Here is a 132,378-nt window from a genome sequence, read left to right as displayed (position 1 = left end):
GCCGCCCAGGCCCGGGGAGGGCGGGTGCCTGGGCGGGGAGGTCACTTAGGACCTCGAAGAGTCCCGCCCCAGAATCCCCACTCCTCAGCCTTCTGCACGGTATTTTCTCGTCACCCTCCCTAGTGCACTATCAGGCTTGGCGGCTGGGAGGATGGCAAATTGGGGTGTCTTCCTTCAGGGCCCGAATTATTCCCTGGGTGTAGGGCAAATAATAAGAAACTTCCACTGAGGAGTTTCAAGGTACCAGACACTGCTCAGCACTTTATGCACGATTCCTGTTCAAGCTTACAACAATCCATTTTGCAGATGCGGAAAGCAAAACATAGTGAGTGACAACAGAAGATAAAAAGTCAGAAAGAAAAAAAGAAAAGAAAAGCTAGGAAGATTCCAAGACCCACTTCGATTCACCACACAGTCCTACCATTTCTTGGCTTTCCCAGCCCACCTCACCTTCCTTCCAAATACCCACTTCTTTCCCCACTCCCCCTGCGTGATTAGGTCAGGAAGGGTCCTCACCAGCATCGCAAATGCCGCACCTTAAATACGCTCTGAAGCAATGCAGTGTGTCCTTGGTGGAAGCTGTTGAGACTAGACCCCAGGAGACTGGTGGCAGCAGGGAAGAGGTCTTGGATGGGCAGTGTGGGATTCAGAGCCCCCAGAAGCAGCGAGCCAAGTTACCTGTGTGACCCTGGAAGGTGGGTCTGAGGAGCCTGGTTTAGCCAAACATAGGGATGATTCAACAAGATTATAGGGGTTTAAGCTAAGATGACTCCAGGGAAAACAGAAGTTTGTTTCTTCTGAACAGTAGGAAAGCCTCCTCTGAGAATTAAAAGTGGGAAGAAGCAACATAGGGTAGCTTTTCAAGAAATAAACAGGTGAAGTGCTTCTGTTCAGGCCTGAGAGGGGCTGGCTTCAGATCTGGGGAATTTGATGAGAAACTGAAGCAAACCTCTGTCTCATCCCACACCATTCCCTGTATCTACCTGCTGCCAAGGTGTTGTGAGCTTCTGCTGTCCTCAGATCAGAAGACAGTTTGGGTACTTCTGTGACGGAGTCACAAGTGACAGGAAAAGTCTTCGTCCACCTCTGACTTCCATCTGTCCTGCTTTCGTATAAAACAGTCAGACCCTGTCCCTGAACCCGGATCCTTACCTCATGTCCCCACTGCAGAGAATGAAGCTACCTTACCCTGCAGACAATTTGTGCTGACCTCCTCCTTGCCATCCCCTAATTGGTCCACCTCTGTCCACAGGTCCCTGAAGCTGTGGGCTTCTTGGCTGTGGATACTGTCTCCTCACCTAGCCTGCAAGTGAATTACGTGCCAGGTGAGGTAGGATGAATGGAGAGGATCTGCTATGGTTTGAATGTGTCCCCCAAAGTCCACATGTTGGAAACTCAATCCTCAATGCAACAGTGTCAGGACATGTTTAGGTTCCCAGGGTTCCACCCTCATGAATGGATTAATGCCACTATAAAAAGGGCTTGAGACAGCGAATTTGACCTCTTACTCCTTCTAACCCCTCATTACCCTTCTGCCATGGGATGACACATTGGGAAGGCCCTTGCCAGATGCCAGCCTCTCAATCTTGGAATTTGCAGGCTCTAGAACCATGATACAATAAACTTCTCTTCCATGTAAATTACCCGCCTTAGGTATTCTGTACCAGCAGCACAAAATCGACTAACACGAGATCCTTGTGGAATCTTCTAGGAATCTCTTTTGCTTAGTTCCAACAGTGCAAGTCAGCCAGGGGTCTGGGGATCTAAGACTTTGAATAAAAGGCAGACTGATAATCCCTTTTCTATGTCCAACTGGCAATGAGGCCAGGAGAGGAACCACACAGTTCCACGGTATCTGGAGAAAATTCGTTAGCAAACAGCATTTTCCCCAAACAAAGGTAATCAGTTACCTTGTGCTCCATGAGGTATATTTTTTAAAAGGGTGGCAGGGTGATTGAATTAGACCCCAGGACTTGGTCATAGGAAAAACAGCAGCCACCTGTTGTCCCCACATACAGGCAATCATCCAGATCCATTCAGGGCCCTCAGTCTCTTAGGTGGGATAATTCCCGAGGTCTGCCTTCTCCATCTGCGTTGTGTGGCCAGATGAAAAGAGGACTTTTCAAACTTGAACGTGCACACAAGTCACCCAGGTTTTGGGTGGGGTCTGAGAAGACACATTTCTAACAAGCTCCAGGTGATGTCAGGGCTGCTAGTCCATGGACCACACACTTGATGACATTCTCTATTCCAGGCCTCTGCCTCCCCATCATTTTGAGAACCAGCTCCATGCTCTAGAGCCCCTTGCCTATTTCAAGGTGCTCTTTGTAAGAAAGTGTCCATTCATTTTACTAGCATTTGTTAAACACCTGCTACGCTGAGCCCTGGGGAAGAGATGAAAAGGATGGAGTCTGTCCCTGCCTTCATGGGGCTCATGTGCTGTCAGGGAAGACATACAGGAAGAGTGATCACAAGCATAATTCTGAATATTGCCCTGGAATATAAAGCAGGGCTCGATAACCCAGCCCAGGCAATCATGGAGGACCTCCAGGAGGAAATGACATTTGTACTGGGGCTTGGAGGATGAATAGGAGTTAATTAACTACTGAGGAAGATAAGCACCCCAGGCAGACTGATCAGCAAGTGCTAAATTGAGAGGCAAGCCTGAGGCTGGAATAGTGGAAGAAACATACACAAGCTAAGGTAGAAAGAACATCTTTGGCTACCTTTATGACATCACAAATACCACAAAATTAATAGTGAAGAATATGATGATAACCTTAGATGATTAACAATAAATACAATGATAGGAATCATCACTTATTTTTGTGTATGTTTGTGTCTTCCCCTCCCAACTAGATAATCAATTCCTGCAGGAAGGGATAATGCATGATCTTTTATTCATCCATTCAAGAATACTTTATTGAGCAACAACTCTGTGTCAGGCATTGTGCTCATCATTAGGTATATACCATTATAAATAAGATGCAATGTGAATTCTGGGAAAACTAAATATGGAAACAGACCATTACAATAAACCCAATTCATGTTCCAATGGAGCAGTACTCAACAGCTCTAACCAAAAAGCGCAGAGGAGTGCAGTTTGCCCCTAGCAGTATTTGTTTGCCTTCAACTTGATGAAATCTATGTCTCTTTCATCAATTAAAATGAACTTACTTTCCTTTCATTTTTTTTATTAGAAGACTCTCAAAGAGATAAAATGTTCTTATTACTTCTTTCTTACTGTCCAGCTTTTCATTAACGGATATTTCAGCGAATGTCTCATGATGCTACAGGCGGTTTCAATAAAGAAGTAGGCTGTGCAGAACAGAGTTAACCAGATATTATCTGAGTCGTACATTTCGCCTTTTTTTTAAATGCTGGAAGCTTGACAGGGGATAGAAAATTTGTTTTAAAATTAGATTCTTCAGAGCTTTCCATTTTTTCCCCAATGACTCCGTTAATCTTTTTAAAAACACATGTAGAGGAATAAAGTGATGAAAGGGTCAGCCGTTACAGCCAGGATGGCTTTTTAATAATGTTAAATTGGAAGTGTTATAGGGCTTCTGGTTCTGCCCAGTGCGGTGTTCATCATCAGCTTGGATCCTAATCTGAGTGCATCCAAATCTTTCCCTTGAGGGCAATGAGAAGGTGGTAGGGGGCCCTTCAGTGGAGCAAGACCTTGCTTTTGGACCCAAGGACTTGTTGAGGGGGGATCACACATCCTCAGGCAGCACAAAAGTTGGAGGAGCCCAGCTTCAATCGCTTCAATTCAAGTCAAGGCCTTTCACAGGAAAATGGGCTACACAATCTAGGCCCAACTCAAAAGTCCACAGGCTGGTTTAAGATGCCAAAGGAAAGACCTACCCCAGAGCCAGGGACTGGTCAGGTATTTGATCAAAGTAAAGTTGGCAGGGAACAAGTCAAATGACAGGTGGGCATTCACAACTCACCTCAATTGACCGACAACCATATGGAGGTGCTGAGCTGGCTTATAGAGACAAGGCTGAGCCACACAGAAAAATGACTCTTACTTCCCAAAGAACCAGAATAAGGCCCTTTTCCTTATGGCACCATTGTCATAGTATGGGCAGGACAGGGAACATAGGGGTACATTACAGAGGGGTTGTCCCCAGAACATACAAAGTCAGGCAGAGACACCAATCCACAAGTCTTCAAAAAGATAGAGGTCATCCCCAAACATGCTGTAGAGCATGTTGAAGAAAAACAAGACCTAATTTGCATAATAAGTGCTAAGCAATCTGCATCCAAAGTGAATTTTTTTACAATAACTGATATCAAGACTAAGAATATTTCTACAACTTGGCAGGGTATGGTGGCTCATGCCTGTAATCCTAGCACTTTGGGAGGCTGATGTGGGCAGATTGCTTGAGCTCAGGAGTTTGAGACAAGCCTGGGCAATATAGTGAGACCTCATCTCTAAAAAAAATAAATTAAAAAAATAAAAAAGAATACTTCTACAACTCATACATGGGGCCCTAAACAAGGAATGATGTATCAGAACAGATGACATGAAAAGAACTGTATGGCACACAGAGGAAGGTCAAATAGCAAAAATTCTGAACAAGAAGGAGAGAAAATCAGAACAAACATTTCTCAAGAACATTGGGTCAAGGATTTTCTCCAATTCTTTTAGTAAAAAGGAAATTAGAAATAAATATTAGGGTCTGAACACTAATTATTGATTGTTGAACAGAGTTATTTTGAATGAATTTTTCTGCTTTATATAATTCTAACTTCATAGTGTAAGCTCACTAATACAGAATCAATTATTTGGTTACATTTATGTAGCCTTGAGTTAAATAATATCTCCATGTTTTATTATAAAATAGATATTTATGTCATGTAGACTCCTGATGATGATTGCAATCAAGATACTGGTAACTATGGGTAATCAGATAAGAAAAGTAGCTCTTCTTATAGATGGCTACTGTAGTAAGACATATTCCTGGCTGGGAGAGTTATACATTACAAAATGATGCTGATAGCTTGGACTTGCGTTAACTTGAACTCTTCTAAGTAATAGAAAATCAATTTTTATGAACGGTTGAAACAAAGTATTCATTTGTATGGGAGAGGGCAAATTAGAGACACTACAGGAAGTTAAAGCCTATGGCTGAGGGTAATGTGTCTACTCCCACAGAACTGAGGATTCTATGCTCACAAATCAACCAAAATCCAAGAGACTGTCACAGCCTGGATTACCTGGGAAATGAGCAGGAGGTATTCTTATATCTGAAAGTTTGTATCCTTTGACCAACATCTCATTTTCCCATCCCCAAGCGTCTGGCAGTGTCGACTCTCTGTTTCTACGAGTTTGACTTTTTTTAGATTCCACATATAAATGAGATTATGCAGTATTTGTATTTCTCTGTATGTCTTACTTCATTTAACATAATGTACTATAGTTTCTCATCCATGTTGTCACAAATGGCAGGATTTTATTCCTTGTTATGGCTGAATAGTTTTCCATTGTGTATATATACTACATTTTCTTTATCCATTCATCTGTTGATGGACACTTAGGTTGACTCCATGTGTTGGCTATTGTAAATAATGCTGCAATGAACATGAGACTACATATCTCTCTTCGACATACTGATTTCATTTCCTTTGTATATATACCTGGAATATATACAAAGAGTTTGTATGGTTATATGGGTTATATATCAGTTCTATTTTTAGTTGTTTTTTTTTTTTTTTTGAGAAACCACCATATAAGCTGTGCTGGAAATTTCCACCAACCCACCAACAGTGTACAAGGGTTCAATTTTCTCCACATCCTCACCAACACTTATCTCTCTTTCTCTCTCTTTTTATAATAGTGCATAAGGTGATATTTCATTGTAGTTTTGACTCACATTTCACTCATGATTAGTGATGTTGAGCACCCTTTCAGGTGTCTATTGGCTTTTTATATGTTTTATGTGGAGAAATGTCTATTCAGGTCCTTTGCTCATTTTTTAATTGAGTTATTTGATTTTTTTTTTTTTTTTTGGCTATTGAGTTGTATGAGTTCCTTTTATATTTTGGATACTAGCCTTTTATCAGATATATGATTTGCTAATATTTTATCTCATTTCATAGTTGCCTTTTCATTGTGTTGATTGTTTCCTTTGCTGTGCAGAAACTTCTTAGTTTGATGTAGTCCTCTTATTTTTTATTTTGTTGCCTGTGATTTTGGTGTCATATCCAAAAAACAACAACAACAATGAAACACTGCCAAGATCAATGTCAAGGAGTTTTTTTTTTTCTTCCTGTTTTCTTCTAGGTGTTTTATGGTTTCAGGTCTTATATTTAATTAAGTCTATATTCCTTTTTCAGTTAATTTTTGTATACAGTGCATGATAAGGGTACAATTTCATTATTTTGCATGTGAATACCCAATTTTCTCAACACCATTTATTGAAGAGACTGTTCTTTCCTGATTGTGTTTTCTTAGCACTTTTGTCAAAGATTAATTGACCATATATATGCATGGGTTTATTTTTGGGCTCTCTTCTGTGTTTCATTGGTCTGTGTGTCTGTTTTTATGCTAGTAACATACTGTTTTGATTACTATAGCTTTGTAACATAGTTTGAAACCAGGAAGCGTGATTCCTCCAGCTTTGTTCTTCTTTCTCAAGGTTGTTTTGGCAATTCGGGTCTTTTGTGGTTCCATATAAATTTTAGGATCATTTATTCTATTTCTTTGAAAATATCATTGGGATTCCTCGAATCTATACATCACTTTGGGTAGTATGAACATTTTAACAATATTAATTATCCAATCCATAAACAAGGGATGCCTGTAAAACATATTTTAAAGCTTCTATGACTAAAGCAGAGTGGCATCAGTTCATGAATAGACAAAATACTCAACAGATTGGAAATTAAAGAAATTGATTCAATTACATATAGAAATTTATCATGTAATTAAAAGGAGCAGCTCAAATTCTTGAGGAAAAGATGGAGATTGTCATTTCTCCAAAAGCTTTATTTTAAGCAGTCTCAAACTTACAGAAAAGTCACAAGTACAGTACAGAGAACCTTTTATTCCCCTGAAGCATTTGAGAATAAGTTGTTGACATTATATTCTATCACTACCCCCAATACTTTAATGTGTATTTTCTATGAACAAAGTCATTCTCCTACATAACTACAATACGGTCCTCAAACTCAGAAAATTAGCAATGAATTATAACTACCAACGAATCCTCCTATCCTGTTTAATTTTTGCCAATTGTGTCAATAATACCCTTTCTAGCAAAAGAACCCAGTCCTGGATCACATGTTGCCTTTAGTTGTGCAGTCTCTGTAGACTCCTTTAATTTAGAATAGTTCTCAGTCTTGCCTTGACTTTTCATGACCTTGACACTTTAGACGAATTTTGTATAATTACAAGACATTTTGTAGAATGTCCTTCAATTTGGGTTTGTCTGGTGTTTCCTTGTTATTAGATTCTTATTGTGTATATTTGGTAGAAGTATTATAGAGGCACATTTGTGTTCTCCTAATTGCCTCCTATTCTGCGGTGCACAATTTGAATTTGTCCCATTACTGGTGATGTTAATTTTGATTTCTTGGTTATAGTGGTGTCTGCCAGGCTTCTACTATAAAGTTATGCTTTTTACTTTTGTAGTAACTCTTTTGTGGAAAAGTACTTTGAGACTATGTAAATACCTTGGTCTTCATCAAACCTTCAATGTATTCACTTATTTATATCAGTATGAACTCTCAGATTCTTATTTTATTTAATGGGTTATAATCCATTGCTAACTTTATTTATTTTCATACTCAAATTATCTGCGAGTTAGCCAGTGGGTATCCCTTCAAGATGACTTCTCTGTGTCTAAAATTTTCCTCTAAATGTAGTGTTTAATAAATCCTATGGTATCAAAATAACTGTATAGCCATAAATAAAAAGATAAAATGGGATCCATTCTTCACATTGTGTACCAGGATACATTCCAAATAGATCTGGAATTTAAATGTAAAACAATGAAACGTGATGGGTGAAATACTACATAAATTGAGAGTGGGAAAAACTTCCCTAACATTGACTCAAATGCAGAAGTACCAAAAGAAAAGATGAACAAACGTGGTCAACCTTGCCCTTGTGGTGTTCACAAGATGTCCAGGACCCTTTACCTGGCTTCAAGGCAATCCTGTGAGCTGACTTTAGTCTTGCCTGCTTTCAGCAGCACTCCCAATAATTCCACAACATAGACCCTCTTGGGCAAGCCTCCTCAAGTTCACGCAGGCCCGTTCCAGCCTCTGCATCTTTTCCAGGAACAGGGAGAGAGCCCTTCCCAGAACCCGAGCAGCTGGCACCCTCATCTCTGACTTCCCAGCCTCCAGAACCGTGAGAAACAGACTTCCATTGTTTAAGCCACTCAGACCGTGGCATTTTGTTATGGCAGCCTGAGCAGACCAAACACAGAATGGCAGGATCTTTTTCTCTTCTGCTCTTAGCCCTCCTCAGGCTACTTTTTTAAAAAAAATTATTATTATTATTTTTTACTTTTTCTGCTCATGTACCCTTTCTGAGCCACTTTGCTAAAGACTCCTGTGCCTTCTCTGTTACTTCTGCATGATTTCTTCCTTCTTGGTTCCCTGGTCACATGGTTTCCCAATTTCCCAGGCCTAGCTACTAAGCTACTTTGGCGAAGCCTTTCATGTTACTGGGAATGTTGCCTTTTCTGTCTCAGTAAATCAAATGACCCATTAGCCAGTCCTTGAAATACCTTATGCCCATAAAAAATCTATGGTGGAAATGTCTTCAAATTTTACTGTGATTTCTCTAATAGATAGTCTTGAGTTTAGGTACTTGTAGGGGAGGGGGGCAGTGGATATTTTAAAATTGGAAAATTTTAGCTAAAGGATTTTTAAAAGGAAGCCAGCAGAGTTCAACTAAGTCCTTTACACACTTTTTGAAAGAAGCAATGTGACAAAGCCTATGGTCTCACTTTGGTTTCTTGTGCATCACTTGGAAAATTGCTAAAACAATAGATGTTTAACATTCTTACCATACACAAAAAGAATGATAAGTTGGGGAGGTGGTGGATATGTTAATAGGCTTAATAGGATCTTTCTACAATGTATACATAGATCAAAACACCACAGTGTACTCCATAAATATATACAATTATTATTTTTCAATTAAAAATAAGTGAATAAATATTATTGGTTTTAAAAGAATGTTCTGTATGCTATAACAACTTTTTCACAGCTATCTGGCCACGTAGAGTAAAACTATGATTATACTAAGGATTCCAAGATTCTCGAACTCCTAGGGTGCTTTCTAAATTGTCTAACAGAAAAAAGATAAAATTATGCTCACTATAGAGACCCAATCAAATGCAGTGTGTAGACTTATTTGGATCTTGATTAGAGGAAACCAACTGTATTTTGGAAACAGCTGAGGAAACTTGAATATGGGCTAGATGACATTAAGAAATTATTGTTCATATTATGTGTCATAACGGCATGATGGTTATATTAGAAATGTCCTCGTCAAATAGAGATGCATACTTAAGTATTAGAGGATGAAATGACACAGTGTTTGAGATTTGGTGTAAAGCACTCTAGAAAAAAAAATAGTAGTGGCTTGTAGATAAAACAAAACTGGCAAAACAGTGACAGATGTTGAAGCTGAGTGAGAGGTGCATGGGGGATTATTATATTATTCTTTCTACTTGTATGAATTTATGAAAATTTTCAGAATAAAATGTTTTAATAGTACATTGACTATAATTTTATTAAGCATATTTTACCATGCTCAAATGATTTGAAAGTTGGCAACCAGTTGGTAACTTTGTGCAACTAGGTTGAGTAATAGAGGATTTGCTATAGTCTAAAGAAAATAAAGCTTTTCCATCTTTCTTACTCTGGTGAATCATTCAGTTTATTTTTTCTCCACCTGGAAATTCCCTGGAAAAAAATACAAATAAACCTTTTTGCCTCCTCAAGACACATGAAAATTTAATACCTTTCAATCTTTAGAGGACTAGTGATGTGAGTCACAGAGCTGGTAAAGATCTTTGGAGCCATTTGTGTAACCCCTCTGTTACCTCCCTCCAGCAGTCTACCTCAAGCCTTGGAGGCAAAGAACAAGGTCAGCAGCAGGCAGGCTCAAACGATGAGGGAATAGAACACCCAGAATCTCGAAATAGGAACAGGAAGTAATGTCATCTCTAAAATTTCCTTCTGTTAACAGCAGCACCCATTTGCACAGCCAAGAAGAGAACTCAGAACTCCTGGCTATGAAAAGCAAGTATAAAAACGCTCAAATATTGTGAAGTCACATTTTATGTGACGTAGCTCCTGTTTGTATAGTACTCTGCTATATGTGGGACATTTACTGGTAAATTCCAGGAAGCAAAACATTTTCAAGTTCCAAAAAGCATTACTCAGAGCTGGTGTTGCAAATAGAAATTGACCTGCTGAAATCAGGTTGGGTGCTATTTTGCAAAAACTGTGCTTTCTTGGCATTCAAGTGAAGTCATTTCATCAAGTGCTGAGATTTTAGAGAAATCTCAGTAATTTTCAGTCATAATATTCACTGTAGAACTAGAAAAATGTTCATTTATTGCAAAGTGCTACAATGAAAAAAATATTATTTGAGGTATAATTTCCGTGGTTAATTATCCAAATAATTGAGGTTAGAACAAGTTGTTTCTCTACATTAACAACATACCAATGCCTTACGTAAAACTCCAGTTTGGAATGTAAAGAACTAAAAGGCAACTCATCTGCCCTATCTTTCCACAAAACAAACAAAAACAAAAACAGTGTAGGACCAGTCTCCTCTCCTAATGTGATATTTAGGAGTCATATCCTAAACTCCACAATTTCCTGGAAGTCTATTCTTTACTTTAGATCACAGTTGATTTAACTATGATGTGAATATGAACTAGTATTAGGATGGTGCAAACATGATTGTGTTTTTTGCCATTAAAAGTAATGGTAAAAACCATTGGCCAGGTGTCATTACTCACGCCTGTAGTCCCAGAACTTTGGGAAGCCGAGGCAGGCGGATCACCTGAGGTCAGGAGTTCAGGAACAGCCTGGCCAACACGGCAAAATCCTGTCTCTACTAAAAGTACAAAAATTAGCCAGGTGTGGTAGCAGGCTCCTGTAATCCCAGCTACTCAGGAGGCTGAGGCAGGAGAATCGCTTGAACCCAGGAGGCGGATGTTGCAGTGAGCCAAGATCAAGCCATTGCACTCCAGCCTGGGTGACAAGAGCAAAACTTTGTCTCAGAAAAGAAAAGAAGAGAAAGGAAAGGAAAAGAAAGGAAAGGAAGGGAAAGGAAAGGAAAGGAAAGGAAAGGAAAGGAAAGGAAAAAGAAACCACAATTATGTACCTTTGCACCAGCTAATATAAATAGTCACTGTCCCTACCTTTGGAGGAAGAATAACTTTCTACCTACATTAAAGGAATAAGACAGCTGATTGCTTATTTGGGTACTGACTGTACATCCAGTTCTGTGTCACATGCCCTTGGAGATGTAGGGAAAATACTAGAGAGCCTTTGCCCTAAAGAGGGTTGCCATATTGAGCAAATAAAAATATAGATGCACAGTTAAATTTGAATTTCAGATAAGCAAGGAATAAAATTTTAAGATAAATTGTCCCATGCAACATTTGTCGCATACTCATACTAAAAAAATTATTTAATGTCTCTCTCAAATTCAAATATAGGTAGATGTCCTGTATTTTATCTGGCAACCCAGTCTCCCAAAAATATTTCCTTCTGGTTCAGGAGGAGAAATCAACACATTGAAATCAAAAGTAATAAGTAGCAGAATATAATCAAATGTTATATTATGGGGCGCAAAAAAGGCGAAGTGTTAACAAAAGTGGAATTCCTCCAATAGGCAATATGCTACTCAAAGAACTATGTCTTTTGGGATTTTTCCTATGTCCCCAGACCATAGCACAGTGGCAGTGGTGTTTAATGGATCCTTAATGTGTTTAATAAATGAGCAAATAAATGAATACCTCAGTCAGTGTGAGAGGATTTGAGGTGGGTCTTGAAGGAGGATAAAAATATGTATAGATAAAGAATAGCAGGGAAAAGGAAAGGACATAGCTGTGTTGGCAGGAGACTGGGCAGAAGCAGCTGTCAAAAAGGAAAGCTTCTATAGCAGTGGTTCTCAAAATTTTTTCTAACTGAGAACAACTTAAGCAGGGCAAAAGATTCCACAGCTGCTGACTCTACTTGTTGCACTTTCCAGTAGGAAAAAATAACTAATGAAACAAAATTAACTAAAAGTCTACAGAATTGCATGCAATGCTCCTAGAAAGACTGATGTGAAGATTACCTTTTTAGGTCAGTTTATACCTCTTTAGGGGAGTTCTTGTTACCCACTAGTGGCCTAGGAAGTATATTTTTAGAAATATTAGACTAGAATGTAGGTGTTAAGTTTCTTGAGATAGAAAATGAAAAGTAAGAAGGCAAATACTAGGTCCTCAACATTTTTTTTTTTTTTCTTGAGACAGAGTCTAGCTATGTTACCCAGACTGGAGTGCAGTGGCATGATCTCAGCTCACTGAAGCCTCTGGTTCAAGCGGTTCTCCTGCCTCAGCCTCCCGAGTAGTCGGGACTACAGGCGTGCAGCACCACACCCAGCTAAGTTTTGTATTTTTAGTAGAGACGGGGTTTCACCATGTTGGCCAGGCTGGTCTCAAACTTCTGGCCTTCAAGTGATCCCCTCACCTCATCCTCCCAAAGTGCTGGGATTACAGGTATGAGCCACCACACCTGTTCGACATTTTGATATGAAAGTATTAATATGAAGTGCATACACTCTGGCCTGGCGGAGTTTAAAGGATTTTTTTTTAAAGTCACTTAAAGCCACCTGGGACCAAGAAGGAACAAGATCTAAATTCTAGAATTGCTTCAGGGTAGATCAGGTTGAGATCTCAGTACAACTGACATTTGGACAGGATAAATCTTCGTTGTGGGGGGCCACCCTGTGCATTATAGGATGATTAGCAGCATCACAGCCTTTTATCCAGTTTCTATGGTTTGAACGTTTGGATCCTTCCAAAACTTATGTTGCAACTTAATCTCCAGTTGAATAATATTAAGAGATAGGAACTTTAGGAAGTGACTAAGTCATGAGGACTCCTCTCTTGTGAATGGGATTGATGCCTTTATGAAAGAGGCTTCATACAGCATTCATCCCCCTCTTTGTCCTTCCGCCTTCCACCAAGCCAAGTGAGCACATAATGTCTGCCTCTTCTACCATATGAGAACATAGTAAGAAGGCCTTCACCAGACACTGAACCTGCTGGTGCTTTGACTTGCCAGCCTCCAGAACTGTGAGAAATAAATTTCTGTTCTTGATTAATTACCTAGTCTCTGGTTTTTTGTTATAGCAGCACAAATTGACTAAGACACCACTAGGCGCCAGTAGTACTCCCTCCCCCATTAGTTTGTGACAAACAAAAATGTCTGGAGACGTTGCCAAATGTCCCCTGGGGGGCAAAATCACCCCCTATTGAGAACCACTGCTCTAGATGAAAGCACCCTGTACCAGTTGAATTACATGACTAAGAAGTCTCCACTGTAATTATTTTTCTATCCAATTGAGGCAAATAAGGGACAATTTTGGCAAATAGAGTCTGTGAATTTGAAAAATTTGTCTCAAAGATGAATAAAAGTCGTGCCAAACATGAATACTGAATGATGAAAAGGCGAATTATGACCTATATCCATTCAGATCGCACACATTTACTTCAAAGGTCCAGACTTCAGTGGTCCTGGGTCAAGCTCAGTTAGATTTCCTCACTGAAATAAGTGCACTTGACAATGAAAGACAAATAATTATCAGCTAATTACAGGGATGACTACCTTTAATGTACGCTTCTGCGTCTACAATGTCGAATAGAAGAAAAATTACCCATAATAAAGAAAAAGGAGAAAAACCCTTGGGAATCTGGGATCTTTCCTGAGAGGCAACTCCCCTCAAAAAACAAATGTTATGCTCTATCAGTTCAAAACCCCTCTGGAAATGTGCATATCCGGTATCATTCTACCAAAACATGTAGATTTCATATTGCTTGCCTTTTGTTATATTATGCTAGAGACATCATTTCATCATTTGGAGAAGAAATCACTGCTTCCAACTAATATTATGGAGCTCATAAATCTCTCCCTATGGGAGAGATAAGATATATTTTTCCACATGATCATCATTCTATTTTTCCTATTATGAACTTAGTGACTTTAAATAAATTCTTATTTTTCCTGATAATTTTTAAAGTGAAATTTAGTATGGAATTTAAAAATGTGGGTAAGGCTGAGTGCAGTGACTCATGCCTGTAATCCCAGCACTTTGGGAGGCTGAGGCAGGTGGATCACCTGAGGTCAGGAGCTCAAGACTAGGCTGGCCAACATGGTGAGACCCCATCTCTACTAAAAATACAAAAAATTAGCTGGGCGTGGAGGTACATACCTGTAATCCCACATACTCAGGACATTGAGGCAGGAGAATAGCTTGAACCTGGGAGGCGGAGCTTGCAGTGAGCCGAGATATTGCCACTGCACTCCAGCCTGGGCAACAGAGCGAGACTCCATCTCAAAATAATCAAATGAATAAATATAATAAATTTTTTAAAAATGGATAAAACGAATCCGTATTTTGAAGGCCCGCTGTTATAGGGGAATTACTGACCAAATATTAATGAAAACTCTCTTATTCTTATGTTAAAAAATAATAAAGCACTGAATAAAAGTTTCAGAACTCCTAGTGATAAGTATCAGTCAAAAGGAATTTTTAATAAAGTCCCTTAATTTCCTACTTATGGTATAATTAAGTAATAATCAGATTTAGCACTTCTATTTCTAGCACCATGATACACTAAATATCCTGGAAGTTCTTCCAGTACAAAATAGCTTAAAATTCTAGATAAAATATAACAAACACCACATTATGCTAAGGGAAAGAAACCAGATACAAAAGATCACATATTGTATGATCCCTTTTATATAAAATATTCAAAATAGGTAAATCCATAAAGACAGAAAGCTGAGTGGTAGTTGTCGGGTGCTAAGGGAGGGGTAAATGGAAGATTAACTGCTCAATGGGCATGGAGTTTCCTTCCCTTTGGGGTGATGAAACGTTTTGGAAGCAGATTGATGTGGTGGTTGCACAACATTGTGATACATTAAATGCCACCAAATGTATACTTCAAAATGGTTAATTTTTATGTTATGTGAATGTCACCTCCATATAGAAAATTAAAATTAACAATACTTTCTAAAAGGTGTTTGTTTTATATATATACAGATTTCCATAAATTATATAAACAAAAATTTATATATAAACGTCTTTTTAATTGTATAACCAAGTTAACGACAAAGTGATAGAAATCACAAGGGGCTCAATATAAGAAGCAGATGGAAATGCAAGTGGTTATTTGAAACTACAGTTATCTTGGAGCCTTTGATGATTTCCCTAACCAAGGGAATTAGACTTTAAGGGCAGAACCAGGACCGGGGGAATCATTTGGGCCCACATAGCATGAAATGTTCTGAGACTGAAAATGAAGTTCAAACACTAAAAGGAATAAGTCGATGAAAGTGTTCATTGGACACAAGCCATCTCTCCAGATGGGAGGAAAAATAAGAACATATTTTGGCCTGGAATCTGGATTTTAAAAAAAAAAAAGTTTCTTCTCTGTAACAGCAAATTACAGTAAATGATAGAAATGGGTGGGGAAAAGTAACAGTTAAAGACTTAAAAGACTTCTAATGAAAAAGGATAAATACTTATATTAAACTATTAAATAAAATTAAACAAAATTATCAAAACTTAAGGAATTGAACTCACAAAGCTCAGTACGTGGGAAGTAAAAAGGAAAAGAACTAAAATATATAAAAGTGATTTGAAAAGCAAAAGGTCATATAAAGTGAATAGATAAAAGGAAGGGTTTTTAGAAAGCATAGCCCTTAATCAAAAAATAGAAAAAGAAAATAGGGTACTAATTCATAGAAAAATAACTTATAACAAGTTAAACTACTACTGTACATAACCAACACAGAAATGCCAAGTTACTAATAACTTTCAAATAAAATAAATTTATACACAACCATAGTAAGGAAAAATAGCAGCTACACAACTAATAGCAGAGTTGGTGACAGTTCCTAGAAAATGGTAGGCTTTGGCCATGTTCCATGTAAGGGCCTGGGCAGAGGCCCTCAACAGAGGCCAGGGCGGTAGGATCCCAATTCCAGAGGTCAAAGCCCTGCCCTTTGGCTATTTATAAGATTACTTGAAACCCAAGACACTCCCTCAGTACAAACACATATGTAGAGACACTGTGATACTAGGGATAGAGGTTTCTCTGAGATCAGACAACCGAAAAATGACAGAGCTGTCGCTTCACCTCTGGTCTTCTGAGTCAAGAACATAGATTTCTATCACTTCCCTGAATTCTCAACTTTAAAACAACGAACAGTGAAGCAATTGAACACACAATACCACGTGTTGGCTTTTATGATTTGGTTTTCCATTTGTTTTCTTGGCTTTGGAATCTCAACAATGTTATGTCTAGTTAGAAGAATGAACTGGGTAAGGCAAATGAAAACCCTTCTGCTCATACTAAAGAGAACACAGCTGGGTGGCATTACTCAGAGGGAAGGGGAGAGGGACCCGGGGCCCAGGGTCCAAAGAGTATAAGTGGAAAAAAATAGAGTCCACCCGGGACCCCAGCAGGAGCAGATAATGCCTGTGCTCCACCAAGGACGATTAACCCTCCTCAAAATAGGAAACCTAAGAATTTCACACTGCAGTGAAATTTTCAGAAAGCTAAGATTATGCTAGTTGGGGAGCATGACCTAGTCTGAGATTATAACCTCATGCTTTTTTGGCGTTAACATGTTTTTTCTATTATAAAATGATAACAAAATTGTCTCTCACATTTTATTTGGGAAAATTAAAATTTGGCAACCTTAGTCAATCAATTGATTATTACTATTATTTTTAGAAAATTGTATCAGTCTGTGAAATGGGGAAGTCTGAGTATTCTGCATTTGCAGACAAAAATCGCAAACCTTAATAAGAGGGTGCGAGCAACCACGATGTATGTGTGTGAGTCTGCATGAGAGAAAAAGCTAGACACACACACACACACACACACACGAGAGAGAGAGAGAGAGAGAGAAACACGGAAGGCTACTGCAGAAGGTGGGAGTTTTGGAGAGGCATTCCGGGAACGAGGAGGGAAGAGACTGAGATGGATGAGAGTGCGGAATGTCAATGCCTTGTCTCAGTTCTATATAAATATGGTGCTTTCCTTAGCCTGGGTTGTCCTGAAAATCAGAGCCTGGGACAAGGGTATTCTTGCAGGTAGTTGATTTGGGGAAGTGATTCCAGGGAACAGTAATGGGGGCTGGGAAAAGGGAAACAGGGAGGAGCAACACACATGGGGGCACCTGGTGTTTAAACTCACTGAGACCTTTTGGGAAGTGATAGAGAACGCACCTCACAATTGTCTGCCAGTGGCACCGAAGCGGGGAGCATTGATCACATTCCCCGTATCTCAAGGGTTGCCCCATGGGCTGATAACTCCCCCATACTTCCAACTTGCGCCTATAGGAATACCAAGAGAGCTTCTGCGTGTCTCCCAGGTAATGATGTCAGAGGAACTCGGGGGCAGAAAGTGAGAAGTACAAGATGCAGTTGAGATGAGGTGCTGCGAGGTTATACAATATCTGTGCAGAACTGGTTGCCACTTCTATGGCTGGGGTAGTAGATAGGCTGAGGGATGTCACATGCACCTGAGTGTCTTACCCAGTTTTTTTTGTTTTGTTTTGTTTTTGTTTTTTTTTGTCAAGTAGTAAGATCCAGAAACAGTTGTTTCATCATAAGAAACAAAAGCTTTCAGGTGAAATATCAGTCAGATGTGTTGTTTTTCTCATTAGCCTGTAGCGATTGTGGCCTCATCTCAGTGACAGCTTTGGCAGACAGACATTCTTCTTACATGCCGTGCACCTAAGCATAGCTAAGACTATAGCTGATGTCTCAGAATTTCTCACTTCCCAAAGTCCCTAATGTTCTCTCACATTTACACAGCAGCTATAGTGACCTGTTCTTTGGATAATTACTTAATAATTCTGTCTCAAGTGTTACTGCAATGGGACTCCTTAAATTCTCCATAATCCAGACTGGCTCAGTCCCAGCCTAGGACAGGCTCGAGCTGTCACATTTGAACAGCCCTACTAAAGTTACAGAACATTTTCACATGATATTTATCCTTTGGCCTACACATCAGTGCTGTAGGGATAGGCTCAAATGGTAAAAGTGACGTCTACATTCCAGAGTTAGCATAGCAAGCCAGCCATAGACTAGCCATAGAATGTTAGGATCTCTGGCAATGTTCTTTCCTCATTAACATTCTGTTTCTTGTCTGTAATAACTTGAAAACAGTTTTTAGGAGGAACTGGCCGGCCTTTTACAAGGTAAAGCTAGGACACTGCAGTGTGACCTGCTTTTGTCAGAGTTGTTAGTGTATCAAGTGGGCCACTTGATATTCTTGGTAGTAAACAACCGAAATCATTTCTGCCTATTGCTTTCTGCCTATTTTACAAAAAAGGAAGATCTTGTTGAAAAGTTATGGGTTGTTTTCTCACAGAATCAGCAGGAAGGCTAAAGAACTAGACTCATGAATAAACAGGAACCATAGTTACAGGATTGGCTAGGTTCTCTATCTCTCTCTCTTTTTTTTTTTTTTTTTCTCCCAACCAGAACATCACATAAGTTTATTTCAAATGTAACAGCAATGTTAAAATTGACAAGTTTAATTCTTAACTGCAACAGGTAAACTTAGCCATTTAAGTATGTTTTAAAGTTATTCCCTCCAAATAATTGAGGGAGCTTTTCTTTTCCACCACCATCACATACGCTAAGATTTCCCAATAGTTCTCTTTTTGGAGGACTTTTCAATTGATGAGTAAACTGCTTTAGAGATATTTCAGAACTTCATTCCACATATGAAAACTAATCTGGACAAACCACACTTTGCATAGGTTTCTCTGCAGATTTTTTGCTTTAAAACCTAAATGCAACTACCATACAGTGCAATTTTAACCTATTTGCCGCACAGTAAAAACTATCTGTCCTGAAAAATATGATGGATATATCCTGTGATTTTCCAATGAACAGAATTGTTCTACCTCAAAGATAATTATTATCATATATCAAAATAACCAGCTCAGCATGGGACATTACTTCAGTCTTTACTGACTCACAGGCGTACGAGCTTGTGTCTAGCTTCTATGCACTCTCTCCCTCATAAATGGACCTATTTAATACAAGTTTGATGTAGGACAATTAATCTCTTATAAACATTTACAATTTAGGTTAAGTCATTGACTAGCGTGGAAAAAGAAACTCTCTATATAATGATAGGGAACCTACACACTCAATTCAAAATTTAATATTTTCCCCCCTTAAATTACATGTACTTGTCATGAGGCAGCTATTCTGTTTTCAATAACCACATTTAGGGATACATTCATAGGACAGATGAGATAGTCCAGGTGAAATGGTTATAGAAACTGAGGCATATCATCTCAGAAAATACATTTATATATCTAAATTTATTTTGATATCTGGAAAGTTTACAAAAAGGCTGCTGTATTCTTCAAACTAATTATGCCTTCCGTAACTCAAGCACTCTTCTCTTGGCAAGAGAAGGCTGAAGCTTATCCATGAAGATAAAGGTGCTTAATGCTAAACTTTTCTTCTAAGCTTAGATTTGGATTGTTTAAGAAATGAATACCCCCCCCCCAAAAACCAGCAAGATCTTTCTACATTTTTACCATTTTAAGATTAGAACCCTATAAACTCATTCATCATCTGTCTTCTCTTTCTGTATATTCTTGGCACTCAAAACTATCGAAATCTACTGCACTTTGTACTTTCACATTCTCAAATAAAAACTTAAGGTTATAAAGTGCGCATAAACATTTTATAAAATAATTTTGTCATTTAGCATATTTGGAGATGAGACTTTTATACCAGAATTTTACATAAGACGATAAATATTATGAATGAAACTTTCTTTTAAAGTCAAATGACAGAAAGCTCAAGCCCTGTGCATTATTTTAAAATCTGATAACATTTCTAAATATTGGAGATGGGACTACAAGAGGAAAACATGAACATTTTAGATGTCTCCCATCTTACAAAGTTATCAACCTGTCAAAGCTTCTCTCTATATGCTGGAAAATGATCTGGCATAAACCAGTCCTCTCAGTGGAGGAGGTCACAGCGACATTTGTATTATTACACTTGACACTTCTACTTTTTCAAGAATAGAAGCAATATGTTTAACAATTACCCCTGCCCCAAATCCTTAAACTCAATATCATAGGCACAGAATGTAAGCAAATCTGGGATCTTCTCCAACAGATATTCAACAGCACAGCTATGTTAGTCTCAAAAATATTGTCTAGATATTTTTTCCTATATAATCAAATGCTCAGTGGCCACACTTTTAACAGCTGGCGTTAGATGACATTAATTGTATTTATTGTGTCACAGTCTGTCTAAGCTTCCTGTTAGGTATTTTTTAATATGTCCAAGAGAAAACACCTGCTTCAGGTTTATTTAGGGGTAGTGACCCATAAGGGCATCAACTCCATTTTTAAGGTTAGACTATTGTCAGGTTTACTGAAGGAAAAGGAACAGAGGAAAATTAAAGCACAATAAATCTCTTTAGGTCAGTTAAGGCCCATATCTCTAGTGGGGATATAAAAAAATTAATCTCACCAGCCCGTATTCTGAAAGTTAATGCCGCTAGTAACAATCAACAGTAGGAAAAACAAACCTGCTAACAACCAGCCCACTCATTAGCAAAAAAGCAATTTAGCCCAAATACTTAGACCAAAGTATAACACTACCTAAACCAAACTGCCCCACCTACCAGCAAGAAGAGAAGAAATAATTGCTTAAATATCAAAGCAAGTTTAGTATTTCTTACAAGGATAACGATGTTCCAACTCCCGAGAGAGTGCTCAGAAGGACTAAAGGTGGGGTGAAGGCAATGTCTAAGGATTAGTATCCCACAAAGTCTTTAAAAACCCGAAGTACCACAAACACACTCAACTTGTCTATGAATTAGAGAACAAGATATTAGTGCTACTTCTTTTAGTTTTTTGAAATATACAATATTTTGTAGGCCCTTCAATGTGAAAGCAGGACATTCAACTTGAAATTATTTGACAGCTAAATTTTTATGACCATCTAACTCTAACTGCAAAATTAAACAGATTTACCTTCTCCTTCCTTCAAACTATCTCACACAAATAAGACAAAACAATCCACACATGATTTTGTAAAAGTCCTTGAAAATATTAAAACTCTTAAAGGGAAGGAAAGGAAGAAGGAAAAGCAAGAACAAGGAGGGAGAAAAGTTTTAAAAGAAAAGGTTGGGGGAAATCAATGGGCCTCTCTTTTATTTGGTCGTAAGGCTTCATTCATCCACAAGGCAGCCAGGTAGTGAAATTGTACCACACACCCAGAAGAAAGAAAACACTGGAAACAGTCAATAAGCAGCACTCAAGAGTGCCACAGCTGTGCAAAAAAGGAAAATTCCCTGGTTAGGGCTCCACCACTGGGCACTGATGATCATCACTAGTGTCACCAGAATGAAGCCTAAACTGCCCTCATCACTGATTCTGAATTCAAAGATAATTTGACTGGGCTTGGGTCAAATGACCCACGGCCTAACTGCCAGTAGCTGTCTCCTACCATGTCATTGTATGAATTCCATGGCAGAATTCCAAATTTAAAAAGAGGCTTAGATCCTATCCTGGACAGTCAATCGGAAGGATAATGTCCACTACATAATACATGTCTAATACATTCAAGAGAATACAGAAAAGAATATACTTAAATGGTCCTGTTCCAAGTGTCATTTCTACCTGTCCTCTGATTAGAGTGGAAATTAGTGCTACATGTGCTATTCATTCATATCTCCATTCACATATTCATTTAGGCATCAATCAAATGTTCATTGAGATCTCATCTGCTTCCAGGCACTCTGAAGATACCAAGATGAACAGGACATGGTCCTCCATAGTGTTGTATTCCAATAGAGAAAGCAGACATTAAATAAATAATTTTAACGCAGTGTAGTAAGTCTTTATATACAGATTAATGCTAAGGGCCAGCCACAGTGACACATGCCTGTAATCCCAGCACTTTGGTGGGGTGGGTTGCTTGAGTTTAGGAGTTCAAGACTAGCCTGGGCAACATGGCGAAACTTCATCTTTACAAAAAAATACAAAAATTAGTCAGGTGTGGTGGCACACACTTGTCATCCCTGCTACCCAGGAGGCTGAGGCAGAAGGATCACTTGAGTCTAGGGGGTGGAAGTTACAGTGAGCCATGATAATGCCCCTACACTCCAGCCTGGGCAACAGAGGGAGACCCTGTCTCTCTCTCTCTCTCTCTCTCTCTCTCTCTCACACACACACACACACACACACACACACACGCACGAGATTAGTGCTAAGGGGTGGTGTTGGCATGAAGTAGAAAGTAATCAACTTAAACAGAGGTGGGGTGCATTAGCCAGGGATGGCCATTCTGGGAATAAGCTATAGTAGTGGCAGATGGGGGTAAGCTGAAAGGTACCTGCATTAGGTAGAGATGAGTAACATAGTGTATCAGGGGCACAGAAAAGCAGATAGAGCTGAGGGTGAAGATGAAAGCCAGATCGAAGAAAGCCTTCCTGGTCATGCTGGGCACGAGCTTTGTCCTGCAGACAGTAGTAGTGCTGACATTGGGAGTGGGATGGTTAGTCCAAACTAAAGGAGGGGTGGGCTGGTACATAGAGGCTGGTATATTCCTTAAGATAGGGCAGGGATTTCCAAAGGACAACCACATAGGAAGGACAGAAAACCCAGATGACATGTCCAGAGCCACTGAGGCCCAGGAAGGTGGGGAAGAGTCATTTCAGCTAGACTAGGAAGTCCTGCTACACGTGCTAGTTCCAGGGATGGGGTCTCCGCCACTGGGCTGGAGTAAGAGCAGTGCCCACAGCTGGAAGGTGTGAAGTCACCAAGTTCCACCAGTTGGTAGCAGGTGGAAGGGAAACATAGGACTGGAGCCTAGAGCCTGCAGCCTGGGGCTTACAGCAGTGACTTGAGGGAGCCAGTACTTGATACCTGGAAGTTCAATTTAGGAAACCTCTGGAGCAGACAAAGCAGGAGACCAGAAAGCTAGTGAGCTAAGTCTGCACAGATTACAGGGGGCCTCCTAAATGGGAAAACTTCCTGGTCTACAGTTTGTCTCTTAAAGCGATAGGTACAACAGAGTCTATAAAACATGGGTGAACAGGGCCGGGTGCGGCGGCTCACGCCTGTAATCCCAGCACTTTGGGAGGCCAAGGCGGGTGGATCACGATGTCAGGAGATGGAGACAATCCTGGCCAATATGGTGAAACCGCACCTCTACTAAAAATACAAAAATTAGCTGGGTGTGGTGGTATATGCCTGTAATCCCAGCTACTCGGGAGGCTGAGGCAGGAGAATTGCTTGAATCAGGGAGTCCGAAGTTGCAGTGAGCCAAGATGGTGCCATTGCACTCCAGCCTGGTGACAGAGCGAGACTCTGTCTCAAAAACAAACAAACAAACAAACAAAACATGGGTGAGCAGGCTAGATGGCCCAGGCCCAGTGTTGGAGGAAGGAACAGAGGTATTGGGCACGTGTACCAATCTGAGCTAGGATAACTAGCTTACAAGGTAAAACTTGATTACAGAAAGATGGCCCCCGAAAAAAAAAAAAAAAAAAAGAAGCAAAAGCAGAAACAACAAAGAGAGCCAGACCCAAGGCACATCCTGCAGAAGGTTAATTGAATTGTCAGCAACATCTGTTATTGAAACATAGCTCCATAAATTCTCCACAGCCCGGGCTGGGCTGGGCCTGACCATGGCAGTGCTATGGCCTTGCTGCAGGAAGAAGAAAGGAGGAGTGTGGGGACAAGGAGCTATGCATGATTTGGCAGACGTGATTAGAAACGATGGAGATGGGAGAGCTCAGAAAATATATAGCCTTGCTGCAGCCATCCATGCATTCTGAGTCTGAAGAGTAAATCATCTCCTCTAGCCTTCTGTGCTTTCTAGGTTTGCTCAAAATGGAAATAAAAATTAAGTATAAGCTTCTTAGTATGGCACACCTATCCCGTAACCTGGTTTCTACCCCTCTCTAGCCTCAGTTGCCACCCTTCTGTCTCGTATTTGGCCCTCTTATAATGCCATGCTAGTCTCGCCTCTGTGCCTTTGTTAAAGTAATTCCCTTTCTTCAAAAGTAGGGCTGCCAGATTTATCAAATAAAATACAGGATATCCAGTTATTACATTTGAATTTCAGACAAACAATGAATTTATTTATTGTGTGTAAGTATGCTCCATGCAACATCTGGGACATATTTATATTAAAATTTATTCAATTATGTGAAATTTAAACTTATCTGGGTGTCCCATATTGTATCTGACCACCCTAACTGGAATGCTTTCTTACTCATTCTTTGGGGTGCATTTCAAATGTCCTGTTCTCCGGGAAACCTTCCCTGAAGTCCTGGGTTGGTCCAAATGCCCTCTTCTGGGCTCCTGTGGGCTCACATGTGTGCCTCCAGCCTTGCACATTGTTGTGAAGTTATCTTTGGAGGCATTGTTGTCCTCCATCAGCCTCTCAGTTTTACCAGAGCCTGATGAAGCAGGAACTTTGTATTCCCAGCATGAAGGTTGCTCAATAAATATTGGATGACCTGAATGAATATCTGTAGGAGTATACTTGTAGCCTTGCAAATAAATGCCACAAATATACCAGCCCAAAGAGGTTAAAAAAAAGTTTGTCATTATTCTCTCTGTTGCTCAGGCAATAAAAGAAAAGAAAAGCAAGACTTTTTCTGACGGCTGAGCTGACACCTTGCCCCTGGTGCTGGGTGAATGTAAAGGGCAGTTATAAAGAGCACTAAGAAAGCATCTAGTACTCTCGCAAAGCATCAAAGTTCAAACACTGTAGAAGTTTGACCTTTCAGAGTAACTATATGTTTCTATGACTCTTTAGGAAAAAATACGGCTGGGCGCAGCAGCTCATACCTGTAATTCCAACACTTTTGGAGGCTGAGGTGGGCAGATCACTTGAGCCCAGGAATTCAAGATCAACCTGGGCAACATAATGAGACCTTGTCTTTACTAAAAATTTAAAAATTAGCAGGGCATGGTGGTACATGCCTGTGGTCCCAGTTACTCAGGAGGCTGAGGTGGGAGAACTGATTGAGCCTGAGAGGCTGAGGCTGCAGTGAGCCGTGATTGGTCACTACACTCCAGCCTAGGTAACAGGGTGAAACCTCATCTCAAAAAAAAAAAAAATGATAATGATAAAATAAAAAATAATAATAATAAAAAAAGATGTTATTGGTTGGGTATGGTGGCTCATGCCTGTAATCCCAGCATTTTGGGAGGCCGAGGTAGCTGAATCACTTGAGGTCAAGAGTTCGAGGCCAGCCTGGTCAACATGGTGAAACCCTGTCTCTACAAAAGTACTAAAATCAATCAGGCATGGCAGTGCGCACCTGTAGCCCCAGTTGCTCAGGAGGTTGAGGCAGGTGGATAGCTTGAACCCAGGAGGCAGAGGTTGCAGTGAGCTGAGATCATGCCACCGCACTCAAGCCTGGGCGACTCATGCCTATAATTTCAATACTTTGGGAGGCCAAAGTGAGACTCCATCTCAAAAAAAAAGTGAGAGTGAGACTCCATCTCAAGAAAAAGTATATGTATTAAAAAGGAAAAACAGAAAAAGATATTTTGAATTTTTCTATCTCAGAGTGCTACTGAGACAATAAGGAAATGTGAAATATTTAATGATTTCAGAAGAAAAGCATTATTGCAGGCTATTGAATAGCCTAGCAAGGAAATTTAGCCCATTTCCTTAACTTGAGTTAGGAATCATTTCAGCAAGATGACAATCTAGCCAAGAATCAAGGATGTTCCTTATTAGTCCAAAGATGCCACTTTACAGATGAAAAAATTAGTGACTTATCCAAGGTCATGGAACTGATTAATGACTAAGGGTTAAGGATCTTCTGACCCCCAGCCCAACAGCCTTGTAATTGTCTTAAAAAACCTTTGAGGGGGGTTTCCAACATCATGGGGTAATCCATTCAAGTGTTTATTAGAGGATCATTATTATCAAAACAAATTCTTCTTTCCTTCCATTTTATCAAAATTTTCCATTCTATTTAAGTGTTCTTTCAATTGAAAGGAAAAAAAAAGTCTCACCCTCATCAACCTGTGCTTTGTATATTTAAAGACCACTGTACTTTGTATATTTAAAGACCACTACTAAATTGACCTCTACATCTTCTCATTCTAAACAAAAATAAAAACTGTACTTGGTGGGGTTCATTCTCCTGGGAAAGTGTCTCTCCTTTGAACTATTACTTGGGTTCTTCAGATCCTTCTTTCATTGGAGCATATAGAACGGATATGGCAATTTAATATGGATCTGCCCAGATTGGGAATAAAGGAAGAACTACTTTTGCTTGTGCATTTTCATATATCCCTACACATCTTATGATTATATTTTCTTTCAAGAAATAAAAGGGGGAAAATATCTTTTAATTGTTATTTCATGATCATGCCATTCACTTCAAATCACAATTTAGTTTTACTGCTGTCAACAGTAAAGGCTCAGTGAGATCCCAAGACCTCTGTCCTGTAACTAAGCATTAGTAACTCACATGCCCTGTATCTTAAAGAGCTTCGTTTGCTAAAGACTGGGCTTAAACTCATTCTCTTTGCTATCCTTATGTCATGCCCTAGATGAGTTTTACTGAGAACTCAAAATCACAAGCATGCAGGCCATAAATCTAACTTAGGGCAAAGTGTATTAAATATCAAGGAATTTAAGTCTAGAGTTCCTTCTTGGCCAGTTCTCACTCAATTTCCAATATCTATTTTACTGAATCTCCCACCCTCTCAGCTGTGTTATCTTTATTGTTAATCTGCAAAGTCTCTAATTGCCCTGTAGTAATATAAGCTTATCTTCTTGGAGACATTTCCTTGCAAGTTTACTTAGTAATCTTTAAAGGTACATGATGCCTATACTTTAAAGAGGGTAAGCGTAAATATTTACTTATAAACTGTAATCATGGGGAACAGAATAAACATTAAAATCATATGGTTTATGATGTGGCATGAAAACTTTTTCTTCTGACACCTTTGCCTAAAAAAAATGCCTGCCTCCTCTCCAGCTACCCAAATCCTCCCTATTCTTAAAGATTCAGCTTAAAATCTCTCTCCCTATGATAACTTCCTGATCCTCCTGGCCCAAGGAATTCCTCCTTAACTTTAAACTCCTATATTGCTCACTTGACCTTTAATGTTTTTATAGAATCTTAAATTTTACAAAGCGTTTTCCCCACACTTGTATATCTTAAAACATTTTATTTGTTAAAGGTAGTATAATTTTATTTTTTATGATTTCAACTTTTATTTTAGATTCGGGGGTGCATGTGCAGGTTTGTTACATGGGTATATTGCAATGACACTGAAGTTTTGGGTACAAGTGATCCCATCACCCAGGTAGTTAGCATAGTACCAAATAGGTAGTTCTTAAAGCATTTTCTAAGTACTTTTGTGTCTCACAGGGCTGGTAGGTACTTTCGTTTTATTGTACTAAAGCAGTTTTCAATTGATACTTATTTGTTTGTTACTTTGTTATTAGATGTCTCTCTTCCTCCCTGTTTGTCTGTCTCCACTGGCAACCACCCTCTCAGCAGTGTAGCCCCAGTACCTTGAATAATACTTGGTATTTGTTGAATAAATGAATGAATGAAAGCTACCAATCACCATAACATTCCTGTCTGTAAGCATTATTATCCTCAATTCCCCCATGAGGAAACTTAGTTGCAGAGTGGTTGAGTAATTTACCCAAGGTTACATAGTGTCTGATAGAGCTGGATTCCTCCAGGAAGGTTTTCTGATTTGCTAGTTGTGAGACAGCACAAGTTTCTTCCCCTTGCTGTGTCTCCATATTCTGATTGTAACAGTGGAGCTAATACCATGCTATCTGTCTTACAGGATTATTGTGGGGATTAAATGAGCAAACGTAGGCAAAGTACAGGGCCCTTGCGGTCGCTGCTGGACATGCCTAGTTGATACTAATTCATCATTCATTGAGTAATACCATTCAAATAGCTACTAATCTAACAATTTTGTTCACAAAGATATAATGAAATACTTTGTTAAATACCTTGCTGAATTTAAAATTCTCTCAACCTATGAAATCCCTTACCTGCTGGTTTCATTAACACGATCTACAAAGGAAGTGAGGTTTGGCTTACTTCTTGGTGAACTCATTCCATCACTCAATGGCCATGGTTTCCTTGTGTGTGTCCCAGGCTTTCCTTCTGTTATCTGCTTTAGAATTTTGCAGAGGAATTCCATCAAGCACATTCTTCCTTGGTTTCCAGAACCCACTTTCCTTCCCTTTTGGAAAATGGGAACATTATTCCAACTTCAAAATGGATTCACTTAGTTTTTATATTTTGTTCCCACAGTGTCTGGTAAAATGCATTGCTCAGCCGGGTGCGGTGGCTCACGCCTGTAATCGCAGCACTGTGGGAGGCAGAGGTGGGTGGATCAGTAGAGGTCAGGAGTTCAAGGCCAGCCTGGCCAACATGAAGAAACCCCATCTCTACTAAAAAATACAAAAATTAGCTGGGCATGGTGGCACACGACTGCAGTCCCAGCTACTCGGGAGGCTGAGGCATGAGAATCGCTTGAACCCAGGAGGTAGAGCTTGCAGTGAGCTGAGATTGCACCACTGCACTCCATCTTGGGTTATAGAGCGAGATTTTGTCTCAAAAAAAAAAAAAAAAAAAGACAAAAACACATTGCTCAATTGACTTCGTGGATTGATTGATTTGGGACTGAATTCTGATATAGATTGGATCTCTGTGTCCCTACCCAAATCTCATGTTGAATTGTAATCCCTAGTATTGGAGGTGGGGCCTGGGGGAATGTGATTGGATCATGGGGACAGATTTCTTATGGATGGTTTAGCACCATCCCCTTGCTGCTGTTCTTGTGATATTGAGTGAGTTCTCCTGAGATCTGTTCCTTTAAAAGTGTGTGACAGCTCCCCTCTTTCTCCCTTGCTCCTGATTTGCCTTGTGATGTGTCTGCTCCTTATTCACCTCGCATCATGATTGGAAGCTTCCTGAGGACTCCTCAGAAGCAGATACCACTATGCTTCCTGTATAGCCTGCAGAGCCATGAGCCAATTAAACCTCTTTTCTTTATAAATTACCCAGTCTTGGGTATTTCTTTGCAGCAATGCAAGAATGGCCTAATACAAATTCTTATAATGTCTTTGAAATTGATTAGAATGTACCCAGAACTTTAGTATTAAAACGATCCATTTACCTAGTAATATAATAACTAATAGTTTTATGTGCCAAGGAATGTGCTAAGCCCTTTACAAGCATCATTTCCTATAAGTTTTACGAGATTACTTTGAGTGAATTAGTATTCATTACCCATTTCACAGCTGAAAAGCTAGGACTTATAGATTGTATTTCATGCTCCATGGTGACCAAAAAAACAAGCAAACAAACAAAAAACACCAGAAAGAGTACTTGACAAAGAGGGAAATAGGATAGATACAAAATGAGAAGTGCGGAGCTGCCAGGATTCTTAGAGGATTTGGTGGTTTTCTAATTCCTGATTTTAGTCCTTTCTGGACCCTTATTAAAAAACCTTTTTTTCTCCCTTAACCTGATTCTACATCATATCTGTTACTTGAAAATTAAGTCTTAAGAAGGCTTTCTGGAAGATGTAACAATGTATTTCCTCATTGTTTTGAGGAAGTAGGAGTTTACAAGATGAATAAAGGGCATTTGCAGAACAAGCATCAGGTGAGAAGCGTATAGTGGCTACAGGCAGCACGACAGCCAGTATGTTTCAATATTCCCAATAGGAAGGGAATCTGAGAGGTGTGATGGAAAGTGAGGTGAAGAGATAGAAGCGTAATCACGTCATGCCTTAAATATCAAAATTAAAGAATTTTAAATGTATCCTGAAAACTAAGAGAATGGTTTTAATGTTTAGTAACAATAAATATAAAATTAAGAGAATGATTTAAATATTTAATAATAATTAAGATGAATAATTTTAAGCTGGAGATAAAATTTGCATTTTGGACTGATCATGCTGAGTGTAGCCACCTGGTGAGATGTGTGGGGAATTTTCAACTGCCAAACGACCATGGATTTCAGTGATCCGGGAAAGGAGTGGAGGGGACCTGAACCAAGGCCGACACAGTCTCACCATTACCTAAAAGGTGGAGGGTTTTTCTTAAAAAAATAAAAATAAATAAAAATAAAGTAAAAAGACTTATTTATTCTTTTTTTTCTGTTTCTTTTTAAAAAAACTTTTATTTTAGGTTGGAAGGTGCAAATGCAGGTTTGTTATGTAGGTAGACTCATGTTATAGGGGTTTGTTGTTCAGATTACTTTGTCACACAGACACTAGACCCAGTACGCAATAGATATTTTTTTCTGATCCTCTCCCTCCTCCCACCAACCACCCTCAAGTAGGAAACAGTGTCTGTTGTTCCCCTCTTAGTGTCCATGTGTTCTTCTCATTTAGCTCTCACTTGCAAGTGAGGATATACTGTATTTGGTTTTCTGTTCCTGCATTAGTTTGTTAAGGATAATGGCCTCCACCTTCATCCATGTTCCCGCAAAGGACGTGATCTTGTTCTTTTTTATGGCTGTACATTTCGGGTGAAAGGTATCCTTTCAGCTCAATTGCACGCATTTTCTTTCTGACCCTCGGTGAACTTGGAGGGTACAAAGACAAAGCAAATGTCCCAGAAGGAAGTAGATGTATGCAGTTTCATAGTTCATCTATGCACACAATCCAGATACCCTGAGGTTTTATCTTAGGGACAAATAAGATCATAAAGTTAATATTCTGGATTCTAAAGACCTGTATATTTTGATTCTGCAGGCAAGTTGGCTGCTGCAGTACACTTAGAATTCAGGACAGAGAGACATAAAGAACAAGGCTTGAGATTAACTTTCTCTGAAACTCTTGTTGTTGAGATTCAAATATTTCATGTTAGTTTCAAATAACAGGTTTCTAAGGTTGTTAGATGAAAAATTGTGCCTGAATTACATTTGCATCTTTTTGGCTACATTTTCTTCTCATTTCCACATGAAAATAATGGCAAATAGTCTCTCCATTTCTTTAACAATCCCACAGAATCTCAATTTTTCTAAAGAAGGCTTCTGGTTTTGTTTGTTTGTTTGTTCACTTGGTTTTTAGGAGTAAGGAGCAGCAGCTATGTCCATTATCCTTGTGTGTTTCAGACTTAAATGCCCCCTGTATTTTTCCTACACTATTGGACCAGCCTGTTGATTCAAGACTCTGCCTTTCATTTAGTGAGGGCTGTGCCTTTTAAGTCATTGTGAATTACGTCAGTACCCAAAGCACTTCATATCTAGGACCTCTTTATACTGAATAGCATATAACAGAGCTTGATGCAACTGTCCTGACAAAGGTGGGTGTTATTGAAATTCTAGGGGGAAAACCGAGCTTGTTCATTTGTTTGTTTAAGGTAATTGCTCAGACCCAAACAATCCGAAGCAATGAACAATTTTATCTAAGACAAATTTCATTATATTATATTCTAATTGCTTCAGTAACAACTGTAGAATATCTAATTCTAATCATAACAACAACAAACATTTTTTAAATAAGCTGATCAGATGTCTATGTCTGAAACAAGGCAATGGGGAGGGGGTATGTGTATGTGAACATAGAACAAAGGACAGAGTTCAGAGATTGAAGTTCTCATATTTTCTTGGCAATAAGATCGAAGTTATGAACTACATGATCCTGAAATCCTTCCTAGAGGAAGACAGTGCTTCCTTTATTTAGCCTGAGTCTCTCAAAACAAAAGGACATCTGTGTCAACTTCAAATTCCAAAGGTGTTTTAAGTATGAACATGAAGCACACAAAACTTTGTTATTTATAAAGTTATTTTAATGTATATATTTTAAGTTTTTTTTGTGATTCATGTGTTTTCAAATACATCTGTTTTTACTAATGCAAATGTTTTGTTGTATTTTCCATTTTTTTGTTTGACACTTCCCTTCACCTCATTGCTTTATGCTCACCCACATTTACCCCTCCAACACACGAGCACACACACATGTGCACACAGAAACGTCATGTTGACTACCCGGTGTATATCCTTACCGAGCTTACATAACTGTATACACACATACAAACATATGAGTGTTTATCATTGTTTATTTCATAAAAGTGCATCATATTATATTACACACTCATTTTTGCATCATTTTTTTCCTTAACATTTCTATAAAAAGTCCTCCAAGTCAAGTGGTACCTTTTTGTTTTTGAGACTGAGTCTCACTCTGTTGCCTGCCCAGGCTGGAATGTGTGCAGTGGTGCCATCTTGGCTCACTGCAGTCTCTGCCTATCTGGTTCAAGCAATTCTTGTGCCTCAGTCACCCAAGTAGCTGGGATTACATGTTTGCACCACCATGTCTGGCTAATTTTTGTATTTTTAGTAGAGATGGGGTTTCACCATGTTGGCTAGACTGGTCTCAAACTCCTGGCCTCAAGTTATCCACCCACCTTGGCTTCCCAAAGTGCCAGGATTACAGGCATGAGCCATCACATCCAGCCGGTACTTTTTTTTTAATGGCTGCATAATAGTCTACAGTTTATGAACATATGTATTCAACCATACCTCAGCTTTCATCCAAACCTGATTTAGATTATTTTCAACTTCAGACTTCCAGAACTGTAAAATAATAAATTTATGTTGTTTTAAGCCACACATGAAGTGGCAATTTGTCACAGTATCAACAGGAAACTAATACAATTATAAAGAGTTGGCAAATACAAAGTATGAAAAAAAAAACAAGACGAAGAAAGAAATCAGAAAAAAATAGCCAAAATTTTAAGGAAGAGTATGTATGCAAGATAGGAGGTTTCCTCTATGATGTTCACCCAAGAGTAGAGAAAGAGTATATCCCTAAATTTTATAGCTTGGTAAAAGAGGGCAGAGAATATCTGTTTTAAGTCCTAGTCAGTATAGCTTCCATAACAGGAAGCTGATAAAATAAAAAGATAGAATAACATTTTATTGGAAAATGTAAAAAGTATCACTATTGGGAGACTACATAATATTTTCCTAAAAATTCCGAGGAAATAAACTCGAAAATCTTGTAATTAATGAGTGAATTTATTTCACGGGCCCAATAAACAACGTACAAAAGCATTATCTTTCTTATATACTTGTCATAGTGAACATTATAATTCATTTTACTTTCTGCATATTTGAATTTTCAGACTTTTATACAATTATGTTTTATGACTTGAGTAATAAAAAAGAACAGTGGATAATGAGAACATGAAAAAAGTCACAGGTTTCAAGTAATTTCATTATGTTGTAAATCTGTATTGTTTTCTTCATGTTTCTTATGTTTGAAGTTTATTGAGTTTCTTGGATTTATAAGTTTATAATTTTCATCAAAATTGTACATTTAAAACAACTTTTTATAATTCTTTTTATTGTCTTCTTCTCTTTCTTCTTCTTTGGAGATTCAGACTACACATATGTTATGTCACGTGATGTTGTCCCACAGCTCACTGATGCTCTGTTCATATAGTCATGCCCGGCTCAATGACAAGGATACGTTCTATGAAATGCATTGTTAGGTGATTTCATCATTGTGCAAACATCAGCATGTACTTATACAACACCTAGGTTATATGGTATGGCCTATTGCTCCTAGGCTACAAACCTGTGCACCAAACTGGTCCAACCCACACCCCACGGGCCGCATGCAACCCAGGACAGCTTTGAATGCGGCCCAACACAAATTTGTAAACTTTCTTGAAACATTATGAGATTTTCTTTTTTTTGCAATTTCTCAAAGCTCATCAGCAATAATTAGTATTAGTGTATTTTATGTGTGACGCAGGACAATTTTTCTTCCATTGTGGCCCAGAGAAGCCAAAATATGTCACTGTATGGAATACTGTTGGCAATTTTAACACAATGGTAAGTATTTGTGTGTCTAAACATATCTAAATGTAGAAAAGGTACAGTAAAAATACAATATTACAATCTTATGGAACCACTGGGATATAGGTGGTCCATCATTGCCTGAAATGTCATTATGTGGTGCATGACAGTATTTTTTTGTCTGTTTTCTCACTCATTTTGAATAGTTACTACTGCTATGTCTTCAAGTTCACCAATCTTTTTTTCAATGTGCTGTTAATTCCATCCAGAGTTTTTGTTTTTTTCATCTCAAATATTGCAGTTTTTATTTCTGGCATTCTATGAGCCTTTTCTGTCTTGTCCATATCTCTACTTAATATGCTTAATCATCTTCTACTTTGTATGATATATGGAATATAACCATAATAGTTTTAATATCCTTATCTACTAATTCTATCTTCTCTGTCATTTGTGGATATGTTTTGATGGGTTTATTTTTCTCCTCATTTTGGGTCACAATTCCCTGCATTTTTGCATGCCTGATCATTTTGTATTCGTTGCTAGACATCGTGAATTTTACTTTGTAGATGGTTGGATGTTTTTGTGTTCCTAAAAAGAATTCTTGTGCTTCGTTATAGGATGTGAAGTTACTTAGAAACAGATTATTTTGGAGGCTTTGTTTTAAGCTCCGTTAGATGAGATCTGAGTAGCCTTCTGGTAGATTTGATTTTGACTCATGACTCTCTCAATACCCATGTGATTACTCTACCTAATGCTCTGTGAATTATGAGATTTCCTCTCTGGCTAGTAGTAGTACAAACTATTCCTGACCTTGTGTGAGTCCTGGAGATTTTTCCCTCTACTATTTTTCGGTTGTTCTTTTACCCAGCCTCTGGTAACTCCCTTACACACCTGCGTCAATCAGCTCTCAGCTGGAAATTCAAGGGGCCTTTATTATGGGCTCTTTTTTGGTTCCATATGAAATTTAAAGTAGTTTTTTTCTAATTCTGTGAAGAAAGTCAGTAGTAGCGTGATGGGGATAGCATTGAATCTATCAATTACTTTGGGCAGTATGGTCATTTTCACGATATTGATTCTTCCTATCCATGAGCATGGAATGTTTTTCCATTTGTTTGTGTCCTCTCTTATTTCCTTGAGCAGTGGTTTGTAGTTCTCCTTGAAGAGGTCCTTCACATCCCTTGTGAGTTGTATTCCTAGGTATTTTATTCTTTTTGTAGCAATTGTGAATGGGAGTTCACTCATGATTTGGCTCTCTGTCTATTATTGGTGCATAGGAATGCTTGTGATTTTTGCATATTGATTTTGTATCCTGAGACTTTGCTGAAGTTGCTTATCAGCTTAAGGAGATTTTGGGCTGACACAATGGGGTTTTCTAAATATACAATCATGTCATCTGCAAATAGGGACAATTTGACTTCCTCTCTTCCTATTTGAATATGCTCTATCTCTTTCTCTTGCCTGATTGCCCTGGCCAGAACTTCCAATACTAGGTTGAATAGGACTGGTGAGAGAGGACCTCCTTGTCTTGTGCCAGTTTTCAAAGGGAACTTTCAGTTTTTGCCCATTCAGCATGATATTGGCTGTGGGTTTGTCATAAATAGCTCTTATTATTTTGCGATACATTCCATCAATACCTACTTTATTGAGACTGTTTAGCATGAAGAGTTGTTAAATTTTATCAAAGGCCTTTTCTGCATCTATTGAGATAATCATGTGGTTTTTTGTCATTGGTTCTGTTTATGTGATGGATTACATTTATTGATTTGTGTATGTTGAACCAGCTTTGCATCCCAGGGATGAAACCGACTTGATCGTGGTGGATAAGCTTTTGGAGGTGCTGCTGCATTTGTTTTTGCCAGTATTTTATTGAGGATTTTCACATTAATGTTCATCAGGGATACTGGCGTGAATTTTTCCTTTTTTGTTATGTCTCTGCCAGGTTTTGGTATCAGGATGATGCTGGCCTCATAAAATGAGTTAGGGAGGATTCCCTCTTTTTTTATTGTTTGAAATATTTTGGAAAGAATGATACCAGCTCCTCTTTGTACCTCTGGTAAAATTTGGCTGTGAATCCGTCTGGTCCTGTACTTTTTTTGTTTGATAGGCTATTAATTACTGCCTCAATTTCAGAACTTGTTATTGGTCTATTCAGAGATTCGACTTCTTCCTGATTTAGTCTTAGGAGGGTGTATGTGTCCAGGAATTATCCATTTCTTCCAGATTATCTAGTTTATTTGCGTAGAGGTGTTTATATTATTTTCTAATGGTAGTTTGTATTTCTGTGGGATCAGTGGTGATATCCCCTTTATCATTTTTTATTGTGTCTATTTGATTCTTCTGTCTTTTCTTCTTTAATAGTCTGGCTAGCAGTCTATTTATTTTGTTAATCTTTTTTTTAAAAACACCTCCTGGATTCATTGATTGTTTTGAATGGTTTTTCTTGTCTTTATCTCTTCAGTTCAGCTCTGATCTTAGTTGTATCTTGTCTTCTGCTAGCTTCTGAATTTGTTTGTTCTTGCTTCTCTAGTTCTTTTAATTGTGATGTTAGCGTGTCGATTTCAGATCTTTCCTGCTTTCTCCTGTGGGCATTTAGTGCTATAAATTTCCTTCTAAACACTGCTTTAGCTGTGTCCCAGAGATTCTGGTACATTGTGTCTTTGTTCTCATTGGTTTCAAAGAACTTATTCATTTCTGCCTTAATTCAGGAGTAGGTTGTTCAATTTCCATGTAGTTGCTCAGTTTTGAGTGAGTTTCTTAATCCTGATTTCTAATTTGATTGCACTGTGGTCTGAGAGACTGTTTGTTACGCTTTCCATTCTTTTGCATTTGCTGAGGAGTGTTTTACTTGCAATTATGTGGTCAATTTTAGAATAAGTGTGATGTGGTGCTGAGAAGAATGCATTTTCTGTTGATTTGGGGTGGAGAGTTTTGTAGATGTCTATTAGGTGTGCTTGGTCCAGAGCTGAGTTCAAGTCCTGAATATCCTTGTTAATTTTCTGTTTTGTTGATCTGTCTAATATTGACAGTGGGGTATGAAAGTCTCTTGCTATTATTGTGTGGGAGTCTAAGTCTCTTTGTAGGTCTCTAAGAACTTGCTTTATGAATCTAAGTGCTCCTATATTGGGTGCGTATATATTAAGGATAGTTAGCTCTTCTTGTTGCATTGATCCCTTTACCATCATGTAATGCCCTTCTTTGTGTTTTTTTTCTTTATTGATTTAAAGCCTGTTTTATCAGAGATTAGGTTTGCAACCCCTGCTTTTGTTTTGCTTTCCATTTTCTTGGTAAATATTACTCCATCCCTTTATTTTCAGCCTATGTGTGTCTTTGCAAGTGAGATGGACCTCCTGAATAAAGCATACCAATGGGTCTTGACTCTTAATGCAATTTACCAGTCTGTGTCTTTTAATTCGGGCATTTAGCCCATTTACATTTAAGGTTAATATTGTTATGTGTGAATACGAGCCTGTCATTGTAATACTAGCTGGTTATTTTGCCTGTTAGTTGATGCAGTTTCTTCATAGTGTCGATGGTCTTTACAATTTGGTATGTTTTTGCAGTGGCTGGTACCGGTTGTTCCTTTCCATATTTAGTGCTTCCTTCAGGAAGTCTTGTAAGGCAGGCCTGGTGGTGACAAAATTTTGGGTTAAACATTCATTTCTTTAAGAATGTTGAATACTGGCCCCCACTCTCTCCTGGTTTGTAGGGTTTCTGCAGAGAGATCTACTGTTAGTCTGATGGGCTTCGCTTTGTGGGTAACCAGACCTTTCTCTCTGGTTGCCCTTAACATTTTTTTCCTTCATTTCAACCCTGGTGAATCTGATGATTATGTGTCTTGGGGTTGCTCTTCTCTAGAAGTATCTTCATGGTGTTCTCTGTATTTCCTGAATTTGAACGTTGGCCTGTCTTGCTAGGTTGGGGAAGTTCTCCTGGATAATATCCTGAGAGTGTTTTCCAACTTGATTCCATTCTCTCTGTCACTTTCAGATACACCAATCAGACATACGTTTGGTCTTTTCACATAGTCCTGTATTTCTTGGAGGCTTTGTTCATTTCTTTTTATTGTTTTTTTTCCTCTAATCTTGTCTTCATGCTTTATTTCATTAAGTTGATCTTCAATCTCTGATATCCTTTCTTCTGCTTGATTGATTCAGCTATTGATACTTGTGTATGCTTCACGAAGTTTTCCTTCTGTGTTTTTCAGCTCTATCAGGTCATTTATGTTCTTCTCTAAACTGATCATTCTAGTTAGCCATTCCTCTTACCTTTTTTCAAGGTTCTTAGCTTCCTTGCATTGGGTTAGACATGCTCCTTTAGCTCGGAGGAGTTTGTTATTACTCACCTTCTGAAGCCTACTTCTGTCAGTTCGTCAAACTCAATCTCCATCCAGTTTTGTTCCCTTGCTGACAAGGAGTTGTGATCCTTTGGAGAATAGGGGTGCTGGTTTTTAGAATTTTCAGCCTTTTTGCACTTTTTTTTTTTCTCATCTTTGTGGATTAATCTACCTTTGATCTTTGATGTTGGTGACCTTCGGATGACCCCATCTGAAGTGCGTGGATGTCCTTTTTGTTGATGTTGATGCTATTCCTTTCTGTTTGTTAGTTTTCCTTCTAACGGTCAGGTCCCTCTGCTGCAGGTGTGCTGGAGTTTGCTGGAGGTCCACTCCAGAACTTTTTTGCCTGGGTATCACCAGTGGAGACTGCAGAACAGCAAAGACTGCTACCTGTTCCTTCCTCTGGAAGCTTCATCCCAGAGGGGCACCAACCAGATGCCAGCTGGAGCTCTCCTGTGTCAGGTGTCTGTTGGCCCCTGCTGGGAGGGGCCTAGTCAGGAGGCACAGGGGTCAGGAACCCACTTGAGGAGGCAGTCTGTCCCCTAGCAGAGCTTAAGCACTTTGCTGGGAGATCCACTGCTCTCTTCAGAGCCGGCAGGCAGGAACATTTAAGTCTGCTGAAGCTGCTCCCACAGCCACCCCTTCCCCCAGGTGCTCTGTCCCAGGGAGACAGGAGTTTTATCTATAAGCCCGTGACTGGGGCTGCTGACTTTCTTTCAGAGATGCCCTGCCCAGAGAGGAAGAATCTAGGGAGTGAGTTTTTTTTTTTTAATCTACTTGTGTTCAAACATGTCCTAGTCTGTGTAAAAATGTCTGTCCCTACTATTCCCTACTTACCTATATTCTGGCAAGAAACATCAGGGACTTGCAGAAGCATAGTAGATTTGTGGGATGTTGTTGACAATTTTTAATTTTTATTTTAAAAATTTTTTGTAGAGATGGCATCTCACTATGTTACCCAGGCTGGTCTCAAACTCCTAGCCTCTAGTTATCCTTTTTCCTCAGCCTCCCAAAGTGTTGGGATTACACCATGAGCCACTGCACCCAGCAACCATTTTATTTTAAAATTAGAAATCTTACTCTGTCACCAAATAATATCTTTCTAACTTAGGCACAATGTATATATCTCATGGTAACTCTCCAGTGACTGATCATGTAAGCGCTGATAGCAAATTTATACTCATAAAGGTTTTTTTGTTATTCTTTTCAAACAGAAGAAAGTTTCTGAAGTAAATCTCTTAAGGCTAAGATATTATATTTCTGTTTTTTTCTTGGAGATCATTTAAATTAAAATTGTGGCTGAAAAAAACCAGTATGTAAAATATCACCTAGTGGTTTCAAATACCGTGAGCTCATTAGAACGGCAAAAACACTTGCTGATAATTTATCCGAAACTGAACAAGGAGGCACCTAGCAAATGAAGAAAAGTAAATTTAATCTGCAGTTTAATTAAAGAGCAAAGGGATAGGTTGATTATATTAATCATATATTTTCATGCGAAAAGTACCCATAGAAATCTAGGACATAATAATTGACAGTATCTTTGCAGTTTTAACATTTGGAATTTTCATGCAAGCGTAAAGACACGGTTTGAGCAAGGTCTGGGTGCCAGAAAATTGCATGCTTAGGTTTAATGGTAATCCTTGGGATGACTTTATGTAGCTCTTGGTTTTAGTTCCTTCACACAATGGAAGTCATCACAATTCTTTATTTTCTCACACAAATCTTGATAAACATTAGTTTAAGAAATATACCAACCAAAAATATTTTATTGTGTTAAGCCTTCTGAACACCTGTGGTCCATACCATTACATAAACATTTTCAAAACAGACACGAAGAAAGATTAAGAATAAGCAACTTGCATTCAGACATGATGAAGTGCTCTTCTTTCCAAAATGCATGCTATTTTCTAGAATTTGGGGGTATCTTAGTCCATTTTGTGCTGTGCTGCTAATACCTGAGACCGAGTAATTGATAAACAATAGAAGTTTATTTGGCTCCCAGTTCTTGAGGCTGGTAAGTTCAAGAGCATGGTACTGGCATCCATTGAAGACCCCTGTGCTGCCTCATCCCATGGTGGAAGGAGAAAGGGCAAGAATAGCAAGAGAGGGCTGAATTCACTTTTTAAACAACCCACTTTCGCAATCACAAAACCACTCCAGCGATAATGTCATTAATCCATTCATAAGGGCAAAGCCCTCCTGGCCTAATCACCTTTCAACAATCCCACCTCTTAATATAGTCACAATGGCAATTAAATTTCAACATGAGTTTTAGAAGGAACATTCAAACCGTAGCAGGGCACCTGGTATTACGGGACAAGAGATGGAGAATTCTAATTGCTCAAACAGAAATAATGTGTCTGCTTTTGGGGCATTTAAAAATCCTCTTTTTTTTTTTTTTTAACCGTGAAGAGGATGTTTTCTTATTTATTTATTTATTTATTGAGACGGAGTCTCGCTTTTTCGCCCAGGCTTGAGTGCAGTGGCATGATCTCGGATCACTGCAAGCTCCGCCTCCTGGGTTCACGCCATTCTCCTGACTCAGCCTCCCGAGTAGCTGGGACTATAACCATAGTCCGCCCGCAACCATGCCCAGCTAATTTTTTTGTATTTTTTTTAGTAGAGACGGGGTTTCACCGTGTTAGCCAGGATAGTCTCGATCTCCTGACTTCGTGATCCGCCCGCCTCGGCCTCCCAACGTGCTGGGATTACAGGCGTGAGCCACTGCGCCCGGCCCTGAAGAGGGTGTTTTCTTACAGACTAAAAAACACCAAATAGCCTTTATTTAATTATGGGCTAAGTGCATTCTGGTGGGAGAATAATGCAACTAATGATACTATGTCGATATTCTCAGTTATCAAAAAAAGCAGAGTCTCACTGATTTCAACATACATTTTGTCAAGATTTAATATCTTAGGGTCTTTATTTGCAAATTCTCTGCTATCTCTATGAATGTGCCATCCAATTATTTAACCTGTCTGCAATCTCTATCAGTATACAAGATATGGATGGATTGATAGATATTGACAGATGAATAGCTGTGGAGCTGTGTGTATAATTCTTGTGACAAATTACTCTTTAATTCATAAATGTATGCAGAAATATTATGAAAATAAGTGAATTCAGTCCCTTCTTGCTACTCTTGCCCTTTCTCCTTCCACCATGGGATGACTATTCAAAAATTAAGTTTCTGAAAATAATCATTTTTTTAGCTTACAATTTTACAAATTGGCAACTTGAGCTGGGGCCGGCTAGGAAGGTCCTTGTGGTGGTTTTGGCTGGAATTATTCATTTGTCTGGAGCAGGAGTCAGCAAACTTTTTCTGTAAAGGGCCAGATAGCAAATATTTTAGGTTTTATGGGCCACACAGTCTCGATCACAGCTACTTAACTCTACCAATATAGCACTAAGGGAGCCATAGATGGTAGCAAATGAATGAGCATGGCTGTTTTTCAATGAAACATTATTTACAAAAATAGGCAGCTATTCAGAGAACTCTAATTGCCATACTCTGGTTTAGGGTCAGAAGCCTGTTGGCTATGGGCTGGCTGGTCTAGAATGAACTCAACTGAAAGGTTCTGCACTTTTCAAGTTTCTGTTTGCATCCTGTTTGCTAACTCCCCATCAGCCAAAGCAAATTGCCAGCCAACCCAAATCCAAGGGCTGCAGAAACAGACTACACATCTTGATGGGAGGGGAATAAATTGTGGCCATTTGTAATTATTTAGTTCCCAGTCATGATCTATGTATCTAAATAATCTTCAGTAAGATAGGCTAAGAGACAATACACAGCTAAAGCTCATAGTAGCCACACATATTCAGAGAGGCTTCCTGTGTAGATCCTGGATGTCCCCATTGCTGACCAGGGCTGGAATTCACGAAATCTCTTAGAATGCTGCTTCTCCTTCCTGAAGAAGTGAGATGGCCCTGGGAAGATTGACACCCTATGCATCTTATATGTAGTGAGCAACTAAGTAAGGTAACCTGAGAATATAGAAGGACCCAACTGGTCCAAAAGCATCACTCACTACCAATAACATCTTCTACCATTTGAACTACTTCTTTAAGGTTAAAAGCTGTGAGGCACTTATCCTCCAGAGCATCTGGTTAAAGTGCCTTCAGGCCAGCAGAAAGCCCAACTTCTAGCTCAGATTTACTGCCTGCCACCTTGTGGCTTGTCTCAAATCTCTCAGAATGCTTTCATGTTGTTCTATAATGGTCTCTTTTTTGTTCTGTTTTCTCCTTACCATTGATAATAAGAGTATGTCTTACCCAATATCTGTTGAAGGGCCTCTCAAATGTAAATTTGGGGTGGGAATATGGATACTGTGGGGTGAGAGAAAATGCAGGCACAGAAGGCAATTTACAGGCAGGCAGATCCTGGGCAGGTTTTGCTCTGGCATCCTAATAGCAGCATGAGAAATCCCAAATCAAATACAGCATGTTTCGCCGTTTACCTGGAGGAAGGAGAATATCCTTAACCGAGTGTCTGTCATTTTGCAGGGGCCCACCTTTAATAATTTGGCTTACATCCCCTTGTTCAGTCTTCTTAAAAACCCTTTGGCATATACAGTATTATCCCCATTTCACTGATGAGAGAACTGAGGCTCAGAGATGTTCGGTGTATTGGCTGAGGCCACTCACCTAGTAAATGGCATAATCAGGGTTGAAACCCAAGACATTCTCTGGCAACTCCAAATGATGCCGCCAAGACTGACAAAGTCATTTGGATGTTTCTTCCATCAAATTGTCTAAACCCTTCAAAGCAAGCAGCATTAACTTACCAAATGTTTGACATGTAAGTTTTCCTTTGCACTTTAGCTGACAAGTTTTCCAAGTTATCCAGTGACAGTCAGCAACAATAGCATTTGAATTTGGACTGTGACACATAACGCACTCTCTACCTTGTGCTCAGAATCTTGTCATCTCTTATTAGAGTTAGGAGTGTTCCTAGGGAATCATCCATCATGCCTGGCCCTCACATCAAGGCTGTGGAATTGTCTCAGCCTTTCTCAAACTGCTATTCTGTTCCTTTCCCAAGGTTCTCCAGCAGAGAATTCCTATCTTTTCCACTGGAGACCTCTTCTAGTGTTTTCTTCTCTTGAAAGAAAGGAGTTTCTTCTTAATGAAGATCTAAAGTTACTATAGTTCTAAATGAAATCATTCCTGTATTTTTGTCTTCTAAGAAAATAAAGAAAGATGATCCAATTCATCCCCATGAAAACTCCATTATACAGTCATGTGCCACATAATGATGCTTCAGTCGACACCAGACTACATATACAATGGGTGGTTGAGATTATAATGGAGGTGTCCTATTCAGGTATGCCATTTTTTATCTTTTATACAACATTTTTACTGTACCATTTCTATCCTTAGATATGTTTAGATACACAAAAAGATACCATCACATTACAGTTGCCTACGGTATTCCCTACATCCACATGCTATATAGGTTTGTAGCCTAGGAGCCATAGGCAATACCATATGGCCTAGGTGTGTAGTAGGCTATACCGTCTAGGTTTATGTAAGTACAGTATATGATGTTCACATAATGACAAAATCGTTTTGTGATGCGTTTCTTAGAATGTATCCCCATTGTTAAGTGACACTTGAATATATAGTTAAAGATAGCAATTACGCCTTCAGCTTCTCTTGAGCACCTCTATCTTCCTCAATTAGTTTTTGGCATTCTTTAGGAGCACAATCCTGATCATAATTATTTCTTCATCTTTAGAAACTCCTTATTTACAAGAATCAGACTGACAGTCATAATTTCACTTCTTAAGAGATGAGTCGCTGAACTTTGCCATGTCAAGTAATAAAAGATCATGGAATTTGGAGTCAGATGTTCAAGATTTGAACCTTGGATCTGTCAGCTATTAGCTTATTTACCTCTGAACCTTAGTTTTCCCTTAAATCTTCTATTGTACTTTTTATTTTTATTTTGGGGGGAGAGAATATATTTCATCACTTAGGAAATGTTGTGTTTTTGTTAAAACCTAGTATATAGTTACTGTGGTAGGCAGAATAATGCCCCCACCAAAGATATTCTCCTTCTAAACCTTGAAACTTGTGAATGTGTTATGTGACATGGCAAAGGGGGATGAAGGTTGCAGATGGAATGAAGGTTGTTAATAAGCTGACCTTAAGATAACAAGAACATCCTGGATTATCTGGGTGGGCTCAACGTAATCACAAGGGTCCTTAAAAGTGGACAAGGGTAGCAGGAGAGTTAGAGTTAGAGAAGGACATATAATGGTGGAAGCAAGGTTAGAGCGGTGCAATGTGAGAGGGCTGTGGGTGGTCTCTAGAAGCTTTCAGAGGTGCTAGAAGATAATCCATTTTCTTGTTTTCCCAGCTTCTAGAGACCACACACACTCCTTCGCTCATGGCTCCTTCCCCCATCTTCAAAGCTAGCAAATATGAGTTGAGTCCTTCTCCCATCACTCCACTCTTTCCTTGCATCCATCATCATATGTCCTTTTCTGACTCTGACTCTTTGCCTCCTTCATCCACTTTGAAGGACCCTTGTGATTACATTGGGCCCACTGCAATAATCCAGGATAATCTCTTTATTTTATGGTCAGGTTATTAGCAACCGCAATTTCATCTATAACCTTGATCCCCCTTTACCATGTAACCAGAGGCTCCCCTGTGCCATCTAAACCCCCAGTTCTCATACAATCCATATGTGAGTGATGCACTGCTAACCACCCTCTGAAATCCTCTCCAACCTCCACTTCATTGGCTTCTGTCTTTACTGGTCCTGCTTCAGCCACTCTGGCTGAAACCCCGCGGTATCTGCATCAGCTCCCTCTCTGCTACCTGCCTCTGAAATGTGAGTGTTCCCAGGGTCTCCTTTTAAGTTTGTTTGCTCTCATGGCTTCCATTACCACTATAGGCTGCAGACTGCCACACCTGTTTCTGTATTCTAGCCTCCATCTTGTCCAACCCAGCACAGTGCTTCTAAGGGCCTGTCACCCTGCTCTCTGCAGAATGTGCCAGATAATTCACTAATGGGACATTTTAGTACTACCTTCGACATCTAAACCCCTCACTTCATCTGCAAATCATATGTCTCTTCCCTCTCTACTAGTCCTTCTTCTATTATGCCCTCATGTAACGCTTGGAGGATGACAGATATTGCCAGCAGAGCTACAGCTTCCATCTTCAGATATGATCATGCCACTCCATTAGTAAATGCCAAGTCTTTACTCCAATACTCCCCTCTCCATGAGGCCTTCCCTGTCCACCCTACTTAACATTGCTAGCATCCCCTGACAACATTCCTAATTCCCCATACCTTGAGTTATTTTTTTCTTTCCTCCATAACACATACAACCTTCTAACATACTATACAATTAACTTACTATGAGCATTGTTTGTTGTTTGTCTCCCTATTAGAATAAAAACAGGAATTTGTGTGTGTTTTGTTCTCTGGTACATTCCTAGCACCTAGAAGAGTGCCTGGCACAGAACAGAGTGAGCCCTCAATAGTTATTTGCTACATGAGTAAGTGAATAAAGCAATAACAGAACAGTGATTCATGAGGCATATGAGAACTAGAAAGAGAAAAAAGATGAGGATGCAGTGAAGGCCAGAGTACAGGGTTCAAAATTCCATCCATATATAATGTCACAGGCCTTAATGTAGGGCACTACCAGTGGTTATGCAAAATGGAATTACAATCAGAGGACCTGGAAAGGGCCCAGCTTATATAATAGATGGATAAGTTAATATTAGAATTACTATAATAATATTTTAATATTATTAAAACCTGAAAGTTGTGTGCTTGGTTAGGTCCCAGATGATAGGTGACAGGTAGACAAAAGCTACATAAAATAAGCTCTTCCAAACGGTTGCTTATTTCTTCTTGGATGGGGTTCCCAGAGTGTATTAATCATTTTTTTAAATGTTCTAATGCTTTGATATCTTGACCTTTTGCAGATCCAGGGAAGGACTACACCTCCGAAGGGTGGTTAATTCCTAGCGGTAGCAAACAACATACCACAAACCAAAGAAGCCCAAGCTCACATTCCCCTTCGCCTTCTTTTATTAAGCTCCTGTTATCTGGGACACCATCTCCCTCCCCTAAAACACCCCAGGGCCAAGTACCAAGCAACCCTAGACTTTGCCAACATTATTCAAACTATTCAATCCTAAAACTATTTAGCTTGCTTACCCTGACTTGCCCATTTTTTTCCCCATGGAAACCAAAATAAAGGCTCTGGCCCATGTGTTCCCCTCACTCCTTCTGCCTCCTGACTGACCCTGGTGATTTCTCATGTGGCCCTGCAGGCTTCTCTTTCTTTTTTTAAGATTCTAGAAATGCTTAAGAGCATTTGATCTACTAAATAAACTTACCAGATTCACAGAAGTGGTAAGAAGGATTTTACTTGTTAGATTTGTGAGTTTGCCTTTGTAAAAGTGACAGAATCAAATATATTCAACCTGTAAATGCAGTTTGAAATAGCTAAGGTAATTTGATTACTTAAAGATGAAATTGGTGCTAAATACTTAGAAGGATTTAATCTGTAAAGTTAATGAACTTTGTGAATGAATTGAACATTAATCAAATAACCAATTAAAATGACTGTTCTTTTTCTTATACAAAAATACTAAGTTTATAAATATAACCTAAAAGATGGGCTTAAAAGCTTAAGAAAGTATAGGTTTTTATAGTTCTTATTTAAAAAATTAAATAGTAGGAGCCAACCTATGGAATGAGAGAAAATATTTGCAAATCATATATCTGATAAGGGGTTAACATCCAAAATATATAAGGAACTCACACAACACAACAGCGGAAAAACAATCTGATTTTTAAACGAACAAAGGATCTGACTAGACATTTTTTCCAAAGAAGACATACAAATGACCACCAGACACATGGAAAGGCACTCAACATCACTAATCATCTGGGAAATGCAAGTCAAAACCACAAACACCTGTTAGAATGGCTATTATCAAAAAGACAAGAGATAAGTGTTGCTGAGGATGTGGAGAAAAGGGAACCCTCATATACCGTTGGTGGGAATGTAAATTGGTGCATCTATTATGAAAAATAGTATGGAATTTCCTCAAACAATTAAAAACAGAATTATCACAAGCTCCAACAATCTCACTTGTGGGTATACATCCAATGGAAATGAGATCAGTAGCTCAAAGACATGTCTGCACTCCCATGTTCGTTGAAACATTGTTCACAATAACCAAGATATGGAAACAATCTAAGTGTCCTTTGACAATGAATGGATTTTTTAAAATGTAGTATACAAAAAGGATAAAATACCTAGAATACAGCCAACCAGGAAAGTGAAAGATCTCTACAATGAGAACTACAAAACACTGCTGAGAGAAGTCAGAGATGACACAAACAAATGAAAAAACATTCCATGCTCATGGATAGGAAGAAACAATATTGTTAAAATAGCCATAGTGCCCAAAGCAATTTATGGATTAAATGCTACTCCTATCAAACTACTGTGACAGTTTTCACAGAATTAGAAAAAAAAAAACTATTCTAAAATTAGTTTGGAACCAAAATAGAGCCCAAATAGCCAAAGCATCCCAAGCAAAAAGAACAAAGCTGGAGGCATCACACTGCCTGACTTTAAACTAAACTACAAGGCTACAGTAACTAAAACAGTATTACTCTGGTACAAAAACAGACACATAGATCAATGGGACAGGTTAGAGAACCCAGAAATAAAACCACACACCTACAACCATCTGATCTTCGACAAAACTGACAATAACAAGCAATGAAAAAATGACTCCCTATTTAATAAATGGTGCTGGGATAACTGGCTAGACATATGCAGAAGACTGAAACTAAACGTCTTCCTTACATCATATACAAAAATCACTTTGGGAGGCCGAGGCAGGTGGATCACCTGAGGTCAGGAGTTAGAGACCAGCCTGGCCAACTTGGTGAAACTCCGTCTCTACTAAAAATACAAAAATTGCCAGTTGTGGTGGCACATGCTTGTGGTCCCAGCTACTCAGGAGGCTGAGGCAGTAGAATCGCTCGAACTTGGGAGGAGAAGCTTGCAATGAGCTGAAATACCACCACTGTGCTTCAGCCTGGGCGACAGAGAGAGACTCCATCCCCCCCCCAAAAAAAAAATCAACTCAAGACGGATTATAGACTAAAATGTAAAATTCAAAACTACAAAAACCCTGGAAGACAACCTAGACAATATCATTCTGGACGTAGAAATGGGCAAAGATTTCATGATGGAGACCCCAAAAGTGATTGCAACAAAAACAAAAATTGAGAAATGGGACCTATTTAAACTAAAGATCCTCTGCACAGCAAAAGAAACTATCAATACAGTGAATGGGCAACCTACAGAATAGGAGAAAATATTTCTAAACTCTGCATCCTATAAAGGTTGAACATCCAGAATCTCTAAGGAACTTAAATCAATCAACAAGCAAAAAACAAACAATCCCATTAAAAAGCAGGCAAATGACATGAACAGACACTTCTCAGAAGGCATACACATGGCCAACAAACATATGAAAAAAAGCTCAACATCACTAATCATTAGAGAAATGCAAATCAAGAACACAATGAAATATCATCTCACACCAGTCAGAATGACTATTAAAAAGTCAAAAAATAACAGATGCTGGTGAGGTTGCAGAGAAAAGGAAATGCTTATACACCACTGGTGGAATGCAAATTAGTTCAGCCACTGTGGAAAACAGTCTGAAGATTTCTCAAAGAACTTAAAATAGAACTACCATTCAAGACGACAATCCCATTCCTGAGTATATACACAATGGAATATAAATTGTTCTATCATAAAGACACATGCATGTGCATGTTCATCACAGCACTATTAACAATAGCAAAGACATGGAATCAACCTAGATGTCCATCAACCAAGGACTAGATTTTTAAAATGTGGTACATATACACCATAGAATAAATACTATACAGCCATAAAAAAGAATGAGATCACGTCCTTTGCAGCAACTTGGATAGAGCTGGAAACCAATTAATGCAGGAACAGAAAACCGAATACTGCATGTTCACACTTACAAGTGGGAGCTAAGCATTGAGTACACATGGACATAAAGAATGAAACAATAGACTTCAGGGCCTACTTGGGGGTGGAGAGTGGGAAGAGGTTGAGGATTGAAAAACTACCTATTGGGTACTATGCGAATTACTTGGATGACAAAATTATCTCTACAATAAACCCCTGCAACACGCAATTTACCCATGTAACAAACCTGCACATGTACCCCCTGAACCTAAAATAAAAGTTGAAAAGAAAAGAAATGTGGTGTATATACACAGTGGAATATCGTTCAGCCTTAGAAAGGAAATGTTGACATTTGTGACAACATGGATGGTAAGTGAAATAAGTCAGGCACCTAAATACAAGCGCTATATGATCTCCCTTATATGTGAAATCTTAAAAAGTCAAGCACCTAGAAGCAGAGAGTAGAATACTGGTTGCCAGAGCCTGTGGGGTGGGGAAGCAGGGAGACGTTGGTCGAAGGATATAAACTTTCAGTTATAAGATGAATAAGTTCTGTGACTCTTACATACAGCATGGTGACTACAGTTAATAATACTTCATTGTACATGTGAAATTTCCTGAGAGAATAGATCTTGAATGCTCTCACCACACACATACAAAAAAAAAAAAAAAAATCACGTGAGGTAATAGATGTGTTAACTAACTTGATTGTGGTAATTATTTCACAATATATACATATATCAAATCATCATGTTGGACACCCTACATTTATAAAATTTTATTTGTCAATTGTACCTCAGTAAAAGTGGAAAAAAAAATGGTAAGATACAAGTACTTAGAAGAGCATTTTTCTATGCACAAAAGCATTTTGAACAGAAAAGTCACTGACCCTTAAAATCTTTCAAAGTCTTCACAATGCACCTCTATTCACAATAGCAAAGACTTGGAATCAACCCAAATGTCCATCAGTGACAGACTGGATTAAGAAAATGTGGCACATATACACCATGGAATACTATGCAGCCATAAAAAAGGATGAGTTCGTGTCCTTTGTAGGGACATGGATGCAGCTGGAAACCGTCATTCTCAGCAAACTATCACAAGAACAGAAAACCAAACACTGCATGTTCTCACTCATAGGTGGGAATTGAACAATGAGATCACTTGGACACAGGAAGGGGAACATCACACACCGGGGCCTATTGTGGGGAGGCGGGAGGGGGGAGGGATAGCATTAGGAGATATACCTAATGTAAATGACGAGTTGATGTGTGCAGCACACCAACATGGCACATGTATACATATGTAACAAACCTGTACGTTGTGCACACGTACCCTAGAACTTAAAGTATAATAAAAAAACAAAAAGGAAATCCCTAGCACACCCCAAATTTCCCTGGCAAGGGAAGTCAGCCCCTGCCTGCTTTGCCATGTCATGCTTATGCTCCTCCATCCCCTGCCCAACTTCTCACTTCCCAGTCTGTGTGGCTGCCAGCTGGATGTCAGCTCCTCCACCTCCCACATGTGTTTGGCACCATCCAAACCTTCTTCTTCACCTGGCTCTCTCTTGCTCATCCTTCAAGTCTCAGCCTGAATGTCTCTTCTTTGGAAACCCCACATTCCAACTAAATTGGTCCCCTTTCCCTGAAAAAAACTCTCACAGCATCCTGTAGTTTTCAGGTTGAATCCACACTGAAATTCTGATCCATGTACTTATTGCCTTAGGGCATTGCTAGACTTGGTTGCAGCTTTTAGGGCAGGAACAACCTCCCCTGAGTGGTAATTTACCGTTTAACCAGGTCATTGATGGGAGTTTTCTGAAACAGCAAGCAAGTCTCTTGTGATTTTCTGAAATTCAAGAGGAAGACCACAAGTCACATCTCAGATCCCCAGGACTAATTTCCAATGACTGACATTCAAACCAAAAGAATACAATCCGTCTCCCCGTCATATGACCACACCCTCTCAACGCAGCGCCCTCTCCACCCAGCTGTATCAGGGTGCAACTCTTTGGTCAAATTTCTTCATGTAGGCAAGATTTCCGAAGATTAGCAGGACTGTAATGTTTTAAACAAATGGAACCAGAGCAATTGGATAGAATTAACAAAAAGAACTTCTACCTCTATGCCATTGACAAAAAATTTATTCAGAATGGATCATAAACCTGAATGTAAAGTCTGGAGCTATAAACTTCCAGAAGAAGACATAGGAGGACATCTTCATAACTTTGGAACAGACAAAATTTCCTACACAGCACACAAAAAGTCCTAACCATAAAGTTTTTGGTTATTTATTTAAATAGGTCGTTTACTCTGCCGCACACATCAAGCTGGTGTCTCTTATATGATATATTTGCTGTGCTGATTCTTGAAATTTGATTTGTGATATAGCCTCTTTCAGTTTTGAAAATCCTAAATCTTAAACAGTTCATATTTATTAACATCACCAGTAATGTATCCTAGTGGATCCTGGATCAGAAGGAAAAATATGGTTACAAGTGCATCAATGAGACAATTGCTGAAATTTTAGTATCATTTATCCTGGTTATGTAAGAGAATGTCCTTGTTCTTAGGAAATGCATGATGAAATATCTAGGAATAAAGGAATATTACAATGTTGTTTACTGTCAAATAGTAACATATATATGTATTTTATGTATATAGCGGGAATGTGTGCTTGCATTATATATATTTTTATATATAAATAACACTGTTTACTGTCAAATAGTAACATATATATATAAAACAAAGGGATATTATAATGCTGTTTACTGTCAAATAGTAATTTAATATATATGTGTATATATATAGAGAGAGAGAGACAGAGAAAGAGAGAGAGGAAGAAAACATGGCAAAATATTAACAATTGAGGAATCTAGGTGAACAGCATATGGGTGTCCTTTGTACTTTTTTGCAACTCTTCTGTAAGTCAGATTTTTTTTAATTTTTAAAAACTGAAAAATACCATTGGAATTGAATTGAAATCTATCTCCTGAAGATTTCTATCCCTTTGAATCTAATTCTACCCCAACATGATCTTTCTGGAAATAATATTTTTTCTACTATAATGGAAATCCAGACATTGTAACAATGGTACCATGATCCTCCCACACCTTTTTCTTGTTCAGTGTCCTGGATGGGAACTTCACCTCCATCCTGACTTTTGCCCCCTTCTTGCTCCTGAGCCATTCTTCTAATTGGAGTGGAGATATGTATACATGCAAGCACACATTCCCATAAGCACCATGTATCTATGTTAGGCGTGACATCTCACTTTGGAAACCTATGTCAGCTCCCATATGTACAGAGCCATCCATGTGAGTGGACAAGAAGTTATTTTCCTTCCTGCAGAGAAAACCTCATCAATGTCCAGGGCTTCTCAATGCAACTGTGACACAGCCTGTCACCTGCTGCATTGGCAAAGAAAAATTGGATACCAAAGCATTGTCTGTTTTGGCAGGACTCTGAGACTGATGGAGTCTCAGGAACTCACAATGTGTGGAAAAGAAAAGAAAGAAGATATAAAAGCCTGTAGTAGAAATGTTGCTGTAGTGTGATGTGCTCTTCCCCACCCTTCTTTTCAGAGCAATAAAAAAATAAATGATACTAGAGTTTTATCAGTTCTTTCTTAATTGAATGAATGAGGCTTTCCTGAAGAAAACTGTCCCACAAAATGAATGGTTCCAACACACAATCCAGCAACACAATCAGACATTATGAACTAAGATTTCCACAAGCTCCAGTCAATACACAAAGACACAAGATAAATCTGAATCCGGAGGATGTATATTCGTGTTTGAAGTATTGACTGATGGCATGGATTGCATGAGACCTGCCCCGGATAACTTGGTACATTTAGCATCACCAAAACTTTGCTGTGGCAACCAACGCCCCAGAAATTTATTTTTGTCAAGATGCCTCCAAATCTGTCAATGGGTTTCCCTGACTGGGCACAGGATGTTTGAAATATAGCTAGCCTCTTGAGGTCTCATCCAGCTCTTTGATTTCAAGTATAAAGGAGTACTTGCAGATTTTGTGTTATAGTAGACCATTAGCACCATCTAAAGGCTTCATACCAAATGTCTTGACAGTCAATGTGCATGTTGCTCAAAATGCTTTTTGCTCTGATGATATAATTATTTGGGAGACTGATACTCTGAAAACTTTTGCCTACCTGGAATGACACAGTAGGCCCCTATTGTATACTATGTGTCTGTGACTTACGTTGTATTCCTGGGGAAGTGCGTGTTGTCTGTAGCCCTTGCCTGTTTGAAAGAGGTAAAAGCGTAGTCCCTGTATATCAGAAGCTGTGTTGGCCTGCTTTCTTGGGTAGGTGCCCTGTCATTCTTCAGCTCAAGAAATTCACTCTGCAATTGAGCCTCTTCTAAACTTGGCTATGAGTGCAGGAGTCAGGGGGTCGGGGATGGGAAGAAGAATGGGGCAGACATCCAATAATAACCATTAGCTTGGGCTTGAGCAATTGAGGCTCCAGTCCTGCGTTGCTGTGTGCTAGGTTTGTGACTTTAACCTCTTTGAGCCTTTCATTTCTAAAGCAAGGCCATTATCTTTAGGGGCCCCTCCTATTCTGCCATCAGTGTGGCCTTGGGTTTTGGGAAGATTATATGGATGGCCGGGTCCATTACTTCTGTTAAATATCATGGCAGGGAGCAAACTAAAACGACCCAGGCAAGTCTTTGTTACACAATTCTTAAGCCCAGCCAACTTTCACTCAAATTATTTGGATTCAAGGTCAAGGGAATTCTGACTTAAAATTTCCTCGGGAAGTTTTAAGTTTATTGGGGCCCCGGTGTTTTGCTGGAGTCCCCAGAGTACCTGGAAGCTCATGTGCTCCCAAAGACATTTTAGAAATATACACTGATTTTATAAAAGACTTGGGTGGCATGTGGTTTTTAGAACAAATTTACCTTTGATCCTGACCAGGTACTTTGATGTAGCCACCCAATGGGAAAGTGTCTTGTATAAAGGTCAAACCCAGGTAGGTGTGAGGAGGGAGGGTGGATGAAAACAACAAAGAATCTTAAGCTTAGTAGACATAGAGATCTGTGGTCGAAGTTTACCCCCATCCTTTACTGGCTGTGAAACTTGGGGAAAATCATACGACTTCTCTAGGCTTTGGTTTCCTTGTCTGTAAGACGTGGTTAACTAAAAAGTTGTTAGGCTCAGCACAATGGTTCAGGTGTATAATCCCAGCACTTTGGGAGGTTGAGACGGGAGGATCACTTGAGGCCAGGAGTTCAAGACCAGGCTGGGCAACATAGCGAGAGTTTGCCTCTACAAAATTTAAAAAACAGCTGGGCATGGTGGTGTGGACCTGTAGTCCCAGCTACTTGGGAGGTTGAGGAAGGAGGACCTCTTGAGCCCGGGAGTTTGAGGCTACAGTGAGCTATGATTGCACCGTTGCATTCCAGCCTGGGTCACAGAGTGAGGCTGTCTACAAATAAATAAATAAATCTTTAAAAAACGATTGAGAAGATTAAATTAGTCTATCTATCCTGTCTAGCACCATCCTTGATACAAAATAAAGATTCTATGAGGGATGTCATTGACTTCTTATCTTAAAAGCAGACAGTCCTGTTTAAGGCAACACACTGCACAAAGGCTGAAGGCTCTCGCTTATGAAAATAGGCCGCAGCAATAGATTCCAAGTCTAGATTCAACAAACTCTTGCCAGTTTCCTCTGACTCACAGCCTGGGGCCTTGCCTTTGTCTTTCAAAATGTCCTCTCTGCCCACTGTTTCCTAGTATCTGCCATGGCTCTACAGTTCCCCTGCGTGATCCTGCTTCTCTGCTTTCCACACAGGTGGCTTTTGCTATCAGGGTATTTGAAGTTTTCCTTTGATGGCCCTGCAACTAAGCAACTTAATTATGGATGAGCACTCTGCCTAAATGCTTGTATCTCTCTTTCTTCTTTAGTCAAATACCCCTGGCATATATCCAGGGCTTCAATGCACAAAAGCAAAGGGTAAAGCTGACCCACCCACACTGAGCAACCCCCAATCCCTTCCCATCCATCTGCTGCTTGGAGCCTTTGTTAGAAGGGAAGAGGGAGGAAGAGTGAGCTAGGAGGAAAAGAAAAGGAAAAATGAGACCCATTTCCATAAAATGTGCCATATTTAATATTTTAACTTCTCAAAATGAATGATGCATTATCAGCAATGCTACTGTATGTAAAATAATAGAGTTAACTGTGTTCCGATATTGGTCAAACGAGCATTTTAATGAGATTACTAGAATACTCCCATTTTTAATCACATATATAAAACATCACCCAGGCACAACCCTTGAAAAGAAGAAAAGGCAAAACAGAGAAACCCAAGAAGTAAAATATAAGATTTCTTAGTGGTGAAAATAAAACAGGAACAGATTTTTCTAAAGTACCTTTACCTTGAGAACAGAGAAATATTAGAGGAAGGAAGCATGTGCTTGTGTGTGTGTGTACACGTGCACACATGTGTGTGTGTATGTAGAAAGAATATTCATAGTACCAGAAGAGATATTCACAATCTAGCCTGAGAAACAGAAAGCGTAAAAGTGGTTCACTCGGAATCACGCGTTTGGTTACTGGTGGAGCCAGAGGTGCATTCAGATTTCCTGACTCTGAGGGGATTGCTGGGCAGAGCCATGTTGGCAATAAAGTCTCTGAAATGTCCAAGTAACTGTTGCTTGCTAAGTGCTAAGCTGGTTCATTCAGTCTGCAGTCCCATCCTCTTTGCTCTTGTTCTTAGACTTGCTCACCCCATTGGCCTTTTGTTCCCAGTGATTTCAGTATGCCCATGAAATCTCAAAAAGAAGCTATAGTTCCAAATGATATGCCCTGTAAGCATAAAATACACACCAGTCTTGAAAGACTTGGTATAAACAAGAATGTAAAGTGTCTCATTAATAATTTTTCCTGTTGATTACATGTTGAAATGATCGCTTTTGGGACATAGTGTATTAAGTAAAATATGCTAACACTAATTTCATCTGTTTCTCTCTATTTTTTTAAAATGTGGCTAAAAGGAAATTTTAAAGGATATGTATATATAGTTCATACTACATTTCTATTAGGCAGCACTGTCTTAGGTAATATAAAATTGCAATTTTTCCCCTTTTAATTTGATATTCTACCCTTTATTCAAATTTAAGACTTGCTACAAAATTTCTGGCTCGGGATGAATGATTACTGTTTTGGAAAAATGGGAATTAGTGTAAGAGACAAATGATTAAGATATATTAAACTGTGCTAATTAATAATTGTGCTGTTTTTAGAAAATGTAGAAATTATACGAATCAATAGTTGTACTATTTTGGAAAAATAGAAACTAATGTAAGCAATCAATGATTTAAATGTATTAACTTGTACTATATATTTTAATCCTCCCCTTCTTGGGGTGGAACATACAGTCCCTGACTCTCTGGTGTTCTTAAATTTAAAATTGACCAGAAGATTTACCTTCTTGTGGTTCTTCCATCAGACTACTACCAGAACATACTTCAGAATGGGCTAACTCACACATTAAAGAGGAATCGTTAAGGCTAAGGTTGGGGGGCCGTGTGGTGGAGCACAGTGTTTTTGAGAATAATTGGGTAATGAGAGGACGAGAAGGTCATACATTTACTTAAGAGTAAAATAACTTCCTGAGAAAAATGTTCAGAAACTCGCACATTTCGTTGCTTTAGTTGTTCTAATCTAAGCCTGATTCAGACATGTAGGTGGGCACATAAAATAATCTCATAGGTGTTTTCTGCCACTACTATGAATGTAATTTGTTTTGATTTTTGTTGTTTTTTGAGACAGAGTCTTGCTCTGTCACCCAGGCTGGAGTGCAGTGATGCGATCTTGGCTCACTGCAACCTCTGCCTCCTGGGCTCAAGTGATTCTCCTGCCTCAGCCTCCTGAGTAGTTGATATCACAGGCACACACCACCATGCCTGGCTGATTTTTGTATTTTTAGTAGGGGCGGGGTTTCATTATGTTAGCCAGGCCGGTCTTGAACTCCTGACCTCAAGTGATCCACCCACCTCGGCCTCCCAAAGTGTTGGGATTACAGGTGTGAGCCACTGCGCCAGCCCAGAATTTGAAGGAAGAACACACAAGCTAAAAATTAAGCTATAAAATAACAGCCAGCTCTATTTTTTTTCTATGAATTTAGTGCTATAACCTTAGAAAATGAAAACTTTTTATTGTAGAGTAGTATAACCAGAAATGTCAAGAATGTATAATTTTTGCTGGAAAAAAATGGCGGCGGTTGGGGGGGACAGTCAGAATAACATTCACCTTAGGCAAAGTTGTATTTGACAAGTTACAACTTGTTCAAACTATGACTCCATAATGACAATGGCAACTAATACTCGTGAGTGCTTACCAGGTTCCAGGCATGGCTCTATTTCTCTATTTCTCATCATGTGTTAACTCATTTAGTCCTCAAAATGGCACCATGAAGTACGGTATATACATATTGTGCTTTTCCTTGTCTTACAGATGTGGAATCTGAGGCACACAGAGGCTAAATAACTTGCTCAAACTCACGTGGTTAATAAACAGCAGAGCAGGAACCTGTAAACTCTGGCAATCTAGCCCCAGAGTTCATGCTTTTTACAATGAAGACAACTATGAATTGGCAAGTAATAGTGGACAAAGAGTCAGAGAAATTCACAATGTGTTGGTTTCAACAACAGTAAAGAATAGTTTCGGGTGGTCCATGGAAAAGTGTCATGCAAGAAAAATCACAAACAATATTGGCCAGTAGGGTGAACATCAGTTGGGAAGTCAGGAGACAGAGGATCAAAAACCTCTATAAAGAGAGAGAATTGGACTACATGCCTTCCACGTTCCTTCTCAAACCAGCGATTTTGTTAGTGCTGTGGTTTCTTGTGGCTTCTTCCAACAATGGTTACCTAAAGAGTTATGAATTGCAAACGGAGTTGTGAAACCTACTAAGGGAAAGAGAAGGAGACTGTCCCAATGCGAAAGGGGAAATAATTTGATATATTAGGATTATGGGGAATAAAACCACACTGCTAGAGCAGACCAAAGATTGAAGAGAACACATTGTTAAGAATTTAATGATTGAAGAGAACACATTGTTAAGAATTTAATGATTGAAGAGAACACATTGTTAAGAATTTAATGATTGAAGAGAACACATTGTTAAGAATTTAGTTATTTACAACTATAGCAGGGTTTATAATGTCAGATCTTACAAGGATAGAACTTGCCTCTTTAAATTTATTTCCAGAGCATGTATGGATACACAGATACTTTATCTACATTTTATGTTGATGATGGCAGTATTGGTGTTGATGATCATTTTGAAGATAATGAAGAACTCTGGGATATTTTTAAAAAGCCAGAGTGATTATGAATCATAAGCACTTATTTACGCCATCTGTAAAGTGCGGGTAATATTAACCTCAAGGACTTTGGGGAAGATTAATTAAGAGAAAGCAGGGAAAAAGCTAAACACAATGTCTGCTCCATTATATGCTATTAATCAAGGGTAGCAGTGATGATAGAGGGTTTTTTTTTGTTGTTGCTGTTTTGTTTTGTTTTGTTTTTTTTGAGACTTGCTATTTTGCCCAGGCTGGCCTTGAACTCTTGGGCTCAAGCTATCCTCCCATCTCAGCCTCCCAGGTAGCTGAGACTGCAGCACCACACCCGGCCTCTGACAGAGTTTTAAATTCGCAAGCACGGCTTTGTTTCACATACAATTTTTGAATATATTTATTTTCTTCAGAAATTCATATTAGAATAGGTTGTAAAGGTCTGTTGGGTCAGACCCTGTATACTTTATGTCAACAAGCTCCTCGCATTCTGAGATCATAGTTTGCTAATGACAATTGACAGATACCTACACAAGATGGTTTGGTGGTCCTTTTCTTAGTCCACATGCTTTAGAAAAAAGAAAAAGACGGTTTTTGGAACAACAAAGAAAACATAGACTTTGAGGTCAGAAAATGACCTCAGGTTTCTTTTCTGTGAAATTTTGTAATAATTAACTTATTCCATAAAGATATAGAATCTTTTGAGAACCAAGTGAGATACTCTCTGTGGAAGTGCTATACAAATGCTAGTGTTATTATTAAAAGTCATATTGCCTTGTGTTAAAATGGTTGCTTTCAAACCAAGAACACCAGATTATCTCTTTGTAGATTACCTCTATATGTCATTAGCGCACTTAGTATAGTCATCTCTCACTCTCTCAGCCTGTGCACCTATGAAAAGCAAGGATAGGACTTTTTGATCTCAATATCTCCAGCATTTAGTATTCTAGCTGACACATAGGAGGCACTGTCACATATTCTTAAACCATGCATTTAAAGGAAGCAGAAACATTGATTTGAACCTTTAAATATTATGAGCCACACAATGAGACTAGATGGCTTAGATCCAAAATGAGTGAATTTCTTTCCTTTTACAGACCAATAAATATATAAAAGTTACTGTTGCAGGCTTGGTTCTCAAGAGTCACATATTGAGTTAGAGTTTGTGGTGCAGGATATTTATTAGGGATCAGCATCCATAGAAAACAAGTGGGGAAGCTAGCTTAGGTAGAAAGAGGAGTGCTCATTAGAGTTGTCCTTCATTGGGCCAAGATAGCCAGGCCTTTATACCCTGGCCTTCATCAGTCACTGGATATGAGCCATTCTGGAAGAGCATGTCCTTGGGCAAGGTGACTCCTGCATCTGAGGCCATTCCTGAAGGGGTTGACAGTTGAGGCAACCCCTTTTGAAGGGGGATCTGGCTGGTGCATCTCTATGTTTGCCATAGTCATCAAATTTAAAATGTTCTTTGCCCCACATGAGAAGATGGCATAGGGCACAGGATGACATTAATCAATGAGACATTTCAAATTACATTTATAATTGAATAAAAGAAAAGGCTTATGCTCTCACAGATTTATGGTAGAATATACCAAAAATTAATGCAATGAAGACTTACAGAAAAACAAAAGGCTCTAACATTGATTTGTTGGCATGTGATGTCAATTTCTCATGAAATGCGGTCCTTCAGCAGGTGTTGTGAGTACTTTTTTGTGCTTTGAAACAGGCATCACTAAGCAAAGAGCTCCTCCCAGAGTGTAAAGATGCAGTGATGGGAAGAACTCTTCCCAGATTCAAGTCTCTCCACTATTCTAGCTTCTGAAGAGAACAGGTGTGTCTGTCCACTAGGAGGTATCTGTACCCTGGAGTCATGACGAGTGCAGCATCAGCACGATATGGCTTCCCTTTCTGATCTAAGTCTTCTCACCCCTACCCACCCCTCAGCCCCAACACATTTGGTATTTCATCTTGGGCAGCTCTCTTGCTCAAGTGCGTAGGTTTCAATGGTGCCCAAAGAAGTGAACAAAAGCAAACCCATACCTTAATTCATTCAAGGTCACAATGAAGAAATCAGCTTACTCAGTTTCCCAGTCATAACGTGTAAGCGACCTGCTCTACCTAACACAAAATAATGTGTTGGGTGGACTAGCAAACACAGGAGTTTAGAAGAAAACCAACCACTATTTCCTCAGGACCTAGAAAGGTTGATTCGTCCTTCATTTTGAGCTTCTGGGGGGTAGTTCAGGAGCTTATGCGTATTAAGATTTAAGGTATGGGTCTGTAAAACTGGAATCTCAAGAAAATCAATTAAGTTCATAAACCTCTCTATCTCCCACTGCAGTACTAACTCATTATTATTAAACGCTTAAAAAATGATGAGGGCAAGATCAGTCTACAGGAGGCTTGCCCTCCACCATTATAGATTATCAGACAGATTTCTAAGATGTAAGCTACTAAAATTATAACATATTTTAATTTTCTCATGCATAGTAAATGGAGAAGCAAATGAGCATTTCTTAGGCATTCCAGGAGTAATGTTTTAAACTGATCAATGTTTTCATTTGGTTCTCTCTCAATCCTTAGGGGTAGACACCAAAATAAGGCTAACTATGTTTAATTTTTAAAAGATAGAAAACAAATTCCATAGTAACTTAATACCCAGTAATGTCTGAACTCTCTCAGTTCCCAGGGCTATTTTTAGGTCTTTAGGGAAAATATAACTATTTTTCCCCTTTCTCAGCCTTGCTATTCCCCAATTAAACCTTACCCTGTCTCGCCACACCCTAAGATTCTGAAAGGAGCCAGGCTCCTTTCACTGGTGGCGGGAAGGCAATTAAAGCAGTCAGGGTTGTGAGGAGCAGGAAGTGTAGGTTCGAGTTCCAAATCCAAGAGTGTCTGTGACTTTCAGCCAGTTCCTTGTTTTCTACAGGCCTCCATTTGCCCATGTATTTAAGGAGAGAAGAGGATGTATGCTTTCTAATAGCTCTTCCAAGACCACTGTCCTGTGATTCTTTAGTGCTCCAAGCATATTCTGCTCATTTCCATGGGGGAAACTTTGACAGTAGACCATGTAATGGGATTTGAAGGTACTATTTTCTATGGCTTCCAGAGAATTTGGAAGATATGAGTCATATAACTGCCCCCTGTAGTCCCAAACTGGTAGGAAGGAAATAAAGACTAGAGTTTAGGGTATAGATTATAGATTCTCAAAGAAAATTGAGTTTTTAAAGCCAAGAAAATACTTTTTAAGGCTGGAAGTATTATTTTTCACTTTTTGATTAGCAACGTGAAAGAACAGTCATAAATGTGACCAACAGTTAATACTTTCATTATCAGTTAAAAATTATAACCATTTAACTTTCAGTATTAAATGTAATTCCATTTATGACAAAATTCTTCATGTAATGGTCCAAATTGCCATTTCGCATTTGCCTTCAGAATGAGGAGAACCTCCAACTTAGTGGACTGGCTGGCTGTGTCACTACAGAGGTTAAGATCAAGGTCAAGATTTAGTAGCATTAGTTTCATTCTGTTTCAAAGCCATGAAAACAAATTTAACCCTGCTGGCTTTCTTAAGAATGTGTGAAAGCTGTGCCAAAGAGTGTTCAAAACCATTATCTCTACTGGAAAAGTAATTCACAGGTTGGCTGTACTAACAGTGGGGGAGTTAATATCATCTCTGGTTAACCAGGACAAGGTTGCCCTGGAAACTGAATTGCCAAGTCTGGGTTTGTATTGAGATGCCTAAGATGGACATAGCATTGTGCTAACATCACAAGTATTCTTGTAATGCCCAGTAATATCATTGGATCCTGAGCACTGGACAGTCAATGGCACAGAAAGGTTGTTAACTATTTTGTCCTTCTGCTGGTTCTTCCAACTTCACTTACGGATATTTATTTTCTTCTGAGAAAAGTAAAGAGATTAAAAAGGAGGGGACTCCTCTGTTTCATTCCATAGCTTCCAAGGAAGCCAAAATGCATTAGATTTTGTGTTTATTCAATGGGCTAAAATCTAAAACTCATAATCAAATTTAATAAGCCCTCAACACCTTGGTACACTGATTTCAAAAAAATGTTCCCACCATGCATTCTGGAACCCCATTTCTCTCTTTCTTTCTTTCTTTCTTTTTTTTTTTTTTGACCCTTTTACCACATCATAGGAGATGCTCAAGTACTAGCTACATGTATGTTCTAGTCCACATGATAGTAGGATATCAAGTAGGAAAAAAATACTTAAACAGTCAAAATTTTGAAGATACTCTCTTTTTATTTCAAAACGTGGGAATAACTCAAAATTTGAGCCTCCAGGACCAAAACGCATTTGGACCAAATGTTCAGAAGACAAGCCAGGCCACCATTTTGGCAACACATTTCACATGGACAAGTGGATATTAGAGAATGATGCCCGCGACACGGCTAAAGCTATAGCACACCCACAAATAGATTCATACTTTGTTGTCTAATTTGCATGCATGAGTACGGTGCATTCTCCATGCCACTAGTACATATATGCCTTTTCCAGAGTCAGTGCAGGATCCGTATTTGTGCAAGTCTTTAAAAGTCTGCTCCCTTACAAAATGTTACCGTAATTTATCTGAGACAGCCTTCCTGTGACAAATTCTTTATGCCGCTTTTACTTCCAAAAAGTCATTTCTGAATAATAATTATAGCTGTCAAGAGTTCCAGCATCACATAAAAGAATCTGTTTGTTAGTTATTTTAATGTCAGTTCGCTGGCTGTGAGTAAACCTAGCTAAACATATCCACATGCTTGGTATCTGGAATTTGAAATCGGTAACCTTTAGCAGCAATGGCAACCTTAGACCAAAATCACAAGGTAAAAAAAAATCAACAATAACAGAAGATGTCCCAGAAAGAGCTGGGTTTTTCTACTTTCCAAAGTAAATTCTTCCTCAATATGCACCAAACACTGACAACCTGACATGCTTGTGTATGAGGGCCCACTTTTTCCCACTAATGCTGAATTGTTGAAAACCCAAACAGCATCGAGATCCAAGGGGGAAAATGTCTGAATCTGAAAATCAACCAAAAGAAATTGTACCAGAGAAAGGAGATGGGAACTGCAAAGAAGTTCCCAGAGTATCTCTCTCTGTCAACAAGCATGTAGAGTCTTTATTACTAGAATATGCAGAGTCCCGGGAGAATTGTTGCATCCTTTTTTGCCTTAACTCTTTTCTTGCCAGTCTTTCCCTGGCTGGTCGAACTGCTTCTACAGTTGTCCCATCCAGAAGCCACACACAGCAGCGGGCCTCAGGAATTGCATTCCTCGCAGTGACAGGAGAGGATGTACCGGTACGTGGCAGTGAGTCGCATGCCCCCTGAGCATCGCAGCCGCAACGCCTTCAGCTTGGAAGTCTGGGGCCGGCAGCAGTGACAGGAGGAACGGAAGGGTTGCTTGAGGACAGTGCTGAATGACACCAAAGGCTCGGAGCGCGATGCCTGGCTGCAGTGCCCCTCGCACCTGGCCAGGAGCACCATCTGGGGAAAGAAGAGGAGGTGGTTACTCTGTAAGCCACAAGCTTAGCCAGGTAAAGCAGCATTCTTTGAAAGACCCTCACACTCCTTGCCAATTCCTGCTAGATTAGACCAGTGACTCAATGCATGTTGCAACACCCAGGCCCCTTTCAGACCGATTGAATTAAAATCCTTGGGGATAGAGCCCAGGCTTTCATGGTTTTCAAAGCTTCTTAGGTGATTTCTAAGTGTACTGAGGGTTTAGAACCACTGAATGACGCCCATCACTGTGATGTACAAGTAAAAACCAAAGAACAAAAGAAATTTCTCCTGACAGGTAGTGGTCTGCCACTGGCCCAATGTATTGCAATTCTACCTGTAGCAAAATGCAGAAAGTCAATCCAAATTGAAGCCAAGAAGTAAATTAAAATGACTCCAAAAAAAAAAAAAAAGAAAGAAATTGATTTGTGCAGGAAATAGCTAAAGAACAGGAATATAGTTTCTGAAGAAGAAAATAGGATAGCCTGAGTAATGCTTACGAAGAAATATTCTGGGTGCTGCAATTTGGGACAAGAGAATGAAGTAGAGACAGGGCATGTTTGGGGCCCTGAAATCACACTTCTGGGTTTACGCATTGAAGGAGCCTGGGATTTGTATAACTGCATCTGCATCTTCAGTCATTTGGGGCAAATATTAGGATGTACCCATTCTGATAATCTCTACTTCCAAAGATTGGGCTGGAATAACAGAGGCTATGTGCTCTTTATAGTAGCTCTTAATCTGGTTTTAGCAAACAGACACCTTTAAGAATCTGATGAAAACTACCAAAGTAATCCCCAGAAAAAATGTACATAAGTGCACACACAATTTGCATACAGCTTAACGGAATGGACAAAAGGATCACTTATGTATCTCATACATAAATCCTGGTATCCTGGGAGTTGGAGTCATGGGTGGGTAGGGTGGAATAGCTTGACTCATTAAGCCACAGAATCTTAATATCAAGGTGGGGAGGGGAGTGGAGAACCTGAGATTCTTTGTCCATGGTTATGTAAGAGGTTTTGCTTGGTGAATTTCATGTTAAGTGATGGAGGAAAAAAAACCCTGGGCCAGGTATATTGTCTCATGCCTGCAATCCCAACACTTTGGAGTCTGAGGAGGGAGGATCACTTGAGCCCAGGAGTTTGAGACCAGCCTGGGCAACATAGCAAGACCATGTCTCTACAAAAAAATAAAAAGTTAGCCAGGCGTGGTGATGTGCACCTGTAGTTCCAGCTACTTTGGATGCTGAGGCAGGAGGATCACTTGAACCCAGGAATTACAGGCTGCAGAAAGCTACGATCAAGCCACTGCACTCCAGCATGAGTGACAGAGCAAGGCCCTGTCAGAAAAGAAAAGAAAAAGGAAAAGAAAAGAAAAGAAAAGAAAAGAAAAGAAAAAAGAAAAGAAAAAAAAATTGTCGTATAATTCCAGAACCAACAGCAAGATCATAAAAAGTGAAACTGTTCAAAGGAAAGATTAAAAGATACATATATATGCATGAAACCTTTTGACATTTACCTTACAGTATTGTAGGAATTAGCAGTTATTATTAATGACTCACCAGCTATTATCTCTGACATCATCCTGTAGAGCAGAATTAAACACCCAAGGTTTACAAGAAGAAAATAGCCAGTCCATCTTTCCAAAAGGGAGAAAAGATGAATTCTGGTAATTATAGATTATTGGCATAGTTATCTGAGAATATGCTGGGGCTAAATCCAACAATCGCTTAGCAACCACCAAGGCAATATGAGATACTAGAAAAAAAAAAAAAAAACAAAAAAAACCAGCAGGGCTTAGGGAAGAATAAGTTGGACTAGACCAGTGAATTTATTTTCTCTGAATGATCACAGAGGCAGAGAGAAAATAGCAGCTGTAAGCTGTTTTGATTTTTTATAAAGCTTTTGATTCCATCCTATCTGCTCTTCATTTTGACAGGCAAAGTAAACTATCAGAAATGGTTTTGTTTGTTTGTTTTGTTTTGTTTTTAGAGACAGTCTTGCTATGTTGTCCAGGCTGCATTGCAGTGGTTATTCACAGGCATGATCATAGCACACTACAACCTTAAACTCCTGCCTCAGGCTCCTGAGTATCCAGGACTACAGGCATGCACCACTGTGCCTGGCTCTGAAACGGGTTTTGAGAGATTATGCCATAGGTCAGTAGTACACAGGCTAGTCCCTAATTCCCACCCCCATTTCTCTAATGAGAGAGAGAGTCTAAGATTTTCCTTAGTCTGTTCTCCTGCCATCTGCCTGTATGTGGGAAGAGTTGCTTGACACCACACCTTAGAATAACGTTAAATTTGCTAATCTCTCATCTAGATCATCTATTAGGTTGATTAAACAGTTATTCACAGAGTCACCTTCCATAATGGAGTCTTCAGAGGTGCAGTTTCAGTCTGGATGGACAAAGCAATCCTGTGCCAACAAACTTAACTCAGAAGGGCCAAAAATGATATGGGACATAATATCCAAATGATGTATATACAGGTGAACCAAACGTAGGCCTAACTGATCGGGCCATTAGCACTGTTCATAAAATGACTAAGTCAACAGCGTAGGGCCATTTGTAAATGAGCTAATCTGATTGCAATCTCACTAAAAGTTTTCAGGATATCCAGCTCCACCCCCAGCCCACTCTGAAGGACAAGAACTCCAGGCACTGAAGGATGTGTGGCCACCTCCAATGGGCTGGGCCCCTCTTCCTCGGGAGCTGGGCTGTTTGTGCAAGAAGAATGCACAGACATGTACAATAAATGCCTTCAGTAGTTCAGAATAAAATCCAAAATCTTGAAGAGGAGTCAAGGCTCTTCATGACTCAGGTTTCAGATGCATTTCCAGTCTTACTTCCAACTGTTCTCATCACTCTACTACCCACTCCCTACTCCAATCAAATTGAACTACTTAGGAGTCCAAGAAAGTGCCCTGAATTCTCCTGCCTCTTGCCTTTGCTTATGTCTTCTGTCTCCCAAATATGTCCTTTCTACCTTGCTCTGCCTAATAAAATCCCACCTATCTATCCTCTGTAGCCAAATTCAAATGCCCTTTCCTGGAAGAATAGACTATGAAGCAATTATTGGACCCTTGATGTTCTCAACACACACACACACACACACACACACACACACACACACACACACTCCTAGAAGGAAATCTATCTCTGTTTTGTGTGTTGAAGTGGTAAAGCAGAAGTTAGAAAGATAAGATCCTTAAGGGATGGAAGGAATAACCGTCTGCTCTCCTGGTCTACTCTCAGTACTTCACATTTTAGCCTCTGCCGTGTCTTACCTGTGTTTCAGCACTTCAACATCTCCTGATCTCTTCCAGATCAGAACTTCTCAGACTGGAATGTGAGTGTGAATCATCTAGGATCTTGTTAAAAGGCAAGGTCTGATTGAGTAGTTCTGGGCTGGAGGCTGAGATTCTGCATTTCCCATCAGATTCTAGTTGATGTCAGTCCTACTGGGCTGATGCCCACCCTTTGAGTAGCAGGTCTCTGGACCCATTCAAGTTTGAGGGCTCTGCTCTAGATGGATCACTAGATAACCATCATTTCGCTAATAAGAACATTTATTGAGCACTTACAATGTGAGTTATTTTATTCTTATAACAATACTACAAGAAAGTACTGTTATGATCTGAACTGTTAGGACGGATAAGGAAACTCAAGCTTTAGAGAGTTCCAGTAACTTGCCCAAACTCACATAGGTGGTAAAATGCAGAGCTGGAATCAAACCAAGGTCTATCTGAAACCAAACCCCTGACCCAAACCACTATAATACCTGCCTCCTGATACCATGTTTTCCTGAGGCATGTGCCAACTCACACACTTCCTTATCTACATTGATTTGCCTCAGGAAACCCTGACCATATCCACAGACATACAAGTCTAACTTTTTCTTGTGGACTTCTTGGGACATTAGCTTCACCATCCCCAAGCTTATGCCGAGCTGAATCTTCCAAGAGCCTTGACTGACCAGATGCCACCATTAGCATCAGAATAAAGACCCACCTGTTCCATTCTAGAAGAGCATTTTTGCGATTTTACTCCAAGAGAGTGGAAACATATTTTGCCTTTTTCGCAGCAGTGAACACTATGCACCCTTATTTCCATGGCACCTCTTGAAGCACCCCCTTTCTCCTCAGGAACAAGATCCACCCATGCTGCTTCTCCCATTCTTTTCCCACAGGCAGCCTCAATAACTCAGCTCATCTTCAGGGACCCAGGTCAACCTCCAAAAGATCTGTGCCAGGCTGAGGGCACCAAGAAAATTGCAACCAGGGAACAAAGCAGCAGAGAGATGGTGGGGGCTTTGAAAGGGTAGATGGGAACTCAGCTCACTCCAACTAGTCTGGTCCCTTCTCTCAGGTCATGAATCAAACAGATACAGACAGACCTTTGTGCACTGAACACCTCTCCTTCCTCTCTCCCCATTTACTTGTAAGCATTATGAAGGCAAAAAAAAAAAAATGTCTCTTTTTTCTTTCTTTCCACTTTAGAGTCTCGCCAGCACCTTCCACAGCACCTGGACATGGTAGGCACTCAGTATAAATTTGTTCCTTTTTAAAAATCAAATTATATCTCTCAAGTAGTCTATTGTATTATAAACACAATATTCCTGACTCCCTCCATTTCTCCTATCACACCATGAGCTTGGTGGGTAGCAGGAGAAGATGGCTTGGGGGTCCTGTTAGGAAGCTGTTAGGACTCAGCCCTTAGCATACCAGGTCCTTTTTTTCCTAGGTTTTGTCTCCCAAACCTCTTCCTCCTTATCCTTTGTTGTTGCTCTTCCAGCTCCCCACCTGCTCCTGTGGCCATTACCAGTTCAGACAATCATGCCCTGGTTCCATGCCCCGGTTCCACGCCCAGGCCTGGGGCCAGCATCTCCCACTCCTCACCCAACTGAGACTTTCCAGGTCTTCCCTGCCAGTTTGCTTTCCCACTCTCCCTTCCTGAAATCCCCTCCCTGGCTCAAGACCAAAGCTCATCCCCCTCCAGCCCCTCCTTCCTCCACTCACCTGGGAAGGGAGGTTAGCCAGACATCGGGGCTGTTTCTCTTTTACCTTTATCCTCCCTGTTAGCACCCAGCACAGTGGCTTACATTTACTTTGCTCTTCTGCCCCACCCTGTGCTTAACAAGAACTACAATGAGGTTCATTTTCCTAATCTTTTAAGGCTATAGCAGATCCCAGCAGTTATTGAGGTCTCAGTTGTGACTGAAATAGAAAATTGAGTCTAAACACCTGCTTAGTTTATAACGTCATCATCAAGATCATAATATCATCTACTCACTCAGCTCACTAAATGGCTATTATGTGCTGGACACTGCTGGATGCTTTACAAATCGCCAACACCCATACCCATACCCTCATGGTGACAGCTGTATTTTGCATGGGAAGAAACTGAGGCACAAAGAAGGAAGTTACTGAACTTCCTCAAAGTCACTTATTCGGCAAGCCATGGAGCTGGAATTGGAAACCAGGTGTCTCTCACTTCAAAGCCTGGCATGCCTCAGTTTTCATAGAGATCCCCCCAGGCAGTCTGTTTCCACTATCAACTGCTCTTTTGCCTGTTTGCTCTACAGCCTTTACTCCAAATTTTAGAGAAACTTAGTCTCCCATGAAGATTTTAAATGAGCCTGCTACTCCCAGGATCTTTTGTACCCAATCCCAGGAGGTGCCACCACTTAAAACTATCAGGCACATCCTAATCTGTGGCCACACTGTCCTCCTTAGTGGGCCACTGTGGCCAGTCTTTTCTGCCTGACTCCCTCTCAGTCCTTTCTTAAATTGCTAGGAGATGGGCAGCTGGGACCTAGGACTGGCCAGCTGCAAGTTCAGGGCTGGGATGAACAGTCTCATTGAAAGCTCCCAGAAAGGCTTTCACTACTATTTATTTTTTCTAGAAACATTGCTGCGTATAAATTATTACTGCCAGCAGATCGGAAGGAGAGCCTGAACTTCTATGTGATGGCTCCTACATTCTACTTGTGTTCCTCCAATACGAAGATCCAAGTAGTAGGAAGATGAATGCGGTGAGGCAGACATTGCCACTCCCTGGCTATGTGGTACCAAGCAATCTAATTACTTTGGGCTTCAGTTTTCCTTACCAGGATAATGGGAATAATAATGCCTGCCATCACAGGTTTCTTGGCAATGACTAGAGTATACAGTGTGAGGTGCCTGACACATATTAGGTGTGCAAGCACGTATACTCCCTTCCCTGAGCCTGGGTCACATTCTCCCTTTCTTGTCTTTACAAGGCCAGATAATGGATAAATGTGAGTCAGGAAGCATTAACAATTGGCAGGCAAACAGTAGGCACACATTTAGTAAATAATGACCCTTGAACATGATGTCAAGGGAAAATTTTTATAGAGACAAAAAATCTACCCTAGTCTTTTCTTTGTAAAAAGAAGCTAGGGTAGATTGTCGTTGCCTCTTTTCTAGACACAGGTTAAATGTTTTATCCAAGTCTCTAAAGGCAAACAATTTCATTAAGTGAGACACATTAGAGAGAAGATCAGCCTGAGAATGTGAGAGTTAAGAATTATAGAACATTTCCAAATGAAAACAGTTTTGCTCCTGGATACATAGAGAAAAATCTAACCTAGAAAAGGTCTGGGTAGTTGAGATTCTGCCAGGCATATTTTATGGCCAGGGAAGAAAAGTTTATAATTGCAAGCACCATTTACATAAAACTATTGCTATATTTGGGATAGTTTGGGATGTTTGAAAACAGATTGTTCCCATGAAATTACAAACATTTCTCCTACTATCACAATTTTGCGCTGTTATTTGCCATGGCATTCTGGAAGAAACAAAGGTGAATAACAGTACACTAAAGTCTGTTTCTAAGACTCATGCTCAGAATTCACATGTGAATTTCTTCAGTTTGAGTTCATGATGTCTCTTCTTTGACATTCGCTAGATTAGTGTGATTGTTGCCAAGGTACTCCTCCATCATTTTATCCAATCTTTCCAGATTGTTTTCTAGTTTTTATAGATGCTCCTATTTCTTTGTTCCTTTCTATCATAGTGACACTTTCTTTGAAATAATTTTAATTCCTTTTTTAAAAAAAGAATCATGATTATGGAGGACAACTCAATAGAGAAAGAAATTATCCATGGAATAAAATCATTAAATATTAGTGCGGTCTGTTTCTGAAGAGGGAGGGAAGGAGAAGCTAGTAATTGCTGCACTTCTCATGTTTTTTCTCCATTTCTTTGAGTTTCCTTTTCCTAAGAAGGAATTGTGGCCCTGCAAAAATTTACGTTAATCTACTTACTTCATTTTTTTTTGTTCTACAAGCACAAATAAGAGCCAGAAAGTTTTTATTAAGTGGAAAATCTCTATTTTTTTCTGACAGTCATAGACCTTATTAATATAATGGTTAAAATGATTTAACCCGAATTCTGATCCTCTTAAACTAAAATGAATCATCATCACTGAACTATAATCAGAGAAATTAATGGAAATTTTCAAGGCATATAAGAGTCATAATGTCTTTGAATGGGGAGTGGAGGGATTGGCTTATATGGTCTTAATTCTAGTGACTGATATTATAAAAAATTCTTAATTATACTGGTAATTTCAAAAAATACTTGCCATATGAGCATGTTTAAGGATTTTCGTCTCAAAACTAAATGTACAAATCTCTGAGGTTGGGCTAAACAAATTCTTATTTACCAAGTGTGGACGAATTTCATTCATGTGCCTGTTTAGGGGCAGTGACAGTCGTGAGATCTCATATGTTCCACCCTACAATGTGCCTCCCTTCTGGGTGGTCCATGTTGCTGGCCACTCTTGGTGGCCTTTTCAGCATGATATTCCTTTGCAGACCACTAAGGCACGGATTGCCTCTGCAACAAACATGCATCCTTTACCAAACGAGAACGATTTGGATAAGCAATGTAAAAATGATAAATGATCATATTGCCACCTTATCTTTTGAAATCATTTTAACAGAAATGTAGCACCTGAAGAAAGGCTCAGACCACAAAGCCAGTTATTTCACCAGCCAGTTATTTAAAAAATTCTTTAAAGACCCTTCCAAGAAGTATGTTCCACTGCTCAATCACACTCTTTGCATCCTCTTCCTCTTTATTGATGATGGAGGTAGAGAGTTATGATAACTTGTAGACTCCATCTTTTTTTTTGGAAGAGCACACTATCACTCATAAACATCACAGCCAGGGGCAAAGGACACCTGTCCCACTGGATGGGTATGCACATGATTGATTAGGCAGTTTTACTGACAGCAGTGCAAAGCATAGGGGGAAATTCTAAAAGCCTCATTCTCCCACAAGCCCTGTGGGCCAGCCACATCATTTAAGTTTGGGCTATGATCATAGTTCTCCATCCCCTCACAAAGAAATATGGCTCCTCGCCTGTTTCTGAGGGAAATGCTCTCCTCACAGAGACCTTGATCTTACCTTTGAGCTACACTTGTACAATGGGTGACTGATAGAATCCACATAGTGGTGCCTCATGCAGCGTCGAGGGTCCGAGTCCATTATGAACGAGCTGTCCGTTTTACTGTCTGTATCTCCCATTATCACCAGCAGGGAGAGCATAGAGAAGGATGCAGCTAGTACATGTTTTCTCATTGTTGTAAGGAAATACTTCTCCAGAAGAACAGCAGAGGGAGGCAGAGGACAAAAAATTGGAAATGGTTTCACCTCCTAGGATCCAGTCCCGTTCAAGGAAAGGGCAGGATCGGGCTGAAGCTTTCTGGTTGTCATTGTCCTTTATGTGCTGGAGTTTTGTCTTACTCTTTGCACTTGCAATCCATCATCACAGTATCTGCTGCACAGCTGGAATGAAAACAGAAATTATTTTCCCCAGAATTATTTACCCAGAACCACTAATGGAACCCAGGAGGTATTAAGTAGAATTTTCCCGTGTTATTTTGAGAGGAGAATATTGGTTTCTAGAGTGTCATTAGCAAAGGCTGTCATCCATCCCACCCCAACTCCCACAGCTTATGCTACATATTTATAACCATTTGGAGGTGGACACAATGGTTTAATGGAAGCACATGTTGACTTTAATTGCTGAAGTCCACGTTCCTAGGGGCAAGAATAGTTTGAACCCATGTTAAAGATTAAACATGTTGTTCTGGCAACAACGTAACCGAATTGGGTGGTCTCATTTTTGTCCTTTGTTGGTGGGGGCAGAAGGGTCTATTCAGTTTCTCATCGAGCTTTGGTGTCAACGTCAGCTTCCAGGGTTAGAGAGGAGGCAGGTCAGCACTAATGAACACAAGCCACGTCCCGCAGGGAAGCACATTTTCCATTTCCAAGTCCATACTCACCCACCCACCTAATTTTCCACTTCTGTGCTCTAGGCTCATCCTGTTTTTGTTTTAAGCCCCATACCACCCAGCACTGATGACAAACTGCATCTGAAATACACATTATGCTAACTGACCTCCAGCATAGTTAAGGTATCACATGTGTATTTGCCAACAGAGTCACATTTCTGCAGAGCCTTTGTAGCCTGGGCACATGGTGTAATTCGAAAAAGAAAGCAGTTGTTGGAACAGACTTACCATTAAAATAGGATCATGTTATACCAGTTTTTCTGAAATTTGCTTTGTTCTTTTGACCATACCTCTTGGACAAAGGACTGGGGTCCAGAGATCTCTCCAGATTACCTCACTAACTCCCCAGGCATGGCCAACACTGGTGCTTTCTTTCTTTCTTTCTTTTTTTTTTTTTTAATCACAACAGAAGACAGAAAGTATCAAAAATATTTTCAAACATTTAGGAAAATTGGGAGGGCCTGATATTACATCCAAAACAAAAGGAACATGATAATTAAAGCTTCGGGAAAACTTTCAAAGGTATTTCAGATAAAAGTTTGATCATTTTGTTCATAGGCAACATTTTCCTTAACTTCCTACTCATGAACAGTCTGAATAAACAGGGCAAAGTGTTGATAAAATCAAGATTAGGAGTTCAAGTTGCCATAAGCCAATTTATTTTGCACTAATAGAATGGCGTCAGACCCATTTAGCCTCAATCAGCTGTCTTGGAAGTGTGAGGCAAGGGATCCTAAGTGGAAAGGGGTGTGTGAGATAGGGCTGTTTCAGAGCAGAGAATGCCTGGCAATAGCAAAGCCTCAGGACATGTGCCTCAGGGAAGTCCTATAAATTGCAGGAAGGGCAAGGACCAGTAATGAGGGGACCCTCCTGGACTTGAGTCCTGGCACTACCATTAACTAGCTGGGAAAGCCTTACACAAGTCATTCAACCTCCTCTAGCCCAAGTTTCCTCATCTGTAGAGGGAAGGAGTTGACAGAGATGGCATCTGCTGTCCCTTCATGTTCTAAAATGCCACCACTTGATAACTATGGATTCAGTTACTGTCATCTCCATATGTATGCAGTGAGCCCAAAGTTGAGGAGACCATATTCCAGTACAACTTTGCACCACTTTATGTGCATGCTAAGAGCAATATCTCATTGAAATGAATCAAATCTGTGCCCAAAGTTTCAAATCTGCAAAGGATGCAGAAGAGCATGTTTGTTTTCTTTTCATCTGCATAATCTAGGTTTTCCTATACACGTTACCTTGAAAATTGCCAAGACATCAACTCAAAGAGCCAGAACTTTCTTGGGGTCCACATTCAGCGGATGAAATATTACTGACCATTTCCCAAGTTTCAGTGTGACTAAATTATCCCAAGTGGTTATCTGTCTCTTTGAAGCCTTAATTAGTGTCAGAAAGAGAATTGATTAGATTTCACTGCTTCGGTCTACAGATATTTCCCCCAGGAGTCAATGGCAAAAGGATGAAGAGAGAAGCAGACATTCCAGTCCTGGCCCTCTTTCTGCACTGCCAGCAACTTCTCTTCAGAGCCATGGCCAGGAGGTATGGTTAAATGAGCAAAGCAAATTAAAGAAAATCATGTATAGCATGATGGCAAAAACAAGCTACATCAATAACAAAACCCTACATGTATGTATGCATGAGTGTATTTATTGGCATTTCCACTTTCTTCACAGAAATAGGAAATAAAAAGGGCCCTTAAAGATAGAAGAGAATAAAAGTCTCATTTAAGAGAATGAAAATTAAAGTACTTTGAAATACATTGTTCAGCCAATCGGATTAACAAGGATTCCAAAGTCTGATCATGCACCCTACTGGCAAGGCTGTGGGAAAACAAGCCCATTTTGGAGAAAGTTCAGTATAAATTGGTCCAAACTCTGTAAAGGCCAATTTGGCAATACCTTTTAAAAATGCAAATGTATATAATTTAGACCCAGCAATTCCACTTCTGTGAATTATCCTACATGTGAAATCACATGAGCACATGGCTGAAATAGCATAAAATTGGAAACAGCATAAAATATCCATTAATAGGGGACTGGTTAATTATATTCTAAAATACTCACACAACAATATACTGACCAACTATATATGGAAGGATGCAGAAAGTCTATGCACTGATTTGTGTTAAAATGCGGAGAGATAAAAACACATATTTGTCTAGCGAAACTCTGAAAGGATACCCAAGAAACTAACAAAATTAGTTACTTGTGGTAGTTGAGGGACAGGCATGAGAGAAAGACTTTTCACCATATATCTTTTGTATTTTCAGATGTTTGAGCTTGTGAATGTATACTTTATTTAAAATTTCATTAAGAAAAACAAGGCTTTCGGCCAGACACGGTGGCTCACGCCTGTAATCCCAGCACTTTGGGAGACCGAGGCGGGCGGATCACGAGGTCAAGAGATCAAGACCATCCTGGCTAACACGATGAAATCCCGTCTTTACTAAAAATACAAAAAATTAGCCAGGCGTGGTGGCGGGCACCTGTAGTCCCAGCTACTTGGGAGGCTGAGGCAGGAGAATGGCGTGAACCCGGGAGGTGGAGCTTGCAGTGAGGCGAGATTGCGCCACTGCACTCCAGCCTGGGCGACAGAGGGAGACTCCGTCTCCAAAAAAAAAAAAAAAGCCTTTCTCTTTTAAAAGCTCAGCTTAAATCTGGTAACTAAGTTAATGGATGTTTCCTGTTTGTGCCAGTTTGAGTATTTTAAAAATATTATATTGTTATTTCTTATAATTACGGGAAGACATGCTAGTCTCTTAGTCAAATACTCTTCCAGGGCGACCACATAGTTCTTTTACATTACTGCCACCTAGTAGCACCATCCTGAATTGCAAGCACAGTTTAAAACTTTTTCCTAAAAATGAATAAAACACTTTGCAAGCAGATATTATGACATTTACACAGATAAAGAGATAGCTAATGTCACATACAATGTAGCTTGATCATCTGACTTTCTCTTTGGAGATGGTGAGCTGAACCCACACGTAATATTAAAGAATAAAAGATTGACAGGAAATGTTGCTTTACCATTAATTCTGAGAAATAGATTTTTCATTTCAACACACTCAGAAAATGTGACAGTTGTTGTCCGTCCAGTTTTTATCTTAAATTCTGAAATAAGAATGTAAGCAACAATATAAATATGCCACAAAACTCACAGAACCCTCAAAACAAAAAGGTAAGATTCTGAAAACATAACCTGGGATTTTTTTTTTCTTTTTCTTTCTTTTTTTTTTTTTGCCTTAAGTGTTCAAATTGAATGAACCAACACTGTTGTATTGAAGAAGAAATAAAACTGAAGCTCAAGAAAAGAGCAATGCTCAGTCAAGTTGTCAACATTGTGTTGCTCAGGGTGTGCATAGGTGAGAACGTGCAAAGTATGGGAGTGGGAGGAAGACCTCACAAAGAGGAAAATCAGGAATTCAGAAAATGTACACCACTGAGATCACCACTTTCTGGCAGCCTAGGATTACCTCTGCCTTGTAGCAGCTTCCGTTGTTTTCTCAAAACTAAATTAATTCCAGTTTGCCTTAATTTTTTAAGCCATGTGTCATAAAATCAAATGCTGCCTACGAAGACTTAGAACCTTGGCCCAGGCAATAATAGATTGAACAAGAGAATGACTCTCTTGCTGAACTCAGTAGCCTGTGGCCACTCTATGCTCTGGATACAGTCTCTGAGACATGGACTTGGCCGACGTACAGAGCCCACATTCTAATAGCTCCAATGTGGAGCCTCTGCCGGCAGGAGAGGCACGTAGGCTGGCGTGCCCGACTTTGGAGCTACCTTCCAAATGATACCAGTGGAAAAGAACAACTGGTGCCCAGATTTTCCCACCTGTCATCCTCAGCGAAATAATATAGCAGAGCTTACAGTGGGCCCAGCCTCCTGGGTGAGAGATGGTGTTGTGCCCACAGATCAGCTCACTCTTGGGCTGACCTTCTGGCTGGCAGAGGGTAAAGTGCTGGTTTCACACAAGTTATCTCAGCAACAGGCTAAGACAAGTGGCATGTGCCAAGAATGGCCTTATTCTTGCCTTGCTTGCCAGGCACAGGAGGGTGGTGCTTCAGTATCCATATTTCCCCCTGTGCTGTTTTCAATACTAATGTATACTGATATTCCTCTCTGTGGCTTCTTTCAACAAATATTTTTTAACATGTATTTATTGAGCACCTACTATGTGTCTCCTTTTGCTGTAGCAGATAAGAGATAGGGTCAGGGGAAAAATATAGCTCCTATCCTCGACCCCTCTTCTAGCTCACTAACTCTGCAGGCAAAGAGTTTTGGCCTGTTGTTTTCCTGGATGATTTTTTAGACACATTGATAAACTCTCTGAACATCTAATTTGCATCCAATATTCATTGCATCGTTTCTAAGAAGAACAACTGAAGCAAATAAAATATAATGACCTTGGAATGGAGTCAGTATATCAGCCAGAATTACTTGATATTTACTGTAATTTTTTTAAAAATTATGGTATGAGGCATAAATAAAGTGAAGATAGTAGAACATAGAGCCTCTATCAAAGAAATTGCAAAACCATCAAAGATTTATCAGCGGAAGAAAGCTTGCTAGATAACCCTAGATAAAACTTCATACAGTACTAGGATCAGAAAAGCAAGAAACCCTAGGTCTAATTCAGACAGTGTGAAGTGTTAAGTAGCCCCTTCCCAGGAACTCAAAGGATTCCAGTTGGATCTAGTCAACTAGATGCCTTGGAGAATAAGTCAAATGCCTCTTCCCAAGGCAGTTAATTTATAAACTGTAAACAGCATGTTGGATTTTATAAAGCATCCTGTGCGCTCAATGAATGGTTTTTAATATTCCTATCTGGCAGCACATCAGTAGCAGCCAAGGAACCAAGCCTGGGCTGACCCAGAGGCAGCGGCAATGACTGCAAACGCTGCTAGGCCTCCAGCCTGCCAACTCCAGGTATCTCCAAGAATGGGCAGGCACAAGGTCAGTGGGGAGGAAGCAGTTCTGGCTCCTTTCATCTCAGAGATAGGCACATTTCATGTGTCTATTCTACAGTGCAGGGGTGGTGGGGGGGTGAGGGAATAAAGACAGCAATGACTGTCCCCAGAGTGCTACCTTAGGAGAAAGAAGACAGCATTCTTGTGATTAAATAATAGTCCTCCAGTCTGTGATAGGACTCTGTGTTCTCCCAATCTGCACTACTAGCCAAGTGTGGCCAAGCACAGCAGTGGGGGTGATGGAGGAAGAAAAGAGATGGGAGAAACAAAAGGGATGGAGGAATATGGCCAGGGAAAGAGGCAATGAATTACAGTCCTGGGGTAAATAGTAGTGCTAAACTGAAGGACTAGAAATATGAATAATTTGGAGGGTGGGGAGATGAGCCAACTGTCAAGTGCCCCCACCTGTATGTATGTCCTTGACTTGAATAGTTTTACTGTCTGAGGAGGGACTGGAGTGGGAGGACTCGACCTTGAGCCTAACTGAAGCTTAAAATCCTGATTTTTTTTTTCAGGCATTATCAGGAACTCCAGAAAAACATCTCATTGTTATCCAAACTCCCACTTACCTACAGCTTTCATCTTTTCCTCCCTAGACCCATTGCTCGCCTATGTTGTTAGTGTTCCGTGTCCCGATACTGATTTGAAAGAAATATGGGATAACATTTCGCTGCATTCTGAAATCTACAGAGCATTCCGCTGTTGCCTGATCTGGTATAAGGATGGCTGATCTGAAGATCCGCAAGCCCTGAGTCCTACCCTCCCATCATCGGCTGTGTGATCTTGAGCAATTCACTTGCCTTTTCTAGGACTCAGTTTCCTCACTTGCAAAATGAACAGATTGGTCTAAATGCTTTTATGTGTCTATCCATTTCTAACAGTCTCTAACTCTACCCAAGTTTCTCAGAGTATAGCCCCTGCCTTGGGGCTACATATTCCCCAAAGCAATCCTACAAAAAGAGTTCTCTTCTTACTCGAGGAGTTAATGATTGCAGAAAAGTTCTAAGGTGGTGCCTGAACCAACACTGAAGCCCAAACTATAAGTATTTGCCCCTTGATGAGGCTATATTGGTGGCCTGAAATATAAACAGCCATTAATAACCATTTGACTGAGTGCTTGCAATGTACTAAATAGTTTATAAATTAATAATACCCTGTTAATCATAGGAAGTGCGCTGGGTGCAGCGGCTCATGCCTGTAATCCCAGCACTTTAAAAGGCAGTGTTGGGAGGATCACTTAAGCCCAGGAGTTTGAGATCATCCTGGGTAACATAGGGAGACTTCATCTCTACAAAAATCATAAAAAAATATTAGCCAGGCATGGTGGTACATGCTTGTCATCCCAGCTACTTGGGAGGTTGAGGTGGGAGGATCACCTAAGCATGGGTAGTTGAGCCTGCAGTGAGCTGTGATCACATCACTGCACTCCAGCCTGGGCATCAGAGTGAGACCCTATCTCAAAAAACAAAAGTTAACAGTAATAATAATAATAATAATAATAATAATAATTTGAAGTAGTTAGTGAGGATATTTAACCAGTTACTATTTCTCTTAAAAGTGTCTTAAAATTTGTGGCGTTTCTGTCTAGTATCCACCAAAGCATAAATGGGGAGAGAAGAAAGGCTAATAATAGTAGATCATGCTAGAATTAGACTTCTTGCATTTGATAATGACAATATAAACTGAGTTCCACCCTCTTGCACCTTTCTTTTGAAAGACCCTTATTTCTTAATTGAGCTTGAGCCACAGATCCTCATACTCTAATGAGACGATCTGTGATACTCTGGTTCAGGATAGAAGAGAAAGATTGATTAGAAAAGTTGTCTTGTCTGCAAGTAGAATCAGTAGTCTTGGGGTCAAGAGCAAGGCCCTGTGCTTGGTAAAGTATCTACTACACAGCTTCTTTGCTAGGGGAGGTACATTCCAGAAGCCCTGGGCTGGGACTTAAGTCTAAAAGAGTTGACCACTGGGTATGGCACTTGGATTCTGTGTTGAGTATCTCTGGGCTTCTGTGGCCCACAGATACTCAGAAAAGACTCATTCTGAAGAATGGAAAGACTCATTCTGAGTTTTTAATAGTTGACATAACTAATTGACTTTTAGAATACAAACCTTGCATAAACTGGAAATGACCAGGTCAGGTTACCCAAGTGTCAGGAGGTACTTTTCTGTTGAAGTCTTTTCCTCCAGGGATTTGATTATTTCTGTAAATCCAGCTACCCGACTAAAAGCTGTGACTGAGATGGGGATGAGCTGTCAGAAAATGCTTAGGGGTGGCCTTTCTATAGTGCCACAAATCAACAGCAGCCCTAAACACAGAGTCGCCTTCTATCCTTTCTCAATGGGGAATTACAGTAGGCAGAGAGCAGGTCATGGGAGAAGTAACAAAAGAAGAGGAGGAGGAGGAGGAAGGATTCATTCTGAAGTTCAAAATCTGCCACTGCCCTTTCAATTTTTTCAAAGAGCACAATTTCAGTCAGGGAAGAATCCCTTCATTTCACCCACTCCCTCCCAGGAAGCGGATTTTATATGAGGAATGACACACACTGCACTGCTCACCTTACATAAGACCCTTTGGAAAGAAAATAGGAGAGTTCTGAGACACCCAACTCAGAGGACTCAGTCTTGCCAAAATGCATGAATGTACATTCTCCCTGTGGAAAAGAAAAGGTGCCAGGTGTTCTGGGGACACTTGTACTGAAATAACTAAACACTTGTTCTTCTGCTGTACTGCTGGCTGTGGCATGGCCTCAGGAGAAGAGAGGTGACCAATGTTAGCTCAGGGTACAGGCTCCCTTTTACCCTAGAGCCAAATGAGCATGTTGGCTTTTCTTCAAAGAGTGCAGCAAAATGTTTCCAAAGCTGCGTTTGAACCTCCTCACCCGCAACAACGTTTTGGAATGGTGGGTAGTGATCTCACCTAACAGCTGTAGAGCCCTTAGTTAGGAATGGGGCATAAACAATAGGAGCAACTCAGTGTTTCCATTCCCCATTCAATTTGCCTTTTCTGCCCAATGGTGGGATTTGAATACTGAATTCAATCTCACTGCAATCCGGAATGCTCCTAGACTGAGACATATGTCAAAGGGGCAAGGTTATCATAAAAATCGCATAAAAATACACGTCCCTATATTGCTGATAACCCTGGACTTGTCGGGGTGTTGGTTTTCTGATTGTCTTGCTTTGCTTAAACCATGCAGGCTGCAGCTATGTCTTTTGATTGCCAGCTTTCCTGTAACAATACTGTTCTGCTGCCTTTGGATTCCAAACCTCAAAAGAAAAATTTAAATTCTGAAAAGGAGTAATTTTTCATAATTTGGTGGGGAGGGGGGAGTGAAATCACAGAAATGTAACGAGTCCTAAAATATCCTCTCAAGTTTTAAAGAAAAATTGGACTTTGATTAAGGATTGGATTTCTTTGATTCTTTACATCCATCATAGTTTGTGGATACAAATTATACGTGTACCCGCATAATTAGGTACGAATATGTGTACCTCCATTTTACTTCGAGTTGAAGATAGGGGATGCTTTTTCCCTTGAGGAGTTGACCTCCTTTTCAGGTAAAGACAGCAACTTCAAACGCCTTCCTGGGAGGCAGAGTAGGTGAAATAAAGGGATCCTTCCCTTTCTGAAATTGTCATATTTGAAAATATTGAAAGGGCAGCAGCAGATTTTGAACATCAAAAATAATCCTTCTTACTTCTCTTTTGTTACTTCTCCCATGACCTGCCATCTCCCTATTTTTATTCCCTACTGATGAAAGGATGGAAGAGGACTCCACGTTTAGGGCTGTTGTTGGTTTGTGGCACTGTAGAAAGGCCACCCTTGAACATTTTCTGACAGCTCATCGACTTGCTTGAATGTCTTAACCTGTTGCCCTTTCATTTTTAAAGGATATTGCAATTGGTTGGATCATGGCTTAAAAGAAAAAGTTGGGATTGAGCCAGGCCTTGGAAGAGAGCAAATTGTCTGAAAAATTCATAGCTTTTGTGGAAAAAAAAAAAAAAGAAAAGATCAAAATGTTATCTATTGCAAATCTTATACCCAGTTTAAAGCTACTAGTCAATGTTTATGTCCAGATTTTGCCATGAGGGTGAAATGGACCCCAACTGGATGAATTCCTGATTATGAGCACTGGGGATAGGTCGCCAACTGAAGTTACCCATTCTTTGAATTTTCTGAGTCAGCACTCTTCCTAACAAGAAAGTAGTTGTTTCAGATTGCAAACTCCATCCAGGGTTTCACGTTCTTACTGTTGAAAATGGGTCTGGGGGTATGACTCTAGTGACATATCCTTGACCATCAGGCTCTGAGAACCTCTGACGAAGGGGACAGTACACATGAATGGTGACAAGCAAATGACTGCTGGAGACACAAGAAAAGAGCTTTGCAGATGCAAGGGAAGCTGGCATCAGAAATCATGCCATCGGCACAATCTTCCTCAAAAACTCAACTGTGTGGGTGTGTGAATTTGCAGCATGCAACCTGCACAGCCAAGTGAGTACTGATTGCAGTTCCAGCCTACCCTGCCCTGCTGCACACGCATAGGGGTTTTGGAAGGATTTCCCACCCTTTGTTTTCTCCTGAAATTAAACACAGAAGTTCATGATTGCTGACCTGATGGGCGAGGAGTGGGTACTACCAGTTGGAACGTTGCCACTGGCAGGGGCAGACAAGAAAACAGGAATGCTCTTAATGTCCTCCCAAAGAAAACCTTTGATGGACAAAAGAGTGGTTGTATTTTTACCCTCTCCCTTCATGCTGCCAGGCGTCTTTAAATAGATCTCTAGCCTAGGGACTTGTATGGAATAATTCATATTAAAACCCAAGAAGTGGTAGCGGAGGGGAATTGGTTCTTTCTTCTCTTTCTTTCCCTTTCTTTCTTCCTCTTTTTTACTTCTTGTCAGGCTAACAGGGAAAGACTCATTTTAATTCAGCTGCTTTAAATTTTTCCTTTTGGGTCTTTTAATGAACTTTAGCTAATTTGGAAAAGACGACCAAAGCCCCCAGAAAAAGAAAAGGAATAGGAAGCTGCCTGGTAGCTTGCTCTTTAATACCTTTTGGTCCCAGGGACATTAGCAGCATCTTTTAAGGATGTCACAGGGAGGTTTACATTGAGGCTCTTAAATGGGAATCTCTAATTGAGAGGTCCACTTCCTTCCATTTGCAACTCATCAACGAAACTGTTGTTCTGCTGTTAAGAGACAGAAAGAAAGAAAGAAAAAATCTCCCCGCCCCCCCTCCGCCCCATCTCCAAAGCCCCATGCATTTTTTAGTTCGGATCAACCCAGAATATATTTCTCCCCTCTTTCTTTCACTAAACGGGTTTCATAAAGACATTCGGGTCTGTGCTGGCCAAATTAGAAGTCCTGTCTCTCTTCCTTTCTGTTTGGGGAGGGAGGGATGTGGGAAGGACAGACGGGGAAACGGGGCAGGGCAGGGGCCAAGGATCCAGAGAGCTTTGTTTCAAACCACTTGTCTCTCCCCCGAATCAGAGAATAACCACATTTCTCTTAATGTAGGCCGAAGTGCATCCAGGCATTCCCATAGCGCTCCCACTCCAAGGCCTTTGCCGGAGATGTTCGGGTCACTGTGATGGTATGCTGGTCCCTGCCAACCCGGTCACTCCAGTCCTGCACTCGGCAGCCCAAAGGGCAGCTAAGCCATGTGGCTGCTCCTCTCTGTGAGTGGATTCAGGCTCGGGACTACAAAAAGCCCCCCAATCCTATCAGCCCGGCAGAGCTGGTGCCAAGAATGACATCCTGGGAATACTATGGAGATGGGGAGATCTCATGGGCTGTTCTCCCCGGATGGAACAGGACCCAAGCTGTCTGGAAAACAGGCAGAGCAAAGAGCCAGCTGACAATGGAAGGAGCTCAGGCGAAGGGAAAAGGGGGCGGGCTGGGAGCGGTGGTGAGCAAAAGAAAAGAAAAGCCACATGCCACCCAGGAAGATTCCAGGACTGGCGGGAGGAGGTGGCGGAGGAAGGACTTGCAGGAAACAAGTACCCAGACATGGCACTGCCAGTCTAGCTGGATTCTTTTCTGAATTAGATTATGCGAAAGAAAGAAGGGAAATATATAGCCAGCCAGCTGTTCAAAGGCTTACAACCTTGCTTTTATTGTCCGGGTAAGTTGGTGAGGTGGGGCATCAGAGGAATTCCAAACATACCATCCCAGAGAAATTTTAATATGTTCCACAGTGTCATACACGAAGAGGAAATGACAGCTGATCACAGTCAGGACAGGCCATAGCAACCCAGGCCCTGGAGCTCACCCACCCTCTCTCACAGCCCTGCTTCCCTGCTCTGCCTTAGCACTTCACAGTCTGTCCACCTGGCTTCCCATCCCCTCTGCTCCCACTGGCCGCTGAAGAGAGCCTGGGCAAAGAAGCAGTCTCTGACTGTCATGGGAAGAGGTGAGGATGGGCTTGAAGGCCGCTGGCCAAGAAGCTGAGGGCTGGCTAGGGTGAGTCAGGCACCCCAGGGAGTCAGAGGCATTTTAATCCAACCACGGGGGATTATCTGCTGATAAGGACCAAGTCAAGGACCCTGGTGATGCTGTTTTCAGGGTTTTTTCTCCAGTAACCTAACCGAGTGATAAAACACCATACTGGGTTATTTGAAAGCAACACTGTGTGGCTATGATGGAGACCTAGGTTTGGGGAAGAGTTTCCAACAGTTTCTTCCCAGGGACCTCTTGAATTTAGGCCAGGCCCAGAGGTCATTGGTTTTGATATGGGGGTGGGACAAGTAAGTGGTGAGGGATAGTGACTGCATCTTCCTCCATATGCATGTTTCGAATTCAATGATTCATCAAGTGGCCCTGATGTTAGCTACTGAGTAGGTGACTCACACCCATCCCCAGTAGAGACAGCATATGGTCCTTTCCAAAGAGTGCTCCGGAGAGCAGAGAAAGGATAAACTACTGTCTTTTTCCGGGATTCTTCTACCCAGGCTGGAAAGATCTAGGCTGTGTTAGCTGTGCAAATGACATGTACCCAGGATCTGGTGAAAAAGGCCAAAGGGGAACCCCTTAATCATAAATGGAAAGAAAGCCCACTGATGAGCAAGAATCATTTCAAGTAAATCTGGAAACCAGTAGCTGTTTTAAAGAATTCTTTAGAACAAGGAAGTTATTGGCCACTTTACCCATTGGCAATGCCCATTTCAGTTCCAAAATCTAACTAGAGATGGCATATGGACTGAGAATTAGAGTATGGGACAATGTCTCATTCACCTTTGCATCCATCAGGACTAGCATAGCACTGGGTATCTAGAAAGTGCTTAATAAATATTTATTTTAAAATTGATGAAATAAATAATTAACCAGAGAATAATAGTACTTGAATTGTGAGTTCTTAAAATAGAGTAAAGATTGCTGGCCACCATTGGTGGCTATAATTCCAAGAAACTCACCACATTTTTCAAGGGCCCAGGAAAATAAATGACTTGGAAATTGTTAAATGTATTGAAAAATGATTTATTTTTCCCTTGACAGTGTCATTGAAACTCGAATTAAGATTGAAAACTCCACAGGCACGCTTCCATCTGTGGGTGTCAGCTGCTTGGTACACAGTCGTAAGAAGGCCTCAGCCAGTTCTCCCGTTACCTGAACCAAATGTATTTTTAAATAAATGATGCAAAACGTTGCATTTTGTGTTCAAATACTCTCATGTAATGATCTGAATAATAGTTTAAGAAAATTGTTTTGATTCAGCTAAATGCTTTGCTGACAGCAGGTTTTTTTTTTTTTTAATTGCAATAAAATTTTATAGCAACGGAATCCATAGTCTTTTATGGCTTTCTTGAATAATGAATACCCCAAAGTTGTAAATTAACCCATTCAAATATCAGATTTTCATTCAGCGATGCTTATTAGGCTAGTTATCAGAGAAAATCAGAAAAGTTTTGCATAAATTATGTCCCGATTTGCAATGAAAACTGGCAAACAGGACCGTAAAGTTTCCTTGACTTAGCAAGACTGATGAGAAGAAAATGAGCAGATATTTGAATCTGGTTTAAATGCTCATTGAGAAGCATTGTGCAGTCCCCGCTGTATTTGGTTGACACCCACAGCAACCCTGCATTTCAGGCATCTCTATGTTTTCAAATGCACCTGGTATTTAATCTTATGTGTTGGGGTAATTTGCCAATGCCAGCTCCTTGTAATTAAAATACACTAATATTAGAAATGAAAAGAGACATGTTTCACAGCAGCCATATCTGTTATTAATGAGTTACAAAGAACTGTACAAGGGACTCCCATCTTGCAAATAGCTTCCTTTCCCGCACCTGAATCTCAGTAAAGATGGGAGTCTGCCTCTCATGGAGGCTTATCTGGGTTTGTCTATTACAATGAGCCTCAGTTACTGGGCGTTCTGAGTCATTAACATTCTGTACACAATCAAACTTCCCGTCCCCCAAGAAAGAGTTATGCCCAGGCCTCCTACAGCTCAATTGTTCATTTAAAGAGAGAACTTGTATTCCAAAGTTTGAAAGAAACCTCAGAATATTCCTCAGGTAGGAGTCATTCCTACAGGTCCTGGTCCCTGTACTGGTGGGAGCATCCTTTCCCCGTCACTCCTTGAACATCATGCTGCAGGGACGAGCTGATGACTAAAAATAACCCCCTGCAATAAGTCCAAGGCAAACAGCATGCATTTCCTCGGACTTTTTGCCCAATCAAAATCATACAGTAAATCCATCCTCATCTCCTCCCCGTGCTCCCGAATGCATCTATGGAAGCGAAGACCTGCACGCTGAAAGAAGAATACAGGGGAGCAGGATTCCTGCAAAGCGTGACACAGAAAGCTAGAAATAAATGTTGCCTATTGTTTGAAGTCATTCTGAGCACTCCGGCAGAGCCCTGGCAGGAGATCAGCAGCATACATAAGTAGTAATAAAAGTAAACAGTGCGCTTTTAAACTCGCAGTCTTGCCTGCGTTAATAGTGCCCCCATTGTAAGTGGGATGAGGGTGCTGGGGAAGATACTGGGCTCCATGAATCCATGTTGGCGAGTTGCTACTTCGCAGCCCCCTTTCACGGGGTCAACTATAAGAACCATCACGAAGTTATATCTAACTACGCAGAGAGTTTGAAAAGCAAAATCTGTTTAAGTCAAACCAAAAGATATTTTCAAGCTTTTCTAGGAGGCTCCCTGCTCTGTCACAGACTTCAAAGACCCGTTCATTTAAGAAACACAATGCTAGCATGCTACAGATTAATGCAAATTAAAGTAATGCAAATTTAAGTGGTATTTAAAGGTTGTCTCTTTGTCTGAGAGGAGGATGAAATGCTCGGTTTGGAAAGAAGCGATTTCCTAGGCAAGCCGGCAGCGCTTGTTTTCCTGCTTACCTTAGGGGAACGCAGGGCTCCTTTCTTCTCAGACTTTTCTGAGAGCTAGAAAGAGGTCCTGTTACTTCCAAATGCTTTTGTTCTTCTGTCCCTCTGTCACATGGCTTGCCTTTTATATTTGCAACACACAAAAGTTAGGACTGTTGTTTAAGCGACACAGGGAGAGAGAGAGAGGGAGAGAGAGAGAGAGAGAGAGAGAGGGAGAGAGAGAGAGAGAGAGAATGTCAAATGGAAAAGTGCCATTGCAGTCATATATCAATCAGGCGTGCGGCCGCAGCAGCGCACTAGCAAATGGGAATGCCACGGAAATGTGAGGCGCTCGTTATCGGGGACTCAGCCGCTCGCTGCCCACCGCTCGGCTCCCTTCCACGGAGCATCTTACGATGGGAACAGCGTAGCAGAACAAGGGCTAGGAAGTTTCTTTCTTTCTTTCCTTTTTAATGGTATTATGGAACTAATAAGAGGCCAAATGAATATTCTGAATTTAATTCTTTTGCAAGCATGTGGCTGCCATAAAGATGTGCCGTCCGCAATAGAGACGCATAGTTTTGGAAATACAAAGGCAGAGTGGCATTCTGTTGAACGATTCGGCAGCTGACTGTGATGAAGTTGAAATTCTAAGTAAGAGAGGGGAAAGATGGGAACCAGAAATTTTTTTCTCAGGCGATGCTGTTGAAGCAAGTGCAAAACGCTGCCCTATTTTATCACGATGTGTGTGGGTGGTGAGAGTTCTTTTTTTCCGGATTGTTCATCCATTAAATGATTTTTAGCAGCATATACATGATTAAATTCACAATGGCACTTTAATAAGCGCCTTCATCTGCATCATTTAGAATAAAACTTTAGGTCTGATTTAGAAACAATGAGAACGTGTGTTCCGTGACTCCTTGAGCTATATGAAGGAGAGACTAATAGATAAGGCTAACCTATTACACAACAACTAGTAGAAAAGTGACAAAGGTAACTATGTGTGTGGGTTAAGTACCTGCAGCTGAATCATGCTGTGTTATGAGCTGTGGGACTACAAAGGCAAATATTTCATAATTCTTGCCCTTTAAAAGCTTAAAATTAAGACAGAAAACCATCAGGAATTTTGGAAGAAAATACAAAGAACATTTAATAATTATTTTATGTCAGGTAAACTTGGACCCAGAATAGTTGGTTTTATTAATACTACTGATGAAGAATTAAACTGAGAATTAAAAAAAAATATTTCGTGGAAAAAATAATACATTATAAAACTCAAAAAGAAATTTTTCTTGGGAGCTTCATATAATTGTTGATGCTGAAACTGTCTTGTTCAACTCTGTATCAAACCATTTGTTATTCATTAATAAATTTACATTCACCTTATTACTTTTCCATGGGATCTTTACTCTGGTCACTGATATTTACAAGAGGTGTCTTAAAACTTTCAGTTTTATTGCCAGAAATCCCTTTTCTTATACTCCACCTGGGGAAAAAAAAAAATACCCTGTCTACCTTGGATCAGCCAGTCACAAACAGAATCCACCTGTGAATATCATGGATAAATGACAAATTCAATTCTTGAAAGAAAACCTGGCACTTGGCTGATGATGATATTGGCTAAATGTCTTAAAAGCAGAAGATCGAAAAGCAAATGGAAATTGGGCCTTAAAACTGGAAATAATCTGAAAGGGGAAATGACTTGTAGCTGAGTAAGAGCCATGGAAACAGTCAGGAATACATTTTCTGGCCTAATTTTGTGGGTCACATTGGGAGGGGGAATAAACTCTTTGGCCACCAACATTTTCAAATACCAGAGCTTGACATCCATCCACCTTTTCATTTCTCCCAAGAAATAATCTGTGGCTTTCTCAACATATGCTTGCCACTCCACCCTGCCATCTTTTGCCTTCAGGTTGTCAGGGTTGCATGAATTCTGCCCAGTTCCTGGGCAGAATTTTCCAGCGTTCTACAATCTGCCCTTCTGAAAGAGCACCACAGAAAGTGTAAAGATTGCAAACACATTGACTGCTTGGCCACAGAAGACAAGATCTCTCCCAGATGGAGTCCCACTGCTTCTTCCAGCCGTTATTTTGTCAGGAGTGGCAAAGAATACCATCTGCTGCCCCATTCAAGAGGAAGGCTTTGCCTCCCCACAATGGGCTCGGGAGAACCCATTTCTAAGCCTGTCAATAGATAGCTGGCAACAGCAACTGTTTTCATCTCATCACCGTGCTTTTTAGAAAGGTCACTGTGCAACGTGTAGTTTCTTTACTGGCCATCATTAATGTTGCTGAGAAAGAGGGCTCCCTTTAACTTTGCCAAAGGGATGAAAGGACCCCTGCTGTTATTTCCTACACATTAAGGGAGAGAAGAGTTTGCAGAAGGAGACGTCTATCAGCTGGCTGAGAAATCTTTCAAGGGATCACTTCTCAGCCTTTTATTTCTGGTCCTGTTTCAGGTTGGATTTCTCTTTCTTGGTAGCCCTAGTGGATATTTACAGAAGTCACCCAGCATTCAAACACCCCTGGGGGGATGGGTCGTCCCAAAGCAGGTGGGAGATAGGACCTGAGTTCTAGTTGCAGAATCTGAAGAAGCAGGTGTTTCCCCTCCCCTCCTTAGGACAGCTGGAGGAGCCAGGTGTAACCAAGCCTGGTTCACCAGATGAGCCATCTGGGAGGAATGACCAAGGCATGCCGATTTTGTAGTTCCACAGGAATCGAGATCCCAGAGGTTGCAGCAGCTGGTGTGGGGAGCTACCGAGTCCAGCAATGTGACAGTTAGTAATCTGGGGATACAGGGCCTGTGACTGCATCCTCAGTAGTTTGGTCTCTTTGGTTGCATCTGTGTTTGCCACCATTTCATGAGCCTGGGTCTCTAGCTTTCCTGGTGATTCTGTGAATTGCACCCCATCCCCACCCCCACCAAGATCCTGCCAATACATTCCTTTCTCCTTTAATTAGCTAGAGACAGTTTTTGAGGTTGGCAACCAGGAATCCTAACCTGAATACTACATTTTCCAAATTTAGGCAAACTAACATCATTAACATACAGATGGGAACATGGTGTCCACTTCCTCCTAGTTACTTTCCCAAACAAATAAATGGCTTCAGATTCATTGTCAGTCTGCTCTAGTCTCTGCTCTAGTATTTCAAAAGTAGGAAGTTCCTTTGTGGGTATATAACAAGATCCATGGTGTATGTGCATTTGTGTAATCCCAATATACCAGCATAATCGACGAGGCACAGTTTATAATGATCAAGTGAGATTGCTAATTTCTGTTGTCCCATGAATATGATAGTATTCATTCATTCAAAAATACCTGTTAATAGTAATAGCAGCTACTTAATGGGTGTTTGCTCTCTGTCAGCCTCTGTGCCAAATATTCTGTATGTATTATCTCTTTCAAAGAAATACACAACAACTCTATAAAGTAGATACCATTATTGTCTCTATTTTACAAATGGAAAAACTGAGGCTCTGAGAAATTAGGTGGCTTGCCTGTGGTTGAAACAGCAGGCAAATGGCAGGTATGAACTCTGGCTTTCTTGTCTCCAAAGACCATGGCTTACCTACTACGCTCTGCTGCCCCTGTTCAACAGAAACTCCCTGAGCAGCACCTATGTAGTAATGCTCTGCTATTTGTTGGGGAGACACATAAAAGTAGGACATGGATCCAGTTCTTAAAAATGTTTATGATATTATAGGGAAGAGAGAAATGTTCACTTGTGAAGACACTGCAAGGTAGAGCATGATAAGTGCCACAAGAAAAGCAAAAGGTACAATAAGAGGAAGTGGTACATCCAGGAGAACGCCACCGGATCTGGGCTTTGAAGGCACAGAGTGGGAACTAGAGGACAAAGGTGAGTTTTCGAAGTGACTTGCAGCCGTACATTTTGTCTGGGCTTAAATTTAGGCTACCGTAAGCCAGGAGGGTGTGATGAGCAGAGTGAAGGTCAGGGATCTGGTGCCAAGTGGGGTTAAAAAGGAGAGGATAAAATGGCAAGCCAGACAAAGGAGAGGTTATATATGTGCAAGGAGACTAAAGCAGAGGAGCAAAGATAAGTAGCCCAGCAGGGCTGAAAACAGGTGCTTGCTTTCATCCATGCATTCATTCAACAAATATTCTTTTATGAAAAAACTGTCTTTCAGAAAGCATGACTATTTAAATGTCATTATCACAAAGCCATAGTAAATAATTTGAAATAAACTTTGAAATACAGAAAAAGAAATTTCTTTGAGTGCCTCCTAACTGCCCGAGCTGTTCTCATCCCAGGGGCTCTGGCATTGAATAAGACAGACAAAGTTTCTACGGTTGTGGTGTAGGAGTATGTCCACAAGGACACATTAAAGACAAATGACAAAACCTTGAGTATCAATAGCTTAAAACATAAGGACATTTATGGTGCTCAATCTGGAGGTGGGCAGTTTCTAGGGCTGGTATAGTGGCTCCATGATATCATCAAAAACCCAAGCTCCTTCCACTTCCATCATACTCAGCACTGTTGGCTTCTGTTTTCCTCTGGCAGGTCAATTCATGGGCACCAGATGGCTGGTGGAACTCTAGAAATCACGTTGAGATTCAGGAGTCTAGAGGGAAAGAGAGAAGAGTTTGCTCTTTGTCTCTTCAATCAGGAAGCTCACTTTGGCTCATATGTCAAGATGGATCATGTGCAGATAAGGAGGTGGAAAGGAGCAAAGTGTGGCAGGAGAGAAGTCACTGAAATCTCCTAGACAAGAGAAGGTGGTAGCCTGTACCAAGGTTGAAGTAGTGGAGACAGAGTGAAGTGAACAGATTTCAGATATATTTGGGAGAACATACAAGATTTCCTCTGCATTGGACGTGGTAGTTAAAAAAAGGAGAGAAATCAAGGGTGATTCCTGCCCCATGGTGGAGTGAGGGAAGCACAGGTTTGGTGAGGGGTGGAGCTGTATGCATTAACTCCATTTGAAACAGGTTCAGTTTGACATTCTTGTAAGACATCCAAGTTGAAATGTGAAGAAGACGGGTTGATATACAGGTCTGGATTTCAGGGCCAGTTTCAGAGCTGGAGCTATACATTTGGAGGTTGTCAACCTATGGAGTGTATTTAAAGCTATTTGACTGAGATCACCCAGAATCAGACTCTAGCTAAAGAAGAAATGGTAGACTAGGAGGAGCCCTGGATCTCCCCTACACTGAGTAAGACTGTAAAGAAGAAGTCAAAGAGGTAGGAGGAAAGCCAGAAAAGTAGACTGTCACCAGTAAAACAAATAGTAGCTTTGTTTTTGCTTTTAATCATAGAAAGCTACTGCCTGAAACTAGAGAAAGGTCTCCACGTCTTTAGACTTGTACTTTTAAATTTTAGGATTGAATGGAGAGTTTAAAGAATGCTGAGGCTCAGGCCTCACCCAGGCTAATTAAAATAAAATTTCTAAAAGGGGGGTTGGGTATTTGGTATTTTTAAAAGCTCCCTTTACAACACCAAGGGCACTATCCATGAAAGACATAACTGATAAGCTTGACCTTACTAAAATTAAAAAACTTCTCCTCTGTTAAATATAATGTCAAGAGAATGAGAAGAAAAGCCACTGACTGGGAGAAAATATTTGCAAAAGACACATTGGATAAAGGACTGATATTGAAAATACACAAAGAACTCTGAAACTCAGCAGTAAGAAAACAAACAACCTAATTTTAAAAATGAGCAAAATACTTGAACAGACATCTCACCAAAGGAGATATACAGATGGCAAATAAGCATATGGAAAGATGTTTCACATCATACGTCATTAGGGAATTGCAAATTAAAACAGCAATTAGATGATCCTACACACCTATTAAAATGTCCAAACTTCAAAACATCGACAATATCACACCATCCAATGCTGGTGAGGATGTGGAGAAACAGTAATTCCCATCTGTTGCTGGTGGAAATGCAAAATGGCACAACCACTTTGGAAAGCAGTCTGGTAGTTTCTTACAACACTAAACAAAGTCTTATCCTAGAATCCAGCACTCACATTCCTTGGTATTTAACCAAATGAGTTAAAAACTTACTTCCACACACGTGTATGTCTGCACACAGATGTTTATAGCAGCTTTATTCATAATTGTCAATACTTGGAAGCAACTAAGATGTCCTTCCGTAGGTGAATGAATAAATAAACTGTAGTACATTTAGACAATGGAATATTATTTCGCACAAAAAAAGAGCTATCAAGCCATGAAAAGACATGGAGGAAACTTAAATGCATATTACTAAGTGAAAGAAGCCAATCTGAAAAGGCCACATACTGTATGATTCCAACTATACGACATTTTGGAAAAGGCAAAACTATGAAGACAGTCAAAAGATCAGTGGTTGCCAGGGGTTAGGGAGAGAGATAAATAGATGGAGCACAGAGGATTTTTTAGAGCAGTGAAACTACTTTGTGTGATACTGTAATGGTGGATGCCTGTTATTATACATTTGCCCAAATCCATAGAATTTACAACATGAAGAGTGAACCCTAATGAAAACTATGGACTCTGGGTGATAAGGATGTATCAGTGTAGGTTCACTGACTATAACAAATGTATCACTCTGGTACAGGATATCGATAGCGGGGGAGATTTTGTGGGTGTGGAGACAGAGGATACATGGTAACTCTCTTTACTTTCCACCCAATTTTGCTGTGAACCTAAACCTGCTCTAAAAAATGAAGTCTATTTAAAACACACACACACACACACACACACACACACACACACACACACACAGCATGGCATGTTCTCTCCTCTCTCGCTAAATGTTACCTGATTAAAGAGACAACCTCAGGGAAATAAACAAAAGCCAAGAACGTCAGATGACACCAAAGAGCAGTTTTTACCCATCATAAGTGTACCCAGTGTTTAGCTATTATACATGTACATAGTCAATCAGTTAATAAACAATTTCATAGTGTAAATTCAAGCCAATGAGCCACTAGATATGCAGTAATTTTAATGAATGATTTCTTTTGGCATCTTTTCCACCATTTTATGAGCTTCCTCAGAGCACTGAGAGAACATCTTTTTTTACAACATACTGTACATCTCATCAAAGGCATAAATAAGGCGCACTCTTTGGTTTATAAAAAGATGACAAAAGAAAAAAGACTTGGCTCTAAATTTAAGCACCTTTTGAACTTTGTAAAAATCATTTTATGAGCAACATTGTTATGTAATAGAAAAATTAAGATTATTATCTAACTCATTGCTTTTTAAATAAATTATCTGTGAGTTACTCCATAAAGATAATGAAAAAATATTTTATACACAAAATTAAAAATGTAAGGATTCAAGTAGGTCCAAAGAACATTTGAGAAAAAAAGACTTGTCTTTAAGTGGGAAAAAATCCTGTAATAAAGTGTGTCATCTTGTTTCACTATGGTTCTAAAATTAGCCCTTCCTCATTTAGGTGAGAAACATGGTTATTAAAATCATCACTTAGTACACTGCCAAACTTCTGGGGGCCTCCATGCTAGGAAAAGATCCCTGATGTCCATTTTATTTCAAAGGTCTTATTTTTACCCCAAAGGACCTCTCAATAGTATCTGACACAATTAAGCAACTCTTTCTTAAAGTTCTTTCTTCCCTTAGTCTTCATTATGTTATAGGATCCATTCCTACCCTGGCATTCCTTTCCTCCAAGGCCTCAATTATCTTCTCCACTCACACACACCTGATGGTTTATTCGATTCACCATTCAAATGTTTGTTGGATGTCAATTTCTCTTGACCCACTTCCTGAACTCCACAGAATGAGGATTTCACTTTCTCCTGAAAAAATCTCCATTTAAGTATCCCATTGGCATCTTTCACTGGTAACAGTCAGGCTGATCATCTGCTACTATAATGCTGCTACAATTTTTTGTATTCTTAACTCAATTATATCACAGTTGCCCCAGCCTGGAAACTTATTTAGCTCTGCAATTTTGGGAAAGTTATTAACTTCTTACAGCCTCAGTTACTTCATCTGTTTTATGGGTAAAGAAAACCAATTTAAGAGGCTCAGTGTGAAAGCTATTTGAGACATCGAACTGCCACTTCTTTTGATTTCAGACATTATTGCTCTGTGTTGTTGTTAGACCACGGCCTTGCTGTAGAACACCTATGGAAATAGCGAACTTAGTTCCAGCTGTAAACAGACCCAAGGTCTTTGACTCCCATATTATAATGCCTACAAAACTACTGGCTGACTAGGAAGTAATAACTTCCTCCATAGAATGAGACAGAACTGTTTCGGTCATATTTGAACTTCAATTTCTTATGTTCTTGCTATAAAATAATAGACTCTACTGTAAAATCTTATTTGCTCAAATTCTTAAAACTTTACAGGATTAAGAAATATTCTCCTACTTTTGTATAAAATATGAAATTCACTTAGAAATACATTGTTAATTAACTTTGCATGTTTCAGGATCACTATTTTCATTAGTAGCTCAACAAATTCCTGTAAGGTTCATTTTAATCTTACTTAAGGTCAATGTCACATAAAAGCAATTATTGTTAGAGTTTGTACAGATAGCTTATAATTAAGGTACACTTTTGAAACAAAATTAAAAATGTAGTCATTGACTGGATACTCAAAGAAAAATTATATTTCTTTATCTTCCCCGAGCAGAAAAGAAAATCATTCCAGTCATCATACTTGACACTTATTATTCTCAAAATATTTTTTTCACATATTGAACAGTTTCTTTGCCCCAAATTTATGGATGACTTTTTCAATTAAAACTTAATCTTAAAAAAACATATTTGGTGGTTTGAGGCTAGAAAAAATAAAAGGCTTCAATTGCAACAAAGACAATAATTGACAAGTGGAACCTAATTAAACTAAAGAACTTCTGCACAACAAAAGAAAGTATCAATAGAGTAAACAGACAACCTACAGAATGAGAGAAATTTTTTGCAAACTATGTATTCAACAAAGGTCTAATATCCAGAATCTATAAGGAACTTAAAAAAATCAACAAGCATAAAACAAATAATCCCATTAAAAATGGGCAAAGAACATGAGCAGACACTTTACAAAAGAAGATATACGCACAGCTAGCAAGTATATGAAAAAAACGCTGAACATCACTACTCATTAGAGAAATGCGAATGAAAACCACAATGAGGTATCATCTTACACCAGTCAAAATGGCTATTACTGGCCAGACACAGTGGCTCATGCCTGTAATCCCAGGACTTTGGGAGGCCAAGGCAGGCGGATCACCTGAGGTCGCGAGTTTGAGACCAGCCTGACCAACATGGAGAAACCCCGTCTCTACTAAAAATACAAAAAAAAAAAAAAAAAAAAAAAAAATCCGGGCGTGGTGGCGCATATCTGTAATCCCAGCTACTAGGGAGGCTGAGGCAGGAGAATAGCTTGAACCTGGGAGGCGGAGGTTGCAGTGAACCGAGATCACACCATTGCACTCCAGCCTGGGCAACAAGAGCGAAACTCCATCTCGATGATAATAATAATAATAATAATAATAATAATAATAATGGCTATTACTAAAAAGTCAAGGCTGTGGAGAAAAGGGAATACTTACACATTGTAGGTGGGAATGTAAATTAGTTCAGCCACTGGGAAAAGTAGTCTGGATATTTCTCAAAGAACTGAAAACAGAACTACCATTTGGCCCAGCAAATCTCATCACTGGATATATACCCAAAGGAAACTAGATCATTCTACCAAAAAGACACATGCACTCATATGGTTATCGTTGTGCTATTCACAATAGCAAAGACATGGCATCAACCTAGGTACCTATCAATGGTTGATTGGATAAAGAAAACGTGGTACATATATACCATGGAATACTACACAGCTATAAAAAAGAATGAAATCATGTCCTTTGCAGCAACATAGATAGAACTGGAGGCCATGATCCTAAGCAAACTAATGCAGGAACAGAAAACCAAATACCACATGTTCTCACTTATAAGTGGGAGCTAAACACTGAGTACACATGGACATAAACATGGGAACAATAGACACTGCACACTGCTAGATGGGGGAGGGAGGAAGAGGCTGTAGGTTGAAAAACTACCAATTGGGTACTGTGCTCACTACCTGTGTGCAATATACCCATGTAACAAATCTGCACATGTATCTCCTATATCTAAAATAAACGTCAAAATTTGAAGCAAAACAAGACAAAACAAACCCTTCAGATGGGAGGCTGAGGTGGGTGGACTGCTTGAGGCCAGGAGTTTGAGACCAGCTTGGGCAACATAGTGAGATTCCATTTCTACAAAAAAAAAAAAAAAAAAAATAGCTGGGCATGGTGGCACATGCCTGTAGCTACTCAGGAGGCTAAGGCGGGAGGATTACTTGAGCCCAGGAGGTCAAGGTTACAGTGAGCTATGATCATACCACCACACTCCAGCCTGGGTGATAGAGACCCTGTCTCTAAAAACCAACCAACAAACAAAATACTCATTAGAGTCCTTTCTCTGGCAGGCATCAATTTCTTCTCTCATGACAATAACTTTTTTTTTTTTTTGAGACGGAGTCTCACTTTTTCGCCCAGGCTGGAGTGCAGTGGCACCATCTTGGCTCACTGCAAGTTCCGCCTCCTGGGTTCACGCCATTCTCCTGCCTCAGCCTCCAAGTAGCTGGGACTACAGGCACGCACCACCATGCTCGGCTAATTTTTTGTATTTTTAGTAGAGATGGGGTTTCACCGTGTTAGCCAGGATGGTCTTGATCTCCTGACCTCGTGAGAGGTGCTGGGATTACAGGAGTGAGCCACCGCGCCCGGCAACAATAACTTATAAAGACTTGTAAGAAAAGAAAACAAGCAAAAACCCAAGAAATATTATAAAGGAAAGAGAAAGGCCAGAACGTAAATATGAAGATGCACCCAATTCATGTGCCCTTGAGAAAGCCATATTGCTGGACTCGTGGCCCAGCAGCTGGGTGACAGCCAGGAATTTGGTACACCTTATACTCTCAGAGTTTCCTCTGAGATGTGCTTCCATTTGCCCCTGGTTTCCCCTCTGCACTATTTTAATTAAACAAACAAACAAAAAAAGAACTAGTAAATTTAGAGTATAAGTCAAAGAGTTTGTCTTTCATTTCAATGAACAGTGTTCCCATCGTGTCCACATCAGTAAAACGGTGTTCAGAAATAACTATTTTAAGAATGATTTATGTATCATTTAGGAAAATAACTGAATATTTTTTACTACAGCATGACAACATACTACAGAATGTTTCCTGCTGACTCCAATTGCATGTATAAGCGTTTACTTGAAAGAAATATTAAAAAGTATATTATTACACATTTTTGAAATATATTAGAAAGTATTATCAAAACTATTGAGAAAGACAGTTCTGAAATCTGGTAACTGCTGTAACTTTTTAACTATTCTGTTCCTTCAACATATCTGTATTTATTCTTTATTTACAAAGTATATAAATAGTCTTTATTAAAAAATGAAAAAGACTTAAAGGTAGTCCACAGTTTTTCTGTGCAATAAATAGAAGCAGCTTCATTTTATTCATTCGTTTATTCAATCTGCATTTATTAAGCACTAATTAAATACAGAAAGCCCTATCTTTCCTTACTTCGTTGATGAATAATAAGATTTTCAGAAATGTCCCTTGATTTTCCCAGGTATCTGAGAAATGATTTTCCAACCTTTTCTCAGTCCCATGTATTCATTTATTCAACAAATAATTTTTGAGCAGTGTCAAGCCCTGTTTTAGGCCTTAAGGTTAGAACAGCAAACAAGATAGACAAGGTTCCAGCTCTCATGAAACTGACATTCCATTAAAGAGACAGACAACAAGTTCATAAACAAATATACAATAAACTCTCAGGTCATTATAAGTGCAATGAAGAAAATCCAAAATGATAAGGAGATAAGGAGTGAAGGGGAGTGCTATTTTATGTTGGGTGATCAGGAAATGCCCCTAGGAGGAGGTGGTATTTGAGCAGGAATATGGGTGAAGTAAGAGAGGTCACACAAGGGCTGGAAGAAGACAACTCCAGGCAAAGGAGACAGCCTTGGGAGGGGAGCATAAATAGGAGGCCACTATGGCTGCAGTAGAGTGAATAAGAAGAGCAAGAGTAGAAGAAAATGAGTCAAGGGTCAGATCATGTCAAGTCTCTGGGCATTGTAAGTCATTTTCAGTGCATTCTAATGTGATAGGAAGCCACTGGGGAGTTTTGAACTAGAGGATGACCTGACCTGGTTCATGTTCATAAAAGATCACCCTGGGTCTTTTGTGGAAATAGGCAGTCTGGTTAGGAGGCCAATGCAGTGAAACATGATGGAATTCTGACTATATTTTGAAAGTAGAGCTTTTGCAGAACTTGTTGATGAATTGAATTTATGGCCTGGGTGAGGAAAAGGAATTGGTGATGGCGCTTGAGTTTTTGGTGTGAACAACTAGTGATTAATTGGAGTTCCCATTTAACTAAAATAGGGAAGATCAGGGAGTACGTACAGTACATGTGGGAGGCAGAGCCAAGAGCTCTGATTTAGACATAGTAGAACATCTATTGGGCAAGAAGGGCAAATGTTCTGATGACAAACAGAGCAGACCTGCTGGAACAGCATTTATTTCAGATCTGTGAGTTTCCCATTGTACCTCACCCTCTGGGGTAGCTCCCTGAAGGTCAGATGTGGAAAAGAGACATGACTGTTGGGACATGGAGCTTTTATGCTGAATAATTTAAGGAAGAACCAGGCTCTATTCTGATATGATGAAGGGCCAGGATGTAATAACAGTATTACATAGTAGAACCATGCTCCATCTCTGTCTTGCCGGTCTTGCCTCTGGTGTGACTGGCGACCAGTATATAATAACAATTTGATATAACAGAACCTTGTCCCACCCTTATCCTGCCAGCTTCTCTTCCAGTGTTATGAAAGTTGGGGGAGAATCCAAGCTCCATGCTGTGGCTGTATGACACAGAAAGCTAACAGCAAGATTTGCCGCATCTGTGTTCATGGCTGGAGAAGCATCGGCCCCTATTCGGGCATGCTTGGAGGGCTGAGGTCCAAGCCTCATGGCTGACCAAGATTGATTGCCTTAAGTACTGGCCTTGGCCAGTTTCTATGGAGATTTGCAAGGGGCCAATTTTCTCTCTGCAGGAAATAATTCATGGACAAATGAACAGTTCCTCTTAGTAAAAACTTGGATTCAGTTGGTAGTGGTGGAGTGGTGAAAGGTGGTTGGATTCTGGAAATACTCTCAATATAGATTTCCTAAGGAACTTGGTGATGGGTTGGCTTCAGAATTTGAGGGGGAAAGGGGGAATCAAGGAAGATGTATAGGCTGTTATCCTGAGCAACTGATTTAATCATGTTGTCATTGACAGAAATAAGGAAGATTGAAGAAGTGTATAGTCGGGGTGCAGGTGGAACCAAGAGTTCTGCTTTGGAAATGCCTAATAGACCCAAAAATAGAGAAATGGACAGCACCTGGAGTTCAGGGGAGAGATCTGGACTGCAGATACAAATTTTGGAGTCACCAGCATGTAGATACCTTTGAAAGTCATGAAACTGGATCATCTTAAGAGCGAATATGAAAGGGAAAAGGGCTGCACACTGTCTTCTGCCCAGATTGTGTCAATATTTAGAAGTCTGGAGCAGGCCTGGTGCTCACTTCTATTCCAGGCAGACTCTTGGTTGCTCACATGAAGAAAAAAAGAAACATTCAAGCACAATGTAATCTCAACATGATACCTGTGATTTACTGCATAAGGCAGGCTTGAGATGGACCTGAAGCATCATGTTCCAAGGCAATGGGGGACTATTTCTACAGACACAGACATAAAAGATGATGAAGGCACAATATTAAAAGCACAGCTTTCTCCTCACTCCTCTAAGGAGAATTCCCTGCCAACTAAACAAGAAATTGACAAAAACACATATTTTGCCTACTCTTCCAGAGATTTCAATTAAAATTATATAATTATTTCAAAGCTTTTTGAGCAAGGCTTGTTTTCTTTTGAACACAACGTTTTCTTCTATCTTTAATATGGCTATATTTTACTCTTTCCTCCTTCCAAACTACAGAACTCTTAAATTATTGGACATTCCCCTCACATGATATGTCTATTTTCTGCTTCAAGTTTAGGTTTCTCAGGCCAATGTTTCAAGTAGGCAACAATGATGCTTCAGATATAGTTATTCCCATACAGATCACTTTTATATTCTTTATTGCTCTAAGGAGAAATTATCAAGGAAATCTGAAAATGTAATTGTCCTTTCCTCAGCTTTTGGGTCTAGAGCCAGTAATCAGTTATGGCCTAAGGTAAATGAATGAGGCATTAAATCATGATTTATAATACTTAATCAGGAATCAAAAGGGTCTTGGTTGATAAGGATGGTGGAACAAATAAAAATGTCCAGCAATGTGAAACAGGGATTCATTTGGGTTCCTCTTTGTTTTACCTTATTTTCTGCCCCTCTTCCCCAAACAAAAAGATCTGTTTTGGTGCTAGAGAGGATGTGGAGAAATAGGAACACTTTTTCACTGTTAGTGGGACTGCAAACTAGTTCAACTGTTGTGTAAGACAGTGTGGCAATTCCTCAAGGATCTAGAACTAGAAATACCATTTGACCTAGCCATTCCATTACTGGATATATACTCAAAGGATTATAAATCATGCTACTATAAAGACACATGCACACGTATGTTTATTGCAGCACTGTTCACAATAGCAAAGACTTGGAACCAACTCAAATGTCCATCAATGATAGACTGGATTAAGAAAATGTGTCACATATACACCATGGAATACTATGCAGCCATAAAAAAGGATGAGTTCATGTCCTTTGTAGGGATATGGATGAAGCTGGAAACCATCATTCTGAGCAAACTATCGCAAGGACAGAAAACCAAACACCGCATGCTCTCATAGATGGGAATTGAACAACGAGAACACTTAGACACAGGGTGGGGAACATCACACACTGGGGCCTGTTGTGGAGTGGAGGGAAGGGGGAGGGATAGCATGAGGAGAAATACCTAATGTAAATAACGAGTTAATGTGTGCAGCACACCAACATGGCACATGTATACGTATGTAACAAACCTGCACATTGCGCACATGTACCCTAGAACTTAAAGTATAATAATAGAAAAAAGATCTGTTTTTTTAAAAAATAAAAATAATTAAATCTTAGTACATTGGATTATAAAGTGTTTCCGGGCCAATATATGGATGAGAATAACTAAGAAATTTCTAGAAAAATAAACAATGAATAATGAAGACATGGCAAGAACACTTACTGCTCACTCAGTTTCCACGTTTTCCTCCACATTGCTCAACCCCCTTGTTGTGGATGGGACCATGGAACCAGTTCTGGCCAATGGGCAGGAAAGGTCTCACTTCTTAATCAGTGTTTAAGATCGTGGGCTTAAACTCTCCAGCTCTCTCTTCTCATGCTTCAGTGACATGAAGGCCGTATATGATTATTGCGGCATCGCAACATGAAAACAGCCTATGTCACTGAATCTCTACATGAAACAGAACTGGCCCGGAGAGTTGACTGACCCATGGTGGAATGTGTGTGACTGTGAAATAAGTCTTCGTTGTATTAAGCTACAGAGTTTTGGAGTTTTGTATTTTACCATAGCATTACCTATGTATATACTAATACAAAAGAAAATCTTCCTCAATAGATACTACTAAACAGATCAATGAAATATGAGGGTTTATAAATCAAGCTACGTATATTTTGAAGTTTAGTATATAATAATGGTGTCTTAATCAGTGGGGAAGTATTACTGTGCATGTCTCAGTTAGCAAATCAACCCTATACTTAGTGGTTGAAAATGTCAACAATCATTTATTATCTCATGGATTTGGTGGGTCAGAAATTCAAGGCATAGAAGAAATACTTTGTCTCCATACCACAATGCCTGGAGCTTCAGCTGGGGCAGATCAGAGGTTGGAGGCTGGAATCCTCTGAAGACTCATTCACTCACATATCTGAGGCTGATACTGACCATTGGCTTGGGGCCTAGCTGGGACTGTCAGCTGAAACACCCACATATGTCCTCCTTCCATAGCATGGACTTCTTCACAAAGTGATAGCTGGGTTTTCAAGGGTGAATTTAACGAGAGAGACAGAGTTACAAACTAATATATAGATAAAATTTCCATATATATTATTTTATTTAGTCACCTTGCACTGTTGGAAATAACTTACTTTGAGTCAATTACTGAGATATTTTTAATGGTATAAAGCCTTGAAAAATTCCAAGCTAAAGATATTTTTGTTACATCATCTGGAATAGAGCTTCAAGCTTTTATGTCCCATGTGTATATGCACTGTAGTAAATGCAAAGCAATTTCCTAGGAGAATCTTAGCCTTGTCCATAGTTTTTCCATGTCTCACCTTAAAGCAGAGGTGATATGACTTCCTATTCAGGCATGTATTTTGTTATGTTTTTTGCAAAATGAATTCAGATGTCAACCCTACTCCCAGGCCATCAATCTTCTACAAAAGTATTCCAACATAGAAGGACTGACTGTCGGAAGTTATCAGTGATGGTTAATGTTAGGTGTCAACTTGACGGGATTAAGAAATACCTAAAGCATTATTTTTGGGTGTGTCTGTGAGGGTGTTTCCAGATATTAATGTATGAGTCCACTCAGAGGACTTAGTGAGGAAGATCCACTTTCTCACTAAGTGAGGAAGATCCACTCTCAGTGTGGGCCAGTACCATCCAATCAACTAGGAGCCCAAAGAGAACAAAACAGAGAGAAGACAAACGTGTCCAATTTATCTGCAGGAGCTAGGGTACACTCTTTCCCTCCTGTTCTCGGACATCAGAACTCTGGGCTTCACGGCCTTTGGATTCCAGGACTTACACCAGTGGATCCCCAGGTTCTTAGGCCTTCAGCCTTGAACCAAAAGTTACATCATTAGCTTTCCTGGTTCTGAGACCTTCGGACTTGGATTGAGCCACTCTACCAGTTCCCAGGGTCTCCAGCTTGCAGACAGCCTGTCATGAGACTTCTCAGCCTTCATAATCACATGGGCCAATTTTTGTAATAAATCCCCTCATAGCTCTCTCTCTCTCTCTCTATATATATATATATACACACACACACACACACACACACACACATATATATATTCTATTGGTTCTATATTTCTGGAGAACCTGACTAATACATCTTGAATCCCTTTTAACAGCATGTACCCTCCCCCAACTTCTGCAACTATTTGGGGGAGGATTAATCACAGGCTACTGGAGCCACTTTGTTCACAGGCACAAGAACAAGAAGTACCTGGGAGTTTATCTCACGTCTACCCACTACTGGACCCACAGTCTTTAGCCAATGACTGATGGGTACAGGAGAATGAAGCCCAGGTTTTTTGTCCCCATCAGTATAAACTCTGAGTTATAATTTAACCCTCAGGGCTCCCTGCAAGATCAGGCTGAGGCTAGGATGTCATCTGTACTTCCACCCATGCTTGACTTTTCCCCTTCTCTTTCCTGCTTGCCTCACTCCCTTGCCAGATTGTTTTATTTTTTATTTTTAGAGGTTTCACTCTGTTGCCCGGGCTGGACTGCAGTGATTCAAACGCGGCCCACTGCAGCCTCAACCTCCTGGGCTCAAGCACTCCTTCCACCTGCTGCACTCCAATACGGCCACTATGTTTGGCTATATATATATATTTTTTAATTTTTGTAGAGACAGGATCTCACCATGTTGCACAGGCTATCTTGCCAGATTTTTATGGGAGCACTTTTTAAATAAAATCACATAAACATGAATCCTCAAATCTAGTCTACTTCTGGAGAAGACCTTGGATACTCCACCTCTGTAGCTATTCTAATGTTTTTCTCTAATTAAGGTAAAACACTAGAGAGTGGGATACTTGGATTCCATGGTATAGTCCTACTGAATCAGAATGTATACATTAGTGAGATCCCTAGGAGATATGTGTGCACATTAACGTTCCAGAAGCACTTTTCTGAGAAACAGCCTTACAAACTGGTTCAAGAAAAAGTAAGATATTAGAATAGACCAGAAACCATGGAATAAATTACAAGACTTGTGGAAGAAGAATTACTGGGTTATTTTCATTTTTATAATATTCCAATACGATTTAAATAATTCCAAAGTAGAGAAAATGATGGAAAGTTTCCAATTCATTTCATGAAGTTAGTAAAATCACAATATCAAAAGCTGATAAAAATTAAACACTCAGAGAGAAACTTTATTAAATGGTGAATATATAGAAATAAAAATTCTAAACATAGCATTGGCAAACTGAGTCCAGAATGAAAATAAAAGAATAACATACCACAAAAAAGAGCTTATATCAGGAGTGCAAAGGTTATTTAATATTTTTAAATCTACTAACATAATTTATCATATCAAGGAAGAAAAGCCAGAATTTCAATAGAATTAATTAATTAATCAATGATAAAATAAAATATCCAATAATTATAAACAAAGTTTATGTGGTAAACTGAATGAAAGAAACTTTCTTAACATGGTAAGTGGTATATTTTGCAAAGCAAAAACCCACATCATTCTGAGGAGTGATAAGGAATAAGATAAGGTGCCTAAAATCACAGCTATTCTTTTTCATTTATTGTGCATTCTGAACAACACAGCAAAACAAGAAAAAAAATGAGGTATCAACAGTGAAAACAGAACAAAATGAACGTATTTTCAGTTTTTTAAACCTACTTTGAAACTTTAAGAAAATCATCCATGGAATGTTATAACTACTTGAAAGTAGCAGATAACGTAAAGATACAAGTGTCAATAGCTTTCATATATTTACAACTAAATATGACTTCATACACAAAGTGAACAAAAGTAACATTTTACAAATGATATTAACAATAAATGTTCAATACTATGCAAAGAAAACCCCAAAACACTAAAAACAAAAGTTTAAAATAGAGAAAGACACAATGTTTCTCAATAAAAGAAACACATTATTGTTAAAGTAGGAATTCTTCCCAACTTGCTTTATAAATGTAATATGTTGCTAATCTAATCCAATACCAACTGAACATTTTTGCAGCTTGACAAAATGCTTTTAAAGTTTATCCAAAGGAAGAAATGTGCAAGAAGAACTAAGAAAATTCTAAAAAGACAAATGAGAAAGGATGAAACCGAGTGTTGAAATGTCTCATAAAGCTGTGATAATTTGAACAATGTGGTACTGGTGCAGGAATAGATAAACAAATCAAAGTAACAAAAATATAAAGCCAAGAACAGACATTTAATTAACAAGAATATTTAAGGATTTAGTGTAAGATAGTTGTAGCCTTTAAAATAATATTTATTATAGAATGTGACTAAATATTTGTGTGAAAATTAACCTCATATTCCAAAATAAATTTCAGCTGGGCTACAAATTAAATTTTAAGGAAAAATCAAGAACATTTCAGAAGAGATATAGATACACATTTATGTAACCTAAGAGTTGGATTGACTTTTCTAATCATGACATCCAGAGCAACATCATTGTCTTTGTTTGTTTTGTGTTGCTATAACAAAATACCCTCAACTATGTAATTTATTTTTTTTTAAAGGAAATTTTTTCTTACAGTTCTGGAGACTGGGAAGTTCAAGGCTGAGGGGCCTGTATCTGGTGAGGGTCTTCTTGCTGCTTCATCTCGTGGCAGATGGCAGAAGAGCAAGCAAGCACAAGAGAGTGCAAGAGAGCGAGAGGGGGGCCAAACCTTGCTTTTAGAACAAGCTCACTTTCACAATAACTGACCAATTTCAGCAATAACAATATTAATGTATTCATGAAGGTGGAGCCCTCATGACCTAACCACCTCTTAAAGGTCCTGTCTCCCAACATAGTGGGGATTAAGTTTCCAACACGTGAGCTTTAAGGGAAAATATCATTACTACATATGAAGCAAAAAATATACATTTAATAAAGAGCTTTCACAAATAAAAAAATAATAAAATTAAAATTGGCAAAGGCCATAAGGAGTAATTCACAAAATTGCAGAGCCAATTATTTTATTTTTAAGAAACTTTAACTTCTTCAGTAATAAAATGCACACTAAAATAAAGATGGAGTGTACATCACCTTTTGTGTATCAAACTGACAAGAATTAAATAAGACTATGATATACCAAGTGCTGGTAAGTGTGGAAGCAACTGTTATCCTCAAACACAGTTGTCCAGAGTATACATTTCATGGCGTTCTGTATGGAAAAGTTATCATTCATATCAAAAACTTTCAAATTTGACCTTTGATCTTCTGAGAATTTGTCCTAAGGAAATAATTATAAATTTTCCCAAAGATGCATCTATAAATAGGTCCATTACATCATTTCTTAGAGTAGCCAATTTTGGAAACAAACTAAATATCCAACAACAAAGAATTGGCTCAATAAATAAATGCCTTTATTTAATGAGATACATAGAAGCTATTAAAATATTTGTAAAAGAATGTTTAATTAACATGAGGAAATATGCATAATTTGTAGTTTAATTTATAAACATTGGAAAATAATATGTAGTTTGAATCCTTTGCTAAAAATTATATTCATACATAATAAAAGGCAAGAAATATACACAGTAGAATGTCCACAGTGGTTTTCTCTAGGTTCTGGGATTTTAGACTATTATTAATGTATTTTCTGCTTACCTGTATATTTCAGATTTTCTTGAATGAACATGTGCTGTTTTATAACAAGGAATTATAAATAAGTCATAATTAACTTTTAAAAAGTCAAAAAAGAGAAACAAGCAGTCTTGTAGACCTCTTGATATGTCTTACTGAAAATACGTTATCAACATGTGTTTGTCAAGATATGCAGTGTCTCCTTCAGAAGAACACCCAGGAGAGATTCTTCTCCATTGTCGACAACAACAATGGATGACAGTCACTATAGTCCTGAGAAGTTGACCTGTTTTTATCTGATAGACCCTATGAAACATGTAAACTAGAAAGGTTGGAGACAACATAAGTTCATTTCTGTAAAGAAGGATATGAATCTATGTGACATGAGATTGTTCCATTTTAGAACCTTGTCATCTTGTACTCTAATAGTCAGCTTAAGTCTTTTCAGGAAAGATGCAAGATCTGTATCAAGTAATACGTACATCCACTAAGAGCCCTGAAGTAATAAGAGAATTTCCCAGCATGCAAAAACTGAAGTGAAGGGTCTGTGCTACTCCTACAGGAGTATTCACTCCTGAAACAACTAGGAAGAGTAGGTAATTCATTAACTCAACTAATATTTGTTGAAGGCCTATTATGTGCAAGACACTGTTCTAGGTGCTGAGCAGCCATACAATGAATGGTGAGAAAATTACCCAACTCCATTATGGAATGAATTGTACCCCCTCCATCTGTGTGTTGAAGCTCCAATCCCCAGAACCTCAGAATGTGACTGTATTTGGAGATAGAGTCTTTACAGAGGCAATTAAGTTAAAATGAGGTCACGAGGGTGGGCCCTAATCCAGTATGACTGGTGTGCTTATAATATGGGGAAACTTGGACACTAACACACGAAGAGGGAAGATGATGTGAGGCCACAGGGAGAAGACCTACAAGCCAAGGAGAGAGGCCCCACAAGGAACCAACCCTGCTGACACCTTGATCTCAGACGTCCAGCCTTCAGAACTGTGAGACAATAAATCTTTGTTGTTCAAGTCACCCAGTCTGTGGTACTTTGTTGCAGCATCCCAAGCAAATTAATATACCTGCCACCAAGGGAATAAGGGGCAGATAAGCAAACAAACAAATACATAATTACAAATTGTGAACTGCCCAGATCAAATACTGAGGAAAGGCTGCCCTGGGGAAGCACAGATTAAGCTGTAGAAGGAACAGACCTGTGAAGAGTGGGAAGCATCCCAAGTAGAAAGGCAGTAGGCATGCAGGCCTAAGGCAGGGAAGAACTGAGCTGGTTCCAGAAACCAAGAGTTAAATGAGGTTGAGTCAGTTCTATGAGGAGGCATTAGTGACAGACATCAGAACCCACTCTGACTCTTCTGTCAATTCTTTGAGCAGGTGTGGAGAAGAGTAATGAGTCCTCAGTACCGAATGTGTGCTGTTTGTATTAGTTCATTTTCACACTGCTATAAAGAATACCTGATACTGGGTAATTTATTAAGGAAACAGCCTTAATTGACTCACAGTTCTACATGGCTGGGGAGGCTTCAGGAAACTTATAATCATGATGGAAGGCAAGGGGGAAGCAGGCACCTTCTTCACAAGGCGGCAGGAGAGAGAAACAAAACATTCGAAGAAGGAACTGTCAAACACTTATAAAACCATGAGATCTCATGAGAACTCACTATATGTCACGAGAACAGCATGGGGGAAACCATCTCCATGATCCAATCACCTCGCAACAGGTCCCTCCCTTGACACGTGGGGATTATGAGGATTACAATTTGAGATGAGATTTGGGTGGGAACACAGAGCCAAACCATCACTGTCCTTCATTATTAACTGGACTTCTTAATAAAGTCTCCCATTATAGAAAGTATTTTCAATCACAGATGCATGAAACCAGAAAGTCCGGTGGTGAGAATAGAAAAACCTCCTTTCAGAATTTATTGTTAATTTTGGTAAGAGTATGCTTCATGATACTCATTTTCTGTACAATTTTTACAGCTCTTTCCCCCTTCCTAGAAGCTCTTGTTTTCCTTGGTGCCTCTAAAACTTCTATGACCCTGCCTAATCTTGATGATATACATGACAGTGTGGCAGTCACCAACTCAGCTCTTAACATAAAGGAAGCAGGCAGAAAAACTGACTCCATGGCAGTATACGGATGAAGGTTTGCACCTTCATCCATATTATTTATTCTCTGTGTGTCCCCAAAGTCATCCTTTAATCAGTAAGGTTCACACATTCAATTACACATAGCACCCCCTTTCTGTCACTGAGGACTCACTTCTTGTCTTGCTCTGAGGTGTATCTGCCAATAACCCCATGGAGTGGTTATCCAACTCTTGGGCAGGCAGGCAGGCACTTGACTCAGCTTTAGTGATGTCCTCTGACTCAAAGCAAGGTTTTATTCCTATCACCAAGTTCCAAAAATGCTTATTTAGTTAGCAGTAAACATCCACCATGCAGTTACTTCAAAATCAATGTTATTTAAGATTCTATCACATACCAAACTGATCATTCAGTAAGTAAATTAAAATAGACTGGGCACTTTAAAGCTATAGATTTTTATAACTCATGATTTTGAGCAGATTTCTGTATTCACTTTATATACAGTACAAAGATGAGATTAAAATGGCTTCAAGACATTCATTCTAGTTGAACTAAAGCTCATTTTCAAAAATAATCCAGTGCAAGTCACTTTTCAAATAAGTTGAACAGAAAGGAATTCTTTATAAAGAAAAAAAAATAATCTAAGAATATTATGAATATGCTACACAATTTAAAATGTAATATTGCAGCTAGATTCTCTGCTAATCCTTTTGTGCACTTCTACTGTAGATATGTGGCCTTGAGAGCCAGTCTAGAACACCAATAAATAATGGTTGAGCACAGCTAATAGAACTGCCAGTTATAAGCATGGTTTAAAGTATGGTTGATTTTGAACATGCTACCTTGCCAGTTTGTAATAGGATGCTAATATTTTTACTGTTTCTCATTTGCATGCTTATTCAGAATCTTACAGCCCCCATTTCCAGGTATATGGTTAGAGATACAGAGCTGTGGCGACCAGTACCCATGGGAGATGGAAGTGTTTTCTGGAAGTTTTTTGGGTCAGTGACCATTTTCTGATATGACTCCAGCATTTGTTTACCTTTCTCTGCCCACTCCTATAATTTCCATTGTACTACATGCCAGCTCTATTGAGAAGTCCATAAACTCTGAAATAAGCAGTTAGTGGATGCCCTCCCAAGGACAACACGTGGGGGCTTTCAAACTAATGCGATAGTCTTTTCTCAGTTGGTATTTACTTTTACTTCTCTATAGCTTTTAATGGTTGGCCATTTCCCCCTTGAAACCGTTTCCTCCCCCAGCTTCTGTAACACCACATTGCTACCGTGATCCTTCTAAAATTATAAACATCCCCTCCATGGACACGCCTTGTATATTCCCATTTCTGCAGTTCAATGTGGAATACATTACATGTTTCTTTCCACTGATTTACATATTACAGATCAATCAATGCCCCCTCCTCTTTGACAACTCCTCAGACCATCCCATATTGATCTGATCTGCCACTGACTGAAGAATTTTTATACCGTTTTAGTCAATAATCAAATATTGCTCTGTGACATTTCTTGTAATGTAGCCTTATATTTTAGTTAATTCTTATACTCTTCTTATAGGGAGAAATTCTTACACTTTCTGAAAGACAGAGTGAGAGAGAGAAGCAAACAATTTAAAATGTGACCTGAGGACCTTTTCCTTGCTCTTCCTTGTACACACTGCTCTTCTCCCCTTCCAGTCATAGTTATCATCAATTAAGGTAAGAAAGAATTGTTACAGCAGAGTAAAGAAAGCAAATGTACTCAGTTTTGGTTTATGGACTTCAACATAGGCTTTTAAATTAGTGACAGAGACAATAGGTTGAGAGCAAACGGGTTTAAATTCCAAGATTCTAGTCTTTTTTCAGTTTTAAATGCCAAGGAGACTAAGAACACAAAGTTTATGCTAAATAAAAGACATGGAGTGTATGATTGGCTTGTGGAGGAGATAACGATGACCTGGACTGGGCAGAGGGAAGAAGAGTCAGCAAGGGAAGGGGCTTCTGTAGTGGATGAGAGATGAGGACTGGAACATGTGCTCCCTTTCCAGGTGGAGAAAACTATAGCAAGCAAGCTCCCCATACCTTCTGCTGTGTAGTGACGACACACAGATGACAATGGCTCATAAAGGTTGGGGATGTCCAGGCAGAAAAACCTAAGACTCCAAGAGCCTCCATGTGCTCCAGCATGGCAGAAAAAGCAACTCAGGTCTCCCTAAGCATAGGTACAGCCAAGAGAGCCAAGAGAACAATGATGGAACTTGAGTATTCTAAGTTCACATAAGGATGAGACAAGAGACCAGCAGAGACCATTGGTCAAAAAATAGATGGAAATGTCTGGGCAGGTACCAGCAAGCACAAATGCCAATGACATGCAGAGACCAGTGGGAGCAGATCCATACTGGCTTCTCTGCTGAAGCTCTTTCCCTAAAACTTGCTCTATGCCAAGCCCACTGGAACTTGGCTACCACCCTGAGAGACAAAGGCAGAAAGGGAACGCTTTGAAGTAAGCGACAAAACCTTGGATTGACTAAATTTATGTGGACTTAACTATAGTTAAGTTTCTTTTACAAGGCAAGATGGTAACTAGAGATAACCGGTTATGGAAAAGAGTTTTGGAAAACTGTAGTAGAAAATCAAATGAAGTTGCATGTTTTAAGCCTAAGGAAATTTATTGAGTATTATGCATCATCTCCTCAACGAAGACAGCTAACTATTTTTTTTTCTTACATTTAAGATTTTCTTCTAAAGCTAGAAGACCTGGAGATGGTTAACAAATAATCACTGAATAACTGAATGGTCATTCAATTAATTTCAAATTTTAAAATTAGTAGCTAATTTAAGGTTTAAAAAACAATGGCCTGAAGTTTAGCATTTCACTCAAAGATTGAAGGCTACATTTAAAAACTAATCGATTACTCTTCTTCCTACAACCCATTTATTATTCAGCCCAAGAAATAGGTTTTGTGTTTCAGGGAGGTGAAAAGATGTAATGTATGCTTAATAATGTCTTTTACTTTCATGAAAGTCATAATGTCAACCTTGAAGAGAAGAGAGGGACCCAACTCCAAAGGGTTAGCTTAGCACCCGTAAAGAAACATTCATTTAGTCCATCATCACAGTCATAGAGTGGAATGTGATGATGTAGAGGGGTAGGGGAAAAAAGCTCATGTAGATATCATTTGGGGGATAGAAAGTAATAATGCTAAAAGTAGAACTATAGAACAATTCTTAAGAAATTTGCCATGGATACTCTGCCTACATAAACTATCTCAGTTATAAAAACAAGGCTTTGAAGAACCTTTTAAAATGTCCCATTAAAAATCCAACACAGGATTGTAACAAATGTACCACTCTGGTACTGGATGTTGATAGTAGGGGAGGTTGTACATGTGTGGGAGCAAGAGGTATATGGGAACTCTCTGTACTTTCCACTCAGTTTTTCTGTGAACCTAATACTGCTCTAAAAAATAAAGTGTATTAAAAAAAAAAAAAAACAACCACCATACTAAACTAAACCCGTAGAGACAGAAAGCAGATTGGTGGTTGCCAGGGGCTTAGGGGAGATAGAAAAGAAGAGTGGTTGCTTAATGTGTACCGGGTTTTATTTTGGGGTCATGAAAATGTTTTGGAACTAGATCGAGGTAGTGGCTGCACAACATTACACTGCATGCCCCTGGATTGTTCACATTAAAATCATTAATTTCATGTGATGTGAATTTCACCTCAATTTTTAAAAAGCCACTGTACAATAGATGAGCTTCTTCAAAAATACATTGTAAAGAATTATAGTCTCCCAACGTGGTCCTGAAAAAAGGACTTTTGTGATCCAATTTGTTTTGAAGCAGTGGTCGTGTATCTTCTTGGTGATGCCTTCTCTGCACTAGCATATCAAAAGCTCTGAGGGGCTGTGATGGCTAATTTTATGGTCAGCTTGACTGGGGCCATGGTAGTGCCCAGATTAAACACTGTTTCTGGGTATGTCTATGAAGAGGTTTCAGGATGAGATTAGTATTTGAATTGGTGAACTCATTAAAGTAGATGGCCGTCTCCTATGTGCATGGGCATTACCCAATCCCCTGAGGGCCTGAAAAGAACACACAGCTGAAGGAGGAACCCACCCCTTTCCTGTCACATTGCAAGAGCTGGGACATCTCATCTCATCTTCTCTTGCTCTCAGACAGGGATTTACATCACTGGCTCCCCTAGTTCTCAGACCTTTGGACTTACTGGAATTACACCAATGGCTTTCCTGGGTCTTCATCTTATGGGACATCTCAGCATTTATAATTGCAGGAGTCAATTTCTTACAATAAATCTCCTTTTGTGTGTGTGTGTGTGTGTGTGTGTGTGTGTGTGTGTGTGTGTCCTATTGGTTCTTTTTCTCTGAAGAACCCTGACTAAGGCAGTGGTCTTGCAGTAAAGCTTTTGTTCATACAAGGATCCTCACTACCCATTCTCTGCATCACACCTTATAACATCACACAGGGCACATTTTGGAAAATACTACTCTAGATATTTCCATGCAAATAAAACTCCAATCCATTTTTATTTTAACTCCTCCTCAAAGAAAAAAAAAAGGGTTTTGCACGTAAACTTTCTTTTGATATTTGTTGAAAACAACTTACCTTTCAAGTAGAAACACGATTTCTGATGAGGTCATTTAATAAGTCTTAAGACAACAATAGGTGGCCTTAGTATAGCCAATTGTAAATGAATGATGAGATGTTAGAGTAATAAAGACATAATACGACTCTTCAATACTACTCAGTTTGTAGTCAGGAGTGCCACACTAGGAAAACTTATCCCGGCTATGTATAGATCAGCTAGCCACAGAGTTTGAGATTTTATTCATTTGCACAAATTACATTTGCTGTATACTTCAGAAAGTATGACACAGTATGTGGGCACATGTAAAACAGCTGACTTTTTAACAGCAGATATAAAGATGTTTAATACAATAGCAATTTAATAAAATGAAATGGTCCAAGGCTATTTCTTCATTTCAAGTAAATACATCCTTATGAATCTTCACTGAGGCCATTTCTTAGATTCTAAAATTGTTGATTTAATAATAATTAACACTGATAAGAATATCTGTGGAATGGAATTGACTGATTTAGGATTGAAATTAGTTATTCTAGACCAGAGGTGGGATAAAACAGGTGTGGAACAGAGGAAAACGCATTTCCTTCTCCCAGAGACATGTATCAGAAGCTTCTGGAGGCATGTTTATTTAAAAATGAATTGTCAATATTATAATTACAGATTTTATTTTAGCCACACTCCTCATTAATCTACTTTGATGATGTAATCACAATTAAGAGGGTGTGGGATTTTAGATTCCTCCAATGGAGGCATGCATCAGGAAAGGTGGAGAAGCATAAAGGGGCATGTTGTCTACAGACAGATTAAACCCAGACAGCATGTCTATTTCTTCACCACCCACACAACACGTACAGTTTCCTGAATGCCCATGTCCCAAATGTCCCAACAGTCTGGACTTCCCCGATCTGAGTGTGAGTGGGTGGGGTGTGAGAGTTCCAGGAAGCAGCATCCCAGGAGCCCGTGCTCTGACTCAGGCTTTCCCTGGAGGAGTATCTGGCTCTGTACTCCCAGAATTCCTGCTTTGGCATCGGGAACCACCTGTCCTGCTCTTCTGACTTTCCTCAAAGTTATATCGCCCAGGCCAAAGAAATTATTGTTGCCTCAAAGAACCAGATTATAAAAACATTGGTAGTGTGTCTTCCTGCCTCAAAATGTCAACACGAGTGCATGCGCACACATACACACACACACACACACAAACACACACAGACCTCGTTGGCCATGTTTGTACTAGTTGACGCTAGCCTCTTGGCCACTAATAATCGGACCAGGCCTGCATAATTGGCCCACCAGGACTACTTTCTTTCTCCAAGGAATTTCGAATTGAAGCTCAGAGGTCAGTGTGCTGGGAGCTTAGATTGCAAACTAAGGAAAGGTTGGGCTGGAAATATCTTATTTGACCATGAATGCCTAAAGAAGCAGAGGAAGTCACCCTGGAGAGAGAGGGGGGATAAGGGGAGGGAGACGAATGAAGCAAATACATAGATTACAGTAGGTTCAAGAGAGCATGTGGCCCTAGAGGGGCAGGGAAGACCTGCTGTGCTTCTGATGGCTTTTCAGGTCCTAGTTCAGGACACTCTTGTATCCTGCCTTCATTTCCTGGTTTCTGAGACACTTCTGTATTGTTATAATAAATTCTCCCCAAGCATTCTTGGTTTTCATCTAAAATAGCTCATGGGCTTTTCTGTTGCTTGCAGGCAAAAGGCCTGTCATGTAGATATATATACATTTTTTTAAATCAGAGACCTTCCCCCATGACAACAACAATTTTGAAATTCTCAAGATTCTGTGGATCGACTGGGTGTTTTTCTGATCAATAGGATGTCAACTACATTTAGGTCATGGGTGAGCTGGAGTGTTGACTCTTATATTAATTCTCTAATCCTGCTGTAACAAGTTATCACAAATTTTGTGGCTTAAAAAACACAAATTTATCACCTAACAGTTCTGGAGGTCAGAAATCTGACACAGATGATTCTGGTCTAAAATCAAGGTGTCAGCAAGGTGGCCTTCCCTTCTGCAGGAGAGAGAGGCTGCTCAAATTCCTTGGCTCATGACCTCCTTCCATTTTCAAAGCCAGTAGTGGCTGGTCAAGTCTTTCTCATTAAGCCGTCTGGCTGGTTCTGACAGAGTCTCCTGCCTCTCTCTTTCCCTTATAACAGTCCTTATCCTACACTGGGTCCATGAAAATAATCCAGGATCACCTCTCTATCTCAAAGTCAGTTGATTAGCAACCCCAATCCCACCTGCAATCTTAATTCTGTTACATCAGGACTGGCTACATAATTTGCAAGGCCCAGTGCAAAAGGAAAATGTGAGGCCCTTTGTTCAAAAAGGTGGGGGAATCTCACTTTTTTGAGGATGTCACTAAAGTTACTTTCTTATGTGGTGTCTCTCTTGAGTTGCCATAGCATTTTTTATTTGCAATTCGATGTCATTCTAAATTTTCAGAAATTCTAAATTATTACATAAATTTTACTTTTTATATTGTGCAATAGCAGTTTTAAATGCACATATAGCAGCATCTAACTCATATGTGAAATCACCATATTAATTCACATCTCACAGCTTGTTAAATGTATATGTATTTCTGCTTACCAGAACAGCAGAAATGCTACACAAAATTAACATGTAATATAAAATATTCACAGGTTCCAGGAATTAGGAAGTGAACATCTTCAGTGGGCCATTATTCTTTTTAATGCAGCCAGAATACCTTGGTTCTTCTCCACGTGGCTCGCTCTTATTCTCCTATCAACTTCCTGATGGCCTAGTGATCTCAGAACAGTCAGGTCTTTTACATGGTGGTTGATTGGCTTCTTAGAGTGAACTTTCCAAGCACGAAAGCCTCAGTGTGCAAAGGTTTACCAAGCCTCTGCTGTGTTAAGCTTGAGAATGTTCCATTGGCCAATACAAGTCATATGATGAAGCCCAGGGTCACTGTAGAAAGGGACTTCATAGAGCAAGAATACCAGGAGGAAGCATTGACTATTCAAGGTCACTATTGGGACAGTTACCGCAATCACAATTAGAATCTTCTTTTCAATAAGCTTTGCACATCATCCTCAAATGTCCACAATTACAAAAGAGGGGAGCATTGTAAATGTTACAAAATATTTACTGATTCAAATTGTCTCCATTTACTGATAGCATGATCTTATATATAGAAAACCCTAAAGACTATCAAAAACTGTTAGAACTAATAAATGAATTCAGTGAAGTTGAAGGATTCAAAATAAATATGCAAAAATCATTAACATTTCTATACACTTATAATGAACTATTCAAAAAAGTAATTAACAAAACAACACCATTTATAATTGCAACAAAAATAAAATAAAATCTTAGGTATACATTTAAACAAGGAGGTGAAAGATGGAAAACTATAAAACATTGATTTTAAAAACTGAAGAAAACACAAATAAATGAAAAGACACCCTGTGTTCATGGACTGGAAGAATTAATGTTGTTAAAATGTCCATAGTGTTCAAAATATCTAGATTCAATGCAATCCCTATCAAAATTCCAATGTCATTTTTCACAGAAAAAGAAAAAACAATCCTTAAATTCATAGAAACCACAAAACACTGAATAGCCAAAACAGTCTTGGGCAAAAGGAACAAAGCTGGAGGCATCACACTCCCTGGTTTCAAAATATACTATAAAGTTATTGTAATCAAAACAGTTATTGTAATCAGAACATGGTACAGGCATAAAAACAGACACATCAACCAATGGAAGATGATAGAAAGCCCAGAAACAAACCCACAACTTTATAGTCAAATGATTTTTGACAAAGGTGCCAAAACACACAATAAAGAAAAGACAGTCTTCAAAAAATAGTATAGGGTAAACTGGATATTCACATGCAGAAGAATGAAAGTGGATGCTCATCTCACATCATATGCAAAAATCAGCTCAAAATGGATTAAAGACTTAAATATAAGACCTGAAACTGTAAAGCTACTAGCAGAAAACATAGGTGAAAAGCTTCAATACATTGATCTGGGCAGTGATTTTTTGTATAGGTCCCCAAAAGCACAGGGAACAAAAGTGAAAATAGGCAAATGAAACTGCATCAAACTAAACAGCTTCTGCACAGCAAAGGCCACAATTGACAAAGTGATGAGACAACCCTTGAGTGGGAGAAAATATTTGCAAACCATACATCTGATAAAGGGTTAATCTACAAAATATCTAAAGCATTCATACAACTCAATGGCAAGAGACAAATAACCTAATTTTTTTAAAAAATGGGCAAAGGACTTGCTATGGTTTGATTTGGCCCCCAAAGTTCGTATGTTGGAACTGAGTCCCCAATACAACAGCGTTGAGAGGTAGGACATTTAAGAGGTGATTAGGTCATGATGACTCTGCCCCAATAAAGGGATTAATGTTGTTATCCTGAGATAGGTTGGTTATAAAAGCAAATTTAGTTCTCTCTTGCTCTCTGTCTCACCATGTGATGCCTTGTGCCAAGTTATGATGCAGCAAGAAGGCCTTCACCAGATGCAGCCCCTTGATCTTGAACTTTCCAGCCTCCAGAACCTTGAGTCAATAAATGTATGTTCTTTATAAATTACCTAGTCTCAGATATTCTGCTATAGCAGCACAAAATGGACTAAGACAGACCAGACAAGAACAGATATTTTTCAAGAGAAGGCTTACATGTGACTAACAAGTTTATGATAAAATGCTCAACATCACTAATCATTAGGGAATGCAAATTAAAACCACAGTATCATCTCATACCTGTTAAAATGGCTATTATAAAAAATATGAACGGTAAGTGTTAGCGAGGACACGGAGAAAATGGAACTCTTACACATTGGTGGTAAGAATGTAAATTAATACAACCATTATGGAAAATGGTATCAAAGTTCCTGATAAAACAAAAAATAGAACTACCATATGATCCAGCAATCCCACTTCTGGTTACATATAAAGGAGCCGAAATGTGTATGTCGAAGGGAAATCTGCACTCCCATGTCTATTGCAGCATTATTCACAATAGCCAAGATATGGAAACAACGTAAGTGTCCATCAGTGGATGAAGCGATTAAAAAAATGTGGCATATATGCACAGTGGAATATTATTCAGCCATAAAGAAAGAAAATTATTTCATTTACAACAATGTAGATGAAACTGGAGGACATTATGCTAAGTGAAATAAGCCAGGCACAGAAAGACAAACACCACATGATCTTACTCACATATGAAATCTAAAAAAGTCTAACACAGTGAAGTAATGAGTAGAGTGGTGGTTATCAGAAGCCAAAGGGAAGGAGGAGAAGGGAGAGGGAGGGAAATGGGTAGTTGTTGGAAAAAGGGTACAAAGTTTCATTTAGAAAGGAGGATTAAGTTTTGAGATCTATCTCACAGCAGGATAACTATAGTCAATAATAATGTATTGTGTATTTCAAAATAACTAAGGGAGTACATTTCACATCACCACAATAAATATCAGAAATTCCACTTAAAGAACTTATCCATGTAACCAAACATCACCTGTTTCCCCAAAAACTATTGAAATAATAATAATAAATAAAATAGGCAGGGTGCAGTAGCTCACGCCTGTAATCCCAGCACTTTGGGAGGCCGAGGTGGGTGGATCACGAGGTCAAGAGTTCGAGACCAGCCTGGCCAACATGGCAAAATCTCGTCTCTACTAAAAACACACACAAAAAATTAGCCAGGCATGGTGGCAGGTGCCTGTAATCCCAGCTACTTGGGAGGCTGAGACAGGAGAATTGCTTGAACCTGGGAGGCGGAGGTTGCAGTGAGCTGAGATCGTGCCACTGCACTCCAACCTGGGCGACAAGAGCAAGGCTCCATCTCAAAAAATAATAATAATAATAAATAAAAACAAATGAAAAAATAAAGACATTCAAATTATCATTACGTCAATCTGTTTTCTCAAGTTAAATTTAGATCAATGACTGAATGCAGCAATATATTAAATGAACTTAAGTTCATACATGTTACAAAAGTGTATTACAAATAAAATAATAAAAGCATTAAAAAGTCAAGTTAGCAAAGTGATGAACATGTTAATTAGCTTTATTTAATCATTGCACATTGTATACATATATCAAAACATCACACTGTACCCCACCTAAATGTATATAATTATGATGTATCAATTAAAAATTAGAATAAAATTAGAAAGAAGAGATTTTTCTTTTTTTATTTAACTTTTAAGTTCAAAGGTACATGTGCAGGTTTTTTATATAGGTAAACTTGTGTCATGGGGGTTTGTTGTACACATTATTTCATCACTCAGGTATTAAGCCTAGTGCCCATTAGTTAGTTTTCTTTATCCTCTTTCTCCTCCCTACCTCTATGCTTTGATAGGCCCCAGTGTGTATTGTTCCTCTCTATGTGTCCATGCATTCTCATCATTTAGCTCCCACTTTGAGAACATGTGGTGTTTGATTTTTTTTTTTTCCTGCGTTAATTTGCCAAAGATAATAGCCTCAAGCTCCATCCATGTTCCTGCAAAGGACATGATCTTGTCCTTTTTTTTTATGGCTACACAGTATTCCATGGTGTATATGTACCACATTTTCTTTATCCAGTTTATCATTGATGGACATTTAAGTTGATTCCATGATTTTGCTATTGTAAACAGTGCTGCAGTGAATATACATGTGCATGTATCTTTATAATAGAATTATTTATATTCCTTTGAGTATATACCCAGTAATGGGATAGCTGGGTCAATGGTATTTCTACTTTTAGGTCTTTGAGGAATCGCTGCACTGTCTTCCACAATGGTTGAATTAATTTACACTCCCACCAACCATATAAAAGCATTCCTTTTCCTCCGCAACCTCACCAGCATGTTATTTTTTGACTTTTTAGTAATAGCCATTCTGACTGGTGTGAGATGGCATCTCATAGTGGTTTTGATTTACACTTCTCTAATGATCAGTGATGTTGAGCTTTTCTTCATATAATTGTTGGCTGCATGTATGTCTTCTTTTGAAAAGTGTCTGTTCACGTACTTTGCCCCCTCTTTAATGGGGTTGTTTTTTTCTTGTAAATTTGTTTAAGCTCCTTATAAATACTGGATATTAGACCTTTGTCACATAGATGGTTTGCAAAAATTTTCTCCCATTCTGTAGCTTGTCTGTTTACTCTGTTCATAGTTTCTTTTGCTGTGCAGAAGCTCTTTAGTTTAATTAGATTCCAGTTGTCAATTTTTGCTTTTGGCAACTTTGTCATGAAATCTTTGCCCATTCCTATGTCCAGAATGGTATTGCCTAGGTTGTTTTCCAGGGTTTTTATAGTTTCAGGTTTTACATTTAAATATTTAATCCATTTTAAGTCAATTTTTGTCTTTAATTCATCTTGAGTTAATTTTGTATATTCCCAGAGTGGTGTCTTCATTGCAGGGGCAAAGATAGCACACACTCCATCCTCATTCCAGCCAGTGGAAAGGAGGAAATGGGACAGGTAAACACCTTCCCTTTAAAAGTTTCTACATATTAGTCCAATTCACATGCCATTGACTTGGACTTAGTAATACGGTCATACCTCTAAGCAAATGAGGCTGGGTAGCCCTTACCAGCCGAAAAACTCCTTTAGGAAGGAAGAAGAGAAAAGCAAACATGGGGGCACAACTAGCCATATCTTCCACATTGTGTAACTGATATTCCTCATTTATGTTGAGTCATGTTTTTTTGTTTTTTGTTTTTTTCCTTGTAAAAGTATCTTGTTTTTTGTCATGTGTGATTCTTTGGAAAGAAAATAATAAGTTCAGGGCTATTTCTATTTTATGTGTTGGTTCTTTGTGAAAGAGAGAGAAAGAAATTAGCAACACAGAAAGTCATCACACCTGCTAGTTTCCAAAGCTCAGTTTAGCTGTCTTCTGGTAATCTGAGGTCACTTGTGATTAGGGTCCTTGAATCTTTAGGTTTTGTCCCCTCTCCAAAGCTTCTCCTGAGTCTCGGCTTCCAGTTTCCTTGCTTCACAATCACCTTCTCCAGTGTGTCTTCAACTCTTGATGTATCTATCTTCCTCAGTTAACTTGCTGGCAATAGCCCGCCTGAAACAGACCTAAAATAGGACCATCTCCTTAGTCCTTACTTTCATCACTCTAGGCATTCCTTTTATAATTACTGCTGTTACAGATGATGGCAAACCTAGCGGCTTAAAAGAACACCAATGTATTATCTTACAGTTTTGTAAGTTAGAAGTCTGACACGGGTCTCACTGGGCTAAAATCAAGGTATATACAGGCCTGCATTTCTTCTGGATATTGTAGAAGAGAATGTTTCCTTTGCCTTTTCCACCTTATAGAGGCATCTGCATTCCTTGGTCACGAAACCTTTCTCCATCTTCAAAGCCAGCAACAGGAGGTTCAGTATTTCTCACATCACTTCACTCTGACCTCTTCCAGAGTCACATCTGCCTATGACTTCCCTCTTCTGCCTCCTTCTTCCACTTTTAAGGGCCGTTGTAATCACATAGGGCTGACCACATAATTCAAGACAATTTCCAAATCTTAAGATCAACTGATTAACAACTTTCATTCCATCTGCAACCTTCATTCCCCTTTGCCATGTAACGTAACGTATTCACAGTTTCCAAGGAATAGGACATGGACATCTTGGAGGGGGCATTATCTTGCCTACCACAATCCCCATTTTTATTCTACTTCCATTGTGGCCAAAAGCACAGATAAAAATCTTTTCTTCTCCTCCTGGCTTTTCTCCACTCCTACTCCCAAGTCAGGTTGTTATTCAGCTCAAGAATTGGTACTTGAGAACCAAGCTTCCTACCACTTGTCACCTTAATTTGTACATAATCACCTATTCAATTTTAAGTTATTCTATAAATGAATGAGTCACTGTTCAATGTGCTTAATTAAAAGATAGCAAAATGAAGAGGTGATCTTTAGCAACCTTTTTAAGCTGCCTTGTACTTGATTTCAAGTTCTAACCACTTGACTTTGGGTTTACAGCACTCTGTGCAATGTTAGTAGCAGCTCTTAAGAAATGAAACTCAACCTCACTCAGAATGATTTGTCAAACCTGGGAAACAGAAGCATTAATATCATTAATTTTGGAAGTTAAGTCTGGGGCTTCAAAGCTGTTTCTGAACAGAGGAACAAGTGAGGAGAATCAGTAAGAGGAGAATGAGAAAGTCCTTGAAATGTTTTTATATTCAAGTCATTCTGCTATAATTAGCCAAACTGCAAATGCATCATCATGGCCCGAAGCAGTGGGATTTAGTAGCAAGATCATGGGAAGAACAGTAGAAGGGCTGGATTCCCACCCAGCTTTTATCACCAACTTGTAGGCACCAACCATGATGAGTTCAAGTTTTATCTTCTTCAGGATGAGGGAGGAAGGCTCTTGGCGCCAACCACCTGAGTGCTAATCAAGGCCAGGAAAGCAATTCTTGCTCCTCCTAGAGTTGAAAGTAGATATGAGAGAATGGTCTCTTGCTTGTAACTCCGTAAAAATTTACATCTGATGGGACTGAGTAATGGAATGAGTTGGCGTGGATGGTTGCCAAGGCACCAGTAAGCTGTGCCCATCTGGGGGTTGGTGACACAGTTCTTACTCAACTAACAGCCACTACTCTGCCCTTGAACGGCCCCAACCTCTGCTGCACTCTGGGACCAAGTCCTCACTGTGGCCTGGGTTGTGGTTTTACACTGTACTTCCCTCTTCCTTCCTGAAAGATGAATCAGACTGACATGATTTTTGCCATTCTCTGAAGGGAACTGAGCAAATGTGGGTGTGTCTTTGTGAGTGTTTCTTTTCCCAAGAACCAGACAGTGGCATTTATGATCAATCAATTTTATTAGACAAATATACTACATGCTTTATTTTCTTGATTAGAAAATGAGAAGCCAGTGTACTGCCTAGTTACATTTTACTCTGTGTGTTTTAATACTGTAACATAGAGTTTATGAATAAATAATCTACAAATGAGATTCAGGGATAAAAAACTCTACAATTTTGTATGTATGCATGTGAGTATACATCTTTCTGATAAGAAGGTCTATAACATATCAGATTTTCAACAGAATCCATGAACCAAGATAAGACCAACTAATATAGAAGAATGTTCCATTGCTGGAGAGTTAACATCAATTATTACCATCCACTGATGGAGGCAGCTAATATTCTTAATAATTACAATCATTTAATATCAAGCATCATGTAGTAAAAGTTCTCTTGACCAATTACTCCTGAACAGGTTGGCCAGATTAACCAGTGTTCTCCATTTCATCTGTAAAATACATTCAAGAAAAATATACTCAAGAAAAAGCCTTGGCCCTTCATCAAAGGATTGGGAGACTAATGCAAATTTATATGTTTTGAATTCAATTTAAATGTTTAAGAAATGTATGAATCATTTTTATGATTCCCAGATTGAACCAACTTTTTCTATGAGCCAAACAACCATCAATTCCCATTGAATTAATTTAGAACAATTCTCCTATGTTGGGATCCCAAACAGGATGGAAAAAATGGGTTTCAGGACCCAAAATTTTCAAGGATGTTAACAGTGTACTTTCACTGATCCAGGAAAAGAAAATGAATGGATACATTCAACTCTACAGATGATTCCATACTCAGTATCAATATGTTCTTTAGATAAGAGTTAGGCTTTTTTGACTTCAAACTACACTAAAAGGCTACAGTAACCAAAGCAGCGTGGTACTGGTACAAGAACAGTCATATAGACCAATGGATCAGAATAGAAAACTCAGAAATAAGACCATACACCTACAACTATCTTCAGAGAAAGATGGGAGGAGGTGATATGATTTGGCTCTGTGTCCCCACCCAAATCTCATCTCATCTCAAATTGCAATCCCCATGTGTCCAGGGAGGTGGGAGGTGATTGGATTATGGGATGGTTTCCCTCATGCTGTTCTCATGATAGTGGGGAAGTTCTCATGAGATCTGGTGGTTTAAAAGTGGCAGTTTCCCTTGTGCTCTGTCTCTCTCCTGCCACCTTGTGAAGAAGGTGTCTTGCTTTTCCTTTGCCTTCTGACATGATTGTAAGTTTCCTGAGGCCTCCACAGTCATGCAGAACTGAGAGTCAATTAAGTCTCTTTCCTTTATAAATCACACAGTCTCAGTTAGTATCTTTATAGCAGTGTGAAAATGAACTACTACAGGTGGAGTAAAACTACATAACACTTCACAGCAAACTGAGAAAATGTCCACTGTACCTACCAAAGAATAGTAGGGTGGACTGAGGGTGTTAATGGTGATTATGTGGTGATTAAAGTGTCTCCAACTCCACTACCTCTCATCCTCAAGCATCACCACTGTACTTATAAAAATCACCATGACTACTGTGTAGAGAATGAACATAGAGGAGCAAAAGTAGATGCTTGATATGAGGTTTGCTGCAGTGGCACAGGTAGGAGATGATAGTGACTTGGAATTAAGGAGATAATGATGGGAATGAAGCAAAACAGATTATTGTTTTCCTGTAAGAACGTAATTGACAGTCACCAGTTCTGTGGCATCCTGGGAATTGTAGAATGCTCCTCCAAGCTGTGCTCTTGCCTCTTTTCTTTATGGTATTTCTGAATTCAGACATGTTGTAGACACTGTCCGCTCTGATCCTCTCAACCCCATTTTATCATTGTCATATGCCCATCTCCTGGCTGTGGTGTGCTTTTGGCCAAGAATGGAATGCATTTGGAACTCTTTGTCACAAGACTACCCTCCAGCTACTGAAGGACTTTGCCCAAACATGTAGACAGCCAGAAGTGTCTAGGACTTCACGTCCCTCCCACCCCTACTTCTCATTCTACCTGACCAGCTCTTAGCTAATGACTGATGGGTATGGGAATCTGAAAACTTGGCTCCCAAGTCCTGTGTTGAGACAACTCTGAGGCATAACTTACCCTCCAAAGCTACCCTTCACGGGATTTTGCCTCAGAACTCACTTCAATTGGCTTCTTTTCTTCTGCTGTCCTACTTTCTCCACTTCCTTACTGACTTCTGGATGCATTTCCTGAAAAATTCACTTGCACACAAATCCTTATGTCAGGTATTGAGGAACCCAATCTAAGACAAAACTCTTCCCGCAGGGCTCCCTTCAGGACCAGGGCTTCTCTGACTCACAAGCACAACTCTAAATTTTATCTGGGAGCCTGCAAAGTCTCATAAAAATGGGTGACTAAACAAACTCCAGCTTAAAAACACTTTAAAATCCAGACTTTGGATATTACATTTAAATCCTTTACCCACTTTATTAATTACATACGTTAGAAATTCTATAGGCTGTAAGACAAGACTTTGCCATTACTTTGTAAGTTCAGGTTTGAAAGAGTCACTTCTCTTTGAGTATCAACTTCCTCATTTATACAATGAAGATAATAGTATCTAACTTGGAGATCAGAAATAAGGTGTATATAAAGCTCTCACCATAATGTTTAGAATAAGAAGTCGCTTAACAGTTGTTGATGATTATTAGCCTTATAAAGGATGATTAGCCTCTCTTGGGCTACTGGCCCATGAACCTCAGCCAGTCTGATATTTTTCTCTAAATTTGTAGCAAAATGAGAAAACTGAAGCCAATGCAATATGTTTTTCCCACAACTAAAATCACTCTGTTTTTAAAGTCAACATGTCTCTTCTCTTTTTAAATGGTAGTTATAATACATGGAAGTTCTATTTCTAATGACCATACTTGAAAAAATTAAAAAGTGACAACTTGATATCAGTTCTCAAATTTTCTTTTGAGATCCAAAAACCTGAGAACCAACTTTCTAAGTCAGCATTATCACCAATATAGAAAGCTGCTATTAAGTGAATACTGTTCTTTTTGAGTATTTGTTTCCAATAATTTTCTGCCATGACCTTTGTCATAGAAGGGTCACATCTGTGGCCCTGCCCCATGGATATCACTCCCAGGGTAGCCTTTTGTCCCCTACTCAAGAAAGCCTATTGTTGTGCGATTGGTTGAGGATATCATTATTACAGGCATAACCTTGATTCTGCACTGGTTTATTTTTAATAAGTTAAAAAATCCACAAACATAACAACTTTAGCTACCATTAATAATAAATTATTTGCAATGTGTCCTACAACTGATCACTACACACTGGAATGGCCTGAAAGGGTGATACAGAACCAAATGAAACTTGGGTAGGACTACAGATGACAACTGACTCTCTTAGTCCACACAACTAACCCAGGGAGAGCAGGATGAAAGCACAGTCAAAATATATTTTCTGTTTTTGCATATAAAATGTATCTTTTTGTTTAAAAAAACCATAAATATTTAAGTATTAAGTTAGACCATATGAAATCTCCATCCGCATTTTCGTATGGCTCAACCTAACACTAATTACGAACATTGGCTGAATTTTAAAGTTTTTATAGATACAATATAGATTTAAAGAGGCCCTGCCTTACTCTTAACCTCAGCCAGATATCTTCTTAAATAAATTGCACTTAATATTAAACACGCTTATCTCGGAATGTTCACTCCAAGACTAAGTAAATGGATCTTAATCAATTTTTTTGTAGATTCGATCATTTGTAGATTCGAACAAAGCTTTCCAGGAAATATAACTGGGTCTGGGTCTTTCTTCACCCTTTAGGAACCATGTTACTACTAGTGCCTTACCCTTGATTTGGGCATGAGACTTTGAGGCATTTCTTAGCATTCCCCCAGAAGTATTCGCGTCCACTGACCCATCTCTGTTGCTTATTTTGGGGCCAACCTCTTGGGCACAAGACAGAATATTTGAGCATGAATCCAACTCGGCCATGTTCTGACTTTATGAGGACAGACTCCTTTTCGACCACAAACTCCTCAATTTAAATGTACATGTGTCTTATTCTTTCAGTTAATGGCTTCAGTCTACTTTGCATTTCCTTTTTTCATGTTGAAAGAAAAATAAACTATTACCTTTCAACATGATTGATTTTTCAAGTTATTTTTAATCATAAAAGTAGAAACCAGAAAAGCAAGAAAAATCAAGGCTTGACTGCCCATCCACGAGGTGGTATATTCAAATCACTATATAATAAATAGTTATTTATGACTGTTATAAAAGCAGATAACCTCATGTGTTAGTTACATACCCAGTGTTTTGCACAGCATTGTAAGATTTGATCTCTCCCAGGAGTCACCAAGTCATGCCATACCTCAGTCTCTGCAAAGTGTGGGGTTATTTTGTCCTCACTGATTTTCCTTCAGGGACTTTGGTCACAATAGTTTGCTCCCCTGTGATTGCCCAACTTGAATCAAATGATGCTTTGAGTCAAGTTGCTTTTTCCTTAACTGAGAAACCAAAGACAGACCGCAGTTAACAATAGTCTTAAAAATAACATCTTGGGAATAATCATCACATGGTTCTTTATTACAGGAAATGCATACCAAATGTCGCCTTGTATTTAAACCTGAAAAGTGGGCAGAGTGTAGGCAGACAATTACACCAGAGGCTATTTAAGGAGGGCAGGTTTTCCATGACTGGCAACAGTTGGCCTTAGAACTCCATCTGTTCCAGACTTAATTTTACATGTAACTATTAGCACAGGTGCCATTAGTTAATATTATAGAAGCAAATTGATTATCATGTAACCTTTTGGAAGTGAGTGGCTCATTCAAATCCCTCTGGCATGACCGTACGTCCAGTACGTTCAGTATGGGTGAGGAGCAAAAACAAAAAACAAACTTGCAAGGACTGTGTCTTTGAGGTTTTTTTAGTCCTTGGAACCAGGGACATGAATTTAATTTAAAGGCCCCTGGAATACAGAGGCCCTTTTACAATCCTCACCACTTCCCTGGAAATCTCACTAGCCAAATGCTACAGGGACATCAGAGCCAGCTACATAATCTGAGGGCCCAGTGCAAAATGAAAATGCAGGTCCTCTTGTTCAAAAAAACAGGAAAAAAATTTGCCATTAAAGGCATAAATATATAAAGCTTTTTCCTTTCTTCTGCAGTTTCTCTCTTGAATTGTCATGGTATTTCTCATTTGCTTTTTAATGTCGTTCTAAGTAAAGAAAAATTAAAATTTTAAATTATTAGCATAAATTTACCATTCATCTTATATTACACGATGCCAGTTATAAATGCAAATATAAGAGCATTTGACCTATATGTGGAAACACCAAAAATTACACAATTTGTATTTCATCATTCATACATTTATGTGTATTTTGTTCTTACCAAAAGAGTGGAAATGCTGCACAAAACTAATTCAACTGTTTTTATTTCACTTCTTCATATGTACACATTCTATCAACACTCAATCTTTGGCTTCCTGAGAAGTAAGGAAGAAGGAAAAGGAAAAGGAATGTGTTGCTCTGTCATTCTCTTTCCTTCTATTGCACCATTTTCAGTGGTTGGCTAACATGTGGAAGTAACACAACTAAGAAGGAATATGATGGGGTTCCTTTGTCCTCCATGTTTCTTAGAATGGCATTGCCTTAGTTCTGAAATTGAAACAAGTTCCAGTTCAAATGGAAAGTGTGGCTTCTCAGGGCTGATGGCCCCCCTGCCTACTCAGGTGTAGCCGTAACACCCTTTGAGTGAGTCTCTGTGAATTCACACACACAATGGTTCCACTGAAATTCTGTGCTCAGCGGCATTGCAAACTCTATATGCCAATGGGGCAGCCAGGAACAGCACACACATATGTCATTCGCGTCTCCACTACCCATGTTCATGCTCCATTGTCCAACCAGCCCTCACTAACAAAATGTAAGTTCAAAAGTAAAATTATTAAGAATTTCAAGAAGATGACAGCAGGACATAAAACCAAAGTGCAGGGCTCTTCTGAGGGTGGACCCCTGTGTGACTACACAGATCTCAAACCCTTGAAGCCGGCCTTGGGAGATATTTCTCTTTACACTTGAACATTTGTTAAGCATCACATATGTGTGAAAAAGTGAATGAGACAGAGTATGAGACTCGTGCCATCCTTTAAGTCTCTTGGGGGCTGTTTGGGTGATTGCTATGTCGATGTTTCCAATAGAAGTGCTACCTGCTTAGCTCCTGAGATGATGCCTAAAGTTGCAAGAGAATATCGATAGCACTCTTGGGGTATGCCTTATACTCAAAATTGCATTCCCTTGAGGTAAACAGGTGAAAAATACAAGATTTCTGAAGCTGAGACTTAACACTAACTTATGAGCTCAACTTGGCATTCAGAATATATTACCTAGGAGACTTATTATAGACATACATGCTACAGACGGAACAAGGTGACCAGACACAGCTCTTAGCAGCTTGCCTAAACAGCAACCTAGTGAGCCCCGGCGGTAGATTTGTTGAACCTGAAGCAGTAGCAGAAACTAATTACATTTTTAAATTTTATTTTACTTTTAATTGTGATAAAAACACATACAATTTATCATCCTAACCATTTTAAGCATACAGTTCAGTAGTGTTAAGTATATTTACATTGTTATGCAACCAATCTCCAGAACTTTCTCTTCTTGCAAAACTGAAACTCTGAACTCATTAAACAACTCTGATTTTCCCCTCCCTCCAGCCCCTGGCAACCACCATTCTACTTTGTGTTTCTAAGAGTTTAACTACTTTCGATACCTCATATAAGTGGAATCATGCAGCATTTGTCTCTTTGTGACTGGCTTGTTGCACTTCGCATAATGTCCTCAAGGTGCATCCATGTTGTTGCTTATGTCCAAATTTCCTCCCTTTTTAAGGCTGAATAATATTCCATTGCATGTATACACCACATTTTGTTGGAAAGCACTTGGGTCGCTTCCACCTTTTGGCTATTGTGAATAATGCTGCTACAAACATGGGTGTGCAAATATCTCTTAGAGATTCTGCTTTCAGTCGTGTTGGATATATATCCAGAAGTGGGATATCTAGAGTAAACAATGATTTTAAATCACATTGATCCATGTTGGGAGATAAAATGATGTTTGGAATTGCCAGGAGACTATCTTGGGAGTTTGAGGGGTAAAAGAAGTAAAGTGGAGGCACTGAGTTTGAAACAGTTCAAGTGCCTCCCATGCAGTTTTTCAACGATGTGACCTTCTGAACTGGAGAGACAAAACTGCTGATCAAAATAAGTATAGAGACAAATACTCTAACCCAAAACTTCAGATTGGAATCAAGTACCACTAAAATAAGTACACTGAAAACATGTAGAAGAAATACTCACTGGCCATCCAATTGTTCTTGG

The 132,378-nt window shown here is 39.4% G+C and overlaps 1 protein-coding gene across 2 annotated transcripts; it reads right to left on the bottom strand.

Annotated features, from left to right (window-relative positions):
- Positions 1–63,014: 63,014 nt before the first annotated feature.
- On the bottom strand, positions 63,015–129,867 carry NDP (Norrie disease (pseudoglioma)). Of its 2 annotated transcripts, XM_012001602.1 has the most exons (4): positions 129,799–129,867; positions 129,362–129,497; positions 72,722–73,102; positions 63,015–64,265 (listed from the first exon to the last, which is right to left on the bottom strand). In XM_012001602.1, the coding sequence occupies exons 3-4, from the start codon at positions 72,893–72,895 to the stop codon at positions 64,038–64,040; spliced, it is 402 nt and encodes a 133-aa protein (XP_011856992.1). In that variant the 5' UTR covers positions 72,896–73,102; positions 129,362–129,497; positions 129,799–129,867; the 3' UTR covers positions 63,015–64,037. The 2 variants fall into 2 exon arrangements, with proteins under 2 accessions (XP_011856992.1, XP_011856991.1); XM_012001601.1 differs by lacking the exons at positions 129,362–129,497; positions 129,799–129,867 and adding an exon at positions 87,955–88,389.
- Between the last annotated feature and the right edge of the window lie 2,511 nt (positions 129,868–132,378).

The sequence above is a fragment of the Mandrillus leucophaeus genome, unplaced genomic scaffold (genome assembly GCF_000951045.1).
Source record: "Mandrillus leucophaeus isolate KB7577 unplaced genomic scaffold, Mleu.le_1.0 Scaffold666, whole genome shotgun sequence".
Lineage (NCBI taxonomy): Eukaryota > Metazoa > Chordata > Mammalia > Primates > Cercopithecidae > Mandrillus > Mandrillus leucophaeus.
This window is presented reverse-complemented; position numbering and strand designations above follow the sequence as displayed.

Excerpts from the sequence above, each read along its gene's own strand:
- NDP (XM_012001602.1), bottom strand. The coding sequence starts at position 72,895 with ATGAGAAAACATGTACTAGCTGCATCCTTCTCTATGCTCTCCCTGCTG. Across the intron at positions 64,266-72,721 it reads TGTACAAGTGTAGCTCAAAG|ATGGTGCTCCTGGCCAGGTG; the intron begins GTAAGATCAAGG and ends TTCTTTCCCCAG.